Below are 144,179 nucleotides of genomic sequence, written 5' to 3'. Positions count from 1 at the left end.
GTATTTCTGAATTGTAATCCAATTTACCACCTATATTTCCAACCAGTAATGTACAGGTGTTACAAATACATTTGAAAAACACAGTGAGTTCTACTGTCTGCAGTCTTAGAAATTATACAGGGAAAGTCTTAAGCATATGGTAACTAAGGATTATGGTAACTGTAAGGATTTCTGACTGTAGTGCATTTAAATCAAAAATATCCTCATTAGCATCCAGGAAATAGAGCCGTCCTTTAATGTTCAACAGTGCGCCACATAGTGAATGGAAAGTTATTATGTCCCTGATGAAAATAATTTCTTTTGCTTATTTTTTAGCTCAGTAGGCTTAGTAAGCATACCAGGGCAAATGAGAGAAAAATTAAAAATGTATGTGATAACCACACAAGTCAAATGACACCAAGATCCTCAAATTTTTTAATTCCATAATGCTAAGTAGCATTAATTATTCCCTAAATAAGTGTTGTAGTGTATGTAAATCCCAGTTCTGATGTATTTAGCCTTACATTTTTTACCATTCCAGAATGTACTCTGGAATACTCAATAGCTGAATATAAATAAAAAAAATCTGGGCATGGAAGTGGTGATGCTGCACACATAAGTTGGATGGATTAGTTCATTGTTTTCTTTGCTTTTTTTTGTTTTTTTTTGCTTCTTCATTAATTCAGTATTGGTTCTAGGTGGCAGAAATGTGCACACTATTTGAGGTAACACAGTAAATTTAACTCACAGGAATCTGACTGCACTTCTTAGGCCTTCAGTGATATTTGCTTACAATTTCAGTGGCCACAGAGCAGAAATTGGAACGAAACATGAAAACACTGCATAGCCCCTAATTTACATTCCCGTATGTGGAGGACTTCCCAATAAAATCCAGACCTTTGAAAAGTGTGGAAACTGCTGTGGCTCAATAAAGTTGACTGAGTGCCCTCACCTGCTTCATATAATACTGATTGGGGGCAGGAGTGTGGGGAGAGAGACTGAGAGAGAGAAAGAGAGAGAGAGAGAGAGAGAGAGACACGGGGGTGGGGTAGGGGGGAAGGGGGGAGAGAGAGGGAGAGAGAGAAAGGAAAAAAAACCCAAACCAACAACAAAACAAAACAAAGCAAAACAAACCACCCTAAAGACAAAAAAGACTCAACTGTTCGGTCTCCAGATTTAACCTTCCGGAAATTCACAAAAAGTCTGCAAATTTCATCATACTGCAAACAATGAGAGGCAGCACTTAATGTAGTGAATGAATAATGTACTAAACCAAAATAGAATGATTGATTGATTTGATATGTGGCCGAAAGCTTCTCTCTTCTGCAATCAATAACATAAATCTTTTCACTTTCTTGCCTCTCCTGCAGCTCCCTAATATTGCCTCTCTGCTGGGTGCTACACTGTTCCGGGAAAAGTTGCCCAATGTATTGTTCCGAGACTAGTTTTCTCTGGGACCTTGCTTCTGCAAATAGTTGCTAACAACCTTAGTGCCAGACGGAATGAAATTACCCTTCATGGAATTCAAGAAAACCATTTTGTTCAAATTATTTTCATTATCTGATTCTTAATTTTCCTTTACATAGCATTAGGAATGCTGCACCTTCAATTGTGACAAATTTGCATGGCAAGGTTTTATATTTTATGTTAAGACATTGAGACAGATAAGAACAATGTGGGAAAGCTGTCAGAACACAATATCATAAAAAAATCTTCAGTTGTACATAAACCTTTGCAGTGATCTGAGGCATTTTTTTGTGATGGTGGTTATTTATTCATCTGATAGCAGAACGAGGTAGTTGCTGTGGATTGCAGAGAAGAGGAAACGAAAGGGGCTGTTCTGGAGGCTGCAGCCTGCTGGAAGACAGAATGAACGTCAGCAGGCAAATTAAAACAGATGCTTGTGTGGGCCAAGGAAAGATTTATGGGAGAAGGCAACAGAACCCTTTCCTGTGATGCTTGAACTCTGCTCAGAAATGCCTTCCCTTGAATAACCACAAAAGTGGAGAAAGAAGATGAAAAAAGAAGCAATATGAGAGGATGATAAGTGCTGGAAAAGGAGGATTTGATATGTGATTCGCAGGGACGTAAAATCATTCTGTTTGAGCTATGTGTCCTCACATAGATCAAACTACAAATGAGCATTTGACTTTTGTTGTGTGTTGATGTTGAGGAAGGAAATCAGCTATGTCATTAGTCATGTATGTCCTCAACAAGTCTTGCTATTGGAAAAAAAAACCCAAATAAACAACTTTCAAAGTCTGCCTCCCACATTGGAGGAAAAATACTTTATCTTATAACAGCATTATCTTGTTCTGCATAGTTATTCCAATACTTAGCTGCAGTGAAAAATAGAAGAATTTTGCTGGATTTGGCTTGGATATATTTAATTTTCTTCACTGTGACCAGTATGGGGCTGTGTTTGTGCTGAACAGAGGATTGATAATATAGAGATATTTTTGTTGTTGCTGAGCAGTGTTTACACAGAGCCAAGGCCTTTTCTGCTTCTCATACTGCCAGTTGGCAAGGAGCCTGGTGCTGCCTGGGAATCTGGGAGGAGATACCGCCAGGACAACTGACTCCAACTAACCAAAGGAATACTTCATACCGTATGACATAATGCTCAGTTTATAAATGGGGGGAAGAAAGAGGAAGCAGGGGCACATTTGGAGTAACGGCATTTGTCTTCTCAAGTCACTATTACACTTGATGTGGCCCTAGTCTCCTGGAGGGCCTGAACACCTGCCTGCTTACAGGAAGCAGTGAATTGATTCCTTGTTTTGCTTTGCTTGTGTGTGTGGGTTTTGCTTTTACTATTAAACTGTCTTTGTCTCAGCCTATGAGTTTTTACCCTTCCAATTCTCTCCTCAATCCCACTAGTGGGGGATTGAATGAGCGGCTGTGTGGGGCTTAGTTGCCAGCTGGAGTGAAACCATGGCAGAAATCTAAAAACGTTGTTTTAAAATCCCTGCTTTCAAGGTGAGCTAAAACAAACAATATTGTGGCTTTGGTCAAGATGAAATGTTAAGCTGCTGTCAGGTGGAGTTGTAAAATGTAGTATTCCCATTTACCTCTCAACTTCAGAGATAGAAGCATGCTGTGACATAGTGAACATTTTGATCTCTGAGAATTTTCTTCAAATTTCAGAAAATAACCATGACCTCTTTGGATCTTTAAACTACAGTCTGGATAAAAAGAAATGAACATGGAGTTGAAATTAATTTCTGATCTATGTCCAACCAATTTCAGCATTTTAACCTTACCTCTGGAGCTGAGACATCTGAAGAAAAGTGTCTAGGGAAAGCTCCCAGGTGGTGACTCTGCACTGGCACTTTGTGCGCCCTTTCAGTCATTTAGGTCTCACAGCTCAGTTTATAGCAGAATATTATCTAAACTAGAGCTTCAATGCAGTTTTCCACATTTGCTTCCTCCATTTCCTTTATCTGAAAGCCTGGCATGTATTCTGTATGAAGTCTCCTTCACACTGTCCATTTTGCTCTGCAAAGAAAAAGCACCATTAAGCTGAGTTCCTAATTTCCACATATATTTTCGGGTCATTCTTCGGTCTTGACTATGTGCATTGCTATAGTATGTACATTTTAGTACATGCTTTCCCCATAGGAGCTGAGAAGATTATTTGTAGATTGTTCAGCATTTATTTCCTTCCCTGACTGCTTTCCTCACTTTAATGATCATTACTGGTCAATAATGCCACTGATCTGAGAGATGCTAAAAATAGTTTGGATGCTTGGCTTCTGACACAGGAGCTTCTTCGTCTGGGGAGAGGGAGACTCCTTACTGTGAGGCCAGCAAAAAAAAAACCCCAAACTCATCCCCTACCTTTTCAGAATAGCATTTTGTTTCCTGTGAGCTGAAATGGGTTTCAAAACAGCATTCACTTAGTCCTGTCTTCTCCTACCATTTCTTTTCCTTTCGACAGTGAGTTCCTCTTGTCATCCTGCTGTTGCTATCTCTTTTTTCACTTTGCCTCTTTTCCTTTCAGTGTATGTTGGTAGAATATGAGAGCTAGCCTGGCATTTGTATTTATAGCTTGCGTTTAATTGAAAGTTTTGGATGTTTGCAATGAGAAACTGAAAATTAAACAGCTGTGTCTTGACAGCTCTGGAAATGCTGCTCATTGAACTCCCTGAACAATTCAGAAAACATCTCAACTGAAGAACAAAATATGGCTTATGTGACTGTGTTACAGCAGTTGGAGGAAAGTACTAATACTATAAATGCTTTATCTTACTTTGCATAACTGGCATCACAACCTTTGTTTAATATTCAAGTAAGATTAGACAGATAAAGAAGGAAGGCAAGAGGAGGAAAACTTAAGCAAGCCTTGGTTAAGGCAGTCTAAAGGTCAAAATTATAATATTAAATAAATCTTACATGCTTTTATAAACCTTAATTTATTGTCTATGTGCAACTGACATTTTAGCTTTGGGTTTAATACCAAGCACTTCAAAGTATTCTTGTAGAAGAATAGTCGATAACCCTCTTACACAGTATAATTGGAATTCTGCATGTTAGAACATTTGGTTTCTGAAAGATTTTTGTAAATGTTAATAGCTGTCTTTTAAAATGGTGTAAGTGTGAAATGCTATGAAAAGCAAAGGTTTAAATGTCACCATGTCTATAATTTTCATATTGTAAAAACTAAATAAGTTTTTACAATATGAAGAATCTAAAGGCCTGCTGCAAGTTTGAAGATATAAGCTAGCTCATTATTAGTTTTTTGAAACTGATATGACAGACACATTTTGTAAAACTATGTTAATTTTAGGCTAAAATATATAGTTGAACATTTAATTGTCTGGAAATGTTAGAAGTGCAAAGTCTTCCTATTTACTGGTATCCATGATCTGAGTATGGCAATAAAAGGATTTATCTGGAAAGCCTCCTAGGGTATCATCAGAAGTATTGTCCTCATATGGAACAACTGGCACTGAGACTGAAAAGCTACTCATATTTCTTTTGGTTGAGCATTATTATTTGCACCTACTAACAGGATGCTCTGGGACAGCTTGCACTATTTTTTGGGAGATAGGTTTTGTCTAACTGGAATGGAAAGCACAGAGGTTTTAAAGGCAAGAGTGCAGAGCTTTTCCATTCCCTTGCAATGACTTTTTGGATTACTGAAACTTCAAAAACCTGGTTTCCATAGCCTAACCCTCTGCATTCTTTGTCAATAAAGTTAATAGCACAGTAATGAACGTACCACAAAAAAGAAGGAACAATTATTATTATATTTATCCTACCATATTTCAATATATTTTAACATTAGTAGCTCAAGACAGCCACAGTCTCAGAACTTTTTTGAGTGTTACCAAAGGTATCTTCCTTCCAGTCTGCCTAAATCAAAAGGACAATAACATTTAGGAAAACAGAAAAACCCTTACACATTATAAAGAGCAGGTAACACAAACAGAAATCACTCCAAGAACCCTTTGTCCTCTCATGTAGGTTTTAGGAAGCCAAAACAATCTTTTCCTCACATACTGTAATAATAAGGATTTACTTTAATCAAAACAAGATAATATTTGTGAGTTAAAAGAAAGTACTCTTTAAAGTGTCATTGCAAAGTCTGTGATTCCTCATTCCCTAAGATAATTTCTTTAAACAGTAGACTTATTTGCAAGGTTTTTATCAAAAGAGTGCATCGAGAATTTCCACAATTTTGGCACTCACATCTCCATCCAGGAAAAAAAAAATAACAGGGACAGAGAACACATCCTACAGCAATCAGTTACAGTGTAGAGGATGGGAGCCCATCTGTCAGGAGGGACTCACAAATGGTAGTTCATAGACTTATTGTAGCAGAAAAACTTTTGTAACTTGAATTGTCGGAGCTCGTTAAGTACTTCCAGATCAGAAAAAGGCTGTGACATGTTGTGATGATTTCGTTGCAATACTGGGTGCACCTCAGGCCTGACAAATCTGGGAATGAGGGGGTGGCAGGGAGCAAAAGAAGAGAGAACGTATCAACCTGCGTGTAGGGAATGTCACCACGCGAGAGTGGACAAAAAAGGATGTTCTAAAGACTGGAATTAGGACAGTGTGGTAAGTTCTACAGGTTACATTGGAAGAATGGGTTTACTGATACTCTTTTCCATGGTTCCTTTTTGCTGACTGCCATGTTGCTTCTATGCAACACAAGAGTCTGGATCTATTCTTATGTAGGAAATATGCTATTCTTCTCACTGTCCTAGAAATTAGCAAGAAACAGTACAAGGGGAGCTGCTCTAGAAAAGTGGAACTCAGTCAGACAGAAAATGAAGAATGGTTATATTAATTTATCTTTTGTAAAAGCTACTGCTTAGCCAATCAGCAAAAATCTGAGGGGTTTTTCCATCAAAGAGTATTTATGGCACCATAACTCTCTGCTATTACCTCTTTTTAATATATATTATTGTTAAAACGGACTTAAGGTATATTCATTTATAATTTACAGATTTTTTTTGATTCTCCTCTTCTGTACTCATATAATCATTCTAGCTATTTTCAGCATTTGAAAATATTATATTACACATTCTGAAAGCCAAACCACTGACCTTAATAAACGCATTTTCTCTTGTAAGAAGAGATTTTTAAAAAATTATAGAGGCAACGTAAAAGACAGTTGCTACCATCAAGTTTCTTATTTACAATAACAATGGAAACCTCTATCACATGTAGAATCCAGTAGGCTAATATGAACACGCAGTAAATGCTAGCTAAATTATTTTATGTTAGAAAAGCACATTTGTTCATTTCACATCTTGAATGATGCATGATTTTATGATGACATTTCTCAGTCTCTGCATTTTCCTTTTTTTTCTCCAACTTCCATCTTTTCGGTTAAAGGAAATCATCCAGTGACCTTGAAATCTACACTGGTATTTTCCTGGCAGAGAAAGAAGCTCACTTTTCTCATTTGCAAAAATGAATAACAATTTGATCATTCTTAAAACTTCTAAAAGGTTAATTATGCTCTCTCCACGAGCACTGAATAAAAAACTGCTTTATCTCTGCCCAAATGAAACCCACAGGGCTCTCATTCTTCCTAACTCTGCCTGGAGACTAAATCCTGCAAGCTGTCAATTAACTCCTATCAGCTCATAGATCTGTGTGAGCTGCAGATGATTTTTTCATCCAAAAACTATGACAGCTCTCATTTACCAGAGCTGTTGGGTGACTTTAAAAAATTCACAGCAGGAAAGTGTTATCTGGGTTTGGGCTTGCTGGAGAGAAAGAGTGAGAAACCAAGAGGCAGAAAGGTCCTGGGTTAGAGAGAGTTCATTCCTAGCTCTAAGATTTCCGTCTGGTTGCAAAACCTCACTTGAACTCGAATTGCATGTTTTAAACAATAATAGAAACTGAACATGGACATGTACCAGAGAGATGTTTCTTTGAGTGTTTGGTTTGGGGTTTGAGCTTGCTTTTTTTTATATTGCTGCAAAATAGCAGTGAGCCACAGGCGAGACGATATTGGCAAAGGACAGAATTAGCAGAACTTTACCCCAGTGTCGACTACTTAGCATGCTGATATTACTTCTGGATTGAAAAATTGCTTTTTAATTTGGAAGTCAGAATAGTAATCTGAAAGTGAAAGAGTGAGAGACCATAAGAGTACAGTTTCACTTACCTTGCAAGATGCATGTTGTTTCCAAACAAATAGAGGAAGTAAAAAAATTGCACTGAGCATTAGGCGATTACTATATTTCTGCCCACTTATTTTATTTTTGTACTGTAGGGTCAATTCTTGAAGAGTCAACTACAATAACAACAAAGCCCTAGGAACTGGTGCTGATGTGTGTGTTAGAAACTTGAGTTAAAGTAATTAATTTTAGGGCTATTGTAAGTTGATAGTGCCACAATTAGCACATGTGTGGGACTTGGAAATCTGGGTTTTGCTCATGGCCCTGCTTTGACCTTTGGAAAACTGTTCTTTCCCACTCTCTGATACTAATGGGTTAGCTGTAAATATCAATGCCTACTCTTGTAGACAGGCAAAATAACAGCTCAGTGTACATCAGCATCCACTGCTAGACACTTACATCATTCAATTTGCAACTGAAAAGAGAAACAAAAATTACAAATCTTTACTGAATAGAAAAAAAATGATCCATCTACTGCATTCTCATCATCTGTAAATTTAAAATGCAAGTGCTTTGGGACAGGAACAATGAGACCTTATCTTGTCTCAAAAAAAACCCACCAGTAGTAAATGCATTACTCTTCAGTTGTGAAAACAATTTGAGAGCTAATTTAAAAAAGAAATTAGTCCTGATGTAGTTCCACATTTATATTATATGACCTTCCCTTTCTCTTTCTTTTTCTAATGTTTCCTGATGTGATGAAGCTGTCACCAAGTAAATCATTCTCAACATTAGTCAGTTGACTGAGCTCAGCGCAGGGCAGGATGCATTTTATCTGAGTTGTAATAAAATTTTACTTTGAAAGTACTAGGAAAGTCCCACTATTGTTAAATATACCAGGATTTCACATCAGTTCTAGCAGCATTAATAAATGAGAGACTCCTGGACAATCTGCAATTCTGTAATTGTAGACTCAACTGGTTAATAGAAAGGGAAAAATCAATATTTAAATAAATAAAAGCTAAAAGATAACTATATTGAGAATAACTTTTGAAAGCACAAATGTAGAAAGGGAAAAATCAATATTTAAATAAATAAAAGCTAAAAGATAACTATATTGAGAATAACTTTTGAAAGCACAAATGTATCTAGAGATCTGTCTGATAACATGGTACCTGATTTTAGGGAAGTTCCATTTTAGCCTTATATCTTAAAAAATTATTAGTGTAAGTACTCTAATTTTTTGGCTCTAATATAATTAAAAATGTGGAATGAAATGATGAGTCCTTTATTTTTGACAGATTTCTGAAACAGACTGAAATGTGGTGTATTAAAACATCTCCATGAGGCTTTATCATCTTCTCATGAGTCAGCAGCACAAACCGTCATGCAATATATGTTGTTTATATGGCAATATTCTTCCACTTCTTTGAAAAGACCTAACGAAGGCTGCAAATTCTCAATGATTTAATTACATTTTAAATGCATCAAGAAACTTTAATGAAAATATTTAAACATCTTAAATATGCTATCAATATTACCTAATGCAAAGAGAAATGGAAAACCTACTAGGCAGTAAGTCATTTAAATGGCTGAAATACATGTGAAATATTCAAGTATTATCTGATTTCACTTCCAGGTTCTAACAAGTAACCATAGAAATTATCATCTTAACATTATCTATAGCAACACATATTTTTAAATTTTCAGAAGTAGTCCTGGACAACACAGCTGAGAGCACAATGTCACTGAACAATGTTCCAGTGTCAGAATAAATATTAGAAACTGGAATTCAAGATGTAAAATCTCCGAGCACCTCGTAAACTATTAGGTATTTTTATTTGTTCACCTGTTAGTCTGTGTATGAAGCAATATCTATTCTTGATTTTAATCCTCTACTTTCCAGAAGGTTTTGTGTTTTCCTTCCTAGTCTTTGGTCATCTTTGTTTTCCATTCCTTTCTATCGCAGTTTCTCCAGCTGCAATGTACTTGTTCCTGGTTACTTTCTTTGGGTTAAGAATAGCTTATTTTCCATCCAAAGTAACCAAATATGGATGCGTAGTTTTGTAATTAAAGCACTAGCAAAGTGACAGGAAAAACATAGAACAATGTGGCAAAAAATACATCGATTACTTCAATGAGAAATGTGTTTCAAAGTTCCTTTTGCCAGAGGTACATGGCTCACCACTGTGGTATATGCAGCTCATTCATTAATGGTGTGATTTTGGGATCCATCAAGTAAACAAAATCGAAGATAGCATGATCAGGACAGTACAGTCAACTGAAATACATGGCTTTCACCAGTCTGAGGGCAAATGGACGGGCTGAATGTCTAAATGGTTCGTGGGAGACTCATGAACAGAACAGTTCATGCCTTGGATTAAACTGTGCCCTTCAAAGGAAGGCCTGACCTCTGCCAGATATTTTAAATGTCAAAAGGAAAGAATGTATACAGGGAATGAGGGAGTCATTTTTTGTGTAGATTAATATTCCTTGCTGTGCTACAGATCCAACAATTCTCCTCATTACAGATGAACCAGTGACACTCTGGAGTTCTCAATGTGCTGTGTGTGGGTAGAAGGACATTGACAGCTCCTATTTGGGAAGCTCCACTTCTCTTGTCACCAGTATCCTCCTCTTCCTTCCATTTAGTCACTGGACTTGCAGATAGGTTCAACTGTCATTTCCAGGCACTCTTAGGAAGCAGTTGGAGCTTTTTGGCAAAGAAAATTTGAATAAGCCCCTGCCAGTCAAAAGTACTGTCAGCTTACTACATTCCTTGTCCTGTGAAATCAGCTTTTTCATCTGTTTTTACCTCAAAAGGTGGAGCAGAACTTGGAAACAACAGCTTATAGTCAAAGTTTGCTGTAATAGGAGATGCAGTGCATCTACGAAGACCTGCAGTTGTATATGCCTGACAGGTCCAAACATGGACTTATAAGAGCAAGTTTCAAATGTTTACCAGTATTTGCCAGTTCATTACTCTTAGCTATGTGCCAGTGCTAAACCACCCTTTATGCAGAGTTCAAAAACACTTGTGTATATTCAAGTTTTTATTTTTAATTTGCATACCATTTTTTTTTTTTGTTAATGCAAAGTAGGAACATGTGAACCCCTAGAACATTTTTGCAAGTGCTCATAAACAGAGAACTAGTAAGTACTCTCAGGTCTTCTGCCAATAACAAACTGGTTTTCCTCATTTTCCATTTTGCTTTTTTGTTTTTGTGTAAGGGCACTCTGATTTCCAGATAATGCTTTATGTAGTATTTCATGTTTCTAACAAATAGCTAGATTTGTGGAATGTATTAAGGATGTAATCATCTTGGTATTCACATTACATTTCTAACAATTTCCCATTATAATCAGGATAAAAATTCCCTTTGATTTCAAGGAGAGTTAGATCAGACCATGAGGCTTTATTTGTTAAAGCAATGTTAAGTGCTGCTGTTTGCTGACATTGTTTCCCAAACACCAGCGATTGTTCATTGACCTAGACGTGAACTTGTTTTTTTTTTCTGCCTCTGTTTATAGACACCCTTTCCCTCTTGTGCTTAACTACTCTAGTCGGAGACCTGTTTGACTTGCTGAGAATTTGAGATGGACCAAATTAGAAAGCCTGAGAAAACTGTTTATAGTTGAATATGTCAAAACCAGTATTAAAAGAAGGCACAGAATTAATATTTACATAGATCAGGGACCTCTACTTTACATTCCTGTTGTGCCATTAGTCAACCTTAGGAAAGAAGAGTAGTACTTGGAAGGGGAAAAAATAGCAGCTCACTTAGTAATCCCTAGACACGAGAATGGAAGCCATTCCCTAATACTCAGCACTTCAATGTGACAAGGCAATGCACTAAGTTTCATGAAATTCAGTATCTTTTCCAAATGCCTGTCCATAATTGTGAGTAAGATTCACTCTTGCAGGACACAGAGACCCTTTTGCCTAGCAAAGGAATCTTTTTTTCTTTCTTTTTTTTTTTCCCCCAAGCTGACAAGTCTGTGAAATCTGGAAAGGAAAGAGAAACAAAATAGAAAGAGAGGCATTCCTATCTGCAGATTGCTTCAGATGTAATGATTATGATTATAATCAACGATGACTTTTCATAGCACAGCATTTTTTTACCTCAGTTGGGTTCTATATGAACTTGCTCTTATACACATCAACGCTACTAATGTGTAACAGCAAAGCTGCATGATGTTTCAAACTTTCAGTTCCAGTTGTGTTCACAACAGGGTCCCAACACTAAAAAAATTAGGTATACAATGATATTAAAGACTTATTGACTTCAGTAGAGTTACTTTGCTGGTGTAAATGAGCACATGGGTTTTTTTCTCTATTATTCATTTCATGTATAATCAGAATAATTAATAACATGTCTTAAAGCTCTCAGGATATCAGTTCAGAAACAAAGAAGCCTTCCCACTTCTTTTCTTCATATTGCTATTTTTAAATATTAAACTATTTTTAAATTATTTCTGAGCTTTCTAACTAAATGAAAATCTCGGAAAAGTCAGAGCTCACTACCAGATAAGTGCTTTTCAGTCCAAACTCAGCACAAGAGGTACATTTTATCAGGAATAAGATAACAGACAAGTTAAAAAATATTTCTTCCTAGTGAGAGACGAAATCATATCACCTTTGAGATCTGTCTTGTTTTCAAAATATCATAAAACTGATTATCATTTTGGTCAAAACTCAACAGTTGTCTTGAATTTTTGGAGGGTTTTCTTCAATTATGAGTGGTTTTCCATGATGCAAGGCACCCAGAAACAGCTTCAGCGTGGGGAATCTTCTATATCCTCCATCACTGCCTCTAGGATAGCAGCGTAAATGAAGTAAGTGAAGAGTTTCATGGTAAAAATGTAGATGAACATTTAAAGTTTCTTTTTTTCCCTATTAATCCTCAGACTAGATCAGTGCACACCTACCTTGTATGCTCACTGAAATGTATTGAGGAACAGTTCTGGTGACTGTGCCCTATGCTGGTTCTTTGAAATGACCACACTTATCCAAAATATGTTTACTGGATAGATATATTTTAAAACATATTGAGCAAACAATTGAACTGACACATTTGAGTAGTAATCTTCAGTAGGAGAAAGGAGTAGAATAGAGATGAAGACTGAGATATGACACCCTCTTGAGTCAGACATGTCTTTACATCACTGCTCTTTTTGCAAATATCAAATCACACTTGTAATTGATGTATGTGACTGTATTGGAAGTACAAAAACTGGAAAATATAAAAATAAACCTGGTCATTGTCCTGGTGCTCTCACTGACACAGAAATCTGTGCATTTAGAACCTACAAGCTTGTGAATTTCAGAGATTTGTATCCCTTATGCATTCCATTTTCTTTATACTGGTACTTATAAGTTTGAATAGCAAGAAAAGAGACTTCAAAAAACATTTGAAGAATAAGTGTCTAAAACAATTGTAAAAATTTTTGTTCTGAAGTACATCAGACTGAAAAATTTTTAATTAGAACATCAGTGGATTCTTTGCTGAAGTGCTCAATGCCTGATCACTAGTTACCTCTGTAGATACCTTACTGATAACAGCAGATTATTATCTGATTGATTTTACCTGAGTTTGTGATTAATTGAATATACTTATTGCCTACTTCTTCCATCTTTTTGTGATACTAGAGCAGATCTAATGCCAGGCAAATACAGGCATGTTCACCTCACACCACTGTCCAGACTGTGGGAAGAGGACAACTTAAAAAAAACTATAGTACTCTATCTTTATGCTCAGTAAAGTCAATTGCAGAGAGAATCCTCAGTTTCATATCACAACCATTAAAGTGGCAATGGATGGTCTTTTTCTTTTGTATATAGCACAAAGCATTTCAATACCATAGGAGTTGCATTTCCGTTGTTTGTCTTGCACACTAGTTCAGGATTCTGTTTGTTGAAAGTACCTTTCCCCTCTGTTGAAAAGTAAATAGATGATTTTACTCCACAACATTCCTCTTGCCCATCAGATATGTATTAATACACTTGTAGGCAGTCACTGAGTGAAATAGAAAGTTTGAAATTACACAGAGCTATCTGGAAGGTTTTTTAGCCAGAAAAAAAATGCTATAATGGATTTCCATAGCAACTTTCTTGCACAAAGTGAAAGAAAGTGTGTGAAAGTATTGTCTTTAAAGAAAAGGCAAGTTTACATTATGTTTAGACTAGGACAAAGATAAATGCACCAGAGAGGCAGCATGGCCTCTTAGAAATTGTTTCTGTGTAGGCAAGAGGAGAATGTCATGGAGTGTGGTGCAACTGGACATAGGCTGTGTTTTGTGCTGTGCAGAAAATTGATTGCAGTCTTCCGAATACATTTACAATAACATTTGCTGGCAAAACCATTAATCTGATTGTACTGACTGTTGTGCACACAACCTCTGTAACATCTGTGAACAACACGTATCATTAAATTACTGTGCTGTAAGAAATACTGTTAAAAGCAAATTTTAATGGTTATTTCTTAGCAGCTCTGAGGGAGCACTGGCAGTCATATTGCTTCTTCACGGGAGCCAGATGGCTTGAATCACTGAGAGAGGCTTTGCAGCAGTGAAAGATAGGTTACTGAATTTAAATGATCCACTACAATCATTAGAATTCCTGAAAATGTCCACAAGTCATTGCACACAGGTATTTTCATATTACACCTTGAATACAAGAAGATTGGCAATAAAAAAAAAGAGATGGATATGAAAAGACCACCAGGCACCCTGTCTATGTTACAATAATGGACCCAGTTCTGGAGTTGCTAACTACTTTTTTACTGCTATTTAGCAGTTACAGCTTCAAGAGAAATAAACAACACATACTAAGAAAAGCAAACCATTGTTGCATTCATGACCTTATACTAAACATCCTTCATACTCAAGCTCCGCTGACTGGCATGCAGATTTGTTTCACAAACAAAAGTAGTGTTTTCTCTCTAAACAATTCATTGTGAGCAATTTGTCATTGCAAACAGCTTCTGGCAGTTGACCAGCTCCTTTCAGATAATCCCTCTTTAAACCAACTGGCCATCAAAATCTTTTCTCCCAACAATGGCGCCAATTCATTCCCAATTAATAATTTGTCTGAATTTGCTGGATGAGATGGAATGAAGCTTGTATGTTATAAGAAAGATGGTTAAAACGAAGTTGTCATTCAATTACCTTTCTCCTCATCTAAATAATGCCAGGTCATTTTTAATTCTCTCTTTTTCACGGGCAGCATCTGAACCCACAGCATTTTATAAGGCCAGAAGAATGTGCTTGACTAGAGCTATTGATTAGGCAGTACAGACACATACTTCAGATATAAGATCATTATTTTCTTTTTATTGTGTGGAAAAAATATAATCCACAAAAAAAAAGTTCAGAGTATCAAAGAATGACCATGATTTAAATATGATGCAAAAATAGGGAAAGAACCTGCAAGTATCACAATAAATGTAACACAATGAATGTTTGAAAACAGGTAACCCTCAGAAGACTGAGAGTCTACTCAGTTCATATTTGGGGAATGTGGAACTACTAATTATAGCTTGGAACGGTAAACAGAAGAATATGAATATTCATATTTACACTACATTCTTAAAAATCTTAAAATATGGCTTATATCACTTTCTTTTACTCTTTTTTCTCTCAATCAGCAGATTTTTATTTTTCTTATCAAACTCAAGTGCTGCAACTAATTGAAGGTATGCTGAGTCAAATCAATTTATATTGGCTGTATGTGTCAATCACCTCTGAAAAAAAGACTGTTAAAAATATGGTGTTGGATTGAAAAGTAGAACAACTGAAATTCAGCTCATACTGTCAGGGTGATCAATTTCTGTTCAGTTTCTTGTGTTCTCTGTGATCTAAAAGAAGCCACTTCTGCAAGGTGTGAGTACGTTTTCTCATCTGAAAAATGAAGACACTAATCTTTTTCGTCTTGCAGGTGATGTCTGCTGCTAACCTCTTTGGTGTCTATGAAGGCCATAGGTAATTTGGAGATGAGAGCAACAGAAAGGTCTATAAATAAGACAAAATGAAATATGTGAAGGAGGAATTGATTTTAGTCAGGGTTGATAATATTTCTTTTCAATACTGACATATTAGTTTCATTTTCCATTATTTCTAGATATTTTAGTTAAGCTACAATAACATAGCCTTTCCATCAGTGTTTAAGATGTCTTATTTATTGGACTGCAATCAAGTTCCAGTGGCTGTGTAACTCCAGGGTAAGTTACAAAGTGTTATATTATATAAATATATACAAGATGGTTATTCTTCTTATTCAACCCTCTAGACTATAGAATCAAGAACAAACTTCAGAACTAGTAGATGACATGAACCAGAGATCTGCCCTGAGATCTGAGAAGCACTCATGTCTCATTGGTTGTCCATTCCCTTGTCTGTGCTCTATGACACTACTGCTTTGTTTATGTACTTTTAAAGAGAAAAAAATTGTTACCATGCATGAAAGTTGAAGTGCCTAAGACAATTAAGGCTGCTGTAATTTTCAGACTTTTCTTGTATTGAAAATTAAAAAGTTAACATGATTTTGGAAGGCTAAAGGGCTAGAGATAAAGTCAAGCCCAACATTAATGTAGGATTTTTTTATTCTTAACATTTGTTAAACATTATTATGGCATGGACCAAAGTCCCTGAAAAAAATTGCATTCTCACTCTCAAATGCTATAGCGGTAAAAGACAAATAAAATATTCAGTGTGGAAATGGAAAATGTTGGTCTAACAATTTCTCTTTCCCTTTCTAGACATTCACGAGTATAAAACTCTATGTCCAGTGTGTGTGAGCCCTTAAGACATGAATTATGTACCCATTTAATGTCCTGATATTTAGATCATATGCTTTTTAGCTTGAGTTATCATGAGGTTCATATCCGCAAAGCTGAAGCAGTTTTCCCTTGCCATTATTGTCATCTATATGTTTAAGACATTAATCTAATAGACTGTGGTGAGTGTTTCACCATACCTGCCTTGGCAAGACTTTTGTTGTTGTTGTTGTTGTAGTCACTGGACATCTAACTTGTAGGTCTGGTGCATCCTATTGCATCAGGCCACATATGAATACCCTCCAAACCACATATGTATGCATTTCTGCAACTCCCAAGTTCTGGGTGTGTACCACATCACCTGCTATAGTCCTGGATGTCCCAGTGCCATTTTTCTCTCCAGATTTGAGCTGTACCAACATTTGCATAGGAATTATGCTTAATTGGTTTGCTACACCACTGAAACTATTGGGAAACTATTGGTTGAACAATCACTTTTTTAGATGACACATTATTTTTTTCATTTCCTCTGTGGGATATGGATTCTTGACTTGTCTGGAATTATAAATTAAATACAACCAGTACTATTGCAAGTACCTTTCATTTTGCAGGCTTGATCCTTGACACATGAATGTGCTCGTACCCATGTCCATTATCCTTTCCAGCAGTTTCACAAGGTATCTGTAACAGAACAGCCAACTAAAAGGGACCCAGAAGAAAACACTGTCTTAAAGTACCAGGTAGGCTTAATACACTTTCAACAAGAGTTAGTTCTCAGACCAAATGGTAACCACAAACCTGCTGAAACTACTGGAAACAAGGTTCACCAGAAAGTCAGTTGCCATGATTAAAAACATGTTAGCTACAGTCTCACAGCTAGACCCTGAGAAAAAGAGAGGAGTTACAACTTCTTGGATCAAGTGGCACTAATGTACCAATGATCTAGTACAAATTTCATGTGCGAAATCTCAGTTTAGAATGTATATTTAAAAATATATCTTCATGCATAAGTAGTCTCAAAACAATTTTTACTAAAGTCAGAAAAATCTGCTACATGACTATGTGTAAAGAAACACAGTCTTGATGCATTTGTTCTACTTTTCAATTTTCTGATATATTCCTGAAATAAAAGACCTTATGATTAAATAAACATAATGTCTATGGATATGGATGCATAAATACATACGTATTATGTGTATGTATACATATACATATGCACATGCGTATCCATACCCATATACGTAATTTATATAAATATAATTTTTATATATACATAAATAGATACGTAGCTTCTTTCTGTTATCCAGATACTGATCATGTATGGAAGGAAAGACTCCCAGAAAGACATTACAAGAATAATTCTCTAAGAAAATATACACTGATGCCTAAAGGAGCTGAGGAAAAAAAACTCGAAAGCAATTTAATTGGGGATGAGATAAGAAAAGGATTTAATTCAGTAACAAGATACACAACCCCCCATGCCTCAGATGTTACAATTTATAATACTGCCTGTCCAATCTAAAGTTTTCCCACTCTGTGGCTTTTGCCCTGATCCACCCCCATCCTGCTCCCTGGGAATTGGGGCTGGGGGGTTTTCGGGACCCTCTCTTCATCAACCATCATCTTCTTCAGAGTACAAGGGGTACACAGTGACCTAGTTCCTGACCATGTTCTGCAGTTTGGGCCAAGGTACAAGCATTCTCCAAACAGAACAGGCCTATCTAAGAGTGGACTAAACATATTCTAATGGAATCCAGGTGTAGAATCGATATGGGGAGCATGTATGGGGTATCGATATGGGGTAATAGGGTTGGGGAATGTGTCTAGTTTCTGTGCTAAGGGTAAGAGAATAAGTGCTGCTGCTTCTAAATCTACTTCTACTGTATAACTACTTATAAAACTTATAAAAATTAGAAAAACAAAAAAAACTAAAAGGACCTTAAGGCATCACACAGTATTCATGTCCAGAAATCATTTTTTCCTTTTTTTTTACTGAGCGTAGGAGCTCTAGGACTCTGTATTTGATGTAGAGCTTTTGCCCTTATTTACCTATTTTGCTAATGTTATTTAATGATAAAAAATATGTACTTTTATTCAGATTTATGCAACGTCATCGAAGGTGACAGTTAAGGAGAATAGAAAATGTTTTATAAGCCAAATCCCTTTCAATATAGAACATACTTGTAACTTTTATATCCAAACACAGTCAACTGACAATTCAGAAGCAACTAGTAATAAAAGCTGATTATCATATGGTTTGCATCATGTCTCTCTGTGTTTTAAATCTCTTAACTTCTCTCAGTAAGATCAGTCTCTGGGGCTAACCTCTCCAACGTGAGTAATGCTATAAGATTGCCTTCACTACAGAGTACAGGAGAAAATGTTTAAGTAAAGGTAGAGACTCTATAAATCATAAACCACTTTCTCAGATAAAGGCCATTAGGTAGGTCTGTGTACAAATTTGACACTTTGTTTCCTTGCCTTTGACAGCCGTTTAGAAAGGCTTAAATATACAAGATCTGACTGAAGCTTTCAAAAATTCATCACGGAATATTTGTTAACCTTGCTCTCTATTATGATAGCTGTAGAACGAAGATAATGCTCTTCAAATGGAGATAAATTACTGTCTTTCAAAAGATTATCACCAGTCTTAATCGAGTTTGCTCCTACAGCTGAACGGTCAGTGACCTTGTTACTCGCACAACAAACATACCTGCTACCTTATGTTTACAGGGAGTAGGGGTTACTCTAAGCAGGCTGCTGAGAACTGCTCCACAGGTCTGTTATGGTTCTAACTTCAATAGATAAATTAGGGAACTCAGCTGAAGGGCAATATTTCAATTACCTAAATACCATAATGTGCGAGACTTGGTTAAATTTCAAATGGAGCTTGTGTATACTGATCAGTTGTTCTGGTATGATAAAGACATGCTGAGTGCTCAGCAGGTGTAAATCAGTGTGGCACCACAGATTTCCAGGGTGCCGTACCACACCTACTCCTGCTTCAGCTGAGAGGCTGTCCAGGCAGCTGGCTGCCCTTTCATTCAGCAAAAAAGGAGCTCTGAACAGATAGTGAGGGATCTTACCATATAGCTATGTGGCTTTTCAAAGGCCCTTTTTTGGTTTTGTTTTATTTCAGCTAAGAGTACTCCTACACCTCCTTATTTGACATAAAAATTTCAACATCCATTTTTCATATTATAACATGTTGGCTTGACAGGAACTGCACTGCAGGGAGTTGACACTCAAGCCAGTTATGCCCTGGCTCTTGTTCTTTGCAGAGGTGTTGGAGAGGAGATTAGATTGTTATTATCTCTAATGGTATTAATTTCTGCACTGTATGAGTTTGGGACTGTCCATATCATCCCAAATTCAGCAGAATCAGATTAAACATCACAGGTTTAATATGCACTTTTTGCAAAGAGAACACTTTTCTTTTTTCCTTCCCCCTATTAACAACATGACCTTTATTGGAATCAGCACCTCTTGATGTTGCACAATGGCACAGCATGGTAAAAGATGAAGCTGGTGTGAAGGAACAGCTCTGTCTTTTCTGAAGCAGTCTTTGCATTGGTGGGCAGAGCTGTCTGAGCACGGTTCAGAGTCAGTCCTGACATGAAAGTTAAGCCAAGATCACTGTAAGATAAAGCATTTGGCATTACAGCTGGTATACGCCTTGAGGTTATGAGACTTTCTCTATTTTCTTCTCCTCTCTTTTTAGTTTAATAGCTATTGGGTTTACTGAGTATTTTTTCATACCTTTTGGGGGAAAAAAGGTCTATTGTGAATGTTGCTGAGCACTTCGATGCCTCAATAGCAGTGGAAGTCACCCAGCACCACACAGAATCAGACCATTAGCAAAGATATCTTCAAAAGTTGGAAAAAAACAAACAAACAAACAAAAAACCTTGTTGTGCATTTCTCAAAATTGTAACCAAGGAAATAGCAATATTTTTCTCTCACCCTAGAATCTGGAAATGTTTCAAGGCCAATAATAATAATAAAAATTAACTATTGTCACAGAGCCTGATGACAAACCTTCACAAAAAACTGCAAAATTGAGTTTTTTGTGTTTGATATACCTCTGCCCTCTTTCACGTCTGATTGGTCTCCCTTTTCTCATGATTTCTTCTGCTTCTGTTGTTACTAAACTGTCCCTGGAACTTTACCTTATACAATTCTACATCAGGCTTTGGACAAAAGAAGTAAAAAATCCTTTGAGGCCTTTCAATCATTTACCCACACTGCTGCTGCATGAGTTGATTATCCCAGGAAATGGTTAATGGTGCTAAGTGGTTTTATATACTACAGCAAACTCCAGGATTTGACTGTTGCTTTTGTAAGTGAGCTCATGCGATTTTATTTTTTTTAGGGCAGAGGAAAGACTCTGTTTTAATCATATGGCTATGAGCTGAGCTTCATTTTCTAAGAAAACAGCACATGAGACTTCCTTCATAAAAACAACAGTAAAACCTTAGATCCACAGGGTGGGTTTTTTTGTGGGTTTGACACAAAATTATTTTGCATAACCTCAAAATTATGCCTACAAGGCACAAATATGACAAAGCTAAGCAGATTTTAGTATTTATCTTTTTTTAGCTATGCCTTTGGGTCAGCTGAGCTCTGCTTTATGGAGAGATAGCTGTGAATGATCTCAGCATCCTCCTACCCTTGCTTGATTTGTAAAACAGCCCAGGGCCCTTGGCAGGAATGCTGTACTTGTGGGAGTCACTGTTGCTTGACTTTTTTTGGTTTGTAATCACAAGCAAACCCCATTAAGCTCTCTGGGTCTGAGGATTAGACTGTATTGCACAGCACAAATGCAGGCACAACAGCTTCGTGCCATCAAGGTAGACAGAGCCACAGCATCAGTCACAGGGCCTCTTGTTCAGCTGCCTTCCAGAGCTCACAGCCCTACTCCCCAGAGCAGATACCACTCACCTGCAAAACTCAGGAACCACAGTGGAGTGGCATGCTCAGGAAGTTCACAACTAGCCTCCCTTTTACACGCCCTCTCAGGCCAGTGCCAAATCTCTGAGGTACTACTTGAGGGCTACTAAATTGTCTTAACACAGGGCTCCTGAGGGCACCTTTGTTATAGATTTCAGCTAGCAGATTTAGTCTGGCGAGACATGTTAACACTCATGTAAGCCTGTGCAAATAGAAACTGACAGACCAGGTAGCTAGGCTTACAAAAACAAATTTTGCAAGTATCTGCAAATGCTTACTTTTGGTAAGCATCCAAATCAGCTACTCTGACCTTTCTTTTAAATTTACACACAAAGGTCTTGAGGAACTAGTACAATTAACTTTACAGAGTAAAAAAGCTAAGAGTTTTCAATTTTCAACTGAAACCCTCAGTTTGAAGAAAGACCTGATAGGAGCTGCTAGAGAAGAAAGCTTTGTTTTCTTTGAAGAGATGACTCTGAGAACTTTATCAGAGTACCTCTGGGCACTGTGATAGCACACTATTGAATATTAGTGGATAAACTACAGAGGAAGCCAAAAGATCTTCTTAAATCTTGTATAGTGCTGGGGTTTTTATGTTGCACATCTATTACTTGTAACACCTGAGTTTTAGCAGGTTTCCAACGAGTATGTTCTCTTAATTAGTAACTATAACTGTGCTGTTGCTCTTCATTGCCATATAAGAAATTAAAATGGTTGAGACTAGAATAGTCTTCGATCTCCTGCACTCTGTTCCTTTTACTCGTTCTCCTGTCGTTGTTCTATATGAAAGGCTTGCTACCTTGCTACAGCAAAGTGGTTTTGGAGAGGTCATATGCATGGAGGGTAGGACCCAGTGCTTTGCTCTTGCCTAGAATCACAAGTGAGAAGGTGGTGGCCCAGGTTTCAAGTTTCTGCTACTTTCTGGACAAGAACTTCCGTCATCAAATACAGGCTGAGCACTTTGATTGTTTTAAAGAGTCAGAAATATGTTTCATATGTAAGCACACAGGCTCTCCAAAAAAGGACTGAGCATGTGAATTTGATATTTGTATGTGGGGAGTTATGCAGTTGTCAAGAGACAACTGCATGCAGCAAGACTGATCCACTCTCAGCTATGGCAACTCACAACAGGTTACACAAGCTGCCGCATGCGAGGTTTTTCTGCATGATTGCACATTTGACCTTTCAAATTCAAGCCTGAAATGTCAGTGATAAATATTTTTGTTTGTTATACAACTGTAGCAGTGTAATTGTTTTTACTATTACTCTTTGTTTTTTTATTACTCTGTCGTTAACCCCAGGATTCTAGAGGAACTCTTGCTTGTTGTATTACACATGTTAATTTTGTTTATTGTGCACATTTTTTTTTCATGACTCAAAAATAAGGCACAGTGAACCTGTTGCAAGTAGTCACAGTTAAGAAAAAGTCTATGACTCCATAGAGTTGTTTGTTCAAAGGATAGCCGCACAAAAATGGTTTGCAGAGCTTTTCCTTTTACAAGAAAGCATTCTTTTACAAAAGCATTCTTGCAACCTGGTCTGTAATCTGTCTCATGGAGAGTGTTTGTTTGCTTGCCTGTTTGTTTATTGGTTTTGCTTCCCTCTTTGCTGTTTTTATCTGCTCATCTCTTGTATGGGCCGTTCACTTAGGAGTTGGACTCAATGATCCTTGTGGGTCACTTCCAGCTCAGAATATCTTGTGATTCTGTGATTCTGTGTCTTCTGCTACCTGAGCAGGAAAAATCACCCCTTCTCATTGGGAGAATGGAAGAAAAAAACCTTTCCTCCACTGTCTTTTCACACCAGGACACCTAGACAACGCTAGTTTTTGTGTAGCATTCAAATGGTTTAACTAATGATGAGCTGGAACTTGAGAGAAGTTACATAGATAGTTCCTAGAACTTGGATAATATTTATTACAAGCTATCTTAGGCCTTTCACAGTCCTTCCAAAAGTCTGCAAAGCAAAATATAATTCACTCACTAAATTTGTGGCAAAATTTGAATATTTTTTCACAGTTTTCTTGAAGATTTCACCTGAAGAGTACTAAAAAAATAAAATTACCATATCATTATCCTCAAGGGCAGGTCCTCATCCGCTATATACATATCTAGATAGACACAATTTTTACGTGAAAACACATCTTCAACATTCTCTGAGTCCTTGCAAATGCAATGGTAAATCATTCATCTAACTAGACAATAACATGACAGAAACCTCAATTTGCATCTATAACATAAGAATTCCTATATGATATTCAGCATAAACAATTTACAGCAAATGCATAAATTACATTTGGGATAGCCTGATTGGTCATATTATATAAAACCTCCATATGCCCAGTACGGTGATTCACCCAATAACAGCTGATCTTGGGAAATTATTATCATTAGGGTTTCCTTTCTGCCACCAGTGTCAGCTGTGTTCACCTCTATCTGCATATGCTTACATGCAACTATTTTAAATGTTGTAGAAGAGATCATAGTTCGTCTAATACCCAGGAGAACTTGTCTCCTATCTCTGTGCTACCACAGTATCATATCACAACTGTTTTAACTCACTTCCTAAATGAAATATACATTTTCATATCTACTACACTAAGATCATAAGGTCAAGCATTTTATCAGCAAAATGACACTGGAGTATCAGTGGAATCTAGTCCCCCAAACTGGCAGAGTGTAAAAGCAGTATTCCTTATATGTCGTGTTATTTTTCTACCCAGAAGTACCCAGAATGTTAGACTTCAGTGGGTGAGTCAGCCTGTTCAAGGATCTGCTTCCTCAGGCAGAACCTATTTTTTCCTTGCTAATTTGAAGGAGTAGAAGGAATATAGAGAAAATACCTTCCTAAAGCTAAGTGCTTTAATTCGGGTGTTTTTCCAAATTTTATCATGACCTGTCTTTCCCAGATTACTAAAGGCTAGATTTTCCAAACAACTCTAGCCACAGCAGACGGTTTTAAATTACCTGGGATCCTTGAGAAGGGTTCTTGAGTGGGCTGCATGGTATGCCTTTGAAGGGAGTTAGGCATGTGCCAAAAGGGTGCAGTATGGCTAGCACATGTAGCACTGAATTTGCCATCCTAGCTGGCCAATTGGTACTGCAGCCTTGTTCTGTATCTTCAGGCTGAAACACCCTTCTGCAGAAGGCTATTTGAAATCTTTCCTTTGAAGATCATTTCTCTCTCCTTTAAATACATCTATAAAGTATGAAACTTGCATAGAAAATCATCATAGAAAATCCCTCTCTAGCCATAGGGAAATTAAACCAACACTTCCTTCTTCTTCTTCCCTATCGAAATCACCAAATGAAAGGGTATTCATTTGAGTCACTCATGAGCTTTTTTGCTGCAGATATTTTATTTAAAAGAAAATAATACAAGATTGGTAGGATCACAGTGTGAAAGCAGATTGTCTAGGTTTTTTTCTGATTTCTGCTTCAAGGGCTGTGCACATGTGTATGGAAAAAGCCAAAGACAGACATGATGAATCTTATTAAACTGACAATTATTGTTATATTAGTCCACAAAGGCAGAGTTAGAAGACTTTGAGTCTAAATAAGCACATGAAATACTAACTTTAAAAAGGAGAAATATAAACAGGCAAAGCTAATTGCCAACTTTGATGAAAGTACCAGGGAGGACCAGAAGACATCTACTCGGAAAGAAAGGACAAAAGAAAAGTAGAAAATTGAAGAGAATAGAGAAAAATAAAGCTATTAAGGCCTAAAGCTGTGAACAGTAAGAAAGGAGCTAAAGAGAATAGAAGAGCAATAAAAACATTTATGAAAAATTATGAGGCCATTATTCATTCCACTGTTAAAGCAAGAGTGACTTTGTCTGATAAAATGAGGCTTACATCCATTTATTAAGCAAAAGAGCAGATGTAGATCATAACCAAAATTACACCACCTACTCGATGGATAATGATTCAGTTTTATCAAAAGCTACAAGAAAATTGTTGAAGGAAATTGAAGAAATACCTTTTCGCTCAGTGATTGTTAAAACTTACTTGAAGAAATTATTCTGAAGTTTCTTTTCTTTTCTTTGTGTCCCTTATATTTTGAAAAGGGAGGAAAATTAGCACTGCTGGTCCTTAGACTGAGTAGCATCCATCATAGACAAGCTTTCTATATCATTGAAGCCAGTAGGCGGGGAAATCATGCCACAAGCTTGAATTTCCAAATGAGCAGACCAAGCTTCATCGCACATTTTTGGGTATATTTTCAATTCTACATTTCCTCATGAGAAAAGCACAGAAAATTCAGAGATGGTAGATACACTCAGTCATTAATTGTTGTTTCAATTGCTTGCTGTTCAAGACAGTTCAATAATAGTCTTGTAAACAACAACACAGAACAAAAACTCAATTCTTGACATTTTAGTGGAAAAAAAGTGGAGCAAATCAACACAAGAAATTCTACTGGATTATTTTCTGTTTAGAGAAATGCTTCAAGGAACCACTGAGACTGTCTCCAGAGAACGTCTCCAGTAGCAAAAAAAAAAAAGTCCCAAAAATTGTATTAACTAGGTTTGTTCTTTACATTTTTATTAAAATAAGTAAATTAATAATGAGAATAACTAATAAACCTTAAATATAGTGATATCAAAATATGAGATACAAATAAACAGTAAAACAAAATATATTAGTATTTATATCAATTTATCTTTGTGTTATTTATTCGTTGGCTCAGGGATAAGGTGACTGTCCATCATGTCTGAGAAAACCATGCCTTTACATTCTGGAAAGCTCAGGACTCAATGCCCAGCAGGATACTCTTGCCTGACATCCAAGTCACACTTTTGAGGAGCCATGCTGGGAGGTACCTCTGGCCCTTGCACATAAAAAGTGAGCTATATTATTCCCGGATTTTATAGAGTCTTCAGAGGGATTTCACTTTGGAGTAAAGAGTGCTGACTGGGAGAAACCAGTAAAAAGAGAAGCTGCAAAAGTTTCAGCAACCATATAAGCAGTCATTGAAAAGACTTTTGCATCATTGCTCACCCCCTCTGAAGCATTTGGATGCCTAGATTTACTGAAAAAAAAAATACCTGTTCTCATGCATTTGCAGTGTTTATCTGAACACCCTTTCACAGGTTTTTCATTTTCCCCAAGACTTTGCTGATTCACTGCTTTTATTTCTAATAAGTTAACATCCTTTGTCCTGAAGTGTATTTAAGTTAACTACCTTTCATGGTCTAAGAACTGGGCAGTCATTTATTGCTGTGGACTTCCTAGTATCCATAATAGCTTCTGCAGAATTCATAACAATGTTCCATGCTATACTTTTGGTAAAACAACAATATATGGAAATCCATTTTTGAAAGGTCATAACTGCCTGTTAAGTTGGACAACACCATCAGAGAAAATTAATCACAGCTTTCCTTGATACACCACTTGTGCATTAATTTATTAAAAATGTATACTGGTTTTCATCTAACAGCCTTTAATTAATAGAAGCCTTACAAAGTATGGCGGCACACAATGTGCAGCTTTTCCCTATATGCATTTTCTTCTAGGTTTATGTAGAACTATTCCTCAGCAGTTCTCCAGGTTCTCCATCCCGAAGGCAGTTGTTGCTTCTTTTACAGGAATGAATCTGAAGACAATTTTTCTGTCTAGCTATCAGAGATGTCCTCTAAACAGTAAGGCCCAACTTTTTTTTTTTTAATAATGAAATTTCATGCCCTAGGGAGCAGCATGACCCTCCCAGATCACTAAACCATCCTTGCTGGAGGACCAACAAACTTTGGTATGCAGGTAGAAACAAGCAGATGGAGGGAAGAACCTCTTGTTTCACCATCAAAGAAAGCAAGCAATGTAATTACCATCTGTAGTACAGGCAGGTTACCCTGTCTTTTAGTTTCAGTGAGGAAAACATGAGATGACACAAGGCTGTGACTGGAAGCACTGAAAGAAATGTTGTGACAGCACAAGCTGGACCATTTTCTATTTTAGTCCGTATGGTGAAGGTGGTACTTCGGTGGCTGACAATATGCAGGTGAGATGGCAGAGAAAGATCAGTGAGAACATATGCTGTTTATTATAGTGCTTCCAGAGGTTTATTCTTAGAAGCTGTGGTTTTTTTCTATGCAGTCAGAGGTAAGGATTCACTTCAAACAACAACAATGAGAACCAGCACTGGTGACCAGCTGTTAAAGCAAGTCCTATTGGCAATTTATGAAGAATGAGAGGCTGTTGGAAAGACAGCACTGGAGATTTAGGCTTTGCTCACATGGAGATTTTAGTCATGTTTTGCAGTTCTTCAAGGAGAATTTCACGTCATAGTGAAATCGTAGTTGTTCTACAGGTTGTCATAGTCAGATAATGAAAAGCCTCAAAGGAATTAAGTTTAGTTTCAAGAACAGTCTCTGACAATAAAAGACTTGGCTTCGCAGCTCAGCAAACTAGTTTCTTCCATGTCGCATCCTGAAATTCATTACTATTTGGGGCATGCTGTAAAGTCCTTATCTTTTGTAGGTACTTAGCAAGTCTGCAAATTTGTAAGAGAAGGAGCTAAAGATTACAGGAGACTTTGGTGATTTTTTATGATGTGCTATTGCCAGGCCTCCTTCAGGGGTCTGTAAGAATCTATTAACAGTAAAATCCATAATAAGAAATTTAATGAATAAGGATTTTTACTGGGAAATGCTACATTTTCTGATTGGGTATTAAATTTTAGAGGATTCCAAGAAGTCTGTATAGCTACCAGAAAATAAAGTAAAATGAAATTAAATAAATAATTCTGATCAGTAAGAGATGAAGATACAAAAAGAGGGCAAGTCTGGATTGAAATGTTTACCATTGTTTAAAGAACTCCATCACTTTTACCATGAGACATATTGAGGGGCCTCTGGTGGTCTAGTGGTTAGGGTGCAGGACTCTCACCGCTGCGACCCGGGTTCGATTCCCAGCTCCCTGGGCAGATGGAGCTCATCAGCCCTGTAAGGCAATCCATCTAAGAGAAGGTCACTCTAAACAAACCAGTCCTGGGGACCTCACTGCCACTGTCCAAGTTTGCTCGGCCCCGGTAGATGAACCCCAGGATTAAAGGGTGGGCTCAGTTCAGCGCACGCTGTGTCTCACCTAAAAAATCCACTGCGCAGGCTCGAAGGGTTAATGACCTTTCCCAAATCTTCACTCGCGAAGACTGGCCATTATTATAAAGTAGGACACATTTTCATGGCTAGGCTTCGCAAACGAAGATTTGGGAAGGGCTCTACCCACATTTGTTACAGGCACGCTGGTGGCTAAAAAGGCCAATACGAGATAGGCACATCCGGTTGCAAAAGGCACAGCAGAAAGACTCCTTAGGTGGTATATTCTGCAAGACACGATCCTTTTGTGTTGTCTTTTCTCCTCAAGGGTGATCCTGCGGGTGTTCTCAAAGGCATCAGCAGCGTTACAGATGGTGTGTCTCCAGATCTCCCGATTGGAGGCCAGAGTAGACCAGTTGTGGTGATCAGTATGGCCAAGGCTGAGATGTTGTTTCAGGGAGTCCTTGTATTTTCTCTTTGGGGCTCCTCTCATGCGGCAGCCGGTGGCAAGTTCACCATAGAGCAAGATCTTAGGAAGGTGGTGGTCCTTCATCCTGGAGACGTGTCCTGCCCAGCGCAGCTGTGTTCCCAGAAACATGGCCTCTATACTTGTGACTGCTGCTTATCAAGTAGGACACACTTTTCTGAAAAAAATACATCTTTTAATGTATGCAGTTAAGCAATCTGAATCACAATCACTAATATATCTCTAAGCAGTTATAATGCTCTTGTCAGATACACTCAGCCAATTACCAGTTTCTTTTTTTTGCTATGATATTAGCTTCTTTTATATAGAAAACAGTTGAAGGAAGAGATCACAGAAATACACCAGGATGTTAAAGCCATACTATGAGGTCTACATATGCCATCCCTGCTGCAGAAGTCTCTGCCCTCCTAGCTGCTGGCTGATTCTCTCCAGACTGGTGTCACCTTGCAGTCAGAGCCAGGAGAAGTGCTTATGTGCTTGTGCTGTGAGCCAGGATCAGAAAACTGATACAGCTGAAGACATGGAGAGCATGAACAGCCCAGCATTAACTGTCTCCATGTTTCAGATGGATAAGTTCCCTCAGCTGCTTTTAGTCTCTGCTTCACAAATGCTGCTTCTGGCATGCTGCTGGTTACTGGTCGGCACAGTGGCGGGAATGGGCAATGCTAGTGTGGGAATGGCTGTGATTTTGGCAGCACTACCAGTTTACAGGTGTCTAATCCTGAAGCCTAAGATTTTCAATAAATGATGAGGCTTCACGATACAAGGGCTCCATGGATTCTTTTGTCTTATAAATTAGACATGATTGAAAATTTCTGTATACTACTGAAACAGGACTAATAAATAAACTAGGAATGGAAAGACATAGGTAATACAGACTTAACAAAAATTTACCAGAATTCCATTTTTCTCCTTTCTGTCTCTGTTCGTAACATTAAGTCATTCAGTTAAGTCACTCTTAATTGAAGCAATCTCTTCTTAGTTATGCAGGATGGCCTTTTCTTATCACCTGTTTTAATGACATAAATAGTACAGATCATTTATGGATGCAGGATCTCCTTTGTTAAGATTACCTTAGGTAATGCAGAGGTAAGCAATCAATATATCTGCTTGACAGAGCAAACTTTCAAGGTGCATCATGTATATTTCTAATAATTTTAAAATATCATTATGGTAGGGAAATATCTTCAAGAAGGGGAAACTGATGCATCTTGTCATATTCTGAAAGGATTGTGTATAATTTGTAGAATAGTAATGAGAAAGTTAACATTTGTATTCCTACATATTTCTCCATGCAGATTATCCAGCTTATTATAATTTCAGAATTTTTCCCTGTGGTACATTTTTACAAATGCTTTATTTCCTGTGACATGTCTGGGAGAGATCAGTAAAGTTCACTTATACTTAAGGAAAAGGAAATTAACAGAATTTTCCATTACAATACCATCCTAAACCATTCTTTTAAGGCCACATCTTTTATGATGATAAACACCACAGAACTCCAAATTCATACTCCTTCCTTTAGCAAAGGGTAGCCATTGGAAAAACAATCAAACAAGAAACACCACCACCCACAGTTGCAAAAGCTTATGTGAACCATTTGAATAGAATTTATCTCCAGCATATATCTCTAAAATGAAAGAAGAAAATGGTTACAAATCATACAACTGATCTTAAACACTGTTTCCAGTGGGTCAAATGGTCAGAGAGATGTCAGAGCTCGTAGAGCTACAGCAGTACAGTCCACTGGGAGGTGAACAGCTTCCGCCATCTAAACAAATCCCTATCTGATGTTGATTCAGCTGCTCCTGAATCCTCAGTTTGTTTTGTCTTGGCTAGGTCTAAGTTTTAGAAGCTTGCCTAGAGCAATGCTCTGTTTACCTGTGATTTGTAAATGTTGGCTGCTAATTGTATCACACTTCAAGAGATCTGAACTCAAAAGATTTGAGTGAAATTTTATGTCTCTTTTCCGCTTACCATGCAATGGTAACATTGCAAAGAAAAAAAATCCTGTTGCTTGTCACAGTTAATAAAATAAATATGTTTCTCAATCCATTAGTGACACAGTGCTTTCAACAGAGGAGTGAATAATACCAGGTGTTCCGTGGGATAGAGACATTGTACTCACATTTCGTTTCATAGGAAACCGTGGAATAAAGCCATGTTTGCATTCTATAGCTGGAAACAAAGAAGTGTATACTCTTGAAGTGGCTGCCTTCAGTGTGAAATGCGGAATGACGGAGGTTTTGTTTACTGTGAGGAGTGTCACTACCAAGTTTCTTAATCCTTTGTCAACACTGAGCTAATTCAGCTTTCATAAAGACAGGGTAGGGCAATGAGTAAATGGAACAGTTACATTCTTCTACTATTGCACTACATTAACATTAGAGTTTGCAGGTTGCTCTGCTGAAAGGGCTGTCTCAGATTTATGCATCACAGGGATTTTTTTGGCTAAGTCTTTGGCAGCCTATGCCTTAAGAAGAAAAAGGAAGCAACGGAAGATGTCTGTGAAAAAACATGATGCATTTCGCAATGATCTCAGCTATGCAGTAACAGCAAATAAAAGCTACAATACCACAATGGTCACTACAATTATCGCTGCTAGAGTCATTAAGCCCAGCAGCTGTAGGGTCAAATAAAGACAGCTTTGTAAGGACAATATGGCAAAAGAAAATTACTGACATTTTTGTCTAAATTATATTTCCTAAATTATCCTCTTAATACTAAATAAATAAAGCTACAATGATTCAAAGACAGATTACAGATGGAAATTAGCAAAACTACTTATTCCAGAGTTGGCTAGTGTTAAAATCTAAATGTAATTAATAACCCTTACTCACTGTATCTGTTTATACATGGTGGTTCTCATTTACATTCCTTTGCAATATGCTGACAGCACTAAATGTCTGAGAAGAAGGATCTCATCCACTGGAGGAAAATGGTTCTTCATGTTATAGTGCTTATAATGGACATGGTTGCTGCACTGTTCTAATAATAATGACCAGAAAAAGGAATGTGGGAGAGAGAGGCTCTATGCTGTTTTCTTTTCAGTTTTGTGTTCCAAGCCTTTCCTGGAGTCAACGTGAAATGTAATTGCTCTTTTGACCTCTATCTTCTCTCTCCCCAGGTCTGAGGAAGAGCTACACTGGTTGATTATTGCAGGAATGAAAGGCACTCTGACCTTGCCGACCGAACGCCTTGCTGCTTTCAATGTTGCCCATTATGCTGAAGGCAGGCAACTCCTGGAGAGAGGCTGAAATCTACAGGAGAGCTGCTTGCCGGGCAGGCTGCCAGCAAGGGCTCAGCAGCCGCACGGCAGACACCGCCAGGCAGCGAAGGAAGCCAGCTGGGGGAGGGAGAGGGGGAGACTACATCAAAACATTGTTAGCACAGGGTATAAAGAGCCCTCAGATGCTGATCACAGACTGCTTCTTCATTAATAAGACTTTACATCATCCACCTGAAATGAAAAGTAACAGAGATGTAAAGGGGAAAGAAGAGTACAGTGATAATGTTTTTGCGGTGGAATGTGGCAGTCATTAAATTTTTAAAAAAATAAATTAAAAAAAAAAAATCAAAGAAACCAAATAGCCCAAACCCAGTTCTCACAAGAATAGAGAGACTGTTGCTGCATAAGGATCCATTGAAAACACTCCTCCAAGGAAAACGGGTCAAATATTCAGTTTTTATAACTGTACTAAATTGGAAAACATTCACCATAAAATCTTCCTTAGAATATTTCTGGAGCTGTAAAAAGCTGGAAAACACACCACCTGGCAAACATTCTCTCTCCTTTCATATGTTTCTGTGTTTTTATATTTATATGTATTTCAGAAAACCAAAACCTCAGAATTCACAGAAGTCATAAGAAGATATTATTTGAAATTATTTCCTATTACTCTAACTGGAACTTTCTTTGCTCTGAGCCAGCTACAGTGACTGGCTGAATGAGGTTTGTAATTTGACCTGACGATAATATGGAGACTCAGGTGGAGCTGTTGAAGGGCACTGATAGTGTCAAGATGGTTCCATTTTAAACTAAGCAGTCCAAAAGGATGTTCAAATAACATGGGCATTTCATTTGGAAGCAGAGTCTATCCCAGCAGGGTCACTAGTACTTCAATGTCATCATGACTTGAAGACTGCCTAGAGACTCATACAAAATGAATTAGTACTCTTTATTTGTTTGGTTTTTTTCTCAGTTGTTTATCCCACTCATAGAAAAAAATCAACTAAATACAGGCAAGATACACTTGTGTTCTTTCCCCAAGTTGAAGCAAAGACTTGCTGATGGCTAGGTCATTCTCACACTCACAGTGTGAGATGCTGCATCAGGATGACAAACGTACCACATATGCATCCAGTGGTCATGCCGCACATTCCCCAGCCCTGCTAGTTCCCCGTGTGTACTGTCAGGCTACATACAGGGGTGATGGCTGCTCCTTGTGGCAGCAGGGCCAGAAGATGCTGGCAAGTGGCTGCCCTGCATTGCCTCTTGTCATTCCCTCTCTAAACTGCAGAAAGCAAGGCACATACTATGTCTTCACTTTCTACCTTAAGAAGATGGTTATATCAGGTCACTGCTGCTCAGAAAGAGAAGTCCTGCACCACACTGCTGTTGTACCACTGACCAAGAAGCCTGGAGGGAGAAAGATGGAGCAACCGGTTGTAAGTAATGACTAGAACAGGGCATATATTCCCCTCATTGCTTGCAGCAGTGTGTTTTGACCAGTAATGGAGAATCTATCAAAAATCTTTGCACATGGTTAATGACGTTTATTGTTAGAACGAATGCTGCCCATGAGGATGGCACTGAGGTGGTCTGAGTTTATCTCAGTTTATCAGCAAGTCATTCCATGCAGTTATGTCTCTGATGATATGTCTCCATATCATCAAATTTTTGATTCCTTGTAGGAATTTGTGACTATGACTAATGTTGTCATTTAAGCTCTTTGTGATAAATAAAACTGACTGCACACCCCAAATCTTTCACAAGAAGACTTGTTTTCCAGTCTTTAAATTTCCCTTCTGATTATTTTTTGGATTTTCTCTAGAATATCAACATCCTCCTTGAACACAGTGCTCTTGTACAAACCATCCTACTAAAAATATCTTGAACCTTATTTGAGAATCACCCAGCTTTGTTATTCAGTTAACTATTCCCCACAAGCCCCAGCTCATTTTCAGAGCTGCTGAAGTCTTCTTCATACCCTCAAATACTGGCTTCTATTTTTTGTTCCAGGCTGAATTGCTGTATGGTATGTCTCGTTCCTTTCTCCTTACTATTGTTGGAAAAACAAAAGCCATAGTATGTGTCAAAATGAAATAAGCCATGTTTTAAAATAGTATGTGTAGAGAATCTGAGAGAGCAATACAGAGGATTCTTTTATGCAGTTACCATGGAATGATAGTTTTTCCATAGAACAAATACAGATTACAAACAGAAATTGTTATTTTAACACTTCACCTTACAGTAAAAGGGCATTAATATTGAATACTATTTTTACTATTATTTTTATTAATACCCTGTACATTTAAAGGAGCAGTTGCCAGCTTGAGCGTGGGAAAGGGAAATATATTGTACAGGCAGAATTGACACATTAACAAGAACGAAGCCAGGTGAGCAGGAGTCTAACACACAAATGAGAGTAAATATATTTTTTCCAACACACTGAAAGAGCTAAATGACTTTTCCCCCATTCTTTACAGAGTTCAAATCCCTTGAAAACAGCTTGCTGCAGCTCAAGTTATTTTGTTTGGAGAAATCTAAAAAGGTTAAGCCAACTAACACCATGAAACAAATGGATCAGAGGTATTTGAGCTCTGGAAAGTCAAAGTATTAAATAAATTGTAAGTTCGTACTGTGCCAGTTCTTAGTTTTCATAGCCTTAATCTGAAGGATGAAGTAAAATAAAAGTGTGTTAGATAAAAACATAACAAAATAAAAAAGGTATGAGTAACATGACATGACATATATAAAATAGAAAATAATTGTTTTCACTCAGTCAGTTCACATAGAAACTCAGCAAATCAGCTCATTTTTTCTGAAAGCAGTTCAAAGAACACAAGCTGCCATCTGTATCCTGTGTTTTTTGCATCTCTCATGCTTGCTACCTAAATGCTTTGTATTGTAGATACAAAATAGGAGTTTTGACTGGGAACCTGACAACATAGCTGGGGTTTTTTGGCAGTCTCGATGGGTGCAGTTCTCTGCAGTACAAGTACCCGCTTAACACAAATGGCTCATGAAGGCACAGAACTGCATGCACTTTCAAAAACAAATATTCCTGAATGTTGAACGTGTTTTGCATCCACTGCTTGAGGCACAGATCCTTGTTTTGCCTGCAAATCAGGCAGGTACGTATTCAAAGAGCCTAGAAATGCATGTTACATAACATGATCTCTTGCCCAGCTAGACCTTTGCTCCATTAAAAAGTAATAATAAATGTCATTTTTCTAAAGTATGGTGGTATGTTCGCCATGAAATCACTGATTGATTAAAAAAAAAAAAGTTTAGAAGTTACCCAGTATAGCTCTAAAAACAACTTTAGGAGGAACTTTAACTTGGTCAAAAAAGGAAAACTGAATAGCATTAAAATAAAAAAGCTACAAGCAACTTTCTAATGTGTGTGTACATTTTGGTGTATAGTCTATTTGAACGTCAGTCTTTATTTGGATTTTTTCTCTTTGTTTTGATTGGCATTTTTCTCACCCATTTGACACTTTCTACTCTTAAAGCTTGAGACAAGGGTGTTAGTGAACTTCATAAAGAATGGAAACCCTGAAAAATACATTAAAATGTTGGTTCTTTTCCTACTTGTCAAACCCTGCAAGATGCTGGAGTTTTAATGTTGTGACTGAATTGACCTAGGAGAGATTTTACCTCTGGAAAAATCATGCACCCCTGAGGCCCAAGTATGTCTACAGGTTCAACAACTGGGCTTGATGCATACCTGCAATCTATGCTTGCTCTTTATTTTAAAGGTTGAAATGTGGCATTTCAAAAACATAATGTCAGATAAGTAATAAGTCTGAATGTTAAGGGTTTACTGAATATCAGATTTCATTCAAGGAGATAAGAAAGGCATAATTTCTGCAATATTTGCTAGATTAGAGCTTTTATTTTTGTAGGAAGGGTGGCTGGCAGCTCCTTGTCAGCAGACGGGCATGAGTACAAGAAGCTTCCTTGTGTTCAATATCAGCAACTCCTGTTTAATTTGCATGTGAGGGGGTTTTTTCCATGGTGTGTTCATTTGCCAGTGAGTTAATATGTCCCTGCATAATCAGATAAGAATGGAATAGAATTACTGACGATAACAGGAGGTGGAATAAGGGCATGCCAGTAGAGCAGCCTTTCCTTCATCCACTTAATCTGAATAGATCATAATTTCAACTATCTCAGGCTTGGTCTTATTTCTTTTCCCAAGGTAGAGAGGTTTGTTAGTTTTGTGTTTTTTTTTTCTCAGAGCTGAGTTTAGAAAATTAAATGCTGTGGATTGGGTATGACAGCTACTACTTCATTCTGAGAAGCCGGAGAATAAAGGACTCATGCTTGGAGCTAGACAAACACGTCATTTACCTTCTAAATCAAATCCAAGAGCAAATTAATTACAGAAGAGTAAAAAATATTCTCTGCGAAGCATGAAGGGAAAAAGAAAATCAAAAAAGCCCTGAAAAATTTTGGTCCCAGTGCAACATACTCTTAATGTGTGCAAGTCAATAGCCATAATTGCATTAGAGTAAATGCAAATGTCATAAGCCTTTAGGGTTGTAATGTGCCATTCACTGGGCAGCCTGCACAGTGAAGGAAGGAGGGCTTCCAAACAGCTTTGTCAGCTGCTATTGTGCCTCTGGGGCTCAGAAACTATGTTGTGAGCAGCAGTGCGTGAGCTGCCCTGCCAAACTCGTTGGTGTTCAAGACATGGTGCCTTGACCTCACCCGGGAGGTTACGGCAGCACCGCAGGGGTTTGTGTTGCAACCAAGGACGATGCTCCAGGCTGCTTAGCAAGGCACTTGTGGGCCCTTCTGTAACGTTTGCTAAGGGGCACAGTGACCAGCAAAAGGCTACAACACGAAGCTGCAGCATGTTGAAACATTCCACAAAACCCCATGAATTTACCACTAGTAAATTCATACCTTCTAGTGTCTCTTGGGCAAAGCAGCACTACAAACATGCATGAATTTTATGTTGCATTATTACTTCTAAGCTTCTGTAACTCAATACAGATTATCCCTTTTAACTGAAATACTTTGTAATGTAGATGAAGCTACTTTTGAATCAGAGAGACAGGTGTTAGTGGACAAGATGCAGGAGGCCCAATTTAAACTCATGTATGATGTAATTTCATTTGGATTAATGGAAGTCCTAATTTCGTTTTGTCTGTGAAAATTCTCAGTGAACTCAGTGAGCTATACCATTTAAACAGAATAGTTAAAACAGAAAGTGAATACTTAACACATTTATTAATTCTGCTTTATAAATTTCACAGTGATTTTAGCATAAAACCACGAGCATATATGCCATAATATATCAAAAGTGTTATGAATATTCATAGCAGTATATATGCAGTTTGAAAGAAAGTAGGGGTGATGAAGGAAAAACAATTTAAAAAAAAAAGAAAATAAGGGCAGGGGGAAGAGAAACGGGAAGGGGAGGGGGAAGGAGAAGGGAAGGAGGAAGGGGAATAGGAAGGGGATGGGAAGGGAAGGGAAGGGAGGGAAGGGGAGGGGAATATCATCTGCTCGGCAGGAAAGCTATGCCAACTATAAACTATTCTGCCTAAGTGACATAAACCACATGACCTTGCACTGGCCTTTGCAAATTATTTGGACCAATGATGTGTTTAATTGGGAATTTAATGAGCGAAATAGATGTTCCTGTGGTTTTCCAAACCATAATTATGGTCTTCTGCTTTTACTTCCAGATAACTCTACTGACTTTGAGGGACACATACTTTGGCCAAAAAAAAAAAAAAAAAGCAGTGCAACAGGCCTAAACTTTGTGACTGCTAATCCTGTTCCTGTTGAGCATCGAAGAATGCTTGATCCTGTCATTGAAATCACAAGCATATCCCTCAAGCAATACAGCCCAAGAATTACCCTAAAGATTACAATACCATAGTCCTTTCTGAAGAAAGCCTATGCTTGATGCTGCCAAATTCAGCCTTTATAGTAACATTTCTTCTAAAATCTCTTTTCTCAGTGATATAATTGAGAAAAATATATAGCTGTCTCAGCTGAATAGATTTTTTACTCTTAGTCCGTCACTACATTAGTGCTTGAACATTTAGTACTGTTTTGAGAACTGTAGTGGTATCTATCTACATACAGAATTGTGGGATTACTTGTTCGTATAGAAGTATGCTTCAGAAATCACCTTCAAAATTCAGACTATATAAAAAAATCTAGGTTTGATTACCTCCAAAGTCACCTCATAATTAGCAAACCACAGAGAAGAGGCAATATGCAAGACAGGTAAAGCTCTGAGACCCAGCATAGCAGAACACAGAGCAAGAGGGCTGCTCCTGTGGAAACTGGAGCACATAAGCACATCTCAGACATTGGCTAATGCACAGGTGCCAAGCTAAGGACACGTAGCACTTGGGATAGATATTCATACAGCATAAACAATCCAAGTAGGATGCTTATTCCAAAGTCTAAAACAGAGAGATTCAGACTATGGACTATTCAGCATGTTCAGATCACAGAGAGATAAGGAGAAAAAAGTGTTGCTTCAAGGACAACCTGTTGTGCAGAGTTTCTACTTTTTCATTGCTTTCTGTTGATGCCATTGAACTTCATTTAAAAAAAAAAAAAAAGTCATGGTCTGAATTTGCCCACACTGGTATGACAATGATTAATTGCTAATTCTTTGTCCTCTCATGGGGTTTATTTATGGTAGGCAACTGATAAAGTGACAAGAACTACATGCCTCTGATTTTTAAATATCATTTTGTTCCCTCTGTACTGAAGATTCTTTTCAAGCCCAGTACATCACTCAGTGAATCACTAAACGTACAAGAATCTTAGGTCCACACAAAATTTTCAAAAAATAGGTGTAACAAACTTTCGTACTTCAACTTTCCCCCAGTTCTGTTAGGGACTGGTGTTGCCCTTCTGGTAACCAGACAATGTCTGGGAATGTCTGTGATCTTTAGAATACAGAATTCCAGCTCCACTGTATTTGTACAAAAGCCAATTCTGCATTTTTCTGTAAGACACAGAAAATGTCAAAAGTCATAAGGCACAATGACAGGTCAGAATTAGAGTTCCTGCTGCATTATTTATACACATTAAGATATGTCACAGCAATTGTCCTACATAAAGAAGCTCAAGAAGCTTCTATTTTTAAAGGTCTTCAAGTGGATATTTACATGATAATGCTTGTGAAGACATAGTAGGTGTGTTCTGCTAGGAAAACCTCCTTTCTGCAACTGGCAAGAAGTTTTTACAAAATGTTTTAGGAACATCTATGAAGTTGTTGTCATGCAGTCAGAAAAAAAGAAAAACCCATATTTTAAGAAGGTTTTATTCATTCACATAAGACTCTAAGGCCATAAATGGCTCTGCCATGCTGTATGCTTCCATTGGTTCCAAAAATGCTGCATATATTTAGTGAATTGGCCCTTTCCAGTTGCTAGTGCTAGTCAAATCTGACCATTTTTTAACTAAAAGGGGAAAAATTAATTTTGTTTAAATAGACCCCTAAGCTGTAGTCCCCAAAATATATGTTTAGGATCTATCTTATCAAGTCTCTTCTCTAAATTCCAGCAACAATGTAAAGGCAATGTTTGAGACACACAACCTTAAAGAAAGTTATGCCAAAGCATTTGAACCATGGGGATTTTGATTCAGCAACAACAAAGATGAATATCCATTCCTGCCTGTTGGTGAGCCACCAGAAGGTTTCTAAAGAAGTTAACTTCCTTGGAGAAAAGCCACAGACTTAACAAACTGGATAGTAACAGGATAATCTCAACTAACTGAAAGGCACGGACGATGGTTTCTGTGACTGCACAGTAAGGTGGAAGTATCAGACTTTCAGTACATGGGTGAACCTCCATTGTGTTGTGAAGGTATCTGATCATCACCGCCCAAGCAGCTTCAGGGACACCTCCGGGGTTGCTGAGCAGCTCTGTAGAGATTGTGCAATATGTCCAGCACGGCTGGGGTTGAGCTTCCTGCACTGTCTGTTGGAGCCTCTGTGAATGGAGACCTGCAACCCAAGAGACTCCTGCTCTCAGATGATCTTGAATATGACCAGTAAGAGTGAGAAGCACTCAGAAACAGATTCATTATCCTTGTTGATTGTTTTGGTCAATTCTTACTGAGTTGTGAAAAGCAAACAAAGGGATCACCTTTATGCTCACCACCTCTGTGGTGAGGACAGGAATACATAAATTCTGCCAACAAAGTTAATTTCCATTTTTTCTGCTTTAGTTCTTCATGGTGACCTGTAAAAAAGTCCAATGGGCAATAGAAAAAATACCGTGAAGATGAGGGAGATGGTCTTATCAATCAGTTGTTCAAACATTTGCTCTTTTTTTCTCCAGTTTTTTGTCAAACAAGTGCAAATCAAAATCACATTATTTGAGTGCAATGTCTTGTATGTCATTCTGTATTATTGGTCCTATTGTATTTCTTTAGTAGGACAGAACACACATCAACTACTATTTGCAGGTTTGGAGATGTATGTATTTGTTACATCTTCTTTGAAAGGCTTGAAAATAAAAGCATTTTCATTTAGCTTATTAACATTATGCAAATGACAACATAACTAGTCTTGATTTGCTGCCACTACCTTGGAAATATTTAAATATTATTATTATTACTTAGCTCAACCTTTCAGTTTTATCTCTGAAATTTATGCTTTTCGGCTCAATTTATGCCTGTCAACAAATAATGATCATAGATGTGAGCTGGTTCATAATCCAGAGGTACTAGGTTACAATGTGTTGCCATGGAAACTGTGTTTTATTGCATTTTCTCTACTTGATTTAAGACATTTGACAATCATAGCAACTGTTTGCCTGTCTTCCCATATCATAAAATATTCAAAAATACAAACAACCAATGGGGGACATTCACACAGTTCTTAGACCTCACTGTAAAAATAAAAAAAAAAAATACAACCTTATATTTAATAGGGACCTTTTGTGAATAGTTTATCTCACAGAATGTCAAAGAGTGTTGCAAAATTCAATCAGAGGTTAGTCATCGAATGGACCTGTCTTGCCTGTGGCTCATTTTGTTTATTGCATCATATATCTTTTATGATCACTGGGACTTTAGCCTGAAACAGCATTTTCTTTAACAAGAGCCATGTTTCCTCTAACGTTGTTTATTGCATCTGAAACATTACTCTTTGAAACCACAGTACATTTTCAATTGAGCAAAGGTCTGTAACAGAATACAGCATGTCTGTGTTTATTCAGGATCCAAGTAAAAAATATCCCAGTTCATGTAACATTAATCACTTTGCCAATGTTCAGCTGAGGTCATTGCCACATTCCTAGCAGTATTAAGCCAAGTCAAGATTAATCACGTACATTAAACCCTGCAAGGAAAGCACGTGCAGCAGATCTGAAATTAGACATTTGGTGAAGGACTAAGAGAGCACTGTAACAAAATATGTTACAGGGCTGTAGCAAGCTTTCAGAATGATTTGAGATTTTTCCCTACTATGTTCTTGTCAGCTCATCTATATCTAAGGCTTTGTTGTTGTCTCCTTCATTTAACCCATTTTTAGAAGTACTAAATAAAACCACTAAAATCCTTTCCAGATCATATGAATTATTCCCCCCCTTTTTTATTTATTCATATATTTTAAAAATGCATTAATATATTCTTATGTAACTCATATTTGGCTTCTGGGATTTTTAAAAAACAGGTAATAAATTCCTGCAATATTTTAGGGAAGAAAAGTTAATAATCAAGTAGTATTTTAAATCAGTTATCCTTTCATACTTTCTCTTCTTTCTGTATGTGCACATACGTTAGTACCATAAAGCTTTGCATTTCATGCTTATGTTGCTGTAAATGTAGGAGATGCTTTTTACACTATATCTTTATGTTCTACAAGGTAGACTGCAACAATTCCTTTGTCCATTCTTGTAAAATTCCATTAAACATTCATTTTCACTATGTTACACAATCAGAAAAGGATAATTGAAGCACAAATAATTTTCACTGAAAACTCCAAAGAGAAAACCCTATTGTGACATGAAGTTTGCAATCAGTTATCTCTGTCTTGAGAATATATTGACAGGTCAAAAAGACTAGATTAATGTTTTTAAAAAATTAGGGAACTACAACACTGGACAAAAAAAGTCTACCTTGGATGAACTGGTGTGTCTTTCCACATTTGGATATAGGTCTCATACCTGCTGCAGAACTTGGGAATGAATTCTGTGGGCTACAATGTTTCAGTAGTATGTAGAATACATATTCTGCTGCAATAGCAGGGATTGGTATTTCTTGTACAGTGCCCTCTCCAAACCCGCACTCTGGTGATCTCTTACAAAACAGCTAAGAATTCAATGATTTTGACTGTGCTCCTAGTTCTGCCACAGACTTGATACATGATATTTGAACTTGCACTTGTTCATACTATCTGTCTATCTAGCAGTTTGTCTACTAGATATCTCTTGTAATATTTTGGGCTTCTGCTTCATATTCTAAAAGGGTGTTTATGATAAATAAACCAAATCAAATCTTTTTGGAAAATAAAAGGTAAGAAAACTTAAAAAAAAAGAAATGTTAGTCTCCCTTTTCTCTCTTTTGCCCCAAAAACTTAATTAATGCAAATTAGAAGTGAACTGACAGGGCTTTCCATGCCTGCAGTGCCACATTTACTCTGGCAATCAGTTTACCACTGGTTTAATCCAAGATTAAAGTCACAGAATCATAGAATTATAGAATACGTTGAGTTGGAAGGGACCCATCAGGATCAACAAGTCCAGCTCCTGGCCCCGTACAGGACACCTCAAGAGTCATACCATGTGCCTGAGAGTGTTGTCCAAATGCTTCTTGAATTCTGTTGGGCTTGATGCTGTGAACACTTCCCTGGGGAGCCTGTTCCAGTGTTCAGCCACTCTCTGTGTGAAAAACCTTTTTCTAATAACCAACCTAAACCTTCCCTGGCTCAGCTTCATGCCATTTCCTCAAGTCCTGTCACTGGTCACTACAGAGAAGAGATCAGTGCCTATTCCCTCAGCTTCCCCTCATAAGGAAGTTCTAGATTGCAATGAGGTCTCCCCTCAGTCTGCTCTTCTTCAGGCTGAACAGACCAAGTGACCTCAGCTGCTTCTCAACAGGCTGCCCCACCAGACTCTTCACCATCTTTGTGGCCCTCTTTTGGATGATCTCTAACAGCTTAAGGTTTTCTTTTATATTGTGCCACCCAAAACTGCACCAGTGCAGAGCAGAGCAAGACAATCACCTCCCTCAACCGGCTGGTGATGCTTTGCCTGACGCCCCCCAGGACACAGTTGACCCTCCTGGCTGCCAGGGCACTGCTAACTCATATTCAACTTGCCATTTGTACCAGTACCTGTCCCACTGGCTTTAGGTGATGCCATAGTATTACGTAGGGTTGGAATTATTACCACAGTTAAAGTTCCATCACCATAACAACCTGACAATGTTTTTCTGTGTCTTTTTTTTTTTGTGTGTGTCTTTTTTTTTTTGAGCGATTGATTGATTAATTGAATGACTGATACCCCATTATGGATTTGGAATAAATACTAAGTCTATATCAGTCCTAAGACTAGGGATGCCTTTTAGAGATATTTATCCATGCTCAGCTTTAGAGATGAAGAGACAAAATGAATGTCAACAATGTCACTAAACAGTTCTGGTTTTGCTAAATTCACTGTGGAAAATAAGAGTGTTGAGATCCTCTGTGAAAAAATATGAATCTGTGGCTCCTTGTGTGCCAGTGAATGCATCCCAGACTGCTGCACTGAGTGCCAAGGAAGATAGAGCACGAAATAGTCCTCATGGGTGAGTCCAGTCAACAGATAAACAGCCTGCCTGAGGGCAGTGGTTATAACACTGAAAGAAATCAGGTCACTTTGTGACACACTTCACCCCCAAGTCATACCAAGATTTACTTAGATTTCTAAGATTTCTTACAATTTTGAAACCTTCTGTAGTCAATAGCCTGGGCCTGAATATTCTCTGTGACTTTTCCAAACCATTTTTATTCCAAACCATTTACCACCTTCAGCTCAGCTTATCATCTATTACATTTGTTGATCTAACAGCCAAACCTTCCTAGTCTGCTAGGAAAGCCGGTTTATTTCTTCCCTTCATTTGCTTAGGATTTCCCAAGTGTCCATGAGTTCCACCTTGATTTTTTTCCTCTTTTTTTTTTTTTTAACTGAGGAAGCTATTGCAAAGTATACTGCTGTGAATTTACAGCACAGTCATTCTTCTGCACTTAATCCCTCATAATGCTGATGCTCTAAGGACAGAGGCAGATCATTTGTTTTTACTGTAGCCATGCCAGTAGAAGGGGTTTCTATCCCTAGGGACTGAAAGTTTTTACCTGAATGAGATGCTTTCGTGAGTATCTCTCAGCCTGCTTTGGGAAAAAAAGAATGGGACTGGGTTATGTCTAAAATGTGGGAGGGGTTTTTTGCGGTTTTTTTTGCAATTTGACCCTCAGATCTGGTGATGGCAGGTCTCTGTCCTTTGGTACAGCGAGATGAAATTACATCAAATCCAATTTGATGGTTTACTGCAACTAAAAGGAGTGGTCTTACTCTGTTCAGGCCTCCATTTCCTCACACTCACTCCCACTACATGCTACCACTGACACCTTTAGAGGTGACACATCTTGTCCTCTGACTGTGGAGTGCGCTCATTCAGTTCACTGAGCCAGCAGCAAAGTAACCCCACAAAACAGTCAACAGTTTTTGTTGGCTTAACAAACTCCACTGACTCACTTAGGGGTCAAATGAGAGCCAGAGCTGTGCAATGGAGAGGATGAGACCACACAACTTGAAGGGCTGGAGAAAAAGTGGGAAAGCGGGGCCCTAGAGAATGGGACTGCCCCTTTTGGCAGCAGCTAGCAGTTAGAGTAGCTGAAGCGTCTGTGTGACCTGCACCCTTGCCATGCACAGAGGATGCCGACATGAGAAAGTGCAGTAGTGTGCTGTAAAGTCACCCCCCTGCATACTTTGCAGTAACTTCACTTTGATCCATAGGTCTTTTGTTTTGTGTTTGTTCTCCAAATTCCCTCCCTTCAGGCAGGTAGAGGAAGTAGCCTCAGCTGATCTCCTTAGCATACCTATTGTCTGTCTAAAGTACAGTCATCACGTTCAACAAGCCTCCATTGTAACGAGTCTAGGAGAGAGAAGACACAATCCACGGGAGTTGTACACCCATTTGCCAGGGCATTCGGAAATACAGCTAACCTGCAAGCTCACCACACAGAGCAGAAATCCTAAATCTCTCACATTCATCCCACCGTTGCATTATGTCAGAGTTCAAATTACTAGACATTGATTAGGTAGGAGAAAAGTTTGCCAGAAACTTTTCTGGCTGAATGCACATACATTGCACAGCAGAACATGTCGGGGCCCTTATCTAACTAATTCTGTAATTAACAGACTTGCCCTGTTCTGGAGAGATCAGCCTTTTTGTGAGCACAAGTAATGCCAGTGACTGGAACAGAAAATGTGGGTTCAAATTAAATTTTCAGTGACCAGTTTTGACCTTATTCCCTCTAGTAATTAGCAAGAATATTCTATTAGAATCAATGGCTTAACAACAATAGAGGCAGCTCGAGGATATGACTATTGGGCTGTAAACAACCATTGCAGATGAAATAGAATTATTTTCTAAGTCTATTGCGACTTGTTTATCACTGTACTCCCATGTCTCTTCCCAGAAATCATTAAATATCACCTCTTCCAGTAAAGAGCCGCCTCTAAATCACTTCTTCCTAAGTGGATTCAACTACTTAAAACAGTGGGGAAAATAGTTTCACTAATTTGCCTCATTTTGGTTGGAATGATCTAGAGACTCTTCAGCTTAAGGGGGAATATGACATACCAACCCCAGGCACATGATGGGCTGTACCTCTTCCACTGGGACACCGATTGGCTGAGTAAATGTCTATCTCCACTGCTGCAGCCTCCCAGGGAGACAGCCAGTGATATTTTCAGAGTAAGAAACTTTTAAGGAGCAATTAGATACATATTGGTTAAGCCATTAAAACATTTTTTTTTCATTTTAATGATCTGCATCTGGAAGAGGATGTAAATTAGTAATGGCTTATCAAATTTTACAGTTGAAGTTATTTAAAAAGACCTCTGAATAGTATGTGATTTAAAAATTATATATATGTATGCATATATAGAGAGTCACACAAGCACACACACTGCAGGAAGAGCTCAGATCAGCTTAGGATTTTTTTGTCTCTCATAAAAGAAATGGTTCACACATGTTATCCAGCTTGAAAATTTCCAAGAGAGCTGACTGCCAGAAATTATTTTATAATTTATGGTGCATTCTTTCACTCTATATTTGGTTTTGTTCATATGGAGTGCTCACTGCAATACAAAGGTCTGTAGAGGTTTGGAATTCCTAGATTCCTCCTGAAAGCTTGCTATTAACAGAGCCTGCTTAAAAGAACTTTTCCATAGCTGCTGGATGTTCCTGAAATGCATAACAACAAGATTTCAAGGAAAAAAACAAAACCCGAACAAAAAAAAAAGAAAAAAACCACAAAAAAAACCAGAAACAAAACAAAACAAAAAACCAAAACAAAAACAAACAAACAAAAACCAAACCTAAACAAAAACCCAAACAAAACCAAAAACCAACCAACCAAAAAAACACCAAAACAACAACAACAACAAGAAAAATACCAAACCAAAACAAACTTAAAAAGGAAAGGACACTAATTTTCCTTATTCTGAGTAGGAGGTATAATGTCTTTATAAAGTAATAATTAAAAAAAAAATACAAAACAATGACTGGTGTCTTATCTGGACCTTGCAGCTGTACTTCCCTGTTTTGCATTAGCAGTGTGTGTTCTAAGGTTATGAAAAACCATGAAAATTGCAGCTTAAGAGGAATTTTATTCTTTTTCCTAGGATTTGATTGAAACAGACAGCTACATTTTGTGTATATATAATTAGGCAGTAAAATAGGCTTTGAAGGCAGATTTCTGTTTAGTATGTGAGTCACACGCACAACAGTCTTTCATTCAGCAATGAAAGACTGATCTTTTTAATGCCTCAACTCACTCAACATGTTTTCTGAATGCTACATCTTGCAGGAGGGAAAATAAAAAAAGGAGAGAAGGGTAAAAAAATACCCACCAACAACCCAAGCAGCTTTAAAGACATATTTCTCTACTTCTTTCTGTTTTTTCCTTGTTTCCCCAAATGAAAAACAGTCTGAAAAGCCAATCTAGCTAGTCTGTAGTGATTTAACCTTATGACAAACTGATTTTTATCGTCTTTCTTTCCAGATTGTTGTCCAGGGCAGCATTGAATGCTGCACCAGCTCTAGGCGTATCTAATCCTTCTCATAAAAGGCCATTGTGGTAGTTAAAACTGAGACCAATGGCTTTTTCACTCTCCACATCTCAGCTCTCCAAAGTAATGGCAATGGGGTCTTCTCTTCATGTTTTTCTTTTCAGATGCATAATTTCTCCTTTTAATAAGGCTAAAACAGAAAGAAATAAAAGGAACACAATCACTTTTTCCTCAAAGCTCTTTCTATAAATACCTTCTGGAGAACTGAACTTAGGAACAATTATCTGTATTCTGAGTTGTTGTGACACTGTATGAATATAGTGAAGAACTCGTGGAAGTTTCTGATCATTATGAAGTATGTGAACATATTAAAATGTTGTGCAAATATTACTTAGGGCTACGTATTTTCTGCTTAAGGTCATGCTCTGGCATTCCTCTTCATCCTAAACCCCGTGGAACTATTAATATGATAAGGGCAGTGCTCAACACTCATACTTATTTCTTGCAAAATAATCACATAGAAGCAATTGTCCACTTTTTTTCTGCACTTGCAATACATTCTTGTCAACAACATTTTCCCCAAAAAATAACCTCTATTTTTAACAAAGAATAACCAAGAAGCGTAGACAGCAAATATTCTCCAGAAAAAAGTGTATTTCCCTGTTTTGATTTGTTTTTTTTTTCTTGACCTCAGTGCTAAATGTTTTCATTAGTAATATGTTAACAGATTATATTTCAGAACTAGTTCACCATTCTGAGCAGCAGTACAAGAGAGAGTTGGCCTGCATTTGATTACAAATTTTTATTTGACCTCAGGGGAATGCTTTTAACCAGCAAAATACAGTGTTAGATGAAAAGATTTACAACTAGAAGCAGTTCACATGAACTCGTTTCTCCAAATAAAAACAACTTCATTTTAATACACCTGATTAAAATTAATGTACTTACAGATATATTTTAATATCACCATTAAAATTAAAACCCAACAACACTGTTTAAATGCTATAAAACTTTGCTTTGAGCAACATATTAACACACATGTTTTAATTCTGAGGGCATTACATTTGTGTACTTATAGAAGTGTAAAATTAAAAGGCAAAATTTTATAATAAAAATCATTTTAATCATAATAATAATTTAGTTATAATTTAATCCTAAATTTAAAATCTAGAGAGAAAGAGAAGGAGTGTATTCTGCAAAATAATATTCCATGATCCAGAATATGGAATAGTTCGTAAGTATCCTTGTCTTTTAAGTACAATTTGGAAATCCTCTGGACATTTTTAATAAATATGAGCTACGATACAATCTGCAGAAGCAGTGATCCTCACAGAATTTCTTCTAGATTCTTTCATAGTCTCTCTGTGGGAAGATGGTTGAAACAGCACTTCCAGCTCCAGGACACCACAGAAAACCTTAGGGTCCAGAAACATTCCTATACATCTCCAAGGGACTCAAGATTTCTTCCACTAGAATCACAAAAAGTGCATCAAGTCTTTCTTATTTCTACATCCGCAGGCAGTTCAGGGATCAAGACAAAAAGTCTGCTGCCATCTTTGCTTAAAGGGTTTGAAAGCAGAGAGCATCTTTACATAAGACAGATAAAGCTGAGAGCCCTGTGTGACTCTTGGGACTTGTCATTCTTTTCTCTAGTCCCAAAGAAGAGAGCAGTTTCAGTCACTGGAAGCTCTGCTTTAATAGTAGCTATTTGCAGTACATGTCTAAATCTAATGCAGATGTTCTTAATCACATTACACTTGATCTCAATATGCTTAACAAACACAGTCCTCAGGGCACCCTGTAAGGTAAGTAATCACAGTTACATGAAATTACAAGCGAGGAAGCAGAAGCTCTGTAATGAGAAGACCCCCAGGTTTCAAAGTCCAGATTGTCAGCAGCCAAACAGATCACCTCTGCCTTGTTGTCTGACACAAACAGTGCCAGCTTGAGCACATGTCACTGCTCTAAATCAGACATATATGATGCATTCAGTTTAGCTACAATCACAACTTTTTTTCCTAAGAAGAATGATCAAGCAGGTATGATGATGTTTGTTACTTTCTTGTACCACAGCTGTTGTGTGTAATTCATTCATGGCTGGGCTTTGCAAACGAAGATTTGGGAAGGGCTCTACCCACGTTTGTTGCAAGCACATTGGTGGCTAAAAAGGCCAGTACGAGATAGACATGTCCAGTTGCAAAAGGCACAGCAGAAAGACTCCTTAGATGGTATATTCTGCAAGGCACGATTCTTTCTGTGTTGCCTTTTCTCCTCAAGGGTGACCCTGCGTGCTTTCTCAAAAGCATCAGCAGCGTTATAGATGGTGTGTCTCCAGACCTCCCGATTGGAGGCCAGAGTAGACCAGTTATGGTGATCAATATGGCCAAGGCTGAGATGTTGTTTCAGGGCTGGAAGTCAGCTTAAAGAAGACAGAAGTTCTTCATCAACCAGCACCTCAGGAAGTCTTCCTTCATCCCCATATCACCATTGACACATCAGTGCTCAAATCAGTCCAGCAGTTTAATTACCTAGGTAGCCTCATCTCCTCGGACGGTGAGACTGACGGGGAGATAGACAACAGGTTAGCAAAGGCATATAGTGCTTTCGGAAAGCTTCATAAAAGAGTTTGGTGAAATAAACATTTGAAGAAAAGTACAAAGATCAGTGTTTACAGAGCCATAGTGCTGTCTACTCTCTTATACGGATCTGAATCATGGGTCATCTACCGCCACCACCTGCAACTCCTAGAATGCTTCCATCAACACTGTCTCCGCACAATCCTAAACATCCACTGGTCAGATTATGTGACCAATACATCTTTTCTAGAAAAAGCAGCGGTCACAAGTATCGAGGCCATGTTGCTGAGAACACAGCTGCGTTGGGCAGGGCACGTCTCCAGGATGAAGGACCACCGCCTCCCTAAGATCTTGTGTGTAATACCAGCTAAGCTTCATGGCCCCTGCTGTCATACAACTACTTCTTACTTTGAGCATTGTTTGGAGATTTTTTTTTTTTATCTTTCTCTTTATTTATCAGGCTTCTTCTCTTTTTAAATTAAACTTTTGCAACCATGCCTCTGCAGAAAATATCTAAAGGCTGGATGAGTCATCTCAAACTTCAAGAATACAGTTCTCTAATGTTTCAGGTAGCTCCATAGAGAATGTAAACCTTGAAAGCGAGTAATGTATTACCTGACGGTGTCTCATCATCCACTCAAAAACATAGCTGCATTATTTTTCGCTAAGGAATTCAGGATGTTCTAACGTTCATGTATTGCTTTAGTTACCATTGCAAGGCAAGATGGCCAAGTCACAGGACCATGGTCACATGCACGACACAGCTGAGAACAGACTGCCCCAATTCCCCATCCTCCATAGTAATGAGATCATTCTTCCCCTTTTGTATTTACACTGTCCTCTTTACTGTCTCCCTCTCTTGGTCTCAACCCCCTCCCCCCTCCTTCTTTCCTACTGTCTTGCTCCCTATCTTCTCATGTTTCTTTTCCAGCAGGTCCTTTTTTGTGCAGTTGACAGAAGGAAGCTCTCTTTGTGTTTCTCTCCTGCCTCAATACAGCAAAGGAAACAACAACAGACCAACAAGGACAGTCAGGAAAGTAAGAGGCCACAGTTGCCTGCTCTGGTACATGCAGACACGTTCTTAGGGATAGTCTCTCCACTTGCAGCTCCAGTAGCCCACATACTTACTTTGTTAAAATGCTTCTCATCCTGATTATCAAGATCTCTCTCAGGCATTTGTCTTCTCCCAGAGCATGTATTTTTCTTCTTCCACACCGCTGCAGTTTTTAATTCTACCAGGTGTCAACTCCCAAATACATTCTGATAACTTCTTTGGTGAGTTTTCAAGGCTCATTCCTCTTCAAGCTCCTTTCTGTAAAAAATCTAGCAGGATGTTTCCTCCTTCCTCCCCCGAGGATGATATACCTAACCTTGGCTTTGAAAACTTTCATAGAGTCATTCCTCACTTTGCCAGACATTCCACACTCTGCGACTTAGTCAACTTTATCTTATTCCTTGTATATGATATCTGATCTTATCTCTGGTCTTTTCCTTCTGCTTATCGAACTTTATGCTTCTTGTTCTTCTTTCACATTGGATAAATCCCTCTCAAACCCACTTCTCCTACAGACTCCTTATGCCTAACTGGCTATTTCTCTGCAAATTCCATTTCAAGACGCACCTTTCCTCTCCCTGGGCCATGATTCCTAACCTTTTCTTTAATAAAACACTCCGACCCTGTTCACTAAGCCCCAATTTCATTTCCCCATGCTCAGTAGTTCTCTCAGAAAATCTGGAGTATGGCACTCAGTCACTGTTCTTTTGTATATTTTTCACCTTACCACAACTATAATGTGGATGCTGCCCTACTAAAACACTGAATATCTGCATCCATCATTTCTATTACAAATTATAATTGGCTGTGAAACACTAAGCTATAGAGTGCTAAGGCTATGACAAAAGACAAGTTTTAACAGGTATTGCCCCTTTCTTATAGCACACTCTCTATTATACAAGAAATACTTGTTTTTAATATTATCCGAACGTTTACACAAAGCACTACATAAACAAATATGCTGCTTAAATTATTTGACTATAAATTGACTATCTATACAGTGAACCAGAGGCTATACTCATCTCTGGGTAAAAGGTTTGTAGTTCAAATTTTAGAGCAGAACTTCACAGAACTGTTAAGTTACAAAATAAAAAAGACTTACTAAGTCATTCAGTCAATTCTAATGCCAAAATGGAGTAATTCCCCATAGTATTTATTTCTAGGCTTTTTCCAGCCTAATTTTCAAATCCTAAACCATGGGATTTAAGAACTTTAGGATATTATTTATTTCACTGATTAGCACATTTCAATGTTAGGATTTTCTTCTCCCTCTCCCTCTCCCTCTCCCTCTCCCTCTCCCTCTCCCCTCCCCTCCCCTCCCCTTCCCTCTCCTCTCCTCTCCTCTCCTCTCCTCTCTCTCTTTTCCTGTGCTCTCAGAAGGATAGTTTCTACACTGTTTGCCTTTTACACTCTTCTCTCCCCCCAAATAAATACACATGCACAGAGACTCTTTCATAAATCATTCTCTCTAGTTGCCAGTTGCCAGGCCATTTTTGTCACTCTTCAATAAACAACATAGCAGCACTTTGTTTCCATATATAACCTATATTTATGTGCTGAAACATCAGAGACACTGACCTCTAGATTAGATATTAAAGTGAGACTCCTTGGGAATACACAGATAAATGTAAAAGAGTCTACCAATTGTTCTAAAGAAGAAGGAAACATTGTTACCATTACCAAAAAAAGAAAGTGGTATCAAAAGTACCTGCCAAGTGTATAATGACTCCTCTGTACGTTCGTATCACCAGTTCCCACACTCTGCTCTATGGATCACTGGCAGTCAGCAATGCTGTCATAAATCACCCACAATTAATCTGCAGAGCCACTAGTTTGCCCACATCAATTAAAAGTTCTCCATAAGACTGTGGGTTAGGTCTGATACATTCTGAGGGTTCTAAGGATATGCTAATCCAAAATTTTTGGATGAGTACAATTTCCAGTGTACTATTTTCAAATCTGCTGTGAGAAACCCTTTATGTGCAAAACATTGTTCAAGAGACAAACGGCACTCATTGTTTACCCAATTAGTCTAACAAATAAGTCCTAACAAGAAATAGATTTTTTTCCTCTCTTTAGTGTAAAAGTTGAAGAGAAAGAGAACGATGGTTCTGCAGACATGTCTGCAGACATGTTGTTTGTAACGTTGAGATTGGAAGCACATACATGTACCCGTGCTCCTGCAGGAACAAAGGGGTGCAGTAGAAAGAGGTTGAATGAGGGAAAGTAATTAAGGCTGTGCTGCAAATGACAGTGGGATTGGGTGACATTTTCAGACATCAGTAAATTTAACACTACTGATCTTAAAGTTCTTCCTATTAGCGCTAAAGGGGCCCCGGCGAAGACTGAAAACAGCCCTTCCCGAAGTTGTCGGTGGACAAGCACTGGCTGTATCCCGCGTTTTCCCCGGGAATCCCGCCTGTGGACACAGGTGCCCCGGGCCGCCGGGAGCGCGGACAGCGGGAGCGCGCGGCCACCGCCCGCTCCACGCCCCCGCCCTCGCCCAGCCAATGGCAGCCCGGGAAAGCGATTTCTGGCGCGGTGATTGGGCGCTGCCCGTCGGGCGCCCGGAGGCGCGAGTAGCGCGCGGGCCTCCCCAGGAGAGCGGCGATCCCTGAGGACAAACGCGGGGCTAAACCGCCCGGCAGGGAACGATGAGGGCTCTGCACCCCTTCGGCTAAAAACAGAGACATTTGCCGGCAATTTTGCACATGCCTAGCAAGATTAAAAACAAAACAAAACCGAAAGGGGGGCCGGGGAGGGTGGGCGTCTCTTCGGGATTATTAGCGGTGTGCAGCTGCACCAATTAGCGCCGGATTTCCTATTTTAGATAAACATCACTAATTTACTGGCCTTCTGTCTGTCTCGTAAAAGGTACAGTTGTAATTTAATTTGGCGAGCAGGTAGAAACTAAGTCGGGAAAACTACTAAATAATGCAGCGGGCACTGGCCGCTTTTTGAAATACTGACGTTTTCAACCTGACAAGACAATGTGAGTTAAGTGGTCTTTTTGCAGCCGCTCCTGGGAATCGGCTGCTGCAGTCTTCGGGCCTGCGAGCAGTCTTCGTGATTTCTACCACAGAAATGGACAAATAAAACCCTGCTTCAGTAACCATACAGTACGCTGGGCAGGCTCCTTCCCTGTAGAGTCATACACAAAAGCCAGGAGGGAGAAGGGCGAGAGGGGATGCTCCCCTCCGAATTTGTGATCTGAGGAGGTTTGTAACGATATTTTACCCATCAGTTGTCATCTGCGGGTGGAGAAGCAGCTCTTTCACTGACCGTTGCTTTCGAAAATTAAAATGATGGTGTAAGGCAGATAAAGCAGAGGCATTTTTGCAATCTCTCCCAGTGACTGTTCCTTGGCTAGTTAACAGACCATCTATTCAGAAACAATTTTCTTTGGGCTGAAATTATGTGCTGACCGTAGCAGATCACTTCCCATAATACCCCTTCCCCCACCCAACGCTAAATACAAACTGTCTCCTACTCACTGTATAATAATGTGAAAATGACTGTAATTTTGCAGACGAGAAGCAGCCCAAAGTGAAACGTGTCTAAACAGAGGTCGATACTGAAAAATCAGGGCCATTACCTACATCTCAAAAATACATACAGTAGAGAAACAGCAGTAGTGATGCACGACTAAGTAGACTAAAAGAAGTAGGTTTGGTGTTGCTGATCTTAAAAATTTTGCTAACCACTGAGTGACATTACCCAAGAGTTATCCCGGGGAAACAGCGATTTTCGATACCTTGTAACATTATACATGCTTATTCCCCCACGATTTGCAAATGCTGTGGCCCCTCCTTGGCCGGAGGCTCCCAGTGTCTCCAGCCTTCTCCGCTGCCACACCGGCTGGGAAGCGGCCCCTCGGAGGCCCTCCTTGAGAGTATCCTTGGGTTGTCTGAAGGCCCGGGCGGGAGGGCAAGGATGTGTTCACTGTTCACACCTCCGCATTTTTTGTTTGCGCTACACACATGCCGTGCCCTTTTTTTTTCCCCTTCTCCCCTCCCCCCTTTGTAATGGCTTAAAAATTTAATGCGATCGAGGGCCTCCTTGACAATGAACTTATCCCTGCTAATAAACTCTTCGTTATCAGAACCTGAAAGGGAAGTGTTTTTACACCAGAACGGGAGCGGTTTTAGTTCGGGCAGCTCCAAGGCCTCCCAAGGGCGCGTGCGCTGGTGACCCCAGTGCCGGCAGTGTGAGGCTGGAGGGGCAATCGGGAGCCGGGGCTCAGAGGATCGGGAGGGCAGCCTTTCCTGCCGAGGCCCGTGGTCGTGGTGACCTGGTGGGTAAGGCGTGGTCGGGTGCCACACCACGGGCGGATTCTACCCCCACACGGCTTGTTTCACGTTCTGTAAAGCCCTCGCTGCGAAGCAGGTTCAGGGAGGTTTGCTCCTCCGGTACCTCTCCGGTAATCGCCCCTCGGATGGGAAGTGTGTAAAACGGGGGCGCGAACGCGCGTGCTTTGCTCAGCTGGATGAGGTCCAAAGGAGGTATTTTGTCACCCTGTCATGGGTGTGCAGGACATCGTAAATGCCACGGTTTGACTTTTCGCCGGAAACCTTGACTTGGGCAACGCGTGTGTTTGGCAAGAAAAACATCCCGTATCGATTTTCACAGGGAGATCAGTCCCAGAGAGATCAAGGGAAAAGGCGGGAGGGGGGAGGGGGGAGAGAGGGAAAAAAAAAATAGACCGTGTTTAAGTGTATGAAAAGGGACAGGGTGCCTGCGGAGCCAGGGGCCGTGTCCCGTCCCGTCCCGCCCCGCCCCGCCCCCCCCGGTGCCCGCGGGCGGCCGCCGCCGCCCCCACCCCACCCCCACCGTCCGCGAAGGGTTAAACGCAATTTAACGCAGTGGTGTAGCATAATGGCTCCCAACGTAAACAAAAGGAATGATTAAGGGGGATATTTTCGAGCTACACAAAGCCCGATAGGGAAGATTTGTGTTACTAATTCCTGTGAAAGGATGTTCACGTGGTAGTTATAGGGTCGCTGGCATTCACACTTCAGTGCGTGCGGCAGTAAATCAGCAGTCTGGAAACAAAAGGGTTATTTTCTGCTCCCCCTCCTTCCGAAAAAGAGGGGGGGGTAAGAAAGGAAGAAAGAAAGAATAAAACCCGACCTGCCTAACTTAAGCCATATTGTAAAAACGAACATGTAATAAAATACGTGAGGAGCTGTAGAAAGTTGATGCAAGAAAGAGGGCTGATTCGAGAGCAGAGCAGCGGCTAGGTGCCCCCCCCAAGCAGAGGTGGGGGTGCTGCCCTGTCCTGAACCTCCCCTCAGCCCCTTCCTCCAGACACTGTTTGCTTTTCTCCTCCACTAAGCACGAAAATAATCGCACATGTGTATCAGCAGCCCTCTCTCGCTGGCTTCAAGCTGTTATAATCTTGAATGAGGGGGCATTTAAAAATTATGACTGAAATTCTAAATTGCCTCTTTGAAACCGGCACAGAAAAATCATTCATCATCGCTTCGAAAACTGCCCTGAAATTAAATTAAAAAGAAATGAGGGAGTCTTCCTCCCGACATGTGAGTCTTGGCAGAGCTACTCTCCACCTTGGTTTTCTACTTTTTCCTCCTTCCTCCCGCTCTCTTTCCTCTTTTTTTTTTGTTCCCCCTCATTTTTTTTTCTCCTCTCCCTAAGCCCTAAATGTTATATAGGATAATTGAAATGGGAAACACGATTTGCAGCTGGCTGCAGCGAGGAGGCTGCCGGCTCGGTGTAGGCTGAGGGCTCTGTAGCGAGGGGCTGCGTGTGTGTGTGTGTACGGTGTGTGTGTGTGTGTGTGTGTGTACGAAGTGTGTCTCAGCGAGTGAGTGCCCGACGTGCGAGTGAGCGAGTGCGTCTCTGTCTCTCGCCCTCGCCGGCAGGCAGGAGGAGCGGCGGGCCAATCGGAGGGCCTGGTTTCATAAAAGCTGGATTCTGATTGGGCGGCAGGGAAAGGGCATCGCGAACAAAGAAAAGTCCCTCTCAGGTACCGCGCGGAGCGGAGCTCCCACTCCCCCGCCTCGGCCGCTGCCGTGGGGGCAGCGCCCCTGTCCCCTGTGAGCGTGTCAGCCTGTGAGGGGACAGACACACATGCCGTTTTTGCCTTCTCTGCCCCGTTTTTATTTTGTTTTATTATATTTTATTTTTGTTGTTTTAATTTTGTTTCTAGAAAGAAAGGAAGGTTCATGGTTATTTGGTGCTCTCTTCTTCCAAACACAATAAATCTGTTGAAGACATTAGATTTTTTTTCCTAAAATAAAAAGCGGCTGCAACAAAAACACATTCAATGCAGTTAGAAGGAAAAGGTCAACTCGATCCAATACAGACCGTAAGTACGGTTGCGTGGTGTGTCTATAGCACTTAGAGGGGATTTTTTTTTTCTCTGCAAAGGGGAGTGTTAAAGAGTTTTGGGAGTTAACTAGGGTTCTTTGGGATTTTTAAAAGAGAAAAAAAAATAGATAAATCCCACAAACAGGGTGAGTTATTTGAGGGAACTGAGGGCGAAAGCAGTGTAGCCACACAAATACTTGACGGTGCACTTGGGGGGGCGTTAAAGCGTAGTGCCTTTTTGGGATTTTAACTAAGCAAGGGGGGGGGGATAAAAGTGACACCATTACAGACAACCCTGTATAGCTCCCCCGCCCCCCTCGGTCCCGAGAGCACGGCGCTCGCTCGCAGAAGCGATGGGGCACCGACAGACGGGGAGGCACCTCGCCAGTCACACGGAGACACCAGGAACGCGAGGCTGAAGCTGGGGGGTGCGTGTGTGGGGTCGCCCGTCGGTGGCTGATGCCTTGGCCGATTCCAGCGCCGTCTCGGTCTCCCTAGACCCGAGGCGCGGGGAAGGGAAAGCCCCGAGGTGGCGGCGCCCTCCGGGGAGACGGCGAGGGGCTCCGCGGGGCATTCCTGGGGGGCAGCCCCGGGGCTCCAGGAGCTGCCGCCGGCCCGGCGCGGGGGCGGCGGTGAGCGCCGGGGCGGGCTGGGTGTGCTGCTCGGCGGTCACAGCCTCGCCGGGCCCGCCGGCCGCGCTCGGCTCCCATCTTGGCGGCGGCCAATGGAGCCCGCCGGCGTCACATGACGCGGGCGGCGCGAGCGGGCGGCGGGACCCGCCGCGCCTCCCCCACACCCCCCGCTCCCGCCCTCCCGCCACCGGCAATTCATTACGGCTTTTAGCTTCCCATCGCCGGCTAATTAAAAATACTAAGCTAAAGCTCCGAGACCGTCTGACTTGGGGAAGGGAGGGTGGGAAGGGGGGTGGGGGGGAGGAAGAAAGGATAGCGGTAGACTGCGAGGTTTGCCGAGACAATAAGGTGGGAGCGATCTGTCCTGACAGAAAGGTCGTCTGCTTTATCTTCTCGGACTCTAATTACTGAATTACTTACCGCATGACTGATTAGCCCAAGCTCACGGGTTTTTCGTTGTTATTATTTTTTTTTTTTCCCGAGACAGCAACTCGAAATTCTGATGCGTGCCTGTGCTTTTTTTTGTGTTCCTGTTTTTAAAAAGAGCTGATCTAAGGCTGGAAGGGGGAGGGAGGAACGGACGGGGACAGACACCCCTCTCCCCGAAATCTTACCCCTGGGAAAATTTACTTCGTTTGAGAGCACGCAGTCCTTCCTCCCCTCCCACAAAATGTTTTGATAACCGGTTTATCAGATCAGTGATTCCCCCCTCCCGCTCCTCCTCCTCTTCCTCGCCCCCCCTCCCCCTCCCCCACGTCCCCCGCCCGTTTCCCCTCAAGTTACTTCAAGAAATCAGATCTGTCAGGACGGGCGAAAAAAATGCCACTTCCCAACTAACAGGCGGAATCCAGCCCAGATTTTCAGTCCTTTCTTCTTCTTTTTTTCCTTCCTCCCTTTCACTAATTTATCCCGATGTTAGCACATTCTGTCTTGTAACACCCGGGCGCCTGTAGGTTTGTTTCATGGGATCATTACTTACTGATCAGGATGGCTCCCGGGTCCGGGGCTGAAGACGAAGTGTGAAGTTGGGGAAACATTTTTTTTTTTTTTTAAATTACTGTGATGATTATTACCTCTCGGTGCTTATTCAGGAAAAGCAAACAAACAAAAATCTGGTCCTTGATGCTTCACTTCTGAATGTGAAATACTACCTACCAGCTGGTAAAGTTGTGAGGCACAGCATTTTTTTTCTTTTTTCTTTCCTTTTTCTTTTTTTTTAAACAAGGAGGAAAAAACCCTAAACAAACAAACAAAATCAAAAAAGGACTTCTGATTCGTGTGCCAAACTAGGGGGAGATATGTTATTGACCGATTTATACTGGCTGAGATGATACTTGCTTTCTACTTCTTGATCACTTGCTCTTTAAGTAAAATGAGGCACAGAGTTGTTGCTGAGACGAGTGGGAACAGCATTTTGATTTGCTGGTTTAATTAAAAAATTATGAAGGATTAAAGGTAAGCATTATGCATATATATATGTATAAATATTTCGGCAGTCGACTGTAAAAGGGAGAGATCCCTTTAAAAATCGTTTTAACTAAGCTTTGTCAAACACACACTCATTTGCGGTCACTGAGGCCACCTTGGTGCAGATCACTTAAAGTGTATGTCTTAATCAGTTTCCTGTACAGTCAGTAATACTATATTTAACAGACCTAACAATTTTGTGACCTAGGAGTACCTTAGAAATGCTTTTAGAACTGTTATCTTAAGAATATTTTTTAAAGGAAATTTTTATTTCTTCTTTTTAACCTATGGAGTTTAATATTTTCCAGTAAACATTTGTGTTTATAGGTTGTTGTTTTTAACAGAAGCTGTATCGTGGCAAGGAAAATGAGGTTTCCCACTTCCCTTAGCGCTCTCTCCTCCCCCTCCCAAGAGATTAAGTGGAAGAGGGGTAAAAGATAATATAGGAGAGTCACAAAACTTCAAGGGTCTGGTTTAAAGCCACAAAATCCATGGAATGCAGTGAAGAGTGAATCCGTGTCCTTCCTTTTTTCTTTTTCGTGCCTAGGTGGTGGTCCAAGGGGTTAGATTACAACATGTGCTCCAACAGCTAGGCACCACTTCTAAGACTGTATTTCCTGAGCTTTGTGGATTTGAATCATGTAGTTAATTTTTTCTTTCTTTTTCTCTTTTTTTTTTTTCTTTTGTGGGCATAGCTTTTTAAGAGAGACTGTGAATGTTGGTATACAACTAGATTAAAGATGCTCGGTATAAAAGCATCGCAGTCACTGCCTCAGGTTTAGCAAACTTAAGGAAAGAGTGTGGCAATGGTGAAAGATTTTGCTTCCCCCTACCTTACTCTTTTTTTATTGAGTCATGTTATATTCTGGTAACACCTAGACAAGAACTGTTTGACTTTTTCCCTCCTCACAGGACAAGGTGGACGTGGACTGCACGTTGTGAGCCTAGACACACCTGAGGGAGGAAGACAAGAGTTGAACTTAAGAGAGAGCCCAACGGAGATAAACGAATGTCCCCACATCTCCAAAGGAAAGTTCATCAGATTTTTACTCTAGAGATCTCATATTCAGGATGTCATTGAACACTTCCACTGCAGGAAAAGGTGTGGATCCAAACGCAGTTGACACTTATGACAGTGGCGATGATTGGGAAATCGGTGTTGGGAATTTAATAATCGATTTGGACGCCGATTTGGAGAAGGACAGACAGAAATTTGAGATGAATAATTCTACTAATACCACCAGCAGCAGCAACACCAGCTCCAAGGATTGTGGGGGTCTGGCTTCCAGTGGGGCTAATGCTACCTCAGCCTTAGCTGATGGCCTAAAATTTGCTTCTGTTCAGCCCTCTGCTCCCCAGGGGAATTCCTCTCACAAAGAGACTAGCAAATCAAAAGTGAAAAGGAGTAAAACTTCTAAGGATGCTAATAAATCTCTGCCTTCTGCTGCCTTGTATGGGATTCCTGAGATCAGCAGTGCTGGCAAGAGGCAGGAAGTCCAAGGGCGCCCTGGAGAGGCAACTGGCATGAATTCAGCACTGGGTCAAAGCGTGAGCAGTAACCCAAACGGCAATAATAACACCACCAGCAACACCACCACCATTGCCTCTTGTGGGAAGAACAAAGAGGAGAAACCAGGTAAAGCCCTGGGGAGCAGAGGCTCCAAGCGGGATAAAGATGCAGGAAAATCCAGGAAGGACAAGCAGCATGACCTACAGCAGGGCCACCCCAATGGCAGTGGGGGTGGCAGCAGCCAAGTTTCCTCTGGGCACCTCTATGGCTTTGGGGCCAAGGGAGGCAGTGGTGGAAGCAGCAGCCCCTTTCACTGCACCTCTTCTGCTGTGGGGGAGGTGAGCAAAAGTACCCCGGATTCAGGGTTAATGGGGAACTCTATTTTGGTAAAGAAGGAAGAGGAGGAGGAGGAGAGCCACAGGCGAATCAAGAAATTGAAAACAGAAAAGGTAGGACAAAGCTCCTCTCCACCTCTTCTGTGTTTCCCTGTGTCTATAATAAGTGTCCCATGACCGTGCGTCTGGCGCCTGTGTCCTTCTCTCTGCTGTGTATTTGTAACATGCATCTGTTCTTCCTCTTTTCTTTAAAAAATCCAAACCAAAACCAACCCAGAGACCTCTTCCCTATACAGAAGACACCACGTTTTCAGTGTGCTGCTCTTCCTTATGATTTCCTCTCCCTGTCCTCACACTTGGAGAATGTTTCTCTTTTGTCTGTTCCTTTTGATTGTGAGAAACCCCGAGGTGACCCCGACTTAACTGGCCCCAGTCTTAGCAGAAAGCAGCGGTATCTGTGGGATGGCATGTATTCTCAGGCTGGGGTGTGCATAGCTCACGCTCCAGGAGCAGCAGGTCTTGTATGTGCTGACTCTCTTCCACAACACTGGCAGGCATTTATGACTGTTCCTCTCCCAAAGTCTAAAGGAACCCCTCTCCCTTCTCTGACCCACTGTCTGGAGCTGAGATTGTGCTTGGGGGAGGAAACAGGAGGTATCAGCGGAGACCAAGGCTTTGCTGTTGCCCTTTGTGGAAATGCAGGATGCTTATCATGTTGAGGGGTCCTGTGGTGCAGGAGCCCCAGAGGCCCCAGAAGCTGGTGTAGCAGACTGGGAGGAAGGAGCTAGCAGACAGGCGGTGCCTCTTGTCTTCCTGGAAGGAGGATGCTGGGAGGAGGGAAATGCACTTTGTGCTGAGATATGTGTGTGCAAAACAGCTTTTTGGAACAGAGGGGTGCAGTTTGTCTCCTGTCTGGGGGAGTTTTCCTCTCTGAGCTGCGCTGGCTCTTGGATTTGAACTACTTGTTTGTTGAGTGGTCGAAATGTATGAAAGAAATCAGATGGGGGTGTGTGTTTTTATTCCTTTCTATTACATTACGAAGGATGCTTTCTGTAAGAATAGATGGCCATGACTCTATTCTCTGGGAAGCATAGAGGGAGAGCTTTTTGTCTTTTGTTAACTGCTGGTTCAAGGAGATTCTGGTGTTGGTGGGAATTGTTCTGTCCCTAGGGCAGAAGGCATCTTCTGGGGGACCTGAGGGTGACTGGTTGCCCAGGATTACAACTTCAATGAATTCTACAGGTTGTTAAACAAAAGTAACCTGGTCTGCCTGAAAAATAAAGCAAACTAACACCTTCCAAACGAACAGTCTCAGGATGTTAGAGTGTAACTGTATTGTCAGCTGTTGGTCTTAAATTACCTGCTTTTACAACTTCCCAGCGATGGGAAAACTTTTGGGTCGGTGTTAACTGGCCTGCATGTGTCTGGGAGGGCTGAAGGTCTCGGGGGAAAAGTTATGTCTTTTTACGACCGGGATACTGGCTTTTTGTATTTTGGTCATGTTGGAGTTTTTGTAATACTAAGTCGACTAGAAGATTAGATTTGGGTGTTTGTGACACGAGATATTTGTTAGTACTAGAAGATAATTTCAAGGGCTTTTGTTCAAGGCGAGGAACAAATTAAATTTTATATTGTATGCATATTATTGCTTTTAAGATAGCATATCTGTGGTTGAATTTGAATGAGCCTTGTGACCTTTTCTAAATGCAGATGAGAAAACCAGATTGCTGTGTAATTCATGTGTACATGTTTGTGCTTTGATTTATGAAAAGTGCTGTTCGCGGTGGAAAGGTGTCCTAAAATCTCATGGTCTCTTTATTAACTTAGTACAGTAGGCATTTACTTCTGTTGCCAATAGTCTTCAAATTGCAGTTCTCTAATCTGTTTTAACTATCTAGATAAATTGCCCTAATCCGGTCTTCACAATGGCTGTGGTTAAAGAGTCAGAGCCATTTGATTGGATTCAGTGGCTGCCTGGAATGTGGGAGGTACTGCCCTTTTGCAACCTCCTTAGCCTTTTAATCTCTCAGCCAAATGTTCACATTCAACAATTTTGTTTAGCTGGCAATCTGAACATTTCAGTATCTCAAAGGCTGCTGCCATGGCAACAGAGATTAGAGGGTGGTGTGGTTTCTCCCGTTTTTGTGTTCTTTCAACTCTATAGTCACACAGGAAATTGTATGAAGAATCTATAAACGTACGAGTAATCTTATGTGCAATGTAAATGGGATGGCATGCAAATTTAGAGCAAACATGTATGGAGGGGTTCAGCGTCAGTGTACACTCTGTGTGTTGTAGATGTCGCTCCAGGAGGAGGTCTGGAGCTTGCATTTCCAGCGACAGCCACTGCTGTTGGCACACACCGGCTTTAACATAGGCTTTGCACATCAGAGTCGTGCAGCCTTGGCCATTGTCTGGCACAATGGTGTGCTTGCTTTCTGTCTTAAGTAACATCCCTTAGCGTTTTTCTTACCCAGGAATGTTCTCTTTTAGACGAACAGTAATGTTAATAATACAGCTTGTTGCTGACAATGGTTGATACCTGAAGTCCAGCTAGTGGCAATATTAGTGACACTCGAGTGTTTTATGTTTGTTGTTATGGCTTTTTTTCCCCAAAATGATTAATAATAATTAGAAAGATATTTTTAAGGGGTTTATATTCCCGAAGTGTTATTGCTTTGACTGTTTATGCACTAGAACATACCTGATGTACTTGAAAAAAGCACTTTGTGTCTGTAGGTAAATATATGATTTTCAAGCATGCATGTTAAAATCAATTTCCGGTTATCTTACTGTTGTGCAAGACATGCCTCGTAAATTTGGAAGTTTCCTCTTAGAATCAAATGAGTTCATGCCTGCTGATTCAAAATGTACAGGTTTTTATATGTGGTGTGGAATATAATATTGCATTTGTTTACTATTTGTGAAAGGCTTGGAACAGATTCCCAGGAGTTGTAGTCACTGTTTAGCTTTCACAGCATGCTTCAATGTCTATTTTTAGTCTATTTATTCTGTTTCCTTGCTGCGGAAAGTCATGTAAAACATGATAAATTGGATCTTATGAAGCCTAATTAAATCAATGACTGTGTTCTGCTGGCTCTTTTATGCGGAAACCGCAAGTATGTTGTAAAAGTCGCCACTCCCCTAATATGTGGATAAAGTCAAAGTATGCTAAGATATTTGAGCTATATTTGTGCAGTCCATTTTGTGGTTAAGCCACCAGTGACATGTCTGAATAAGTAGCTTTGACAGGTAGGCTAACCACTCCTAAGATTTTTGGTGTTAAAACCTGTCTCCATTTTCCATTTCTCATCCATACCATTTTTAGCACAGTTAGTGACTGTTTGTCAGCATGAACTCTTCATCTGTTTCAGCTAAGTTTTTCTGTATTTTTAACAACTGTTATATTGAAAAGTGTTCAGGGTATCTACAAAAACTGCTTTATGTGCATTGTGAGGAGATTTTGGGATTCAGTCACAGTTTGAGATATGGGAAAACTGTATTTGGTATGGGAAAATCAGTATGTTTACATTAAAATAGTACAGAAGACACAAAGCTGTAATTGGAGGGGTCTAGTTACAGTTCTAAATGTATCAGTGTAGTGATACTCCAGGATTGAATTTTTCTCTTTTATTAGCTCAGTGCTTCTCATTAAGACTGCATTTCTCATTTGAAAGTTGTCTTCAACAAATTAATGTTCTTGGCTTGTATTCTTTCATTCTTTATTTTATTTTCACTTTTTTTTTTTTATTTAAATGCAGGATTTGAGGGTGTTTTGCACTTCATCAGGAATCTCTGGGTGCATTTTCCTGTTGATGTAAATTATTTAAGTACATGCTTTGATTAATGATGTTATGGAGATATGCTTTTCATGTACTCTTCTTGCCGGCCTTGTGTGTAGTTTATTCACTGTGAAATAAAAGGGCAGGGAGGTCACTTGCTGTAATTAAAGAACAAAGTCTATTGTTGTTTGACTGCAAACTGTTTTGAAAGCTACATAAGGGATTTAGCTGTTAAAAACATTGATAACTATGGATGTCTAACAATAAGCACAGCTCAAGGTTCTTAAAGTTCTGTAGTGCTGTCTAGTAGTGTGACGGTGCTTTTTGAGCTGGGTGAAGAGGTGTTGCCCTTTGGCTGAGGAAAGCTTTCCGTGCGAACCTGCTGACCTCTGCCAATATGTATGACCAGGTCTGCTATTGAATTCCTGTGCAAAGCAAGAGTTAGCGTAGCACAATGGAGGCTGGTCTAGAACATCTATCAAATCAAGTAGGGAAGCAGTCTGATAACCGTACTCGGAACCACTGGAAAAATATTTCATTTTGGGCATTGGTAATTTTACAATTTTAATAACTTCATAAATACCCAGTAAAAAGGAAAGGATTGATTGTCCAGATGTCATGAGGTTAACCATGTTCTCCATGTTAAAGGGCTTTCCTGCAAGACTGTTTTAATTATAGCTATATAAAGACTTGTTTTTCCAAAGTAGCATTTTATAGTCCAATAAATGAAATGTATGTTAAAAGTGCTAAGCAAAATCTCCCGTAACCATAGAGGTGTTCAATAACCAGATTCAAGTAACATGGAAAGTACCATCTGTTCCTAGTTTTCAGTATAAGCCCAGGAATTGAATAGCTGAGATTTGTTAGTATTTTTTCAACTTTCTTTCTTTTTTTTAATTATTATTATCATTATTTTAAAAAGTTCACTGGCACTTTATAGAAGCTTTCTGAAATGCAATAATACCGGAGAGACTGTGAAAACATGTGTTCGTACATACAGTTAACCAGTACTACTTTCATTTAAAGAGATTTCCAGAAGCCCAGTCATTGAAAAATTTATAATAGTGAATCACCTCCTGCAGGCAAACACAATAAGGGTCAGTTCTTCAAAGGTCTGACTGTTCAGGTAGAATCTGATTTACTGTGTCTTTCCTTACTAAGTAAAAGGAGGGGGGAAGGGAGGAACACTCCCCCCCAAAAAAAAAAACAACAAAAAAACAACAAACCAAAAAACAAACTCTCAAAGGATAACTTTAGCAAGCTCTTATCAGTCACCTAATTGCATATGATAAAACCATTGACTAAAAATTTTCCATGTATATTTTTCTGCTCTTCAGAGAAGTGTTCTAGAATTGTTGATATGGAGAAAATTACTCTTTTAGAGATAACTTGTTCTAAACTGCTAGGCAATGAGATTCTTGGCTGCAGCCTATGAGCCCTGGATAAAATGCCATCCGGCCTTTGTTTGAGGTCTTTTACTGAAGCTAATGACTGGTCTTGTGCCGCCCTGAGATAAATGACATTATCTCTGAGTGGTCTGACAGGAAACAGACATGTTAATGGTGAAGCTGCGGGGAGGATCTGCTGTATCTCTGACAAAAGAGTAAAGCTTGGACCCCTGGTTGTGATCATTAACACAGAATGCATTCCAGCTTCTTCTACGACGGCCTTCATAATTGGAAAGCTATTTTATCGACAACAATGTAAATCATAAATGTGAAATGTGCAGATTTCTTGCGTGCTAAAACTCGTGCCATTTTTGTTTCCTTTTTTTTTTTTACCCGTAAGAAATGGATGATCTCTATAGTACTGACATTTCTGGGAGATCTTGGGGTCTGCTTTCTGTTAACTGGACAGATCCTTTGCACGTTGAATGCAGGTTACCCTTTATGTGCTCTGTGTTAGCCATGTGATTTGCATTTCTGAAAGTAGGTTAAAAGAATAAAAACACCATTAAAATCTGTTTCTCCACATTTCACATGGTTATTGGTGCACGTGGTATTGAGCAAGTATTTTACAAGCATCATCAGAAATATTATCTTGGAGGTACAAGCATTTCAGCTATCCTTCAGCTGTGGTTCCATTTTGGATAAGGACATATATTTTGAATTTCTGTTACCCACTCTTGAAAAAGGTTAGCTTGCTTCTGCAGGAATTTAGGCAGCTTTGTGTCATTGCCACATGGTCTGTGTTTCTCAGATGTAGTACTCACTTTTTGAATGGCATGTCAGCTACATGTTGCAGATTTATTTAATGATATACAGTTGGAATTGCTGATTATAATGAAGTTTTAGAGCCTACCCTGCTCTGAGCTAAGATACTTTGTACAGATGATCCAACAGCCAGGTTGGATAAGCATAATATTTATGTAATACACTTAGCATTATACTAGCTTTGTATTGTACCTATATGATGTTCTAATGTACATGGTGATATATTGCTGTGTTCCCTGAAAGAGTGGAAAGGTTATCTGACTTCTTACCTGTACTTATTTCTTACAACAGAAATACATCCTCCCATGAGTCCTCAGATAGGGTCACACCTGTGGATCTGTGGACACAGTGACTTCAGTTGTAGGGCTGGCCATCATTTTTACTAAAAACTAGTGTTTGATTTAGTGTGTTTACATGACAAAGAGTTTTTTATTTCCTAATAATCACAGAGAATATATGGATTTTTTTTTAAAAATGTGATCTGTACGTAACATTCACTGTTTGATGAAAGAGAGCAAAATGGTCTTCCATGGAAATGTCTGATCATGCATAATTGCAAAAAGTAAATACCTTTTTAACAATCAACAAAGGTAGTTTAAACGTTTTTACTCCTTTTGCATCAGAGCGTTTCTATCCAGTGCAGCTCTTTTGCAATGCAGCCTTTCACCAAAGTGAACAATAATGCAAGCTATCCTTCTTTAATTTGCTTAAAAATATGTTTGAAACATGGTAATTTTAATAAAGATGATTACCAGTTTTCATAGCAAGACTTGAGGGGCTTTCTTAAATGAGATTTTAAATCATGAGATTTTTAAAATTATTATTACATTCTTGAATTAAACCCACAATTTACTGAAGGCCATTTGGGCAAATAGGAAGGTCAGGCAATGACTTTTGGTTGTGCTGTAGGATTTCAGTAAGTGCTCTCTACTGCACTTTCTCTTTCAATCCTTACAAAGCGGTCTTGGCAACTGGAACAAAGCCTTTATATTTGAATGAAAGTTGCAAAACTATCCAGAGCCACTGGACTGATGAGCAAGTTGTCACTTTTGTTTTCTTTTTTTAAAAAAGCTGAGAGAAATATCAAGGGGGTGGGTGGGAATAGGTAGTTTCCTCTGATGCCCCTGTTTGCATATACATGTACACATCCATAATATATATGCTTACATATACTAAGACTACTTGATCAAACAACCTAAGTGAGCACACAGGACAAGTTGCATGGAATTAAGGAGGATTGATAACTGTATAGATAGGTTTTCCAGGTCTAGGGTCAGTGTGGCACCGATTAAATTTTTAAAATCTAATAAAAATAAAAATAAAATATTGCCTTTAGTGACAGAGATTTGTAATATATCTGCTTTTACTCTAATTTGGCAAATACTGCTAAATCTCAAGATGAAAGGATGAACTTCTCTAGCATCCTCCTGTATGTAACATCTACTGGGAGTTAAATATGAAGCTCTTTGTTTCACTAATTTTGATGTGAAAATGTGCTACATTGAATTATATGTCCTTCATGATAAATCTTCCTCAGCCGATCTTCAGGAAAAGAATACCAAATATTTGGTTCCCTTCTCCCGGTTTCTGAGTCTCCCTAGCCTAAATCTTATTGTGTGCACAAACCCAGCTTGGCCGAGGTGTTTGTCTCCTGAGAAACTCTAACAAATAATAATGTAAGGAAAGAGACCTCATGACGATGTTTGAAGCAGATGCCAATAGTGGCATGTGAATGCAGTTTTTGCAGTCAAAAGAGCAAACTAAAATGTACTGATTGTGGTTACTTAGTGTTTTCAAAACACCAGTATTCTAGTAGTTGAATTGTCATGTTAACCAAGAAGCAGATGGCATAACACCAGAGAAGTGTATTTTTATTTAAAGAAACTTTAGAGGTTTTGATGTGTTTTCTTTTCCTCTTATTTCCCTGATGGCTTTTTTTTATTGAAGAGTAACATGAGGAGACCTGGTAGCAATTTTATTGCTTTCCCATAACAGTTTGAAATAATAGCTTGGTCTTTGGTTGCCAGTCAAATTTCTACCAGTCAGCTTGATTCTGTTTTTTATCATGTGGCAGTGGAATATAAAAAGTATATGTTTGTAGTTTGCCCTCAGAAACCGGCTCTTTTTTTCATGCTTCAATTAGCAACAGAAGACTAAGCTCCAATTGGTCACACTTTTGTAAACTCCAAGGGCTTGCTTTCTTCATTCTGATAAAAGAAGGCGCCAAGTTTAGGCTCTGTTTCCCAGGAAATTTCGAGGCACATCTGGCCTCTTTAACTGTGTTCACTAGACAGTTTGATTTTGCACACATTTAGTCATTTGCATTATCCATTGAATTAATTCAGGGGTTTTGTTAAGCCCATCCCCCCCCCCAAATACAAGTTCATGCTATTCAAATGCCACCTTTATTGATGAATTTCATTGATGCTATGCTGAACTGTGGTAGAAATAGGACTGTAGATACCACAGTTGCTTGTTACGTAAGCACAGCTTTTACAGTTTTCACCACTTCCCTTAAGCAGTAAGAAGAGTGAAAAGCAACTTGTAATCTCCTTTCTCATAGCGTGTAGGGCCAGACCAAATTATTTTTGGATTTCCTGTCACCTCCTTGGCTGATTTCTGTGGATGGCTTATGTTAAAAGCAACAATAATGTTTGAATTGGAAGGGTTTGGCCTTTGGGTTTTCATTCTTCATGGAGAACTGTTTATTTGAGTGTGGTTCGCCACACTACATGGATAGTACTATCAAATCTGTGCTTTATTATATAGGCTTTTAGCAGAAAAGCAATGGCAGTAGTTGCATGTTTCGGGGTTTAATGTTCTTGCCAACTTTTCCTTTTTGAAGGAGAGAAATGAAACTAGATCTGTATCTCTTCAACCAAAGGTAGTAGTTAGAAGCAAATACAATTAGAAATGGACCTCATTACTCCATTGAACTTTGTTTTGCTGGCAGGAGTTTTAAATCCGATTTAGTAAATGTTGAGGGATTTGTTCTGTTAGTTTGCACTGACGACAAGGATCTAATATTCCAGAAGTATTTATGGATATAATGAACATATTTGACATAAAGTTTTACCAGTTAATGCTAGGCACTATATGTTGAATTGCACTAGAGTTCTGGAATTTGAAGAAAAAATACTGCTGCATTTTGAGAACAGTGAAGGTGATTGCTCCACACCCTGTGTTACTGAAAAACCTAAATTCATGTTCTTACCCACTTCAGCCAGTAGTAAGGTGCAGCTATGTAGTAGTGCTACTCATTGCTGTTCAAGGACAGGATTGTATACATGTTTATGTGTGAATATATATCAATATATGCTGGTGGTGTATATATATATATATATATACCGGTGTATATATATATACCAGTGTATATATATATATATATATATATATATATATATATATATATACCGGTGTATATATATATATATACACCACCAGCATATATTGATATATATTCACACACACACATATATATATGTACACATATACACACGAAAAAAAAGAGCTGCTACTGTTTTATAAATACAGCAACTGAGTTTTGGCTAATAGTTTTATTTACATTTCATGTCCAGATCTTTTAACAGTCTTTCCTGTGATGCTGCAACGGATGCCAAACACTGAAGGAGAAAGCTAGCAGCTGTTTCCATTACAGCATTGGTACATTAGCCTCTGCACTTTTCATTTTATAATCTCCTCCAACCTTTTCTAATCACCCTCTAAAAAGGCTTTTGCTCTCCTGCCTTTGATTTATCTGTCTGCAGGGTTCTGTGTTATTCTTAGCTTTAAAAATGTAAAATCTGTGTGATTTTTTTTTCTCCTACGAGCTTAAGGCTTTGACTCTTACTCACACTGAGCAAGGGCTCCTTTCTTAACTCAAGTAACTTGAGTTGTGTCAGTGTAAATCCTTACTTGAGGTGAATCCAGGTTACAAAACAGGGCCCAGTATGACCAATTTGATTATTCTTGTAGCAACGTGAGCCACTGTATGAATTATATTTTTTTGCACACCATCCGAGTAGTGTTTTGTTCATTCTTGCTCTTTCCTTCACCATCTCTCTGAAAATAATTGTTTCATGGCTGTATGCTCTTATTGCTGAGATATGACTGAAAACTGCGTGCAGTACAGTAAGGCACATTCATTTTCATCTAGTACCCGTTTATTGCCTTGAGCACTGTAAATCTGTCAGCTCTTCACGATGCTTTCACCTCTTTCTTCATTTGCTCCAGCTTCTAGTTTGACAATGTTCCCCTGAGGCAGAGTTCTAATCTGCTTTCAATTAGTTGCAAAATGTGACTCAAATTTCCACATTATGGCTGCTGTTTTACTTGCACGCACACATCTAGAAACAAATTAATGCTCTTGAATATTTATTTTTGAGCCTTCAGATTTACTCTGGGTGGAAAAGTTGCAAACTATTTTTAAACTACTTCCAAGATTTTTATTTTTCCTCAAACTGAAATATTTATTAGAAGTTTAAAATGCCTCTTACTGGTTAAATTTTACAAAACCTTTCCAGCTGGTCAGTAATTACTGAAGATACATTGATAAAGTTAACAATACATATAGTTATTGCTTAAATTTGGATGTGATTGCTGTGCCAGTTTAGGCACTGTTTATTTATTTATTTATTTATTTATACCTTTAACTAGTTTTTCAGGACGAACATACTTACCTGACACCTGTCTGACTGCTATCTATTATCTGCAACTCCAGAAGTTGGCATTTGACTGAGGGGGGTGGAAACAGACTGATGAGTCTTAATAGGTATAGCTAATTAAAAGCTTTTTGTGTGTCCTTTTGTATATGTCTGTGCTTGTGTGTGCATGAGTACATGGGTGTACCTTTAAAATCTTATATATAAATTGAATTTTAAGGGGTTTTCCATGGTGTTCATGTTCCTGCGAGCAGCTGCAGTAGGAGTATGGCCTCTGATGTTGTATTCATTGGGGAAATAGTGAAATTTTGAGTGGAAAGTGTGGATATCAGGACTGAAACACTGAGGAGAAGATGAATCTAAGTGGAAGTCTGAAATTCCTTATTCAGGCAAAACTAGCATTAGAGGTTCCATGACAATTCTGTTCTATTACCTATCCACCTCTAATGCCTTATGTCTGTAGTTGCCTATACAAACACAGAGTATTTAATTGAAATATAACAGTAGCTAAACTTGTAAGTGAAAATCTTTATGGAGATTAGCACACTAAAGCTTGGCAGATTGATGTCAGCATCTGTAATAGACTTTGAATAGATTTGTGGAATATTATTGGAAGTATATTTCTTAAGTTGAAGTTGCTAAGTACTTCTCATTTCTAAATGCGATTTACACCTGTAAATTTAGCTTTTCATTTACAATAATTCACTTATTTATGGACATGTTTAAAAAAATATTTAATTGTCTTTATTGTCCCACATTGAGGTGGTAGCCTGATAGCCCCATGCTGTATGTATGAGTATCTGCATGACATAAAGCACACACATGCTGTGTTTTGGTTTGTAGTCCCTGAGAACTTATTTTCTACTAAGAAAAAAAACGTAAAAATAGACATAAAGGAGAATTATCTTGATGTTATTTTATTTTCTCTTGAGTCATGAATGACTCTTTAACTGCAGAGATGAAAAAGCTAACATGTTATTTATTTCTCTAAAGGTTTTACTTACTCTAATAGACTCCTGTGATTCATAACATCATTCTGTAAAGAAACAATATTTGCAAACATTGTGAAATACTGCAGCAGCATGACATTTTTTTCTCATGCAACATCAAAGCGTTTGAGGTTCAGCTTTGTAGCCACGGTGAATTGCAGTTCCTGTGATTGTCAATTTTTGAGAAAAAAGTACACAGACAATTAAAATTCAAGTGATATGCATGTATTTGTAGCTTACAATAGCTGACTTAAAGACATCCAGAGTGAGTAACCAAGCCAATATATTAAAAAAACACCTCCACACATATGCGTACATACATATACACACGCAGCCACAAATTATTAATTTTTCAGGCAAAAGCCACAGTGCTTCAGAGAAGCATTAAATGCTTTTGTTGATAGCTTATAGTTTTATAAACTCTAAATGAGCTTATTGCCTTTTAACCAGTACTAAATAATAGGAGAACCTATGAGCCTCCACATTGGACACCAGCCAAGAAGCCAAAGAAAGAGAGGGGAAAAAAAAGACAGAAGTGAATGGTTTAATTGTAGAGCAAATCATTTGTTTACAGATTAAGACCTATTTGGTAGCTAAATCCTATGGACAAGGAGGTGAAAGAATCAGGCACTAAGGTACAGGAAATGAGCTTTATATTTTGTGACTAAGTCCTGCTATTTTTGCTTCCTTCTAAAGCAGAGGAGACAAGGAAAAAATGAATTGTTTAACAGCAAAGACTGCTGAACAAACTGCACATATTAAGTAGGAACAAAAGGGTGGGAGAAGGGAAGTGTTGCTGCACTTTGGTGCTGACAGGAACCTGACAACTGGAGCTGCTTCCAGCTAAGGGGCACCGGTTGTGGCAAGAAGAGCTGCCCTATTTTGTTTTCCATCTGAATGGGGTGGGGGAGAAATGCTTCTGTTAATCTGAGCAAACATAATACATTTTCTTGAATCTCCTTCCCCAATATGCAGTTTGGCTTGCTCACTAGAACTGCCCCACCCTTTTTTTTTCCTTCTCCCTTTTTCTCCTCTGTGCTTTTTAAGAGCAAGTTTTTTTAAATAGGCCTTTGTTTAAGTATCATAATTAATTAGTTGACAGTTCAAATGGTTAGGAAGTGCTTGTGGTTTCTGCTTTATTGTTGTACAACATTTTTTTAAAGAGTCGCTTACTGGTGGCCTGTAAATTTGAAGATATCATTTTCATGAGTCGTTGGTTTAAAGATCAAAGCCAAGAAAGCATTATAGCAGAAGTGGAGTAACCTCTGCAGTAAACATTGTTTAAGCTTTTTCAGTTGAACTTCCTTTTTTCAGTAATTTATACCCTTTCAAAAATTTTATCTTTTCTGTTGAATTTTCTGTGACTTATTCACTGTAATTTTTCTCATGAAGTGCTTAGCAATGCTGTGCATTGTTTCTTTTCATATTGCTTGATTGAAATTCACTGACAGTATATAAAATATTGCTCTCTGCTTATGCATAAACAAATATAGAGAGGGTTGCCAGTAGGTTATGCTATTAAAAATATTTTTCCCTCAAATTGTAGTCTACTAAAGAGTAACCTTAAGAACAGTGCTTTTCTTAATAGCACGTTTCTTTCTTTAAATTTAGTTTCTGCTGCATTTCTAGATCACAAGAATGAGAGAGAGTGCACGGTGAAGTGCATGTAACTGTATTCCCAAGTAACAGGCCACTTTCCCCATTGTATTTAGGCACAGAATCTGGTTGCTTCAAAATGAGTAGCAACATGAGCACTAACATCTCTGCAAGGAGAATGCTGCCATGAAAGTTATGTAAGAATTGTGTGTTTTATATGTAGTCTAATTATAAACATATTTGTGTATGTTTATGTCCTTCTGTACTCTCAATAGGCTGTGAAATGATTATTTCTGTTGGAACATTAAACCAGACTATTATCTGATATCTGTTTGGTAAAATGAGCATTGACATATTTTAAGTGATTGAAAGCAGTGTTCTATGGCCATTAAAGAACTTTACGTGCTGATATTGTGATTTTGTTCACATCATACTTTAAAACCTGTATAATGTGACTAGCAAAACTATAAACTCAGTCTTTAATAAGAAACTTGCAATAGGAAATTTTAAGGCACAAGTATATAATTTTATTGCTACTGCTTCTAACAGATACATGAATGGTCTTCATACCACAAGTTAAAAATGATAACATTGAAATAACAGGTGAAGTTTCATAAATTCTTAAGACAAAATTATTATTTCTTTTTTGTGTGTGGGGGGGTGTGAGTAGGCAAATTCACTCCAAGCTAGGTCTTCCATTTTTGATCAACGTAGTGAAGTATGTAATAGAAAGTTAAGGGATTACTTCAGCAGTAGCACCATAACCAAATGCCTTATAGACGTAATGAACTTGTCTGTATCCTTGGTAGAGTATAACCAATGATTCAGCAATGTTGCCATGAATGTGGGTCTCAGTAAATTCAAAAGGAAATTTGCAGTCTAAATTAACAATTTAAGACAAAGAAATTATTTAATCTCAGAATTTTGGAAATTTGATGCAGGTTTAGTTTAATTTTTTTTAATTGTTGTTCTTGTACTGGAAGCCAAGAAGATGATTAAAGTCTGAGAAAAAGGAAGTTGCTGACAATTTAACTCAGTAAGTTAACAATCGTTCTGGATAATATGGTGGCATAAGAGCTCCTTTTTTTTATAATTATGTTTAGCATCTTTTAATCCTTTCAGGAAGAGCCATGCAAATACAATATTACATTCAGAACTGAACGTGGAGTGAGTGGTGTAACTTGCACCAACAAATTTCAATATTTTAGAAGGGACAAACCTTTTTTAAGTTTAAATATAGAGGTGAGAGTACAATTTCCTCTGTCCTATTTGACCTGCATTTTTATTGCCCATAGGTGGTTTTGATCTGATCTTGACACTGTGACACAAAAGAGTCACTGTGTTTGCTTTTCGTGAAGAAAAATAAGCTCAGTGAGAAGTGCAATTCCTTTGTGGTTCATTCTTGTACTTTTAGTATTTTCAGTGTTTTGAGTTAGAGAGGGTCATCTGATCTGGCAGTTGAAAGTCTACCAGTTTAAAGTCTACTAGGTTTTCCAGGTAATTAGGCTAATTTGTTTTAGTCATTACTAAATTTGTAAAGCGTTCGCTAACAGGCCAGGCTATGATCAGGGAGGAAACACTTGTTACTTTCAGATTAAGTGAATCTCCTTTTAAATTGCAGCTTTATTTAAAGTTAAACTTATAGCCCAGTTTAGAGTTGAATCTCTGCATTCATTGGTTTGGGGTGCAGTAGCAAAATGCCATTACAAGTCTTTAAAGTAGGGAAACATAATTTCTTAGGATGGTTTAAGTCAGGCTGTGCTTAGAGGAACCAGTACCTCAAGACTAACCCCTCTTACAGCACTACAGAAATTCTTTGATATGGCTTCTCCACTGTGGAAGTGGGCTGTGGTAAATCTTGTTTTCTTCAGTTCTGGACACAAAAAGTCACATTTTTGCTCAATTCTCCCACAAAAGGTTTTGCACAGTGGTCTTACAAAAGAGTGCCTGCAAATGTCTTGGCTGTACCTTAGTCTTTGCATCTGGATAAGCAGTGAAGCTGCACTTGTGAAATGTGTAGGAGTGGAGCAGTGCCAGGACAAACTGGAAGCTGATTACCAGAGCATACCTCAGCCTGCAGGTATTGGTGAACAGTTTTGTTAGGTTTCTGAAAATGAAACTTGAGCTGTAATCTCACTCAGGGTGCTAACAGCATCTACCCAGAATACTATCAATACTCAGCACTGATGTGCATTTCTACAGGGTGGGCCTTTTCTTAGCCTGCTTCAAAAAAAGGTCCTGGTGATCACAATAGTGTGCTTTTTCTGACGCAGTGTCCAAGTTGATTGGGATGAAAGGTGAGGCTACATGGGCAATGAGAAGGGAAAGGCAGTGATCTCCAGAATAGGTGTGGTGGGGCTGGTGATGAGTAGCTAGGTTCAGTACCCTCATTTCAGTTTACCTCAGCTGCAGCTGTAAAAGGTTATGTGACTACAACCTATATGTATTGAGTTTATTTGAGCATTTTGTCTAACATTTGCAATCTCCTGGAAAAACAGAGCAATTTATTAAAAAAATAAACATCACATTGCCTGCTTTCTTCATGAAGACCATTACATCACATTACGCATTATGTGTAATTATTTCTCCTCCTTTCAACAGGATGAGTGATAATTCTGACTTCTGCTTGCATTTGTGAGATACCAATTTCTTGCCTTTTAATCGTACATTGTTGTACCTTTCTAATATTTTCCTCATCTTTTTTCTCTATTCCGTGGTAGTAAAAGAGGGGGGATGTAAGGAGAAAAGTTTCCTTAAGACCCTCCTGTTCATTTGATAAATTGTATAAGTAGTCAAGTCTCTAGTTCTCTGGTGTACGCTGTCAGTTTCCCCTGTTCTTTCTGTGGACTTATTAACTGGTTACCAAGGAGAGAAAAGTATTTCCAAATTAATAGGAAAATGTGTTGTGAAACCGCAAAAATGTACAGAAGTCTCCAGGGTAAGCTCTGTATCTGGAATGCTCTCTCAGGGCTTTCCTTTTTAAAAAGCTTTCATTAACCTGAAGGGACAGCGCTTGTAGAAACCTCATTGCTGAAATCCTTGTCTCATTTACTGCCCTGCTTTGGACGTCTCCACCTCTTTGGCACCATTTCTTTAGCACCATTTGAAATATCTTACCTGGCTGTCTGGTGGTTCTGGACATAACTAAGAATATCACAGCAAGAAGGACAGAGTTTTCAGGCATAATGATATGAGCTGGAACTTAGTCACTTTGTCTAAATGAAGCTTACTTAGATAAGATGAAAATTCACCCTTCAGTTCTTCAGGGGAAGCTTATTTTTTTCTTTTGGAGTGAGGTTAGGGTAGGAGGAGGTTGAGCAACATCTGTCATGTGGTCATAAGGAGGGGATTTTTTGGTGGTTTTGTTTGTTTGTTTGTTTTGTTTTGGTTGGTGTTTATTGTTTTGTTTGGGTTTTGTTTTTGGTTTTTTGTTTGTTTGTTTGTTTGGTTGGTTGGTTGGTTGGTTGGTTGGTTTTGGGTTTGGGGTTTTTTGGCCACACTTTGCACACTTGCCACTAGACTTTGGAAAACCTTTTTTGTAGCTGGCACAAGGCAGGAACAGCCTTGTCTTTATGGCATATTTGAGTGCTAAGGAGTTTTTTGGTCCTTCACTGGTCTGTTGATTTCCCTGTGTACCCAGTGAAATAGTTAATGGTAACCTATGGAAATATGTAAGCATTGGATTCCTTTTGCAAGTATTGCAATTTGACAAATTCTGTGTTTACGTGCAAATCTGTGCTGTTTAGGGATCCAGGTGTGACTGTGGAAATGGCATTTTGTTCTTCCGCATTTAATGTACATTAGCTAGCTTTCTCTAAGCTATTCCATGTTGAGAAATAAAAAGGCACCTCTTTGTAAAGGAAGAGGAAGCAGTTGTAAGCCTTTGGCAAGGGATGGACAGTCTCTCCATGAACTGTGCTACCCACTTGAAGTCATGGCACAGAGTGACTCTTGGCTTCCTTGTCCTTCTGTGGCCCTAACCAGATATTGATGGTGCTGTGTTTAATGCTGAAATGCATTATAAATCAACAAACATTTTGTGTGTTCATTCCTCTTAGGTATGTTTTCACAGTGCAGAGCAGGCTATGCCACTGATTACCAAAGAGTTTGTTTTTTTTTTCAGTATGCCACCATTTTCATATAGATGCTTATGTTTGTGGTAACTTGGATTTCAAGCTACTTTCTTCTCAGCAAGAGAAGCCTAAGAAACACAAGAGATATGTATTGATTGTATATGCACTGAGGACTGAAAGTAAAACACCGTCCTGGTTACAGTTAACCTCTGGTTGAACTCTTGACAGCCTAAAGTGGCACCATTCACATTTCTTTCAGAGCTTCCTCTTCCAAATTTGTACATAAAGATATGGTGGGAGTTATTATGCTGATGACAGATGCCATTTACAGTGCAGTGGAGGGCTAGCTTGTTTGACCTGTCCTGAGAAATGTGCTTTAGGTAGTTGTAGAGACAAAGATATTTAATGTGTGAGGCAAACGAGCACAGTAATGACAGCAGTTACCAGACTGTTGTATTTTGTCTAGCCTAATTAATGATCCAGATAGTTGTTTTAATACTAAGCCACAGATATGTATTGTGTAGAGAGCCATAGTTGCTTCCATAGAACTAAGCTTGAAATAGTGTGCATAATTGGAGTCAATATTGTGGTGTGATGGGTATGGCTATAAATCTTGTGCATGCAGAAAGGGAAGGCTATCTTTGGTTTACCTACTGTAGTGGGTTTCTGTGGCTGGGTTTCGGTAGTGGTGTGTGTGTGTGTGGGCTACAGGGGTGGCTTCTGTTAGAAGCTGCCAGAAGCTTCCCCTGTCCCATGGAGACAATGCCAGCCGGCTCCAGGACGGACTTCCTGCCACTGGCTAAGGCCGAGCCACAGTAACACCTCTGTGATAACATATTTAAGAACTGAAGATTGTTGCACAGAAGAAAATTCCAGCCAGGGAAGAGCAGAGTGAGAACATGGGAACAACAATGCAGACACCAAGGTCAGTGCAGAAGGAGGGGCAGGAGGTGCTCCAGGTGCTGGAGCTGAGGCCCTGCAGCCCGTGGTGCAGACCATGGTGGAGCAGCTGTGCCCCTGCAGCCCATGGAGGAGCCCATGCTGGAGCAGGTGGATGTATGAAGGAGGCTGTGACCCCGTGGGAGGCCCGAGATGGAAGAAGGTCCTGCCAGAGACCTGCAGCCTATGGAGAGGAAAGCCCACGCTGGAGCAGGTTTTTCCCGGGTAGCACTTGTGGTCCCTGTGGGGGACCCACACTGGTACAGCTCATTCATGAACGACTGCACCCCATGGAGGAGTGACCCACGGGACAGCAGTTTGGGAAGAGCTGCTGCCCGAGGGATGCCAGAGAGGTCCATCAGGGCCTGTTTCCTGTGGGAGGGACCCCACAGGAGCAGGGGAAGGACTTCTCTCTCTGAGCAGTGGCAGAAACAACAACTGACCGTAATCCCCATTCCCCGTCCCCCTGCACCGCTGGGGGGGAGGAGGGAGAACATGGAAGGAGGGTGAGGGGAGGTGCTTTTAAGATTGTTTTATTTCTCCTCTTTGGCTCCTATCCTATTAGTTGTGGGAAATAAAGAATCGGTTTTATTACAAGGAAATGAGTTAAACAAATCACTAACGTAGGAGTTTTTCTTTACTAACCTATCAGGCGTATCGCGGAGTTGTAAGATGCCGGATTCAGCATGGAACCGGTGTCAGGGAAACATGCGGACGGGAATAGGGAACTGTAAAATGAATATTGGTAAGGAAACCCCTTATACCACATGGCTGGTCCTGGGAGCCGCCATGCTGCTGGACACTCCACCTCCCAGCAGGACACAGCCAACCAGGGAGAGGGGAATGCCTCTTCTATGACGTAAACAGGGTTGAACCCTAAGAATGTTTAAAAAGTGGGACTTTTGAATTGGAAGGTGTGTTCCAGGGAATCCTGCATGCCTAGGACACCCAACACGTGTTGTAATTAATTTTTCCTTTTCGTTTTATTCCTTTTGTTTTGCAAACTTTTGCCGTTTTTCTAAATTTAATAAATGAGATTTCTCTCACATTAGTAATAAATTTAAGTACTATCCCCACTTTGAGTCTGTTTTGCCCGTGAAGGTAATCAGTATTTGACCTCTCCCAGTTGTTATTTCAACTCATGAATCCTTAGCTGTTTTTATTTTCTCTCTCCTCTGTCCAGTTGCAGAGGGAGAGTGAGAGAGTGGCTTTGGTGGGTGCCTGGCATCCGACCAGGGTCAACCTGGTACACTTACAAAATCTGTGATTAATCTACTGCATAATAACGTTGCCTTTGATTATCAAACAGTTTCAAAGTATGGTGGCATAATGTTTGTTCACAAGCTGTTAACTTTCTGAAAAGTCACTGCATCTCAGTTAATTAATTATGTTTATAGGATCAGTTCAATAAGCAAATTCTTCACATTAATTAAAACGTGTTATAATCTTAAAATACAATTATCTGACCTTTTAAAAGAACTGTTCGTGTGCTACTCCGTGCCACTGTTATAATGAATTAGAAATCAAAATCTAATAATGAGTACGTTTTCTCTCTGATGAAACTAAACGTGGAGATCTTTTCCCTATGTGTCACTGCTGTTACAGTCAAAGGTGTTGTCAGTTTTAAATTTCGAATACCTCCTCAGCGTGACGACTCACCCTTAAGGGGAAGGTGGGTCGTCACACTTAGTCATCACCCTGAATAGTTATTTTTGATTGTAACTTTACAGATTAGCAGTTCCTTACTTCCCATATTGCTCTCCAAAGCACGGGGTAGTCTAAAATGGCTGCAGATTATGATGTATGGCTGCTCTTGTGAAGCTGCAGCTGTGAATCTCAAAGAGGATGTAACCATGCAGAATCGCTCTTTTAGATGGTCATTAGCGCTGCATAAGTACAAGCCTCTTTTTCAGATAGCATTTATTCTTCACGGTTCTTCTACTAGTATGTGATGGCAATGTCATTTGCCAAGCATTGAATAACAATGAATGTTTTATTGAAGTACAGTATTCTGAACCAGTGCCTTTTTTAAGCTGTTTAAGTGCTTAATTTTCGTTCGACTGCTCCTTTTCATGCAAATGGGAGTGTAGCAGAAAAAGCCAATACATCCTCCTCCCTTGTGCTTACGTGATGTATTGGACAAAGCTGAAGGCTTGTGTGTGGCAGAAGAAAACACAGCATAATTTTTCAGTTATCCAGTGGCATCCTATCCTATTCCAGTTTTAGCTTCTTTTCTTCATTTTTTTTAGAACATACACGTCCCCCTCAAAAAAATCCCCCACCGACCAAAACAGAAATCTTTCTGTGTGATACTAAGGAAAAAAATTAGTCAAGAAACAGTCTCTTCCTTGCTTCTAAAAGCCCCCAAACAGTGGGAAGACTAAATACAGTATTCCTTTTTTGGGAATGAAAAATGGAACTGGATCTAAATATTTCAATGCATGGTTATTTCATTCTTCTTCCAAGTATCAAAAAGCACTTGGAGGTATTACAAGTTATTTATGAAGGGCAGGTTTTTAATCTGGTTAACACCTAAACTATGGTAAGATTTTTTTGAACAGGCTATCACCTACTTTTGCCATTATGAGAATCTGAGGGGAAACTAATGCGCCTAGTGTGCTTTGTCCTTTTGAACACCTGGCCCCTTGTTTTGATTTGTGAGTGTATTGAAAATCTGGCATCAGTTCTGGGCTTTAAGTTCTAATTAAATAAAGTACACAATCTGGCCATAAGCTTCATGATACACTGAAGGAAGGAGAGGGAAAAGAAAGCTTCCTCATTTTATAGTCAGTGAAATTGAGATGGCAAGATGGTAAGAGTTATTGAAAATGTATTCAGTATTTCAATACTGAATAGTGCCTTCGAAAGTGTCTTCTAGAGCCTAAATATAGACCAAACCAAATGAGTCTGGCATCTCAGAATTCCTAGCTTTTAGAACCACAAAGCAATGATGACGTTATGGCATGAAAATTAGCCGTGCCATGCCATAGGAATTGACTATCCATTCCTGTATTATAATCAGACTCTTTAACATGATTTGGGAATGTGAAAAGATATTCACTTCTTTGTGGGCAAAACTACAGATACTGTGTTCTTTCTATGGAACAGCAAACAAATACAATTTAAGTGCCACAGTACTAATTTTAATGAAACCCATAATGATTTCCTTCTAATTATAAACAGTATTGAAAGCAAGTGGTCAGTCTTCAGAAGACACTCAAGTTAATCCAGTGTAGGCTAGCTTAAATACATATTTCTTTGCTATGTAAGAGTGAAGAGTTTTCTATATCATGCCTATTGAGATCAAAGAAGCTTTTGTTTATCTGATTCTTTTTGTCCCTTTTTCTCTGCGGCGAAGCTAGGTTGAAACATAAAAATGGATATGAAGTTCTTTGGTTACATTCAAAGATCCACTAATTCTGTGTCTGTATCTTGGATGTCTGTGTATGCTCTTTCCAATGTCTCCGTGTGTGTGTGCCTTTTTTCTCTGTCCTCCCACAAGTAATGCATCATCAGGTATCTTTGATCCAGTCTCTTCTGGTTGGCCATTAGTCATATTGATTTCTCAGTAATAAAGAAAGCTTTGTTCTCAATGCAGTTTTAACAGTACAGTATCAAGGTCTGTCACATACTCATTGTTGATATCAAAGAGACCTTGTGAAAACATGTAATTTTGCGAAAATACAAACTGAGTTATATTTCACCTTTTGTATTTGAGCCAGAGAAAGGAAAACTGACTAGGTTGGTTTTAATGTCCAAGAGGAGTGAAATTCCAGAAGCAAATAAAAACAATGGCAATAAAATTTAACTTTTTAATTTTCAGTTGCCAAAAATATTAGTAATAATACAAGCAAGGTCACTTAATTTTTAATTTGTTTGTATTCCTTTAGTGTATTTTACTATTGATACAATTTGCTATATTTTCTGATGGAGTAGCTCCCTCAAATTGAAAAATAAGCATGCCATTAATTTCAGCATGTGAAAGTAGTGTTTTGGACCACTTTGTTTGCAGGTGGGCTTTGAGCTAAAATACTGTTTACGTACATATTGAGAACCGTTGTCAACTTATTGCACTTTTTAGGTTTTATTGTAGTACAGTACTTGCTTTAATCCATTTAATCCATCCAAGACTCAGTCCAGTAAGAAGGAAAAGTAGCAGAGGTGTAATAAACACTGATTTAATTTTTACAGCACAGTATATTATAGAACTATAAAATTGTGTGATTAGCCAACTCATTAACACTGTCTTAAAGCAAGTAAGTGTTTAGAGCTTGACACACTTAGTGCTGAAAACCTTTCTAATAGTAAATTTTAAAAGTATTCAGTGTTGCTTGGAATTAAGATTGTGCTGCTGTGCATCATCAGGAGCTCTGTATTAGGGCTGTCATCTGATTATTCCGTTCTAACGCATTCCCCATTTTACAGCACTCCTGTCTATACTGTTTTGACACTTCCTTGAGAGTGGTGCCACGTAGAACCTGCAGAGCACTTGTACAGGATTGCCACCAAAAATAACTTGATTTGAGTGCTGCCCTCTACTTTATAAAAGGGTTTCTTTGCACTTGTTGTTTTATCCTGCATTTCTTGTTAGTGACTTAGGAGGTATAGTAAGAGCCAATCTAAGAGACATTGCAGTCAGCTAAAATCTCTGTTTTTCTGGTAGGATCCCATTGATCCAGCGACTATGTTGTTTTGTTCTTAAATTTTTCAATGATGATTTACGAGAGATCTAATTGCCTAGTATGAGACATCTGAAAATTCCTGGATTTTTGTGCGTAGATTGTTCGGTGCTTTCTGAAAATGTTGTCTTTAAATCAGAAACTTAAAAAATTGATCCTGTTTTGAGTAGTCTAAAAATAGATAAACAGTCTCTTTTTTTTATTTGGTAGATACTGGGAGGTCACTGCTGTCAAACTTACCTCATGTCACTTTGTGCATTAAGTCCGACATTTGCTTTTAGTTTGTAATAGTGCATTCAAATTTGAAAACAATGTTAGAGAATGCTTGGAAGACAAATTTCCTGTCTCAGCCAGCTTAACAAAAACATGGCCTCAGAATATTTTGTGGTTTTTTTTCACCATTATCAACTGTACAATGGTTGAATCACTTTCTTGTTTCATGATAAGCTTAGGAAGTTACTGCTTTGGAAGAGATCTGCCTGATAAATGTTTTCCCAGGTTAGCTTTCAAGCAATTGAATTGCAAAATCATTAGTTCACAGAGAGTGACAGAAAGAGGGAACACACTGAAATTAAAAACTTGATATGTTTTTGGGTGAGGCTCATAGCATGGTGTTCTTTCTTGGGTGTATATCAGAAAGAGTCTTTTAGAACGGTAGATATACTCCCAAAACATGTCTAGTGTAAGAAAAAATATATTTCTAAAATTGTGTCAGTTGTTAAGCTGCTGGTGATAGATCTTTAAGGACCTGGTGTGTTCCAGGCATTGCTTTTGCTATGGAAAAATAAGTGCAAACCTAAGTCAGCAAAGGACTGTCCTACACAGTATTAAGCTATCAAACATCAGTTGTGCTTAATCAAGTGAGTTTAAGATGTTTCATTTCTCTAGTAGTTGCCATCTCCGTGGCTGTGCTGTTAGAATGATTGTGTGAGTCTTCTGGCCCCTTCCATGCAAAGCATACACATAGGCTGTGGTTCCACCTCTGAAACCGATTTCAGACTGAGCTATCTCAGTCACATTTTCCCATGGACCTTTTTTAATTAACTGGCATGTCAAAATGAATACCACCAAAAGTGTGAGACAAGTTGTGGGATTTTATTCTGTCCTGTTACAAGTTGTCCACAGATGCAGTAACACAAGGAATGATTAAGACTGTACCCTTAGTTAAAATTGTCATTACAAGTGTCCCTGAAGCAATAAAGCTGTGGAAGCTAACATTGCCATGGTTGCTTGAGCAAACAGTCTGGGACTGATCTCTCTTTGCTCCAGCTGTTTTTCTAAAGGGGGAGTTCCACAGTGTGAATCTGGAGCTTGAAACACTTCCTGCCTGTATGTGCTTCCTTGAGTAGTTAAGACTCTCTTAGCTGTGTCGATTTGACAAACAGTGCGCCATCCTGCAGTAGGATGTGTATGTGTTACACTCCACGTAAGAACAACTGAAGGAAATGAATGTCTGGAAGACGAAGTGGGTTCATCTGAAAACAGAATATGTATTGTGGAGCTGTGCCTAAAGCTACTGGCTCTGGAACAGCAAAGACAGTTGACAAGGTTTCTGCGTCTTGCTTCCTCTTTGCTCAGAGGTTGATTACTAGCAGTAACTGAGGCAGCCTGTATAAAGGGAGCTCTGGAAAATCCCCAAAAACGAAGTTCTCTCTTCCCTTAAGTACACAGTATTGGTAGAATTGAATGCAGGTTTTTTGCAGCCATTCTCTAAGACCTCTGTTTTTAGGCCCTTGAGTAGAGACCAGAGAGAGTGGACTCTCACCGGCCAGTGATGGGATTAAACTCTCCAGTTAAACTTGCTGCATTTAAAGTGCCAGCAACAAGTTGTTTGACATTCATCTTTATAGGCATGTTTACTTTTGTGCAGAGGAAAAACTGTTGCCTTTGGAGTTATATTCTCGTCTCATTTCCATTTATTAATATGTAAGAAGGGTCCACCACCCTGCATAGAAGTCAGTAAGAAAGGCATAATTTTGGGATTTTTTTTTCACACATATGAACACCAAAATGAACCTGAAGATAAATTGGTAGTATTTATACATTAGTTTTTCAAAGTCATTAGCAAAACAGAGTAAATGTGGATGCCTTGAAGGCTACCTGCTTTGTAAATAGTAAATAGCTCTGGTTTTGAAGGAGAGAAAAGTCATCAAGCACTTCTGTGCATGCACGTTCATTTCCAAATATCTGAGTAATAGTTGCAGGATTGATACATTCAGGAAAGGAACAGATAGAAATTGTCGCCTTTGTCCACCAAATAGAGCTTTTCCAGCCTTTCACAACTTCCCATATGTTAATGAAAAACATTTTCTGAGAAATTGGCAGCTTCATGCTTTGTAGCTGATGCCAGCTTTTTTCATGGACCAGTTCAAGGCAGAGCAAAGGGAAAAATGCCTTGTTTTAGTGCATGAATTACTCTGACAAGCTTTCACATTGCCCCTCCTCTTATTAATATTCTTTTTGATGTGAGCTTGTAAAACAGAGGATTGGCTGTTAATCTCTGGGATCTCAAGGGCTTTTGGCAGTGGCCCATAATTGATGTGTTCACATGGCTGTTGTCTGACTACTAATGATTAGACAGCAGTGTTATCTCCCAGCTAAATCAGTGTTGCTTATAAATCACACTTGATAAACTGCAGTTTCATTTTTTCAAAGGTTCTGTTCATGTCTGTATAGTTTGATACAAGTGCCAGAGCCATTTCATGATTTCATGACAGCTTAGATTAAGTTTATTTTTTTGAGCAAGACATTTGAATTTCTACCAAGCATAAAAAAGTGGTTGGTTTTTTTTTTTTTTTTTTTTTTTTGTTCTTTGTTATGAGCTCATTATGCAGTGGATAGAATAGAGAGGATTTGCACAGTTAGGGCAGAGCATAGACTAGAAGGTGCAAGTAACTGGAGAATATAACACATGAAAAGTGGAATACTTGAGCTGCTGATTTCTTTTGCTTTTATTTGAACAGAAAAGGAGCTTCTTTTGCTGCAGGTGTTGATCACACTGTTACACTATAAAAATAATCTATGAGAGTGTAAGAAAGGACATACTGAAACACAAGGTGTTTTCGAAAATGGTGTGTGGGATTTTCTGGGTGAAGTGAGGTCCTTTGCTTGCCTGCACTGTTTCTCAGTAAGACAGGAATGATAAGCCCTTACTCTTCAAATATAAACTTTTGTCTGTGTTTGGGTTCCTAGAGAATATGCTAGTGAGGATCTCAAGGTACTAAATCTAAATCACTAGTGAAAAATGTTGTTGAGATAGGGACATGAGAACAGAGATCTCAAGCGACCTCATTCTAAGCCACTGAAGGGACAAGATTTGGCTGACTGTTAGGTAACCTGTAATCAGATAATTTCATGTTGATAGTGTGGATGCTCTCATGAAAAAGAACTACGAGAACACTAAGTCTGGGTTTCTTTACTGAATGGCAAGTGGGTAAGCAAATTTCAGAGGTCTTCCCTGCTGAATCCAGTTCTTGTATTTGCCTTCATACTGTAAGATTAATCCATCAGTCTCATTGTTAAGGGTTATTGAACACTTTGCATCAGTATTGTATTCAGTTTAGAAAAAGAAAAAAACTAACACTAACCTAGCAATTTGGAGGAAATGACAGTTTCCTCCTCATAAGGATTCTATTCCTTTTAAAAATCTTCACTGTACGTGTATGATTTTCAGAATTTTTTTTAGAGCTCTTATTTGAAATGCTAAGTGGTAAAACGACCACTGCAGTACAAATGCTGCCTGTAGTTAAGGTTGAGTGGAACTACTTTAGATTAACACCAGCGAAGGTGTACACCAGTTGAGAGGGAAAAAAACAAACCATATATTGTCTTCCCTGAAGATAATGTAAATACATCAAACTGCATTTGAGAATTAAGATTTTATTTTTAACTATAGATATCCAGCAGTAGGCAATTTCAGGGAGACCTAAACACTAATGCTTCAGTTCTTTTTTCAGTTGAACTATCACAGTGAAAAGGAAAGCTGAAAGGTCATTTTAGAGGTGTTTCCTTTAGTGACTTGCTAAATAATAATGTGTACATCCCATTCTTAAAAGTAATAATACTGTCTTATCTTTTAAATAAAATTAGGACACAATATTCTACACTTCGTACTGTTTGTAGCTAATACCGTAAAGTTGGTCTAAGTAATATAAACTAAAACTAACTGATATGGGATCTGTACCCTATCAAAAAGCACAAGGCGGAGATGTATATACAGGAATATATTAGCCAAAGACCCACCTGTCTTGCCTAAAAAACCTTAGGGCTAGATAAATTAAAAATTTTAAGGTCTGTAGATACCAATAAATATGGGGCCATCAAGTCAAATGCTCTGTTTTCAGAACATGCTAAAAACGTCATCCATAAGAATCTAGTCAGGCAAGTAAAAGCTTTTGGTATACATAGAACATCAAGAAAGTTCAGTTCATTTCTGAAGATGACAGAGGTTCTTTGACAAGCCTTTGGAAGAAAAATTAATAGTTCAGTTGATTTTTCCCAACAAAATTTTATTGAATTGTGGAAGAACAGCCTGAGTCATAATGTGCGCAACTTCACACTTGCAAAACGAGCGGTTGGCAAATGGCTAAAAGGCAGTTGACATGCAGAAAGTTAAAAAGGTGCAAGGAAGCCATTTCTCTTCTGAGTTTTGTTTGCCACTCTATTATACATTGTGCATTCCTGGAAAAACTCTCAAAGTAATAATGATGAAAATTTGTAATGAAACTGTTAAATAGTGCAATCAAGTTAACCATTATCTTCCTATATACAATTAAGAGTGAGAAATTTTACCTTGGTCGTGTGGTGTCTTGATATGTCATAGAGCAACCATGCCTTCTTTCTTAGGTCAAAGTCTCACACTTGATAACAATAAACATTGGAAAATGCAGGATAACGTTTATTTGTAATGCTGTGAAATTTCCATAAGAAAATACCTTATCTATTTTCAGGCTCAGAACTCTGAAAGGTTGAGTGTAGCAGAAACTTTGGAAGAAAAAGAGGTGATTGTCATCTTTAAAATGAAGGGTTTTTTTTCTTTAAAATAAAAAGCTCCTAAAGGGTCACATAACTTAAAAGAGCGGTACCCAACCCTTACCAACAATGCCTTGATTTTTGCCATATTCAGTTGCGTGACACTGACAGATACTGGACAACATCTTAATCACGTTCTGTCTAATCCCAGACAGTTCAGAGAAATTCCTTTTTTGTCTGTCCAGAAAAACTAATTTCTTGACTATGGAATACAGTGTACCTCTCTACACAGGACACGTATCTTGAGAGAATTTTAGTACTTGTTTATTTTATATTAAAGCATGCTGACCGACTGTAGAAAAGTTTGGAAGAACAAATTGAAGAGCTGACCAGAATAAATCAGGGTTCAATTCAGAAAGGTGTTCTAGAGACAATTATCTCAATGAACATGATTTTCTTGGGCTGAATGAGAAGAAATGTCTTTACTAGAAATGTGCAGGTGGTGATCTGGGCATCCTCCCAGGACTCTGCCAAACATTCGAGTTGACATACAGTTTTTCACAGACGCAGTCTTGGCAGAAGGATATCACTGGCAGCTGTCAAATGATAATCTTTCTCTCAGTAAAATGGGTGAATGGCTTTGGGAAATCCCAAGCATCTGAGCTAGAATAGGAGATATAAGAGAGGACAAGGAAGTTTTCTTGTCTTTTGTTTAGCACCATTATGCTGCATTAGACCCTACTTAAAGCTTTGACTTTTCATCATGGTCTTGATTGTATATTAATGCTGTCCTAAAAATAAAATATTAACATTGTCATGTTTGTGGAGGTGCTGCAGATACAATCTCTTAATGTCTGAGGAGATTTGAAGGTCAATATGTAGGAAGAACATGTAACTGTGGAAAGATTAGGAGTTTGCAGAACTGTGAGTATTGGTTAATGCAGCTGATGCAGGTGGCATAGAGTATCTTGAGTACAAGGGGGATTTTTTCCTTGTTCCATATACTAAAAGTTTATTAGCAAGTAAGAGTTTTAAGTGGATATTTTTTTGCTTAATAACAAATGTTCAGAATATTGAAATCATTCTAGACATGAAGATTTGCTGCTTTACTAGGAAAAATAGTGTCAGTTTCTGTTAGTGTGTCTTTTTGCTCTCTCCTATTACTCTGTTGATTGGAGAAGTTATTTTTAAGAGTAGAACATACTTGGAAGCTCCAGTTAGATGCTACTTGTGTTAATCTGTTTAACACAATTACACATTAGGTTTGTTGTCTATAATACGATATTTGTAAACCATAAGCTTTTATTATTATTATTATTGAACATATGATTTTTAAGTCTGAAATTTGTATGCAATTTAGGCAGTGTAAATCTTCATCTTTCTTTTGTATTTAAGCTCTTGTGATTCGCAATTAAGTTGACCAAAATAAATAACATTCTTAGTACTCTGACCTGCCTGTATTTTGAATTTAAGGCTTGTAATGGATATGTCTGCCCTATGACAGAAATTCTTTTCTACATCTATGTGTTGTAGTATTTCTTTCTTATTTTCTATTCATGCCCTTCATGTCATTGACCTTTTTTTTCCCCCCACAATTTGATGTAGAACATTCGAAGAAACAAAATATAATTTCTGTTAGGCATGGTGTCAAAATGCTTCTAAGATGGTATCTAATGTGACTTTATATGTGAGAAATACTGAACTGAGATTAAATTGAGATAATTCAGCTGAAATGGAGATTCTTCATAGGGTTAATTTCTGTTAAATGGTAGAGCATGAAAGAATAGCATTGGTTTTTAGAGGTACAAATTCTTTATGGGGCAAGATTTGTAACAAGAAGAGTTTTAAAGATCAATGAGATGTCTAGAAATGCAGACACACTGCTGAGCACACAGACATTTTTTCATGTCACATTCTCCCACATTTGTTTTCTCCTGAAGTAGTTTCATTGATTTCATTAGAATTACTTCTGATTTATGATGCTGTGCATGAGATTACAATGAGGTCCTCTGAGGTCACTGTTGCTTTAGAAAATTGAAGTAGAGGCAAGCATACCTTATGTAAAAACAAGCTAGTCTTCCTTTCACCTTAAAATCTAGAGAAAGCAATTTGTAGGAGATAAACCATACAGGGCTGAATTCCTTTATTTCCTGTTTTCCTTTTCAGACATAGTGATTCTTAGAAGCATTAATTATAATTCTAAAGAACTTGTCAACGTCATTTTCAAGGTTGGAAGTTTCTTACTCCTTTCATTCTTTATGTCGGTGTTTTTTTAGAGGAAGGATTTAGTTTTGCAAAGGGTCAGGCTTTGTTTTTTGGGTAGATCCTATAATAGGATTCTGATCTTTTCACATCCTTTCTGCTAATGCAGATGTTCCCACTAAGAATGCTTACAGCAGATTTTTTTCTCAATTTAAAAAGCAGTACTTTCTGGGAAGGGCTTATGCTTAGCCTTAAACCTGCTCCTCTGCCTTTCTCCAGGCTGTGTATTGGTAGATGGATTAAATGGTTGTTGGCATGTGCAAAATCACCTGGTGGGTGACACTGCAGTAGTGTATGACCCCATTTGGTCTTAGATTGGTAGACTATGTCATGGTTGAGATATATCTTCAAAGACATACCTTGATTAAATCAGGAAGGTGAATTTTGATAACCAGAAATTGATTCCAGCATGTAGAATGCCTGAGCAGCTGAAGGAGAACCTTGTTTATTAGAAAGTCTTGCCTATTTTTAGTTAGGATGATATTTCCTTTCCCTTCCGTTTGCTGTTCCTCATACTGACTAATGTTATGCATCCACCGATAGATTTTTCTTTTTATTTTTTTTTTTGAGTGTTCAGGTAAAGGAATGCTCCATGGAGCAGTGGCTACATTGCTTGGCACACTGTCTTCATTTTCTGTGAGCTTTCTGCTACTAAGCATCATAGCTCTCTGATGCAGTTAAACACTTGGCAGTAGAAAACTGCCATGAATAACACTGCAGCCTTGTAGCCTTTGTCAGCAGTCCGTTTTCAAAAGCTCTTGGAATTACGTGAAGTAAATATTACTTGAATATTTCTGTCTTTTTGTACTCCTTTAATTGTGTATATAAGGAGAGCATCTGTGTAAATAACTTTCCTCAGATTCAGATTTTCAGTCTCATATTGGAATATCTTGTGTGATAAACAGCAAGGCTACTGCTCAATATGCACCAACACCTGGGAATAATAATGAAAAAATAACAGTGAGAAACTGCAGTGCATCTGTTCTTGACATTAACTTTCCTCAGTTTAACAGACTGCCACCACCAGATGTTAGTCTATGTGCCTTTTTTCCACTGGATGTTGGGGGCCTTCCTGCTTCTCTTTGCCTCTAATGGCTTACATCAGTGCCCTTTGGAGAATTCATGAAAACAACTGTGTCACCAGAATGATCGCTAGGAACCACCACTTTGCTGTGCTGATGTTATGATTATCAAACAACATGGTATAATACTAAAACATGGTAAAAATTGGAGCAATATTTAAGTTTAGCATATTTTTTTTCTTGTGACTAAGGTCATATCTGTGTAATGAACATGCACCTCGGGGACAGTAAATGTCCACTTAATTCTTGACCAAAGGTTTAGTGTTTTAATTCACAGAGAAACAGCCCCTTTTAGTTCAATAGCCACTATTCGGCCTTGTCCTGGGTGAATGTTTCTAGTGGAAAATATGAGCATTTATTAGTAGGTCTAAATAAGCCAGAACTGAGTACAAATATTTGTAACAAAGAACTTAATAGGATACACTGTTAGATCCATGCTTTCTTTAGCTCCCTCTCACTGTTTATAATACTGGGAAAATGAAAAACACATCTGCCAATTTAGTCTACATCCCTTTAAAACATTGGCTAGTTTAGAATGACAATAGCAAACATTTTGGAGTCTTTTTCCTCTGGCTTTGTGATGGAAGAATAATGCTGCATGTGTAGTAGGAGGTTTTGCACAACTTAACAAAACTCCATGTAGAGTATCAAACAGGCCATTCATCAGCAGTTCTTGGGTTTATAAATGGATATGGCTTAGCTTTTCTCAAGTGCTAGGCTCCATTTACCTGCCAGTTACAGATCCAGATTCTCTTCTCATTTCAAGTAAGGTGTCTTAAGAACTCCTCTAAATTGTGCCTGGGGTACATGCTGACCCATTTCGTTGACATAGCATCATTACACAGTCAGTGCCAGGGAGCAGGGCTCTGTGCCATCCAACCATGTGCTTCCACTTGGCATCAGACAGCCAGAATCTGTGTAGCATAGAATCAGTGTCTCCCCATGCTAGGCATAAACAGTTATGGTTTTGTGTGATGCGCACCATTAGATATTGCAAGTAACAGCTGCTCCTGGGGGCCAGTTCATATTTGACTTGCTCGAGTGCGTTCAAGACTGCTCTGCAAAGCATTCTGCCTGTGCTTTAACTCTGCAACTCTGTTGGTATAAAGAGAAGAATAAAGACACCATTGCTTGACTGCAATGTTCTTATGCTGTAGGAACTCTGCTTTAATCAGTTTTGATGGTATGCTTTTAGTATTCATATTTTGCTTTGGTTTCAGTTTGTTTGTTTTTTTTTTTTAAATTTTTCTTTTCTTTTTTTTTTCTTTGTTTTACCTGAAGATTTAGTTCTCAATAAAAAGAAACCCCTCTAAATGAGGACTAGTTTGGACAAGATTGTGGTTGTAGATCACTCCTCTCTCCTTCCTAGTTTTAGTGTAATTGAGACTGAAATCCAGGCTGGTCATACAAAGATCATAAAAACATTTTTGCTATGTTCTTGGTAAGGACTTAGCATGCTTAAGGCTTGTGTGCACAATTAAAAGCCTTGGCTCTCAGTTCGTATGTATGAATAATGCTCAAAGCAAAGAATTGTCACAAAGGGCAATAGTAACAATTGTTACACTTTTTAAAAAGTTCTTCTAATTTGATTTCCATTTTATTTTCTCATTATGATGAAGTGAGCTGATCTGTGATATCAAAATTTTATAATACAAGGATGATACTCTTTAGTCTGTCCTTCTCTTTGTATCCCCATTTTGCTTTATAAGAAAGCAAAATTAACAGAAGGAAGCCTAGATGATGTTACAGTGAGTCATTATGTCTTTTCTGTTGAGTCTACTTGTGACATCCAGTCTTAAAAACTGCAGACTTGAAGACGTGATCATCTATTTGAATGCAGCTAGAAAACAGCCATTTAAAAAATCATTAGATTGAAGGGTGATTTCCTTGTGTGATGTCTGTGATCCAGTGGGCCAAATAAACATGAGTTTTAGGTGGTTTAGCTGTTTGAATGGGCACACTCATATCCTCATCTAGCTATCTTTTTTGTGGCAAAGGACCTTATGCCATAGTAAAACACTGAAAACTCTTGGGCCAAATCTTTATGCAGAAAATCTGCTACTAAGTATACTGAAGTCATACGGGAAAGATAACTTCTTTAGTTCATATATAGATACTGTCTCTTTGCATCGTCTGTATACAGACTGCTTGTCTGGCAAGTTGTATTTTTCTAAATACGCATTTTGGAAACTCTGAGAAATTAGATTTGGGTAGATTCTTATAAAAGTACTCATCTGTTATTTCAAGGAGAAAGATGTAAACGTTATCTGTAAGCTGTTAGGTGGGTGATCCTAATGTATTTTAAATGTTTGGAAGACAAGAGATTATATTTGCTGCCATATGGATATTAGAACTGTTTCAACTGCTAATTTCCCTATGATGCACATGAAAGAATGGCATTTATGTCTTTGTACTGTCTTTATAAATGTTTTTTTTTTAATAGAAAATGAAGTTTCCAGTTTGCAAAATTAATTTCCATCCACAAATCAGTCTCTGTCAGCACCAAGAGAAAAGTGACCTTAATCTTTGTTTTAAAAATTTATTATTATTTTGTACTAGCAGTCTATGACAACAGGGAATAGTCTAGTAGAAACTTAGCAAGTTGTCTTGTTAAGCATGATAGATATTTTTGTACTAAATTTTTCATGTGCAGCATTTGGTCTGATGTCAAAAAAATTGAACTCATAAGACTGAAATTACTTGTGATAGACCAAATCCCTGCATACAGAAATGTAGTCTCAGCAAACTAGGCTATTACTTTATTTTTTTTTTTTTAACTCTCACAGCACCATTATAGTAAGTTTGTCTGTTGTTTTCAGGTTGATCCCCTGTTTACAGTGCCTGCACCTCCACCTCCGATTTCCAGCAGTATCACACCTCAGATTCTGCCTTCCTACTTTTCCCCATCTTCATCCAATATTGCAGCACCAGTCGAGCAGCTTTTGGTACGGACTCGTTCAGTGGGTGTAAATACTTGCGAGGTTGGAGTAGTAACAGAACCTGAATGCCTTGGACCCTGTGAGCCTGGGACCAGCGTGAACTTGGAAGGAATTGTGTGGCATGAAACTGAAGAAGGTAAATTGTTTTTTCCACTAGGTTTGTCTGTGAGATATGTTAAGAAGGAGGAGACTCTGCTGTATGTGCCTTGGTGCTAACTAAAGGCTTACTAGTCTGTTGAGATGCCATTATGTACAATGGCAGTCACAGCTTTATGGCTCACCTAGTGAGTTTTTCTTTTAAAAACAAATGGCAGGTTTTTTATTATTTAAAGCAACTGTGTTTTCCAAATGACCTACTATGTAACGCAAGCTAACAATAGAATTGTTTCCTCTTGCTGTATTAAGAAAAGCATATGAAGAAATTGCTAATAAAATAGCATAAATGTGCTATTTAAATATACATCATGAGGATGTGTATATGTGATGGGAGTGGATATATGAATATGTTAGATGAAAATTTAGAAAGTTGAATATTTTGGAATTCAGACACTATGATAGGAAATGCCACCATTACATAAAAATGGAAGCCCCAGAGACCCCGTGGAAATTTAAGTTGATGTGGTTATTGTTTGCATTTTGGTTATATGAAATATAACAATTTAAGATGAAAGCATTCTTGCTTGAAGAAAAGTGTTCCATCTGGTGAAGAAGTGCTATTTAAACCAGAGTGATTTCTTTAATATCCTTTGAAGGCATTTGTCCAAGTAGGAGTGCTGGAGAGCTTTGGTTAACACTAAGCATTGATTTGCTATGAATTAGAACAAAGTAGGAAGAGGATTATGCTGTGATATGCAGATTTTTCCATTTTGGTTTTCAAAAGCTCATTATTAAAATACCAGCTTTCTCCTGCTAAAAATACTGCATGAGTACACTAAATTTCTGCAATTTTTGGTTTAGTAATAGCATATGTCTCCATTTATACCTGTCTGAAAGTCTTCCTGGGATTTTTTCTTATGTTGCTTTTGAGGATTATTTAATTTTTAGTGATCTACCTTCCTCAACAGTGAAAACAAGATTATTTACAAAATCATATAATGACAGAATACAGCAGTGTAATGCTTCATGATAAATCCTGACATGCTTCACACCATATGCAAAATGGCATTTGGTCCTTTGCAGTGATATATAAGACCTCACTAAAGTGCTCTACACTGTCCTTTCAAAAATCAATAGAGTCAGATTTACTTGCTTTTATATGCTTTCATCCATCCATCTTTCTCTCTGTGTATGTCTACAGCAGATTCATAAGGCAGATTGATCCTTTTAGATTGTTTTTAAAGCACAGTATAAATTCTGTTTTAAAATATCCCTGCAGAGATGACTGCCCTTAGCAACTGCAATCTTCCTTGACTGGCCTGCATTAACCAGAGTTGGAATGTGTGGGCGTTAACTATGTTGACATGAAAGAGCAGTAGCTGTTAATAGTGTTATTCTTGCTGAATAAACTAAACTTCTGACCCCCACTGAATTTAAGAAGCCTTCCTTGCGAGTGGTTTGGCACCAGAAATGAAGTATTAAAAAAGAGTTGCATTCTGGTCAGGATAACATTCCATTTAGCAGTATCTCATCACTCTACTGGTTTAAAAACTCTTGTTAGTTAATGGGAATTAACTACCTCAGCTTTTTCCTAGTTTGTCTGAAAAAATTTTCTGAAACAACTCAGTTCAATGATGGCATGCTTGAGCGAAACAGTTTTGAATGTGCCTGTTTTCACAGCTTTACAAATACTGTTTGGCAACACTGCAGCTATGAGTGACTACAAATACAGATAAAACGGGATTCTAAAATACTCTAGAAATATAGCTAGAATGTAGATTAAGAGACTGAAGATAATTGATATGATTTCATATTGTGTGGTTGGTACTGTGCTCTTTGTGTTTGACTGTTTCAGACCCTGCTGACTGAAGAAAATAACATAAATTTGACTGTTTATTCCCAGTGTTCACAATCAATACTGTATTATGAAAAATGAATTCCTAATGATAATTTTTGCATTTTAATTAAGTTTTGATGTTTAGGGCACACATATATGTATATATTTAGCTGAATTCAAATTTTCTCACATGTTCGTGAAAGCACTAATAGCAGCTTGCATGAAGCCATTTCTGCCAAATTCTAGGAAACAGGGTGCAGATGGGTCTTCTATTTATCTTTAAGAGAAAAAAGATTATCAGATATTCATTTACTCTAGTTATGGTATTGATTTTAGGGCAGAACATGACCTTTCCTAAACTGGTGTAAATTCAGATTACTCTAACTGAAATCTTTGTAATTAGGCACATCTAAAACCATCTTGATGTTTATAATGACCAACTAACATACAAATTTCTTCTATGATGTTAATATGTTTCTATGGTATTCACTCCCTTTACTGCTTTTGAAAACTTAAAAAAATATGTATAATCTGACGTTTCTCTAGCTGGCTATATATCTGATAGCTTTTTAACATAAAACAATTCTAGAAAGCTAAGGTGTGAAAATTCCTAATCTTGGCTTGTGTTTTGAGATATTGGAATTGTTCTTTATCTGGTTTAGCTACTCTGTGTAAAATGAGTTGTGAGGTGGTAGGAATAGGCTTGTAGGATGTCTGCATCTGTGGCATATAAGAACTGTGAACCTAATGTGCTGCTGAGCAGCCTTCATGTGCTGCAGCAACTAGGTGCAGGAATGCAAATACAGACAGGATGTGGTGAATCACAGATATTACAAAAAGAATAATAGAGTGAATGGAGAAAGATCATAGAATCGACTGGATTGGAAAAGACCTCCGAGATCATCAAGTCCAACCCTTGATCCAACACCACTGTGGTTACTAGACCATGGCACTAAGTGCCACATCCAGTCTCATCTTAAAAACCTCCAGGGATGGTGAATCCGGCACCTCCCTGGGTAGCCCATTCCAATGTCTTGATTACTCTCTCTGTAAAAAATTTTTTCCTAATATTCAACCTAAACCTCCCTTGACACAGCTTAAGACCATGCTCTCTTGTCCTAAAATCAAATAGTTTATGTAGAACTCATTATTAGCATAGATGTAATATATACTTCACAGAAGAGAAGGCATATACTGAGAATTTGTGTTATGAAGGTATGTGAAATAACGACTTTTCTTTTAGGTGTGTTAAACAAGTAGTCACATTCTGTTGCATTTGTTCTTTGAGGTCAGAAAAAGGAGTATATTTGGATGTACTAGTCATATTTTTAAGATAATCACTCCAAGGGAGGGGCAGGGGAAGAAAGTAATATTGGATTTCAGACGAAACTGTGGAAGATTAAAAAGAGCATTGTTACTACAGCTCTTTACATTTAATGCACACCAGTCTATTCAGTTAACTTGATTTAATAAATCAGACCTTTTTTTCCAGGGTGTTTTAGTCCTAAAATGCTTAGAGGAAAGCTGGCATCTGAAGTCTGTGACATTTAATTACAAAGGTTGGTAACCATAGCTGGTTACTCATATAATTGACTGAGACTGCTGGTTATCATGTGGGTATTTCTCAGTTGCTCTACTAAGTTGTGTAGTGTTTAATTTCTACATATGTATGCTGTAGGCATTGTCGTCTGCATAACAACCTTGTTTGGATATAACTTGATAATGTTTCCAAAGTGAAGTTAATGGCATTAAAAAAGAGCATTAAAGGAACTAGCTGAGGTTTCCCTATAGCAGAGGAATAAAAAATTGTTATAGGCAAGTCAACTTGAAACTGGCAGGTGATGCGGATATTTGACACCAGAAACCATGGTGCTGTAAAAGTCCTTCACAATAAGCAGCTTGGTAGTGTTAATTGGAGTGTGTATTTTGGTTTGTTTGGTTATGTTGATTCTCTGGGAAACAGCTGCTAAAAGTCTGTATTGTTATAATGAGAAAAAAGGTTTATCTAGGATCGGGTACTTACTAAATCATGTAATTACCTTCTGGGAAAACAGATTGAAGAGAACATTAATTGTTTCTTACTGCCTGGAGGAAAAAAAATGACCCAGAAAAAAAGGGAAACCGCCAACAAACTTTCTGAATTGCTTAGAGCTCACTTTTTGGTTTAGCCTGCCCTAGGTCATGTCCTGTTTTTGGTTCTACATCAAGTAGTAAAGTCTACCTTTAGAAGTGAGAAGCGCTAGTTCTGATGATGTCTTGTTTTCTTGAAATCTGTGTAGGAGACAGCCATCCGTCACCTTGCTGCCTTTGTGTGCAGAACAAGCTGCCTACGTGCGGCATCGGAGTTCTCTCGTTGCTGCACTGACATTCTTCCTCTTTTTGCAGTTTCGGGTACAACCTGCTTTTGTTCAGTAATAAATAATGGGGAAATTAGTTGTATATTTTAAAGGGTCATCTTATTTGGGTTAGCTTGCTGACAAATACAAGGAACAGGAATCTTCTGGATCTCAGAAATCTCAGATGGGATCATCTCCAGGGTATTCCAAATTTATCGTAGCCTCAGTTCTGACACTATTTTGCAGAAATTTTCAGTAGAAAGGAGAAGGCTTTGATGACAAAGAGGCATGCTGATACTTGTGTGTATGGTTTCCCAGCCTGCCGCTTTTGCAACTAATATGCGTAGGTGTTTTGAAAACATATCTATTGCACAGAGCTGATGTGGATTCCTTCCTGCCTTACTATGTGGCCTTAGTTTTGCAAAAACTGCTTTAAAAGAATGGTCTGTTTTGAATGTCTTTGGTTAGATATGCATTTGTACATGTGTGTATAAGTAAGGGTGTGTAGATGTCAATAGAGACAGAATTAGAAGAATGAGAGGTAGTCTGACAGCCTGTTATTCCTGTTAGCCATTTTTGTGGTTTAACAACCACATTTTCTTCCTTTCATAAATACAAAGGCATGATGAAACAATGAAACTTGTAATATTGAAAGCCATGTCAAATATGTAAGAAAACAAATGTAGACATTAAAAAGTTTTAAAAAATCTGTTTTATCAAAGAACATTATAACAATTCATAGAAATTCAGAGAAACATGATTAAATCACAACTGTTGTCTTGAACTCAATCAAGGTTTATTGAGAGAGGCAATATCTTTTATTAAACCAAGTGATACAGTTGTAAAAAACAGATACTCTTTTAGACAGGGTGCATTTATATTCTCTCCTTTCTGTGTGATGTAGACCATTGCTTGCTGTGTACAGCAAGTGGAGGCTTGGTCTTGTTAAGCACCATATTTAGTTCAGAATTGAAAGACAGTGGGTATATGTATATGACAGAAGCATAAAGTTAGACATTGCTCAAAAATGAGGCTTTGTTATGTCCATGTTGCAGAGAAGTGGTCTGTGGAGAAAGTAGTGGTTTTTGGCTAGCTACATTAACAGAACACCTAAAACGCAGCTATTTTCTAGTGTCATATGAGTCATCTGCTGACCCAGTATAAACGTCGACCAGTATCAAAATGTCATCTATTCAGAAAAAGCCTTTACATGTATTTATATTTTGAGATGTTTTGTTTAATTTTTCCTCTTTCTACTGTTTGTGATACCAGACCCAGTAAATCAATGGATTTAAGGAGCCTGAGATACAAGATTCTTTATAGACTTAAAGGCACTTGGAGTCTGACACCTAGTACGCGTTACATAGAAACTAGTAACAGAAGAGAAATGGGCTGAATCTCACAATGGGAAGCCACACTCTGGCATAAAAATGTTTGTGGTTTATGGAAGCTCTATGTGCTTTACCAAAGGAGTCTGGAGATTGCACTTTAGTACACAGACTATCTGAGAAAAGTTTCAAGAGTTTAATGTTACAGGATTCAGACTGCAAGACGGATTTAGCTGTAGTTAAAAATCTCAACAGCATGCCCGACCTTATCAGAGTATTTAGGGACGTGTTTAGGGACATAAATTCTGACGTTGTCCTGTAACTGGCTTCTGCACTGTTTCTCATGAACTTCCTTGAAGTATACAGTGCTGGCCGGTGTTTGAGGTAAGGAGTGCAAAAATAGACTTGTAGTCTTGCTGATTCTATCTAAAGTAAATGAAGCAAATGGTAATTTTAGAGTATCCACAGAAGCCCCTTAAATGGTTTTAAGCCACTGGGACTAACTATGAACCAGGTGCACATGGCTGTGATGTGACTCTAATGAGTTGCCATGAATCAGCTGGGCTGCGGTAACCAAACCTTTGCAGGCTCTTTGTTCATAGCAAACAGTAGATAAATCATGTCAGTGTAAACCCTCTCAGTGAAGCAGAAATGCAGAACAGGTTATGGATGGTCTCTGCTGGTAGAGGAAGGGAGATACGTGTCTGATAGAAAATATTTTTACTTCCTTGAGTTTAATTTTTATTCTTTTGCAAAACACTTCTTTTTCAAAAAATGTTCAATTAGTCATTCATTTAAACATAAATTTAAGTTTAAAGCTGTTTGTCTAGGTAATGGAAAGCATCACAGATTAGTGAAGATCTGTAAAAGAAAAAGAAAATAAAAGAAAAAAAAAGAGTTGAAAGCAGAACCACTGCTATTTCTTAGTGCGGCAGAGAAATTATGCTAGCTCATCACTTCTTCCATTCCTTCCTAACACCATTGCTTCAGCTTTCTGAAGACTGCAGACCAACCCTGGAAGAAAATCACTTAGGAAATTTGTGCTGTTAAATGTTAAATTTGGTATTTAAATGTCAGTGTTCCTTCTTGAACATAAACGCACCACAGGGTCTAACTAGTGCTAGTCCTTCAGCTTTGTTTAGAGAGGCTGCATGTCTCTATTACATGGAAGGATGTGAAATTTGTTTACTCCCTAGTGCTTCTCTTGTTGCTTCACTCTTAGGAGTACTGATTTAATGCTAAGCAGAGCATAGCCAGAGTAGTGTCATGATAACTGACCAAAAATATCAGAAGTGTCGTTATTTACCCTGGGTAGTAATGGCCAGCTTATCTAAAAGGACCTTCCAAATGCCATATTTTACAAACTCAGTGAGAAACTGGGTGCAATTCTCTTGGTATAACCCAAAGCAGAGAATGAAAAAACTTAACAAATTCCAGACAGTGCTTACATAAAACTGTGGATATTACCAGACTGCTACAGAGGAAGACTCCCTGTGCTGCTTGTACATACATAGAAAATTTTTCCTTTTACAAACAAGCATATGGGAGCAGGGAGGGTGCCTAGAAAAACGAAGGAGGATAATTGAGATTGGAAACATTTGCTTGGGGCTATTTGAATGTGAAACTGAGCCTGCTGGAGCAGTGAGGTTATGAACACTGAAGGAGTTGCTTTGAGAAAAGCAACAGTTTTGAGCATTTACTGCTCAAAAGTGAAATCTCAACAGCAGTAGATTGCTTCGAAGTGAGATTGTTCCAGTACATACTTGGAACATGTTTGGATTTGTAGATAGCAGGGGGAGAGATGACTGCTAATGAAGTGTGTTATGTGTGCAAGTGTTTTCTTACTAAATAAATAACACTAGAATAAGGGATGAAAGCACAACTGAAATGGCATATTTAGTTGGTGTGGTTCAGGGATTAAAACTCTTATTTAAAGTTGTTCTCACAGTCACTCTTAATTTTGTGCATAGTTTTAGTTAGGACAAGCTGTTATGTTCCAGTTTTGTTATGTTCCTAACCAGTGCCAATCTTGTGCAGTGGTAAATGAGAGGTTCTCTCAGTTGCTGGACTACATGTTTTTACTAATACAGATTAATATAAAATTGCAAAATAATCCTTTTTTCCTCTGTTTCAGGCTACGTAGTGAAAAGTTGCCTTTAGCATCGTGACTAGCTTTCCTGTGTAAGATCAGTGTCTGATCCAACATCCAGCTCTTCATTTTTTACAAAGAGTGGAAACTTATATTTTGTCATCCTGAGGGATATTCATAATTCTTTCCAGTTATTACTGATGTACTAGTAACTTTTGGTAATTTTTGGTAGCAAGTGGCAATCCCAAAAGCAGAAGGAAAAACTCACTTTAAAATTTTTGAACAGTGAAGAGCTTTTTGACCTTTAGGGTTAATAAAAAATTACGTTTTATGTTTTTGTTCTAAAGGAAGGAGACAGGAAACGTAGAGGTTGAAAATGTAGAGGTTGAGGGTGAAGAAAAAGAATACATATATATAAAAAAAGAAAAGCTCAAGGCAAATACTTTCTTGATTTAGTCTAGATCTAGACTAAATCTAGATCTAGATTTACTAAAGCTAGTGTTGCAATGGAAAATACAATTGAAGTTCATTGATCTTAAATCCCCAAGGGCCATGAAATTTAGTGTTAAAAGAACCGCAGAAGTATCTGGGATAGAAAACAAAAGGCCAGTATTAGAGCACTTTGCTTTAATTTGGGTTTTATTTATTTTTTCTAAGGAGAATCAACTAAAGCAAAATCACTTATGTGTCCATCAAAATTAACACTGTTTTGTATTTACTAGCTTCAAATTTAAATCTCAAAGGAATTTAAAGGGGATATAGCTATGGAAATAAAAGGCTGCAGAATTAATTTCTAAGGGCAGATTTTACCACTCTTATTAAAGATTTAATCAGAATAAAAAAGAATATTTAAGAAAAACCTTCTTTTCCCCTTCTTTTTCTTCCCCTTGTTGTGAGATGCCAGTTACTTCTTAAGCTTAGTTGGTATGTTTACTAGGGCTTTGCTTGGGGCAGTATTTTAGTGTATTTAGTGTTTTGTTTGAGTTTTGTTGTTTCTGTTTGAGGGTTAGAGGCGGATCAAGCCGTTTGCTATTTCTCTAGTGATTTAGCTAATAGTGTAAACATCTCCTTTAATAAAATGGAACTGACATTAGTTGTCAGGAGATGGCAGTTCCGCAGCCAGACCCTAACACTGAGGATAAATGTTGTGGAGAATCAGTTTCAAGGAGGGGTAGTTCCAGATCAATCTTCAGTTAATCTAGAGGTGGTTTTTTTTTCCCCACAGTCACTTAAAACTTCTGCATTTAAGTACGTTGAAACAAGTAATTACGTTTTACTGCCTATTTACTTTCCCCTGCAGTGACTGAACCTGTACTTCTTAACCTTGCATTCATACAGAGCTGGCTTTTGTGGGTCTTTGAAAGCCCAAGGCTATGTGATCTGCTCTAGCTGGGATTTAGAAACAGTAAGAAGAGTCTCGGGTTTCACTAAAGGAGCTGTTTTCCTTAGGGAAGAGACAAGCTGATGTCAACTTTTAGCAGAGTATGACTTCTAATGTGTTACGGATTTTAAAATGAAGCTTACTTTATAGGTTATCCTCTGCAGTTTTATGAAAGTCATGAAAGTTATGACTGTAGGTTCTGTGGAGAAAGTTTTGCAATAAACTAATATTGCTTCTTGAGAAATTTTGTTCAAATGTCACCTGTGACAGTGAAGCCAGTACAAGTTTGTTTCCATCCAAGCCAGTTTCATCCAGAAGAACCACTAGCTATTGGTAGACTTCATGTAGCTTTAGAGTAAAAAGAATCACGGGTTACAAGACTCAGCAATTTAAAAAAAAAAATATTTTTTCCTCTGTTGCAGCAATTCCCAGCTAGAGACCTATGTTTAGAGGTGATAAAATCTGAAGGAAAGACAGTGCTACTAATGTTCATTACTTAACGAAAATCAGATTATTTTTGTTGAATTCTGAAAGACAGAATGGCATTTCCACATAGCCTGCACACACTTGAGAAAGCCTTTCACTTTACGGCTATTGTGTGAAAGAAAAAGTTTTCCCTGACAGTCTTATAAAAATTGAGAATTCAGCATTTTTAAGCAAAGCAGACATGTGTGACTTTTAAGTGGTAAAATAATTTAGTTCTCTGACAGTAGCCAATTTCTGAGCTTTCTCAAATTCATCAATTTTTTGCAAACCCCATCTAGGCTGCACTTCTTCCAGGGTGCAGGGCTACTTAAGATAAGAGTGAAAAATCTTGGGGTTAAAATACAGTGACATAGTAGTTTATTCATTAAACTGGCTAGTCAAGGTTGGTTACAAACAGATTTATCTGGGAAAGTATTCAAACATACTTCAGGGGGGAGAGAAAATGTGGCAGCAGTGGTGTCTTCCCATCCTCCCAAGTATTAATGGAAGGCTGAGATATCTTCACAGTGTTTGGGCTTCTGCTGGCCAGTGCACAAGGAGCATTTATTGGACCACAGGCATTTGCATCCAGTTCAGCTCTTTTGGAAATTTCCTAACTTCCTGGGTTTTTTTCTTTTTTCTTTTCTTTTTTTTCTTTTCCTCCTTTATTTTTTCTTTCTTTCTTTTTTTTTTGTTGTGTGTGCATCCTGAAAGCTGGAGAGAACTGATTTCCTTGAATTTTCCTTATTCCAGCACTTCAATTCTGGTGGCCTCAGCGGCTGCACTCTTATGCCAAAGTACTGCTTCTTGCTGAACAGGGAAACTGTAGGTGCCATGGAACCTGAGATGGATTTTAAATGATTGCATCTCCCCTGTGAACACATTCCTATTGACAGTGGAAATGAAGTTGTATAGCATTTTAGTAATTTATTTCATGATACCCACTGAAGGGTTTTCTACCAGAACTGACAGTCAGTTTCTCCCTTGGATAAAGATTAAAGGTGGCACAGAGATTCGAATTCATCAACTGGTGCATTTTTATGAAACGTGAACGAGTAGGCTAACACTATTTCTTTTTACTTTGATTCTACCCACACAAGTGGCACATGAAATTAGTAAAAATAAGGGGGAAGAGGGACTCTTGAGGGGCAGGAGCAAATCTGTTCTTGGTTTTGCTTCGAGGCAGTGGGTGGTGATTGCATTACAAATGGTTCTGTTGCTCTAGACAAGCAAGTGACAGGAAATAACTTAGAGAAAATGTTTTTGTATCCCCAAAGCATTATCTTTGAGAAGCACAGTTAGTAATGCTGTTGTGAAAAGAAACTTCCATTTGGACAGACAGCTTGATGTAGGCAAAGCTGCTAATTTGTTTTCAGCTTCAAGGAGATTTAGAGTCTTTGCATCTTTGGCAGTAACACACAATGTAATTGTTTCCCTTCCCCTTAATCTTCAGCCTAGATGTATTGGCTTAATGTAGCTAGGAAAGGCTGGAATGTTGACTGTCTTTGCTGCACAAGATAGCTTATCCTAACAGGCGAGGAGAAGTTATTCCAGGACTCTTGACTTTCTAGTGTGTGAGGAGAATGCTTACTGTTCTTTTCATCATTACATCTAGTGGCAGAAATGCTGTTGCTCAGAATGGAAAATAAATTGTTGGGTATGAAAGCAGGTGACAGAATTAATGTTCTTGCACTGGCAACGTTACTCAGTTATTGGGGGCTCTCTGTAAATAACAGCTTTGCTTTTATCTATTTTCTGCCTTTTTCTTTCACAGAAGTAATTTTGTAACACTACAATTTTTAAATAGTTTAAAAAAAACCTAACTGTGCACCGGCAGATTTGTTTGGCATTGTTTGTGGGCAGCAGCTGCTTACGCTTTTGGAATATGTGCCATTAACATACCATTGGTTTAAACCTAGCTCAATTCACCAAAACTACAATCTTCAGAGAAGGAATATAGCACATCATTGAGCAATTAAAATATTTAGTCAATCCAGTAGTTAAGCTTGGGTCAGCTTTGAAGGGTAAATTTCATTGCTGGGATACATTCTTGGCTATGAATGAATGCATGAATAATCTGTCTTTGAACCTTAAGATGCACAATAGACACAATAACTCTTGGTTTGAACTCTTGAGAGTGGTTGATTTATGGGCAGCTGTTGAAAGTGCTCCCAGTAAAATTATTTTTTAATCTGTGAAGTAGAAACCTGTAGTATATTAATTACTGTATATCATTGCAATGTAGACAGAAAAAAGCTGTGCACGTCTTTACGACACATTTTTAATTTATAGATTAAGAGGAAAAAGTAATGATTTTGGCATGGTACATTGCCATAAACCGAAAATCACTTGTCAGGGCTCCACCAGCCAAATAGCTGAGGGCATTGTTGACCTCAACTGCTCAGCCAGTTGATCTGTGTAAGTTACCTTCCATTTAGCAGAGGCAACAGCAGGGATTGTGTGTTGTCCCCAGTGCCAGGAAGTTCACAAACCTCATAAGCCAGGTCTAGTTTCATTTACATTAATGTTGTGACCAAGGATCTGACACACATTGCTCCTTTCCCTGCTCCAAGGTCCATAGCCTCAAGCAAAGGGCTGGGGCTGATGTACAGGAAGGTGTAACATTCACTATACCAAGATATGGCCAAGTTGATCTGCTGGAGGGCACCGTTTGCTAAATGAATGAGGATGTCTCTTGTGTGATCAGCAACAGTGGCCTGGCACAGCATCTTTTTAGTGCTGGGGAGGAGGGAGCTGTTCTTGACTCAATACTGCTTTCTAAGCTATTGTGTCTACATTGCACAGTGCTAGCAATGTTTATTGATTGTTTTAAGACATTTTGTATTATAAAAATTGTGTCATGGAAGCTGGTTTTTTTAGATAATTCTAAGAATTTGTTACAGAAGGAGCAATTTGATATTATTTTCTTTCAGCTAACAGGCCAAGCAGATGGGAAAGCAGACCTGGAGTAGTTTTGCTGGCTGGCTGCCACGATTCTGTAAATTTTGAGTTGTATGGATATGTAACAGTTTTATTTTTCCCTTTTTGGAAATGTATGCCTGTAAGTCTTTGGGAAATTAATCACTGGTTTCCTGCGAAATGTGCACTTTTGAAACAAATGTTGTAGCAGCGTGCCATGCAGACTCTGTGTTGTGTCAATTAGGAAGTGTGACATCAGCAAACTCCATAGACTGTCAAAGGCTAAAGCACTTTTCAAAGCATCATTCCTTCACAATTCTCTAGAGAAAGGATTAAAAAATGACAGAAATTTGAACTGTAGTACAGTATAGAGTTATTGTTTGCCTTTGCCACTGAAAAGGCACAGGGCTTGTAATTCTACCCAAATGAGATTTTTAATGCCATTTGACTTACACTATTTTGTCTTTGAAATTAATAAGACATTCAGATTTTCAAACCTGTATTAATAACTGTGAGTTGATCAAAGCTTGGAAGTCCTAAATTTAACATTCCACAGAGGGAAAGAAGAAAAATACAACCCATGTTTCACCTTTGGTCTGTCTCCCATCACTTCGTACCACTCCCTGCATCTCCACACCAGAATGACCAGCAAGAAAAGAGTTACTTAAGCATTTATTAACTGTGGTATTGATGATGACATAGCCACTAATTACACACCGAGAGAGCTACATTTAACAGTAAAAAATGCTAGGGTTTTAAGCACATGACTGACAGCCTGGGTCATAGTTCTTTTTTTGTAGCTTTTTCCCTGGAAATTTAAAGAACTCAGATTCTTACTGCTCAGCGTTTGGATCTTCGAGATCAAAAGGCCTTTCCTTCAAAGAGTTTCATGTTGTTATTTAAATGGTAATTGGATCTATCCTCCGTTTGACTTGTGAGCATTTTAACTTTAGTAGACTTGGGATTTTCATTATTTTCAGTTCTGTGCTTCTAACGGAGGAGGTGATTTGGGGAATGACAAAGATTAATTGCAAATTTGGAAGCTAGTTACTAGAGACAAGAGCTGATAATTTTTGGGAACTGATATAAGCTAATTCAGCAACATGTGTTCCAGAATGAATGATTTTGCTGCTGTAATAATCTGTCGCTTTTTTACTGGTGACTTTTGCATCTAGAGTAGTTCCTTACTGACAGGTGAATGTTTCTGTGTGGTGTGAATTGTGAAGTAGACATAAATTATGGGGTTTGTTGAACTATTTGCCTGCAAAATTCTGATTTAATACGGTACTCTCTGGAGAGAAGGTCATGGCCACAAAACTGATCTCCAGGGAGGCAGTGCTTAAAGACAAGTAATCTTTGGTGTACACCTTCTACTGTAATCTTCAGTACTTTCTGGTGTAGAAAAAGTAATGGTCTCATCATGTGTTTGGGAGACAGAACCAACATTTTGCTTTACTTCGTACTCGCTCTTTTCTGAATTGGACTTCAGTTCCTCTGTTGTTCAGTCTATTCCTTCAGCTGTCTGTGTGATTAAGAAACATGAAAACTGCTATCCTTGTTATCCAGGAAAGATAAAATACTTTCCCCGACAAATGTATTGCTATCTGATATCACTGTTGTCAGCGTACGAAGAACTGCTACTGAAGAGCATGATGAGACATAACTGTATTTCCTGTGCTTGATGACTTGGTTTATATTTTACTTGAGGGTGACCCCAAAACACCCTCAGGTATAATTACTGTTTAAGTGGCTAAACTGTATTCAGGATTAAAATGTCTTTATGCTAAACATTTAACAAGAACCTGCAGACCTGCTTCAGAGAAACAAATAGTTGAACGTGACAGTTTTCAAAATGCAACAATACAATTTATATACGTAAAGGAAAGAGGCATCTGCGGAGTCTACAGAGAGGTCTTTGTGTTGGTAGTATAGCACTAAGGGCTGCATTAAGAACCTCTGGTGTTTTCTAATAATGTTAGATATATCTTCCTATTGACAAGTTTATTTTCTATCGGCTTTAGACCACCCAGCATCACATCTAACCTGCAGCCGTTTTTCCCCTGCAGTCTCTTTCCTACCCTCCCCCAAATGTATGGTGCATGTGTATTCATGGTTTTGCTTTCTATTCACGAAGGTATCCAGCTGGGAAAATATAGTGTGTACAATACTTTCTGCCTTCAACTGACGTTTCTCATAAATTGCAACAGAAACACTGCTATCAGCAGCTAAATAGCAGGTAGAATACAGCTCTACATAGCAAGTCTCAGCAGGACACAGAAACTATGGTTACCAAATTTCCAAAGAGAAAAGGTGGTGAGGGAGAGTTTCTATATAAGAATAAAATAACTGGGGAAGGGGGATGAGACACATTTAAATTGGCTTCATTGAAAGCTGCCTTTTTAAAAAAAGGGCTTATAGGGGCTGACTCAGTGGCTTCAGCATTCGCTTTTTGCTGAATTGTTGTTTTAGAAGACCTCACAAGAGGTTTCTATTATAAGCAGTGCAAAACAGTCTTTCCTAGTTGGTCCTTAAAAAACCCCTACCCTCCACACCTATTCCTTTAAATACTTTTTGGAAAATACGTCATACTTAACTGCTGCTGTAGTAGTGTTTATGATAGAAAGGCTGGGTCAGCCACAATGCATTTATGCAGGAAATCCAACTTTGGTGGAAATAGGCTAGTAAATAGCATTATGTTCCTAATCACAGGATTTAATAAGTTTCCATTTTGCCCTCAACTCTATTTAAATCCAAATCTTGACTGCAAAAGGTTAAAAAACAACCTCACAGCATAGCTTAGAAAATATATCACAATACTGATTTAGGTTTTTTAGGTCTTTTTCATGTCTGGGTTTTAATTGTTGTTTAGTTGGTTTTGTTGTTGTTCTGTTTGGTTTTTTTTTTTTTTTTTAGTTGATTGGGGAGGGTATTAAGTCAGCTGAGATCTTGTTTATCATTGGTAGGTCTGTTCTTTTTGACCATGGCAGAAAGGACAGGAAATAATGATCTTAAATTGTGGCAGGAGAGATTAAAGCAAGACATTAGAAAAGCATGTCTAACAGCAAGGATAATGAGGCTGAGTCTAGCAGCTTGTGCAGTCTTCCATTAGTAGAAAACTTATATGAACATTTTTTAGGATAAATAGTGATACTGCTTCAGAAGTGGGAGGGGTGGACTGATCCTCTTAGCTAAGTCCTCTTAGCTCTGTAGTCCAGTTCTGAGATCGGGATAGTTCATAATTTATTCTGGGTTTGGTTTCATTTTTGTTTAGTTGATTGGTTTTTGTTTGGTTTTGGGGGGGTTTTGTTTGGTTGGTTTTTGTTTGTTTTGTTTTTGTTGGTTTTTTTGTTTGTTTGTTTGTTTTTTTACTTCTCACATGGGGATTTCCTAAGCAATTAGGACATGGTGTGTCACCTTCTTTCTTTTTTTTAGATTTAAAATTAGTTGAAGAGAATTAGTGAAATATTTTAAAATGACCACAAAAAGGAAATTCTGCTGCTTAAACCAGGGCTATATATAAATTATAGCAGACAGCTATTAATCAAGGGCTCCTGGGAACCAAATATGGAACAGAGAACAACTCTCTTATAGACAACCTAGTAATGAAGAGACCAACTGTTGAATCAATACAGCTGAAGGAAGAAAAAGGAGAGAGTGCAGGTACACTTTGCTGGACTGTTACCCCTATGCTTGGCTTAAGCTTTAATTTTTCATAGCGATACCTAGCTCGTAAATATCTCATTATAATTTTGAAGGATGCTTCTCCAGTAACCTTTGCTTTTCTGTAACATAATCTTTTAAAGCTGTCTTATGAGCAATGGGAGAAGACAGTGTTACAAACATAGCACAGCACATTGAGATCCAAGAATACTATCGAGTCTGAGGGAGGCACATAAATAACACTAATCTTCCTTCTGAGAGGACAGCCATTTGGTTTCCATTTGGAGAGTAACAAGGATGTATGACTCTTCTCCTTCAGTTTATCAAACTATTTTCAATGACATATTTTTCCAGCAGTAAATATTTATTAGCATTTTTGTTTGTTTATTTCTTTGAGGGGTATTGGTTGTATGCTGAGTTTTGCTTGGAGAGAAGAAAAAAGACAACTCTTCGAGGTCTCAGAGATATGGTCAGGTCTGTTTTATTTATGCAATCTCTCAGACAGTTGGCAGACAGCCCTAAAGAGGCAAAATCTCACTCTTAGTCTTTCCACTTTCCTCATTCTTTTGTATCATCTACTGGTAATAGTATTTAAGGTTTTTCCAGTTCTATGTTGTTTTCCCTATAGCTGACTTCCCTGTGACAGAGAAAGAGTAATAGTGAGCTTTACCAGTAATGTCCTCTTTGATTCATCATTCGTTTGGGTTCTTTCTGCAGTTTTCCCTTGCACTCCTGAAGTTTTATGAAGTCTAAATATCTCATATGAATTTCTCAGTTGGTCTGCTATATACTTTTGTCAAAGAGCAGTTGTTATCCATTTGGTTATCTAACTGTGAATCTTCTTGGCAGTGAGCAACTGGCTTAGAAATACATTACATTTCTCTCTGTCTACAATCTTGAAGAAAAAGAGGATATTTTCTCATGGACAACAAGAGAAAAGCCCATGCTTTTCTGATAGTATTGAAGATAGATAGTTTACTAGTTTCCCATTGAGAAGACCTTGAAGAAAAGAGATCTTTAACCAAGAACACACAACTTTTGATTGTGCCTGCTACATTCTCTAGGCAGGACACATGAGATGTAGAATCAGAAAAGTAAGTTTAAAGGAGTTTCATCTAAACACAATTTCATCCTTTATGTCTGCAGTGGCTATCATTGAGAATATCTGAAATCCAGATAAATTTAGATGGTTCTTTTTACAATGTCTTTGCTTTTAAAAACAGAGACCAAAATTAGCTTAGATCTTTTTGGAAGCATTATCCTTGAGTGTCATGGGACTGATAAATATGTAGGTAGGAAATCCTTTGGAGAGAATAAATTATCTTTCAACTCTCTGAATGTTTCTGATAGTCTTCGGCAGAGTCTCCTACAGCCTGCTATCCATGGATGTGTGTGGCCTCATTTTCAGCAATTCTCAAATATACTAGAAGTGGATATACTTAACCCCTGATGACAGACATAACAGAGACAAAATTAGGTCTTAATTTATCTAAAACCCTGGCAGTTGATTTGGGAAATTTAAAAGTACTTGAAATAAACTTAGTGGTAATTTTACATGGAAGTATTTCTGAGCTACCTTAAAGTCTAGCTACTGAAAAAATCATGTGCATTTACTTGGCTTAAGGATATTTTACTTCCACTTGCCAGTTTTTCAAGTTTACCAGATTTGCCTTTTGTCATTTTTCATTTGATATACTGAGTCAAGTCTTTGCACTAGTCTTTAGATGATTAAAGATAATTTAAAAAAAAATCAGGAAAAAAACTATGAAACTTTTTGAAAGGAATGGTTGTTAAATTCATGTTTAGAAAATACAAATTATTTCATGAGAGTGCTTATACCTTCAGGATCCTATCAGTGTAAACAAAATATTAACAGTCTTTATGATCTCTTTGGTCAAGTTTGCATTTCTGATCGACCAAATGCAGATTTTGATGTTCTCAGAAATAGTTCTCATTCATGAAACAGTTTTATCAAGAAAAGGAAAAAAGGGCCTTTTCAGAGGACAGAAGCTAAAAGTAGTATAAGCTTGCAAAACTTAAGGAGAGTCAGAATGCATCTGTTGGGCAACAAAGAATTTTCGCCATAGAATCCTACTGTTTTTAAAACCTTCAAATGAAGGGTAAAGGTAGCAGCTTTCTACCAGCCTACCAATACTGACAGGTAGAAAGAGATCACAAAAACCTGATGTAGGTTTCTTTAGGTGTAGCTCTTCTGTATCCTCCAGCCTTCTTCCTTGGCTTCTGACTCAGTTCATCAGGCAGCCTTTTTATCTTTCTATCCCAGAAAGATATCTCCTAAAAAAAGGATGTTTCTGATTGTGCATTGTGCATGGGTCTGTGCAAAGAAAAATAAGGCTTCTTGTAAGTAATGCTGACTGGATCTGGTATGTCTGTAGTATAGTGAAGGGAAAAATACATAGCCTTTACAAATATTTTCCATGGACAATGATGAAAAACCTAGTTTACTTTTCTTTTTTTTTTTTTTTTTTTTTTGAGTAGTCTGGTAGCTATTTTGGATGGTTTCAGATCTTTGTTAAGAATATATCAGTTCCTGTTATTAAATCTGCAGTCCTCAAATCTCCACTGATGTTCCTTGTTTCAAAGACAAGTCTCTTCCTTCTATGGTGTTTTCATAGATAATTTTCTTTCTCAAAATTACATTTGCAGAAGGTCTTCAACCAGAACAGTAAAGGTCTTCTAGGAGAAAACATCCCCTTACCAATGGACACCAGTCCTACTTTTGCTCAGTTCCCAAGAGGCAGAAAGACCCCATAATAGTGTGTCCCTTAATAGTTAAAACAAATGTATGTTCTTACCTTGATCTCTAGTGCTCTTTTCTGTTTCTGTTACAGAGGGAGGGTCCATGAGAAAGAAACCCCGCCTTTGTAATCTAGGTAACTAAAATACTCAAAGATCATTGGCAGAACCTCTGAACGCAGCAAAACTGTGAGGAAAAGGTGCCACAGCCTTGGCTGCCTTCTGGGTGAGGAGAGAGGTTTCTGCCAAAGATTTGAGATAGGCAGCCAACTGTCATTCCTTTCACACCTTCCCAAAGTGTTACAAACTTTTTGTCGTGGCATCTGTTGTTACTGCATTTGGTTGTCTACTGCTCAGAGATGCGATCCATCAACAGGAACCCATGGGTGGAGACATATGGAAGTCTGACCTTTTTCCCACTGCCAAACTTTCTCTCTCAGTGCTGCCTTCTTTTCCTGATGAAATGTCCTGAATCTGAGAGATTCTACTCCATCCTTCCCTCTAAGTGGCCTTAATCTGCTGATGAATATTGCAGAAAAAGTACAAGGGAGCAAAAAAAAAGTACTGTTTTTGCTCAATCAAACAGTACTGTTTGATTAATTTTGTGGTTTCAGATGGTCATATAATCATACAGTACACTGAGTTGGAAAGGACCCATGAGGATCATCAAATTCCAACTCCTGGCCCTGCACAGGACTCCCCAAGAATTACACCATGTGCCTGAGATCATTGTCCAAATGCTTCTTGAGCTTAAGCTTGATGCTGTGACCACTTCCCTGGGGAGTCTGTTCTAGTGCTCAACCACCCTCTGGATGAAAAACCTTTTCCTGATACCCAACCTAAGCCTCCTCTGACTCAGCTTCATGCCATTTCCTGAAGTCCTGTCACTGGTCACGAGAGTGAAGAGATCAGTACCTGTCCCTCCGCTTTTCCTCCTGAGGAAGTTGTAGACTGCAATGAGGTCTCCCCTCAGCCTCCTCTCCTCCAGGCTGAACAGACCAAGTGACCTCAGTCGCTCCTTGTATGGCTTTCCCTCCAGACCCTTCACCATCCTTGTGGCCTTCCCTTGGAAACTTTCTGATAGCTTAATGTCTTTTTTTATCTGTGATGCCTAAAACTGCACACAGGACTCGGGATGAGGCTGCCCCAGTGCAGAGCAGAGTGGGACAATCTCTTCCCTCAACCAGCTGGTGATGCTTTGCCTGATGCCCCCCAGGACACAGTTGGCCGTCCTGGCTGCCAGGGCACTGCTGATTCATATTTAACTTCCCATTAACCAGGACCCCCAGGTCCTTTTCCTCAGTTCTGTACACACAACCAGGGCTTCCCTGTCCCAAGTGCAGAATCTGACACTTCCCTTGTTAAGCTTCATACAGTTGGCGATTGCCCATCTCTTCATCTTCAGATGACCTTGTGTCCTGAAACACAAAGACTCTATAAGGCAGATAGATGAGTTAAAAGATCCTAACAACTATACAAATAGTGTGGAGAGCAAGGGAGCAGTCTGTCCATGCAGTTGTGTCCCAGCCTAGGGAAGGGTGTATATCCACCTCAGTGAACCCCCACAGTCTCCAGGGATATAAGGAAAAATACATTAGCTAAATGTATTTTTGAAACCACATTCACAGATTAGGACTGAGGTAGCTGGATTTTATAAGGGTTAGATACATCATACTGACATTTCATGAAAGGGGAGGTCTATTTAAGGTATGCAGATTATTCCATTTAGTAAATGATGGCATCATTTCCCTTGCTTCCATCCTGACAGAAGCCATTAGCTGTAGTGGATTAGCTGCTGTCTGAGTGGAAGTTGTTCTGACAAAGATGATCATGTAAGGAGTGAGCTGTAGTTTTATATTAGGAGAGAGATCAGAAAATTAATGCATTAGAGGATTTGAAGAAAAAGAACAAAACACTCCCAGAAGCCTTGCTTTTGCAGCCTGTCAGAAGCAGCTTTCTTTGTATGGTCAGAGAGAACATAAACGACAATAAAACATGCAGTGAAGAATTGTATTTAATCTGACTAAATAGTATGCATAAAGTCTTCATCAGTCTTCTCTGCTCCTGCTGTTACAGGCATATATTTTTGGACATCCAGTTCACTTTCCTCTCTCTCCCTCTTATTTCTAGTCAAGAGTTGCAAAAATTCAAATTTGTTGACATTTTCATTATCATAAATAGAGGATGAAGGGTAATACTAGTATGATCTGGTGAGTTAACCTGGTTCAGATGTGACATTCCTTTCCTTTTGCCCCACCAAAAGTTACACTGTGTTACTAAGCACAGTTCACAGTGTAGTGGTGATCTGAGTTCACAAGCACAAAGATGGGAAATTAAAATATTCCTTGCCAAATTTTATACAGAAATAGTGGGTGAGGAGTGGAAATCAGAATTAGGCTCTCGGGGCTTTTGGTCAGCGTATAGTGTTCTCCCCAGCACCAATCTGCATAACAGAATGAAGGGAAGAATTTTCCTCATTAATTCATGTGACAAGGAAGTGAAACAAACCATGCAGCTTGTACTACAAAGTTTTTATTGCTTCATAAATTTTATTGATATAGAAATTAACCAGTTTCCTCTGCGTTTTAAATGGAGTCAGTTTTTGTTTATTGACACAGGGGAGGTTCATCTGCGTTCAAGAGTAGATCTGTTTTCTGTTAGAAAAGGCTGCACTTCAGAGATATTTTTAATACTATAGTGTAGTAACTTGACACACCATGCTTAAGAATCTGTGGTTTGGGATTTTTAATGTAACAACAACAGTTTTTCTATCTGATTGGTTTTATGATAAGCAGTGAAGTATCATGAAAGAGGTATCAAATTATAACAAACCCACTGTGAGCTGCAATGGATGTGCCAAAGTCAAGAAATATTTATATGTGTTTCCAAAATCTTTTCAGCACAGCATCCACATTAGGTCTGCTGCCATGTTTACTGAAGCATTTGAACGATGTGTTCCTGCTCATTTAGGGAGGAATGTATAAGCATGGGCATCTTACATTGTGGCAAACATATTCAGGAATGTCTTTCATTTAAGCTATATTATTCATTAAGAGTTTTAAGATGCCCTAATACGTAAGGAACTTATACAGCTTTATTTGGGTACTTCAATACAGACATGTCCATATTTGAAATGGAAGCTTAATGATCTGTGACTGTTTGAAAAATGAAAACTTACAGGCAAAGCTGTCGAAACGTCACTGATTTTTTTTTTCTCTATTTATACAATAATGATTGTACAAGATGGGATTTGTATCTCTGAGCAATGAGTTAAATACTTCCAAATTTCCTTAAAATCAATCTTATGTGTTCATGCATGCAGATTGAAAACCATGACTTTGAGATTTACGTTCTGTGAATAAAATTTACGTTCCCTGAAAAGCAAAGAAGGCTGTCATTTCATGCTTCCTAACCTTCATTGTCTATTTTGCTTCAGCACACAGAAGCCCAGCGCGCCTGCGCGTAGTCTAGAGGAACAGATTTCTGCTCTGTCAATTTTTGTTTTATAAAAGCCATGTTTTCTTTATTGCCTTTATCTATTACATCTGTAAAATTTATTTAAGCAGTGACAGATTTGTCTTTTGGGCCTGGAGTCCAAAGCAATAAGTACCATCAAGCTATTGGTAAAAGATTTGTTGGATATGACTGTTCATTAAATTGCAAGGAGCTGTGGGTAAGGCTAGCTGTCTAAAGCTGCTGAGAGTAGGTGGGTTATGGGCTGTACTTAGTGAATATACATCATCAGAGAGATAAATGCGCTTCAGCAGCCTTTTGTTTTGTTCAGCTAAAATGGGTGTTGATTTTGGAAAGCTCAGCAAAATCACTGTCATTTTTCTAAATTAGATATCATTCATCCAACAGAGCATCCATGAAAAACATCATTTAGGTTAAATATAGCAGCATTACTTTTCAGCTTTATAAGTTGACAAGAATAGCATTACATTTATTTGCCTTAAAAAAAATGCTAAAGCTGAATGCAGTGCCTGTGAGTGAGAGCTAATTGACAGCACTGTAAACAGGAATCCTTGCACACTACAAGTTATGGGTATACAGTCATGGGTGCTGCAGTGCTTACCTTTTCATACTACTTAGACAGTTTTTCTCAGCCATGTCCCTGTAGGGACAAGAACTTTAATGTTGGTACTGTTTTAAAGAAAGAGAATAAGACAATATCCATAAGGATGAAAACTTAAATTACTAATACAGTGACTGTTTGATCCACAGCAACTACATAAATAAATTGAAAGGCCTGCTGTATTTTTAATTTTTATTATGCTATTCGAGCACCACCAGTGCTTACTGCTCTGTTTGTTCAGGTGTCCACCAAAATAAATGAAACTTTGTCTTCAGCACAATCTGGAAACAAGCTATTTGACGGACTATGAATTATGAGTTCTTCTCATTCTTCTGGGTGTAAATATGCTTTCAGCTGAAAGCCTGGGAGGGAAGGGAATCCTTCATTTGAAACAAGCTTTTAGTCTGCACTTGATCTCCTCTGGTTTTGTATGAAAAGCCACATTGGACTGAATGACAGCTGAAAAGGCAAGCTACTGTGTCAGAGGATTTAGCAGAAGGAAACGGCTGTTCTTTCAGCGAGCACCTTCCCAGAAAGCTCTCTGAATCTTATACCACTGGTTTCAGTGCCCTTGTGAAGTCAGAGCACCAAAAATATGTGGATAAAACAGTTTAATTGAAAATATCTCTCACTGTCTTAGTACTGATACGCGGGTTTAAGAAAGTAAATAAATCTTCACTTATGTCTGTCAGTTTCTCCTCTGTAATTTAAAAGCTCAGTTAATTAAAAGAAAAACAAACAAACAAACAAAACCCACAAAAATCAAACCCACTCTCTTCCTTCTCTCTCTTCAATTTCAAGAAAAACTAATCTCTTGTTACTGCAGTTGTTTTCTGCTGTTTGGTTAAAAGTTCTATTCCTATCAAAACAAGTCCATAAAAAGCAGCCTTTATTTTATTTTGTTTCAGTTTTAACTTTGATAAATAGGGAAAAAAGGCAAGGAAGACTTGCCAACTGTAAAATCTAGTCATGTTACACAGTATTGAAATTCTTACACAAAAATGGTTTTCTGTGTATGTGGTGACAGCAACCTGTTGATGTTAGTAAGATTTATGCATGCAACTGAAATGTTACACAGTTGCTTAAACTAAATAGTAATAATGAAAGGTGAATGTTTTTAAAGACAAGTCAATATTCTTCCATGTCAGACATGCAGGAGTCCCAGATCTTCAGACTGCAGAAGAACACTAGGAAAAAATAATGACGTCATGATTAGTTCTTAAAATGTTTTTCCATTTTAAGCACAATGTGATATTGATTTTGAAATAATATAGAGTGACTAAAGAAGAACATATCCATTTGCTCACAGTTAGCATAGCACGATTCCACGAGGGATATTTTTAATCAAATCTGTTATGGTCACTGATTTTCTAATACACAAGCTATGTTACAGTACATGACAACATTTATATGACAGTTCTGTTTGACTGAAAGGTTATCCTTCTTGTTGTGCATAAAATTATCTTTGGAAATCTTTCTTAGTATGTAATAATGATCAGTCTAGCTGTTTCAGTGATATACCTTTTTTCACACACGTCTGAGTTTTAAGGACTGATCTTTGTTACTGATTATTATTAGCAATTAGGAATGTGTTACTTTCAGGAAAAAGGCTTTTGGGCCATTGTTGTAAGACTCAGAGTCAATAAACTTCGAGCTGCTCATAATAGCCTTTCTTTTTCATTGAAGCCTTGGACTTGCTCTAACTTCATCAGAGCACAGGAAAAAAAGAATAATGTGAACAATAGGAGCCATGGAGTTTGATTTAGGCTTAATGTGAGGAGGCTGTAAAAGCTGTCAGGGAGCTTGATTGATTGGCTCTTGGGTTGCAGTCCTCAGTGCAAAGCAATAATGTTCCTGCCTCTTGTGAGAGGGCTGGATGTGTCACCTGGGGTCAGAGCTTATCAGCCTCCGAGGCCAGCATTTCAGATGAGGCCAAAGTGCAGTCAATAATTTATACAGAAATTTGTGTGTAGATTCTGGAGTAAAACAAGCTTTATTTTGAAACTGTTTGTCTGACCAAGGAAATAATTAAGTCATGTCTGAAAGTCCAGTCTTATTTTTTTTTTCTTTTAGTGGCATGGGAAAATAGTCTCCCAGTGTTGAAATATTGTTTTCTGTCATCATGTTGGTTCTAGTTTTGATGAGGGTGGGCATGCCTATGATAATCCTTTGAGGGATGTTACGTTGCCAAAATAAATGTCGAGATTTTTAACTGATTCCTAGAATCCTAGTTTTTGCTTACATTTTATGCAACACTGGGCTGTGTTCAGTGTCTAAATAGTTTTGTTTCCAAACTTATGAGGGTCAAAGGTTGACCAGCTCTAGTGCATGAAAAAGCCAAGAGAAGCTGTAGTAGATTCATAGATCACAGCAAATCTGGGTAAACTAGCCAGGCTGTTATTAATAAGTGAAGAAAATGGGACAGCATGCACAAGGGACACTTAACAGGAAAATTGTTCAACCAGTTGCTGGTGAAAAAGGGAAGCCTCACAGAAACTGTACTGGTCACTAGTGGGAAATTGTTTTTCTGGGAGCTTGCCTTTGCATTGCATGAGTATAGATGAACAGCTGGAATAAGCCTACTGGTTAACTAGATGTTTTACTAGTTTATCCGCTTGGGAGGTAATTTAAAACACAGGAGGAAAATCACGGTGAACTTTTCTGCAGAACTTTGACACTTATGGAAGTAGGTTAGTTGATAAGTAGCTCACTTTTGTTCTGTCCCGGCAGAATGACTACTTTGCTTCAGTAGATGCTAACAAAAGCCCTTTTACCTTTCTTTTGCTCAGGGAGAACACTATTAGTCACAGTTCATTAGGCTTATTTACAAAACTGAACTGGTATCTTAAATGTGTAACTGAAATACTCATAACTGCTTGGGGCATCTTTTCCGCCATGAAAATACAGGAGTTTTATAATAGGAGAGACAGCACTGCCTATTATTTTTCAAACTGAAATAACCAGTTTGTAGGACAAGAGCCGTAAAAATTATGTAGCATTTAGCTTTGGCAATGTATAATATTTGTTTCGTGGTTTTCAAATTTAGGAGGTGGAGTTTCAAGCATAGTTTTGTTTTTAATCTGTTAATTATAGCAACAGAAGATCCTAAAATGAGGTTACACCAAATCCTGAACTGAAGCAATTGTGTAGGAAGGAGAGTCTCAGATGTGTAAGGTTCTCGATCTGCTTTTCCTAGACAGAGGAAAAAGTGGAATGCTAGGCCTTACCATGCTAAATTGATTCCTGTTTGATGCGTGGGTGGGAAAGAGGTAGAAGAAGCAGAATTCCTCATTTACAGTTGCAGTTTTCATAGAACTCTTATATACACCCAATTCTGGACTATACACCACTTTTATCTTTATGTATTTTGCTGTGAAGTTTCATGTTGGCATATTATTGTATTAAGATTTTAATAGAGCTTATATCTACAAACATAAAAGATGTGTCACTGCAAGTCCCACAAACTGAAAAAAAAGAAGAAATACTTGTCTCCTGTTAGCTGTAATAAGAAATTCCTAGGGAGTTCTGCAAAAGAAATCCCAAATGTTTTTATTTCCCTCCCCTTTGTTTTGGTTGTTTACCTATCCTTTTCCATGGCTGAAGACAACTAAACTAAGACAACTAAGTTTTCATGAAATAAGTGAAGCTTAATGCAGAGAGAGAGTTGTAAAATGCAGTTCAGTAGATTTCAGTGTTTTCAGCCACTGCTTTAAATTGCTATTTTAAATTACAGTGAGTGGAATAATAGAGAAGTTATCATGTTTAGTAACTGCAGTTACCCTTTGTAAAGAATGGCTTGTTAGGAGGCTTTATGATTTACTGAGGCCACAGCTGGCTGCCAGCAGAGCTACAGGAGTGTGTTCTCTCTTGGGCCTGGTAGCTAGAGATGAAAAGGATCCAAAGCTGGCACGAAAGCAAATAAATGCTTTGACTTTAAATAAAGCATCATAATTTATAAGGGGCTCTGCGTCTCAATCCCAATGAGGTACATGGATCAGCAGCAGCTCTTTGAGGTCGAGCAGAATTGTCTGCCTGACTCAATTGAAATTCTGGTATCTGCAGTCTACAGATTTGGAAGCATTTTTATAGTTTGGGATGGAAATTTTCTCTCTTCTGACTTTCATTCCTTTATGTTTCATTAGCTACTCTACTGTTTGTACCAGTGTTTGCACCTGGCAGCTCTTTATCATGATGTAGAGCACTGAGAAACTAATCACCAAAGACATCTGAAGGTTTATAGATGCATTTAGTCATCTGTTATTTGCTTGAGTTTTACTCATCAAGTAAATTGTTCCTAAAGTAGCAGAGTTCAGAGGGGGGACACAAACTTCTGTTGAGAAGTCCTAATACTTACGTTAGGAATAAAAACAAAAATGTATGGGCTCCTTAAGAGGTTTTGGGGTTTTGGTTTGCCTTTTTTTTTAATGTATACACACACACACACATACATAAATTTATACCAGCTTCCCTATTTCTGCAGCTGTTTCTCAACAGTCTGCTGATGAAAACAGTATTTCTGTGGTCTGGTGTCTGAGATGAAGAATAGAAATGAGGCAGATAACTCTTAAAAGGAACTCATGAATGCTTGTCAGGGTGAGAAAAATTGTTTTGGTTTTCCCTTTTTTTGGTCTTACTTCTCATATTAAAATAATAGTGCTTTTTCCCACAATCCAGGCTTGTTTTGCTTTGTTATTTACTTTCTTTTAAAAGAGAAAAAGTTTGGGAGAGAAGTAAGAAGCTGAAGAGATCCTGTAATTAATATAAAGTGCAGGAAGCAAGTGTGACAGATTAGCTGAAAAGCCCTATGTTCTATTGCTTATCTCAAGTGACATATGGTCCTAAATTAAAAGAAAAGGCAGTGGATCATGAGGCTTCTTTTTCTTTTGCTCTGCAAGAAGTCGGAAGAGTGTCCATGTGTTCAACAGGCCAGCAATGTAGGAGCTGAAATAACACTCCATGAGAAGCGAGTGGAAAATTCAGGGGACTACAGAACAGCATTTCTTTTTTCTAAGTTTGAGACTATGTGACACTTTTCAGTGACAGGCAATGTGAATCACAGTTACAATTACTGAACTAAAGGAGAAAAAAATCTGCTAGAAACAAAATACTTTATTTCTGAAGCAGATTTGATTTTCTTCAGAACACACAGATGTTAAATGATTTTCAACTTGCATTTTTAGTATCAGCTGAAATAAAGTAAGACAGCAGTTTCATTCTCAAGTTGCAGTAAAACAGAAAAGTGATTCAGTTACTCTGGCCAAAGAAAAGGTATGGTTTGCCCAAAAATAAAATCTTTAGTTGTACTCCAGATGTCAGAAACCTATGGTTAGTTTATGATAATAATAATTGCACATTTTCCTGTAAACACTGCAAACATAGTCTGTCATTCAAGAGGTGTAACAGCCATTTATCCAAAAGTTTTCCTACTTCTGCCAAAATCTGATCAGTTTGATATAAATCTGGCAGGAGAAAATTGTGTGGGTCACTGTGGCTTCATAGTTTTCGAAATCACCACTCTAAGTAGCTCATATTTTAGTAGAGCTATTTAGTTGTGGATTAATCAACAAGCCATTTGGGAACCAATCTGATGTACTTTCTGGGGCATTACTCTGTTTTCATTGAGTCTTTTATTGGTCTTTTAATGAGTGTGAAATTTAGTCTTCTATTTGATTAGGACTATTAATATTTCTTTCAGCTCTTCATTTGCATTTAGATCTTGGGCATTGGTTATTTGTTAAGCAGACTGTCTTTAGGAAGAATGTACACTGAAAAAAAAATTATAGTGTCATTGTTATTGTAACCAGTAAGGGACATGAGCTCTTTGATTAGATGCTGTCTTGTTTTCCAGAGCCAACCTTTTTCCAGCATTTCAATCCTAGCTTAGTCCAGAGTAACTACCATTTCAGCTTACCCTCAGCAGTATGTCTTTCTAACATGGTGGGGGTTTTTTATACTAAAGCTGGAAAAGGGTAATGTTGCTAGGAAGGCAAGAAAAAGAAATGAAACCAGAGCTTCTTTTAGCTGACCATTCAACTGAATATTGACCAGCTGTCTTCATGAGAAAGAAATAGATGGTGGTGAATAAGCTAGAGTCTAGTTTTCCACGAAGTTCAATGATTTTCCCAAATCAATACAGCCCATCAGGCTTCAGAACAAAGGCTGCAGGAGACATGACAGTGATAAAAGTGGCTTGTGTTCTTTTGTGTTTTAAGCACATGGGCTCACAGGGAAACAGGATTTCTTCAGTTATTTCAGTGTTTATTCTTCTATCTGCATTGGGATAAATTTCTAGATTAAGAAAATCTGTTACAGTTGTTATTATTAGGCGGAATGAAAAAGTTGTTGACTCCTTGATGGTCCAACTCCATGGTTTCAAGAGGTAATCCTCACTGTATAATTCCTGCTGCTTTTTTAAATGTTAATGGGAGTATGTAATGCAAATGCAGGGAACATATGCTGTGTTTGTATATTATTAAACATATAACAGCTTACTTTCAAACTAGGGCAGTGGCTGCTACTTTCAATATATTTTACCAATGACTTCATAATGATGGAGAAAAGAAAGTGTATCCATGAAATTTAGGTTATTGTTACTCAGAACTTAACTGGAAATCATAGAGATATGAACCTACTTTGTCATGCTGTTGCAGAAGCTGCTGCAGTTTAAAGCCCAGCTTTAACCACCAGGGCAACAATGTTAGCAGGGCAAGGTTAACTAAAATAGCAGGTTTTAGCCTCTCAGCCCAGTAACCTTTAAGCTTGCTATGCTTTCATAAAATACAAAATTAACACCACAGCTAAGCGCTTCAAAGGTTTATGACTGTACCAGCAGTATTTGATTATGCCTCTTTTCCTTAATGCTATCCAATCTTCTCATCTTTGTTGCTGTACAGTATTTATTCAGATAAAGTCCAGTGCTCAGGATGACTAATTGCAGATCTGTGCTCCAGATGGTTTGATTACAGGATGTGCTTAGAGTGACTTTTCAAACATTCACCACAGCAGTAGGGCTCTTAAAAAAAAAAAAAAAAGGCCCCCCTAAACCCCATAAACAAAACAAACAAAAAATCCCCACTAGTCTTGCATTTCCAGGCCACCTGACAATCATTACATTCTCAGGCTTGCTGATGTTGATGCCTGTTACACGTGCACCTGCTGTAGCTGTAGTTAAGTTCTTGTGCCATGCTAGACCGAAAGTGTGATTAAAGTAGTAAATAAATTGTATGTCTACCAGATCAGCATTCAGTGTAAAAGGCTTGGTTTGATATGTAAAGTGTTTACTGTTATTTTTAGAGTTCTTTCTTGATGGAAGTAATCAGTGAGAAATAAGCCATTTGCACCACAAATCTTATATAAACATTGTTCTGTGTTTTTTATGCCTGGATGAATTGCAGGTATATATGCAGATCTGGGATTGATGATGATGTGGTGGATATGATGGCTGTGAGGTAAATGAGTTATTATGCCCTTACTAAACCAATGGCAATGAAAAAGCTTGAGATAATCCTAAAATTGTAGATTTTCATCTTGCAGCTTTTTGCACTTCATATACTTTAGTTATTGCTAGAAAGTGATCTCAAATGTAGGACTAAGAAAATTGAAGTGCCAGATGTAGAATAAAACATGTTTAATCCATGGTGGTGGTGTACTCACTGATGACAGTTATGTCATGGTTTGGCTATCCAAGGCATGTCTGTATTATTTGTACTTGGCAAAATTGGGACAAAAGGTAAATGAACTTTAACTTGCAAACAAATTTGTGGATTCACTAATCACAAAGATGCAAGGAGTTGATTTTGCTGTAATCATCAAGTGGTGTAATCATCTCAACACTGAGAATTGCATCTCAACCTTAAAGAACTATTATGCCACAGAGATTTTTACTACAAGAATGTATCATATTAACTTTTAAAGAAGTAATCTTACAAAAAAATACTGCAAAGTGTAGTATACTTTGGAGATCTTCTCTGGCATGAGCAAAAGTTGTCTTAAAATGATACTCAGAATAGTAAAGACAGTATGCACAATGGTTAATTTTGGAATTCTGAGCACATAGGACTCCACTTACGTTTAAACGTAAGTGACTTATGTGGCTTTTTTAAATATACATGACTTTTGATGACTGAAAAGCAGACAAATGATTTCTAGTTTTGAAAGATCATTTAAACATTCTTCAACAAATCAGTTACAGAAGTATTCAGAAAGATTTTGTGCAGATCTGCTTTTTCCAGAATTTTGCAGATACTTTTAGCCAGATTCTCTGCTAAGAGCAGAGGGAACAGCATCTTTTACAAAATTGAAAGCGTACCCATTCACCCATGCAGATAACTGGTCTTCTGAGTTCTCTGGGAAAACAATCAACTTGAACTAAAATAGGATTTTGTAGCTTTTGCTTTGATCTGAAAAAAAAACAAACCCAAAACAAAAAAGCAGCTTATGCTGTGAACATTGTCAGGCTTTCCAGTCAGATTAATTGAGTAATGTCTACTTATATTGGAATTTGAATAAGTTTCTTTTCTAAAGCCAGGATTTTCAAAAACTGGGGCCTGCATTTAAGATAGTAATGTGATAATTTGATTCCTGACCACATGATCTCATTTTCAAAGTCTTGAATACAAAGCCTAAAAATTAGTGGCTTATGTTCATTGCAGAAAACAGAATCAAGAATGCAAAGAGATTAAAATCTGTTTTAGGCTAGATACTTCAGTCTTTTTTGTTCTTTAGATGACAGAACACCTGCAAGAGTAGATCCTTACAAGCCTAAGGTAGCTGCTAGAAGTGCAGTGCCAAAGTAGTCAACATGAATGGTACCCTTGCTTTGGGTACTGAAGATGCCTTGAGATTGTGATGTCTTTATGTCAAAGGCTTAGTTAGTTCATTTCCAATTTGTGATGGCATATTTCACTCTATGAATACAGTTAATATTAAGTAGCAAATTTTAGGTCTGACCTGTGTTATGCAGTTGCTGAGAAGGAGGAAGACCGAACAGGAAGGAGAACAGGTACATCATATCCACAGAACTCATAAAAAGTACTTCCTTCTGTGGGTTTCTGAAATTATTTTATTACAGTTCTCTTTGTGACATGTAACCTTAATAAAATAATAAAATCCATACACATTGTCACAGTTGTTTTGTACATTTTATCTATCAGAATTGCTTATGTAAAATGGTTTTTTGCTCCTCTAGGCATGTGTTGTTTTTTTCCTGTCTGGGAAATTTTTTGCCATAAACATTGTGATTATGAATATGATGAGTTAAGAAAAATAGCTTATAATAGTACATGCACTGTGAAAGAAAACAGCAAAATACAGAATCTTTTCTTGCTCCTCATAGGCTAATGAGATTACCTCTGATATAAAGGAGGGGCTTCTACTGACAGTGATGGGCACCAGGTAACATACCGTGTGTGCCATTGTCGTAAATTAATGCACTTGGGTATGATCCTGCCTTGGCTAAAAATGAATTTTGGCAAAAAAGGTACAGTAGGTGAACATGACACCATTTTCTTGTCTTACCCCACATATAAAACATTCACTGCTTACTGTGTCTACTCCTTAAGGATAAAAAGTAGCATAGGTAGTAACTTCAGAACTTTTAATTTTCTTACTCTTGATTACTTTAATTCAGGACATATGATAATAAATACTGTAGAAGATATTGCTAATTTCAGATATACTGTAACTGTGAATAGATAGATACATACTTTGCAAGTGAAATGATAAACCAAATTAACCATGAAGTTTACACCCTCATTTGGGGAGATAAGTTTATTGCGTCTGACTCTTGTGAACTGTCCTGTGGTAATTGGCCAAACTCTTTGAGTTGACACCCTTACTTGGTCAAAGAAGCATTTGCATGTAGTCTAAATATATTCACTGTTGTTTCTTCCAACTTCACAAGAACAGGATTAGGTATTTATCTAGGTTTGCCCCGAACCGGAATCTTAAAGTGTGCCCTCAGGTACACTGCATTAGAAGCATATGATTTTTTTTTTCCCCATCCTTCAGTAATAGGTATTTTAAAAAGTTTAGCCTTTGGGGCTTTTTTAAGGGGAAAATACATATCTGTATTCAGACAATATGAAACTTCTGGGTTCCTCAGACTCTTTGAATTTTCTCTCTTGTTCAGGCAATGCTAAGTAAATTATTGTTACATGATGTGTAGTCTAATGTAGAGTGTAATATAAGAGGAAGTCTCATGACAGGGCCTTATGACTTGACACAGCCCCAGTGAGGTTTGATCCTGTGTGTGATATGTTACTTCACAAGATGGAGGAGATGTGTGGGCAGCTATGCCCCAGGACACACATGCACAAAGAGAGAAGCTCTAAGTAACAACTTAGAGAAGGGTTAGTGCATCTGTGACTGCTGCAGTGTACTCAGAGGCAATACTTGGAGATGAGGTGAAGACTGGAACTCTGTGCCAGGACAAAGAGTACACCCTGAGTTGGTGCAGCAAGAATAATCCTTTCTCTTCAGGACTACATTACCACCTCAGTTATCATTTTCCAGTACTTTGGTCCAATAAGCCTCAACCAGTTCCATGTTTTGTTAGATCAGTCTTACCTGCCATGTTACCTATATTCTCTTAACCCATTTCTATGATAATCTTAGAAGAGTAAATGAGCTACCTTCGCTGCCACTTCTGTGGAACCTTACTTATGGCTGAGCAATGTGCTGTCCAAAAGGGAAAGGAAATTTATTACTTGCCACTCTAACACAGCACAGACATTAATATTCTCTCCGACTTATATGGGACCTTTTGTAAGACTAACAAACTTAATGGGATGCTAAATGCAACTAACTTTAAACGAGAAACTTGAGTTTGCTTTTGAAATACTGACTTTCTTACACTGGAAGGTCATTTGAGTGTCTGCTAAGAATTACTGAAATATGTATTGATTTCAGAGGCTTTTATTATTATCCCTATTCTATGCCTTCTACTTTGTCCTCTTTTCTATCAATAGGTAAATGACTATCCCTAGGTCTGGTATATAAAGTAATAAATGAATAAAGTGCACAGAGATCAACAAGACTACAAATATCAGGGAAGATAGATGCTTCAGTCAAAATAAACCTTTATTAAAAAAAAATCCCACACCCAAAAAATCCCCCAACTCAACCCCTCCCCAAAAGTAACAAAAGGATATGGGTGAGCTATCTGAGGAAAAATAAATGGCACAGATAATTCTCCAGTGATACGCTGTGGGATGTCAGAAAGCCCTCCTTGCTTTGTCCATTTAGGAGACTGGACAAACACTGGTATGTGGGCAGGAGGGAGCAACGGTGCTGCTGCAGGGAGATGGGCTGCATGACATAATAGAATTTAACAGTGAAAAATACCTGTGATTTTCTCTTGGAGCCTTATGGAGTCACAGATGACAAGTTGTCGCAGTGGAAGGAGGTCATCGAGGTTACTAGAGAAACACCTTTTTAATCTCCCCTCTCTAGTGTGTGAGTGGCAGGTGGGAACATAGCTTGGAGCCGCTCATTGCAAGAAATGCCATTTCCACCAACAGGTATTTCCTCTGTGGATGTACTGGGGTGTTCTCCTCCTCCTCCTCCCAACCCCCCAGCACCCTAGGCTGCCTCCACACCTATGGAGGGGGTGAGGCTAAAGCGCCCTGGGAGTCTCTGCAGGCCGCCTAGTTGTCATGGGTCGTAAAAATACAGCATGGTGTTTAAACCCTGATAACAGAATCACAGGATCAGTTTGGTTGGGAAAGACCTCTGAGATCATCAAGTCCAGCCTAGGACCAAACACCACCATAACCGAACACCACCATGCCAACTAGATCAGGGTACCAAGTGCCATGTCCAGTCTTTTCTTAAACACCTCCAGGGATGATGACTCCACCATGATCCTTCTTTGAGCCAGGTATTCAAGTTCTGGCTCTGACCCTGGCTGGAAGTGCTCTTTATCTTTCTTGCTTCAGACCAGGTCGCCCCAGCAGAGAAAAGTCCAGTCATGTAATCTTAATCGCAACGAAAAACCATATGGGGGATAAATTTCAAATCTGTTACAGAGACTTTTCAAGGAAATCCCTTCTTCCCTGGTACCTCTGCTAACAACACTTAAAATTACTTCCCTGCTGCTTAAAAGACCCCCAAGGAAATAAGCGGCTGGTTATGTGTTAACTTCACGTCGGTGCAGCAGAGAGGGATGGTTTTAGTGCAAAATTAGAAATTGTGCTGGTAAGACAAAGCAAAAAGACAGGCTGGAAACATTCTGGCACAATGCCATCATCATATCTGTTACAGAAACACTGCAGATAGAATAAGGGAAGTGTAGAGGAAAAACAAGTCACAAGGCTGGCAGCTGCGAGCTGGTGTCTTCATACCTTTCATAAACTGGGAGCATTTTGTATTGTGCCTTTCTTTGTTAGGTAAAATATATTTTTTTATTTCAGTGTGCGTTCTAATGAGAAGAGATGTCTGGTTCAATAATATTATCTTGTATTTATCTGTGGCAGTTAATGAATTAAAGGGGTCATTGTGCTGGCTAGTCCATAAACATGATGATAAATTATGTGAAGAAGCATTTGAGGACAACCTGAAAACATTTTAATGACATCCCCCACATTTATTTTCTTGTTGCTTATGATATCCTTACCATTCACACATTTTATAGGGATAATACAAATAAACCAAAATTAGAATTCTGCTTTAGATGAGCAAACAAATTTGCATTTAATGAACATCAAAACTGGAAAAGCAGTTAAATTACAGTATGGTTTTAAAGGATCCCTCTTCCTATGTATATATATTGCAATTACTCTTAGCTTTACTATATGTTTGAAGTTTCATGTCTAGTCCCTTGCTTTCCACAGAAGAAAAAGCAAGGCAAATAATACATGTTTTCAACTGTATCTGCTGAACAAAACATGCAGTGCATATGTGTGTGTGTGTGTTTGTGTGTTTGGATATGTGCAATTTCAAATAAGTAGAAGCATCATTATCATATTGTTCAAAGCAAAGCAGATTCTTCTCAGTCACCTACTGATTTAAACACTGTATCTGGTGCTTAGTTTATGCTGGCAGGCTGCCAAGTGAAAGCAATTTTGTGCAATAATAGCAAAATTAAGAGGTGAGTGTTGCTGTTTTACAGCAGGACATGGCAAAACCCATTTCCTTCTGTCAGCTCTATCTTGATTACACACACAGGCACACTCTCTTACACACTTTCATGTGTGTACACATGCTCTTGTTCTTTTTGTTTGCTGTTTTTCCTGTGGGTTTTAACTTGAGGTCACTGAAACCAGAAAAGAGGAAGAGTATATACCACAGTGTTTGAAAGCAAATGAGAATAAAGGTCTCACTTTGTGAGGAAGGAGAACCAAACAAAAAAAACCCCAAACAAACAAAGAAAAAAACACCAAAAAAACACCAAAAAAAGGAAAAAAAAAAGCCTACCCCGATTATTGTTCTAACTGTGATAATGCTTTCTTTTGCTCCCACTGGCAGGTGTCCTAGTGGTAAATGTTACATGGAGGAACAAGACTTACGTGGGAACACTGCTGGATTGCACAAAGCATGACTGGGCCCCTCCTAGGTAGGCAAACATTGTGATTCTGTTTCTTCTCTGTTGTATTTTAACCCCCAGTCTCGGCCAAGAGACTGTACAGAGATTAATAAAACACAACTGGTTATAATTGAAAACATGCACCAGTGAAAAGAGTAGTTCTGGATTAAAATGTGGGGGGTGGAAACTTTTCTTTTGTATTTTTGAGAAGGAAGGGGAAATACAGGGGACTCAGTCAGATGGCAATTACTTTAGAAATGCATTTATGTAAGTTTTGAAAATTTTTCACTCCATTGTTCTAAGTAGTTGGATGTGTCCTTACCATTTTTGTCCTTTTTTAATGACTTTCCCTTTGAGACTGTAACACTCTCATTTATCAGAAGGATATCATTCCTTTAACATGTATGAAGATTCTGTTATGGGAAGGGGTGGTGTTTTTTATTTTTTTAGTTCATGATTCCTGATGATGAAATCTCTTGTTCGTGCAGGTTTTGTGAATCACCAACAAGTGACCTGGAAATGCGTGGAGGACGGGGCAGGGGAAAGCGGGCAAGGTCCGCTGCAGCTGCCACTGTACCTGGTAATGATGCAAGTTTTGCAGAGTCCAGAGGGCTTCAGAATAAGAATCGAGGTGGTGCCAATGGGAAGGGGAGGAGGGGCAGCCTTAACTCCAGTGGGCGCAGAACACCCCCCAACTGCGCCATGGATGAAGTAAAAGCCAGCCCCTCATCCACGAACAAGAGGAAAACTAAGCCTCCTATGGAGCTAGATTTAAACTCCAGTTCGGAGGACAATAAATCCGGAAAACGTGTTCGTACTAACTCTAGAAGCACTCCCACCACCCCACAGGGGAAACCGGAGACTAATTTTTTGGACCAAGGCTGCTCTTCTCCAGTGCTGATTGACTGTCCTCACCCAAACTGCAACAAAAAGTACAAGCACATTAATGGATTACGTTATCATCAGGCTCATGCACATTTGGACCCCGAAAACAAGCTGGAGTTTGAACCTGACAGTGAAGACAAAATTTCAGACTGTGAGGAAGCACTGAGTAATGTGGCACTTGAATGCAGTGAGCAAAGCACAAATTTGCCAGGCTTTGATCCACTAAAAGCACCAACATCTCCTTCCTCCATTACTACCCCAGGGACTCCCAAGGGAAAGCGGGAACTGACCAGCAATGGCCCTGGTTCAGTTATCAGTTCCAAAACTGGAAAGAATTCTGGCAAAAAGAAGGGTCTGAACAGTGAACTGAACAGCCTTCCAGTAATTTCTAATATGGCAGCCACACTGGATAATTGCTCAGTAGCAGATGGCAATTTGCAAACTGAAATGCCGAAATTGGAGGCTGAAGGCTTAATTGACAAGAAGAGTTTGGGTGATAAAGGCAAGAAATCGAACAATTGCAAAGTGGATAAAAACCTTTCCAAACTGAAAACAGCCAGGCCCATTGCCCCAGCGCCAGCACCAACTCCTCCCCAATTAATAGCTATACCTACTACAGCCTTTACAACCACCACTACAGGGACAATACCGGGATTGCCCTCTCTAACAACTACTATTGTTCAGGCTACACCAAAGAGCCCTCCACTGAAACCTATTCAACCAAAGCCCACAATTATGGGAGAGCCAAGCACTGTAAACCCAGCTCTCACATCACTCAAAGACAAAAAGAAAAAGGAGAAGAGAAAGCTGAAGGACAAAGAAAGCAAGGAGACGGGCAGCCCCAAGATGGATTCTAAGCTGGGAAAGCTGGAGGATTCAAAAGGGTCTGGGAAAGACTTATCTGGACATTTTTTAAAGGACCATCTCAACAAGAATGAAGTGCTAGCTAATGGACTGTCAGAGTCTCAAGAGAGCAGGATGGCAAGTATTAAGGCTGAAGCTGATAAAGTTTACACGTTCACAGACAATGCGCCCAGCCCTTCCATAGGGAGTGCCTCCAGGATGGAATGCAGCACTTTGGTGAATGGACAATCTGCTATGGCGCCACTGCATGTGTTGACACAAAATGGTGCAGATAGCACAGCTGCCAAAACCAACAGCCCTGCTTACTCAGATATTTCTGATGCAGCTGATGATGGTGGCTCTGACAGCAGGTCAGAGGGCATGAGGTCAAAGGCCAGCTCTCCATCAGATATTATTTCTAATAAAGATGGTGTTGTAAAAGGACATTCTTCAACCACAGCACAATCGGCTCAAGCAAAAGAGTCTCATTCTCCCTATTACCATGGCTATGATCCTTATTATTCCCCAAGTTACTTGCACTCTGGACAGGTCAGTGCCCCAGCAGCTGGGAACAGCAGTACCCCACAGACACTGAAGATCAAAAAAGAGGCTGAGGAAGAGGCTGAAAAGAAAGAGAAGGCAGAAGCATCAGATGCCAAGAAAAGCGAAAGCACTTCCTCTAATTTGCAGCCACCACAACATCAGTCGGTAATAACGCAAAGGCACCCTGCACTTGCTCAGTCACTTTATTATGGACAGTATGCCTATGGGCTCTATATGGACCAAAAGTCCTTAATGGCCTCTAACCCTGCTTACAGGCAGCAGTATGAAAAATACTACGAGGACCAGAGACTAGCAGAACAGAAAATGGCACAAACTGGGAGGGACTGTGAAAGGAAGAATGACCCCCCCTTAAAGGAGATTGGGAAGGATGACAACAAGCAGAAGAATATTCCATCTGCCACTATTTCAAAGGCCCCTTCAACTCCAGAGTCCAGCAAAAATAACACTAAAATAGGGTCATCAGTTCCTAACAAAGGTGAGGAGACAACCAAGTCACAGATCCTTTCCAATCATCAGCAGCAGCTTCAGTCGGAGAGTTTCAAAGCAAAACAAATGGAAAACCACCAGCTTATAAAGGAGGCAGTGGAGATGAAATCTGTTATGGACTCCATGAAGCAAACAGGAGTAGATCCAACCACAAGATTTAAACAGGTGAGATCACAGGAAGTGGAACAAGAGAGTCTTGATTTATCTTTAAGTCATGTGAGATTTTCTCCCTGGTTCTGATATGTTCTTCTACCTCTGCAGCCAAACAAGCTCCACCATCCTTTTTTTACACCGTATGGTATTGTAGTCTGTGAATAGACCAATAGACCTTCCAGTTGAGCTATTTGAAAAGAATAAAAAAATAAATTAAAAATTCTAGTAAGGTGGTGACAGAACCTAGGCTTAAGACCTGAATAGACTATTTTAAATTATATGCATGAATGAAATAGAATCAGGTTTCTCTTTTAGATGTAAATTCTAAGCATTTTGCTTAGTTGAGAAATAAGAAATTTCAGGAAAAATAAGCAGTTTCATTGCGAGAGGACTTAAAGCAGATTTGAAACATGGTTTGAAGTGTTTCTTTTTTTTGTTAAAAGACAGTTGGCATTTACTAAAGATGGGTGAGCTGGTTCTTTGAAGAGTTGACTTGAAGCATAGCTCTTTATCTTAACCCAAGGTGACCTTTTTGAAGCAGTTAAGTTCCCCTTCTCCCCTCAACCAACCTCAAGCCCCTACAGACCTACACAATGGATGAAATCCTCTCTCCATTGAAGTCAGTGATAGTTTTGCCATTGATTTCAGTAGAACCAGAATTTTATCCAGTGGCTTCATGCTGACCTTCCTAGATGTCTTCATTTGAGGCAATGCGACTGTCTCTGTGCATTGAACTGGAGCCTCAATGCTTGATGCTTTCATGTTCTGGTGTATGGTACATCCCAAACTTTACCCTTACGCACTGTCTTTCAAGATACAGTATGGTCAGGGGAGTGGGAGTTAGCCCTAAGCAGGATAATATTTTTGCTGATTCAAATGAGTATTTAAGCCAGACTGTCCAAGCCTCTAGCTGTGTGCTTATATTTTTTGTGGCATGTGCCATAAATGTCTGTCAGTTGGAGAAAATGTTTACAGTTAGCTTTTGCATTTTCTGTGTTAGAAAAAGAAGTTTTCCTGTTACTTCTTGGTACTGATTTGGTGTGGTGTTTTAAAGAAATCACATACCTATGGTATGTTTATAAACTGGTGTAATATAATGTGTAAAAAGGTATTTACAGTGCCCAGTACATGCTCTTTAAACCATGTGGTCCTAATCCTATAATTTATAATTACCTATCTATAATCCTATAATTACCCATGTGTAATTTTACGAACTTGAAGTAAGACTGTCAGCTGAAGAAGTCTGCTTTAATGTCTGACTTCTGCTGATTCCCAAATGGGAGGCAGCATCGTTTCAGCTACATCAGTTTTTCATGTGCATTGTTCCAGGTATTCTAAGTACTCTAGCATAATATTAGCCAGTTTTAATTTTAATTTTGTGGTTCACAGATATTTTTTGCTCTCTAGTGGGAAAATCTCTCTGTGGGCTTTAATTAAAATGTTTTATGAATAGCATGGTTTCAGAACTTTGTTACAATGCATATGTATTTCATGATTAAACTAGTTAAAGGCATGAAGAAGGATATAAGATGAAGCAATTGAATTAAATTTTGATAATAGTCTCTTGCTCCTTCATGGGAATATTGGTTTGACTTTGAGCTCAAGGCACTCTGTAGCAAGCAAACCTCTTTTTTCTGTAATATGGATATGGTATTAAAACAGCTATTAAAAATACATTAACTGAAGTATGGGAAATATCAATAATGAACTTATTTCAACATCTAAGTTCAGAACAATTTTTTTCTCCTCTGTATTAGGATCCAGATTCACGAACATGGCATCATTATGTCTATCAGCCCAAATACCTTGATCAGCAAAAATCAGAAGAACTTGATCGTGAGAAAAAGTTAAAAGAAGACAGCCCTAGAAAAACACCGAACAAGGAAAGTTCCCTGCCTAACCTTCCTGTCTCATTAGCAAGCATTAAAGAGGAGCCTAAAGAGGTCAAGCGTTCTGATTCTCAATCAGTGGATGAGAGCAAGATAAAAAATGATGATCAAAAGACTCCTGTAAATTGGAAGGACTCTCGAGGTGCTAGAGTAGCAGTTTCCTCACCAATGAGTCAGCATCAGTCATATATCCAGTACTTGCATGCTTATCCGTATCCACAGATGTACGATCCCAACCATCCAGCCTATCGCGCAGTCTCTCCTGGTATGTATTCTGAAATTTGCCTTGCACCAATAGTTACAATTTTCACCCTCAAGTTGCAGTAAAGCCTACATTTTAATATTTCTTATAGTAGCTAGGGTAAATTAGAAGCTTCATGGGTGGCATTGTGTTGCTTGTGCTTCTACTAGGCAAAGTTCTGTAAATGAAACTGATTTAATACAAGATGGTCCTTTTATGAACTGTCACAGTTCCCAGCTACAAGTTTCTCAACCCTTGACAGTCTGCTATTGCTGTTAGACTGACAGATAGTTTATTGCCTATAAAAATATTCTAAGCACTTACTGTCAGAAACGTTATAGTTACTATTCCTTTCACTTAAAGAGGACCCATAAATGTCTGAAATGGCTATCAACTGAACTCTCTTTATAACCTCCATTCATCAGGGTAAATTAGGTGATGAAATTGAAGAGCAAAGATGCCATTTGATAGTCATGTGATCTACTTTTGCTGTTATGCTCTGTTCTGACATTCCCTCCTCCTACCCTGATATAACCAAAATGTAAAAACAGTAGCTTGATGTGGTATTTATTGTTTACCTGCAGGAGCCTATCTCTCTCCAGGATTTCATTATCCAGTTTATGGGAAGATGTCAGGGAGAGAAGAGACAGAGAAGGTCAATACCAGCCCAAGCATCAATGCGAAAGCAACCACTGAGTCCAAAGCACTGGATTTGCTCCAGCAGCATGCCAGCCAGTATCGCAGCAAGTCACCTGTTGTAAGGCTTCCTCAATTGTTACTGAAGAGGGTTACATATGGGCAGGGGTAGAGAAAGAACATCATTTTAAGAAGCACACAATCTGGCATCAAGCTGTGAATGCATGAGTCTTCTTTATAGCACTGCTTAAAATAAAAGCAATTTATGATCAGGATGCTTCTGTGGCATAAACTGGAAGTGACACGTAGCACAGTTCTGTCCTCAGAATCTTCCTATCTTGAATGGATTCATACGGAAACAAAGATTCAGAGGTACTTCCTGGAGCATAGTTTATTGTAGTTAAATGGGAAGCTCCTGTTTGGAAACAGATAATGAAATAAGAAGTGGGGCTATGGGATTTGGTAGTATCCCCTCCTTGTATTTGCCAAGAATCCACATCTTTCAAGGAGCAGATTACCAGCCCCGATTTCTGAAGATTTTTTTTTTTTTTTTTCTCACGGCTAGGCTTCGCGAACGAAGATTTGGGAAGGCTCTATCCACATTTGCTACAGGCACGCTGGTGGCTTATGAGGCCAATACGTGACAGACATATCCGATTGCAAAAGGCACAGCAGAAAGACTCCTTAGATGGTGTATTCTGCAATACACGGTTCTTTCTGTGTTGCCTTTTTTCCTCGAGAGTGATCCTACGTGTGTTCTCGAAGGAGACAGCTGCGTTATAGATGGCGTGTCTCCAGGCCTCCCGACTGGAGGCCAGAGTAGACCAGTTATGATGATCAATATGGCCAAGGCTGAGATGTTGTTTCAGGGAGTCCTTGTATCTTCTCTTCGGGTCTCCTCTCTTGCGGCAGCCAGTGGCAAGTTCACCATAGAGCAGGATCTTAGGGAGGCGGTGGTCCTTCATCCTTGAGACGTGCCCTGCCCATCGCAGCTGCGTTCTCAGTAACATGGCCTCAATACTTGTGACAGCTGCTTGCTCTAGAACAGATGTGTTGGTCACATAATCTGACCAGTGGATGTTTAAGATTGAACGGAGGCAGCGTTGATGGAAGCGCTCTAGGAGACGTAGGTGGTGGCAGTAGATGACCCATGATTCGGAACCATATAAGAGAGTGGACAACACTATGGCTTTGTAAACACTGATCTTGGTGCTTTTCTTCAAGTGTTTATTACACCAGACTCTTTTGTGGAGTTTTCCAAAAGCACTGTATGCCTTTGCTAACCTGTTGTCTATCTCTCCGTCGATCTTACCGTCTGAGGATTTACATGTTGGAACAAATACTGATATTTCACTTTCAGATAAGTTGGTGCTAGTTTTAATTGTGAGCAAGTAATTGACTGTAATTATAATTTGTAAAAGGTTTTCTGGCTTTTCAGTCAGGCTTGATCCCCAGAGTGCTATAGAGGCTTGAGAATTCATTTACATCAGCTTTCAGCAGCTCAGCTAGGTTGTCCACGCATTGGCAAGCCAGCCAAGCTTCAGGAAAAAACTAAAAGTCATTGTGGTGGCTTCAAGCTGCAGTATGTTGCCTCAAAATCTCTGTGCCTTGGAAAATCTTCCATTAGCTAGAAAGACTAGCTTTAGATAAGAATCAAGTGCAAATAATCAGTAGACAGACTTCTTCAGAAAAAATTAGCTTTATCATTAGTATTCAAAAAGTGTTTGACAGGTAGGGGTAAGTGTGGTTTTCTTGTGATTTCATCCCTTCTAAAATTCCCACATCAGTTTTCTTTCAATTTCTGTTACTAGCCTGTGGAAAAATCAGCAGCTGAGCGTGAACGGGAAGCAGAAAGGGAACGAGACCGCCATTCTCCTTTTAGCCAGCGGCATCTCCATACGCACCATCATACACATGTTGGAATGGGTTACCCCCTCATACCTGGACAATATGACCCATTTCAAGGTGAGCACAAAATATCCAGTGGTGGGATTGGCTTGCTTGTAGGATTGTTGCCTTGACATTGGAAATCATGCCTACATGAAGCATTTTGAGTAGAGATCCCACTGTTAAATAAGAAGTGCTGATTTAGGAAGAAGGCTTGAAAATTCACAGCATGTACTAAGAGTATATTAATAGCTTCATGTCTGAGAAATACCAACTTTTGTTTCCGAAACTGGGTGTCAGAGCATTATTAAAGATGTACCAGTTAGGCTGTCATTCACATGAATGTTTTGATTCCTCCTGCAAACTGACATTAACTGGCTGAAAGGCAGTAAAAAATCCAAACCAAATAACCTCCTTTTTGTATAATGAGGGTTGTGTAAGCAATGGAGAAAGTGTAGCAAAGACAAAAGCTTTTTATACTGAACATATTTTATGTACAAGGCATTGCAGTCACAAGGGTTTGCACTTGTTATAATTTGACCATCTGAAAGAGGACTCTTTGTATTTTGGCAAATGCCGTGCACAAAGTTGCAGTCAGGGAAAAAGCACAGTAAGATGCGATTTATTCTCCCTAGGTTTTATACCAGTCTTTGAATGTTTTTTCTCTAACTGTGGACTCTGGCTGAATGAAAAAGAGATTTCCTCCCTTGCAGCAAAGTATGTGCTACCACAGTCGGTGGCTAAATGACATTATTTCTTTACGTTCACTTGATGCCTCAGTACTTATTTTTCCTGTGTAAAAGTCTTGACATTTCTCAGTTTGATTCAGTGATTCCATGTGCCTTTTGGGATGCATTATGCTTGTTCAGTGGCAAAACTGTAAAAATTGTAACTTATTATGAAAGTATTGTATTCTGAGCAGCTGGCATGTCGTTTCTGTAATTCACTGTGTCTTTTGATTCTTGTTGTTTCCTAGTACCTGTAATTTCTACTGAGCTTCCTCAGGAACTCATACAAACCACTTAGCATCATGCAGTGCAGTGTTTGGAAAGGAATGCAGTACAAGTAGAAATGCTGTAATTTCTTGTAAAATATCTGTCAAGGACAATTCAGTTTATTAAATAAAGGTATATTGATCACACTGGACAGACTCTCTTAACGATGTTGCCTGGAATATTTGCCATTTATATAGTGTTAAGCCCCACTATTTTCTGGCTGTTTGCCCTAGAGATGCTTCCTACGATTTCTTTGAGCACAAAAATCCATTAAAACCAGACGTACATCAACATTCCTTTGTTTCTTCTTTCCCTCAGGATTGACCTCTGCTGCCCTTGTTGCCACTCAGCAGGTGGCTGCACAGGCATCTGCATCTGGTATGTTTCCTGCACAAAGAAGGTAAATAGCCAGTAAATTATATATCATATCATTGAGAGGAGAAAGCAAATCTTAGATTTTTTAGCCTGATGGTCTACAGTTCATTATATGACATAGTTTTTAAGGTTGAGGAAAAACTTGGTATTTTGGGTTAATTGCAGTTTTGTTCTCTTTAGGGTGACATTTTTCCTTAGTTGTGTCCTTTAACTGTAACATAGATCATTAGGAAAGAATAAGTAGTCTGTCTTCTGAGATTTTCCATAGAGAATCCTTTAAGTGTTTGTATTAAGATAAAACAAGTGATTATGAAATATAATTTAAGATAATAATAATATTAAGATAATAGTAAGATCCAAATTTTTATAAAATTAGTTTAAAATTAATGTTCGGTTGGTTCTATTTATGACCAGGAAAACTTCTGCAGGTCTACCTCGTTTGCGGATTTTCCTTTCAGAGAGGTCTGCTTGGGAGCTCGTTAGTGATGACTTATTTAAGTTACTTCCACACATTTGCTGCTCAGTTATTTTCTAGGTTTTCAGTTGAATTTACTCTTCAATTATCATCATTACTCTTCAAGAGAAAAGAGACTTTCCTGTATTATAATGATGCCATCTCAAGTGAAAAACCCAAAGCGTCTTTAAAATTAGGGTTTTGTTCATCACTACCATGTTAAGCCTCAGAGTTTAATGTATTAAATAGTGCTGAAAATTCCAGGGTTATGGATTTCCTTCTGAAAGCTAACTCTGAAAACAAGCAACCGTGAAAGGCTCTTAGCTGGAATTATTTGAGTGAGAAAGGTTTGTAGCCCTTAAAGAGGTGATGGATAATAGGGCATCAGAATCCATAAGATAACTTCCAGCACAGGTTACTTCTCCGTATGTTGTTCCTGGCAGGGGAGGGATTAGGACATGGCTTGCCATTTCTGCTGCTTGAGTTTGAGAATACTAGTACAGATTTCATTTCATGATGTATCCAAAGTGCAGAAAAAAAGTAACAAGAAGGAATGCTGCCTACTAAAACATTCTTCTTTCTCTTTTCAGAGAATGATGAATTTGGGGATGAACATTGTCATGTGACTGGATCACATGAGGAAGCGCTTTATTACAGACATCAGTTCCATGGTGTTAATTTGAAATGCCTTAATGGCAGGCAAAAACCAGTCATTTCATTTTTGTAAATTGCAGATTTTATCACAGAGTAACAAATGTTGCTGTAATTAGACTTCTGTTTTTATATATATATATATATGCGTATATATATATATACATATATATATAAAAATATATATATATTCTTTACTTTTTTTGTATCAGTACCAAGGCTCGCACACAGGGTCTGCTGCTAAGTTGCGAACCACACAGTAAATGGAGATATGTATTTGTCACGTTTAGAAAGCGTTAACCGCAAAAGGCTGTTGTTTCTTTTCTTCCTTTTCTTTTTCTTTTTTTCTTTTTTTTCTTTCCAATTGTAAATAAATAATGTTATGTATCAGTGTGCCTGAACCTTGCATACCCTTCTGATATTTCCCACAAGCTCTCAGAGAGGCTAACTGTGATGACACTTTGGTACAATGTAGATGTCTATTTGGTGGTTCCTATTAAGATGCATCAGTGTAAAATGTTACTGTATTCACTGTTTCATTGTAATTGTGTATTGTGAAAAATATACCTTTGGAAGGCATGGGGATTCTAGTACCACAAAAACTGTGTTGTATATAATGTATAGATTTTAAATGGAGATAATGAGCATCTGTGAATAATGAAATGTCTTTTTTGATAATCTTGAATGGCAGATAACCTAATAGCCTGCATACAAGAAGACATCTGTGATTGTTCTATTACTTGAATAGTCCTGCAGTCTTTTTTTTAATGTTTACAATTACCCAGATTTAGAGGAGAGACTTTAATGCCATTACCTGTTTACTTGTTTTATGCTGTAATCTAGTTTATTTTATGTAAAACGTATATCGAATGCTTTCATTTTTTTACTTGCCTTAAATAATTCGGCAATCAGAATAAAGAAAAAAAGTTGCTTTTTTTTTTTTTTAAATTTCTGGGTGTCTATGGGCCACTTTGAAAGATGTGTCATAGCTGTAGATAGGCTGCAGCAACGACACACCTACAAGTTGTGCTCCTGCTGGGCCTGTGCTGTTGTCCTGTCCCAGCAGGCGATGCGGAGCCCAGGCCAGATGGCTGTGGGCCTCTTTCAGTTGACCCTGATAGGTTCAAAAAAGGCCCATAGTAACACTTTGGGTGGTATTAGTGGAACTGAAATCTCTAATACCTGTTTTAGAGCAGCTCTGTATGCTATAACTTATAGGCAAATTTTTCCTATTATGCCTGTATTGTCCCCCTTCCCCCCATTTCGTATAGATGCCTGAAAGCAGAGGAGCTGTCAATTAAAAAAAAAAAAATTCCTTTGCTGTGCTTAATCTGCATTACCACAAAATATTTATATTGTTTTGTTACAATGTGGTTAACACAGCACATAGTAATATGAAATCACTAATCATGACATGAAAAAAAATCAGATTTACTGGTCAGTATTTGAGGCTTTAATTTTGGTCCTTTTCTGCATATCCCAGTTACGTTGATTGTCAAAACTGTTTTTTAAAGTTTTACTGTTTTTTTTTTGTTTTGTGTTTGTTGGTGGTTTTTTTGACAGGGTGAATTACTGCAACTTAAAGGTTGTTCTTGAAGTCAGTTCCGTTTCTTCTACCTTGTGAATACTTAATACAGAAGGATGAATTAAAGATTCCCAACAGACAAGCACACTTGGACTTTTTATATTACTATGATGAATCTGCCATTAATATTGCTATAATTGTTTTATTTTTATAGGCATAAAATCAGTTCCCTTAGTGAATAGTTATAAGGTTTATTGATTTTTACTACACATCATTCATCTGTGGCTTACTATTATTGTCTTGTTCTGAACACATTCAGAAGTCTCATAGTGGTGACATACTACAAGTTAGCCTCATAAAAAATGGGAAGGAAGGGGTGTTTTCTTTGAAAAAGGGGATATTGTGAATGCAGGGCTCTTGAAATAATAAATGCCTTATTACTTCTATAGTAAAGGCTCAGATGGCTTTTGTGTTGAAATGTACCATTGATTTTTTTTTTCCTGCCTAGAACAGTAATGCTTCCAGAGCAAAACACATAAATTCACACTATTGGTGATTTTGATTTAGTGTGGTTTGAGTGTAATAAGTAACTGGAATGAATTACTCTGATTGATACAGGGTAAGCAACAGTTAAAACTGCAATTATTGTTATAGCTTTATTGTATCCTTGAGGTCCTTAGAGTGGCTAACATCCATTGCCATTTATTGTCTTCCTCCACTTAAGATTATTGTCTTCC

The 144,179-nt window shown here is 38.5% G+C and overlaps 2 protein-coding genes across 2 annotated transcripts; both read left to right on the top strand.

The window, feature by feature from the left end:
- The first annotated feature begins 59,130 nt into the window (after window positions 1-59,130).
- Window positions 59,131-137,005, top strand: LOC108493619 (zinc finger protein 608-like). The gene is made up of 6 exons (XM_017807224.1): window positions 59,131-59,350; window positions 60,275-61,321; window positions 95,274-95,529; window positions 131,801-131,888; window positions 132,347-134,801; window positions 136,547-137,005. The coding sequence occupies exons 2-6, from the start codon at window positions 60,434-60,436 to the stop codon at window positions 137,003-137,005; spliced, it is 4,146 nt and encodes a 1,381-aa protein (XP_017662713.1). The 5' UTR covers window positions 59,131-59,350; window positions 60,275-60,433.
- Window positions 137,006-137,344: 339 nt separating this feature from the next.
- On the top strand, window positions 137,345-143,579 carry LOC108493691 (zinc finger protein 608-like). The gene is made up of 4 exons (XM_017807385.1): window positions 137,345-137,676; window positions 139,367-139,520; window positions 140,756-140,837; window positions 141,857-143,579. The coding sequence occupies exons 1-4, from the start codon at window positions 137,548-137,550 to the stop codon at window positions 141,861-141,863; spliced, it is 372 nt and encodes a 123-aa protein (XP_017662874.1). The 5' UTR covers window positions 137,345-137,547; the 3' UTR covers window positions 141,864-143,579.
- Window positions 143,580-144,179: the final 600 nt, after the last annotated feature.

This window comes from Lepidothrix coronata, unplaced genomic scaffold (genome assembly GCF_001604755.1).
Source record: "Lepidothrix coronata isolate B3197 unplaced genomic scaffold, Lepidothrix_coronata-1.0 Scaffold18, whole genome shotgun sequence".
Taxonomy (NCBI): Eukaryota; Metazoa; Chordata; class Aves; order Passeriformes; family Pipridae; genus Lepidothrix; species Lepidothrix coronata.
This window is presented reverse-complemented; position numbering and strand designations above follow the sequence as displayed.

Coding starts and splice junctions, on each gene's coding strand:
- LOC108493619 (XM_017807224.1), top strand. CDS start 60,434: ATGTCATTGAACACTTCCACTGCAGGAAAAGGTGTGGATCCAAACGCA. Junction 95,530..131,800: donor GTGGCATGAAACTGAAGAAG/GTAAATTGTTTT, acceptor TCCCACTGGCAG/GTGTCCTAGTGGTAAATGTT. Junction 134,802..136,546: donor CAACCACAAGATTTAAACAG/GTGAGATCACAG, acceptor CCTCTGTATTAG/GATCCAGATTCACGAACATG.
- LOC108493691 (XM_017807385.1), top strand. CDS start 137,548: ATGTCAGGGAGAGAAGAGACAGAGAAGGTCAATACCAGCCCAAGCATC. Junction 137,677..139,366: donor ATCGCAGCAAGTCACCTGTT/GTAAGGCTTCCT, acceptor TTCTGTTACTAG/CCTGTGGAAAAATCAGCAGC. Junction 139,521..140,755: donor ACAATATGACCCATTTCAAG/GTGAGCACAAAA, acceptor TCTTTCCCTCAG/GATTGACCTCTGCTGCCCTT.